The following is a 144179-nucleotide window of genomic DNA, read 5'->3' as shown; positions in this document are numbered from 1 at the left end:
GACCACTCTTCTCATCCTTAAAATGCAAGTTCAAACTACACAATCTCTAATGGAATCAAGATTCCATTCTTGTGTTCAAAGATAGAGATTCTAATGACCTCTGAAATATGGTAGTAAAATGGAACCACAGCTTGATTGCCTCTTGACCTCATGTCTTTAAGCATTGAGCAGTTTTAGGCAAGTGTGCAAAGGCACTGTCTAAAATGTCCTGGAGTGACAGCACAGATGAAGTCCTCAGGATACGAAAAAGGAACTTATCTATGAGCAGGGTTCTCCACTGTTCTAAAATCCTGCCTCCATCACCCCAAGGATCTTCGCTTAGGCCTTTTTAAATTTTCTTCCATTTGTTGAAACATGAATCATGAACATCACCAAGTTTTTTTAAAAGTGGGGCTTTAGAAACTAGAAAATCTAAATCCTGTTGCAGATAAAGAAAGTTGCATTGTTGTATGACCCAAACCACATTTATGAGGAAAGTGTCACTGTTTCTGATGGAAAAAAATTTATAGGTATTAAATGTCCTAAAAATCAAAAAATAAACCAATCAATTAAACAAAAGCTGTAGGGTTAAATCCTGGCTTCTATTGTTGGTTCATTCAGTCTTTTGACCTTATGACCTTACTTAAACTTTAATCACGTCAGCTATAAAACTTGGTGATTGTAATTGTTCCTGCCTTTCATTCATCTCGGTATTTTCATGGAACTCAAATTAGATAATGTTTAATAAAATTGTGAGAGAACTATAACATATAATTGACATTAATGAATATCAGATATTTATTTAGTACCAGGATATATATAAGAGAGGAAAGAAAAGTTAAAAGGGCAACCATGATAATGCTGGATTTCCAAAGCAAAAACAGGTGGACATTCCAAAAAGGAGGCAAAGGCAGGCGGAACAATGAGGTCAAGACAACAGAAATGATGGAGGAGATTTAGTAATAATGAGGTCACTGGTAACCTTCCAGGAGAAAGTTCTGTAGAATGAAGAGGACAGAAGTCAAATTACAGACATTAATAGTTTATAGTTCCCAAATATTATCAGACAAGAAGAGTCAGCTGTGAGCCTCAGCAAGGGAATGTTTATAATCACAGGCCTCTCATAAATTGTCAAAACTAAATGTAAAACTCACGTAATGGAAGTGAGTCACTCTTCCTCTCAGGCCTTTGTTTAACCCATACTATATCCAAATGAATGAGAGAGGAGCTGCTTGTGGTGGGTTTTACTATGACATACATTTCCTACTGTTCTCTTACTTAATTTGAAGGGAAATGTAAAAAATAATTTTCTTCAAGACTACATAGCTCTAAGAAATTATCCTTATACATTCTAATAGAGGGATTAGAGATAAAATAATTTACTAAGATACTGACGTTCTATCCTATTTCATTCACTTCTTATTTAGATGTATTAGTCTTTCCCCCCTGTTCCTATCCCACTATTTGTATATGTGTATGGGGGGAAGGGAGTGTGAGATATATACATCAGATGCTACATATATGTTCTGCTTATGTTTTGTTCTGGCTCACATTCAAATGAATCACAACTTTAATGTTCCTTTCTCTGGAAGCCTTCCCTGATTTTCCTAGACCATGTTACGCACTCTGTTGAGAGATATCCTCGTATTACATCCTGAACTTTATCATGAACTTATCAGTTCTTCACGCATTTGCTTCTTTGCTTTTCTCACTGAAAGATAAACTCTAGGAGGAAGGGATAAACAATTATGCTTATTGAGTAATTTATGTGCAAGGAAATGTTCTAAAACATGAAGTTAAAAATTTTAGAACCTTCCCTAGCACATAATAAATTATATAATAAATATTGACTACTGTTATTGCTAATGGTGATTTAAAAGCTGTATGATCTCACCTATAAGTGGAACCTAATGAACAAAACAAACAAGCAAAGCAGAACCAGAGACATGGAAATAAGGAACAAACTGACAGTGGCCAGCGGGGTGTGGGGAGGGGGGTAATGTGGGAAAGAAGGGGCAGAGTGCAGCCAAGGAACATGTATAAAGGACCCATGGTAATAGATAGCAGAGTGGGGACTGCCTTGGGGAGCCAGAGGTGGGGGTGGGCAGGGAGGGGAGAGCAGCAGGGGGAAAACTGGGACAACTGTAATTGAACAACAATAAAAAAATAAAAAGTATTCTCAATACCAGATTGCAATATTCCTGAAGCCAAAGCAATGTTTACTTGTGTTTTGATGTCCTGCTGTCTCTAGCGTAGTGTCTTGCATATAGTAGTCACTAAATACATAGTTGTTGAATGAATTTGTCCATACCAAAGGTGAATTCCACGTTATAAATTATAGGAAGAGAAGAAAATTACATTGGGACTCAGTTGTTGCCTGTCTGGTAGTGATCACATGTTACAATGTTAATGATTATTGCAACTGTAATTCCTATTACATTAATGATGTTCAAATAGTTCCTGGACCAGTTTTGTTAGACACCTACGAATCTAATTTAGGGCCAATGGTAGAGAAGACTTGCCCATTAAGCAGGCTACTTAACAATACTTGCCTGCACTGATCAGTAACACTTAAAAGTCACAGTGTCATGTGACCGTGATGAGTTTGGTGTGGAAAACCACAAGCCTGCTGAGCAGAAGAAATTCTTTAAGCAATCTTTAGAATTTGCTGCATGTTCAAGACTATAATATCTTGAATCATCCTGAGAATTGGTCAGAAACAAGATGAATCACTTTGAGAAAACACTGTGCAGCTTAAGGCGCCAAAGGACTCATTGTGCTGGGAACCTAGTAAGTAGGAGCTCAGCCCACGCAAGACCCTTGTGCTCCACACAAAAAACGGCTGATCCCATGTGGATGGTCATTAATATGAAAATTAACACAAAAATGATGCTGAGAACTAAAAGATACACACATCCGTACCAGTATTAAGAAAGACACCACCATTCAATTCAATGGATTAACCAAGTTATTGGTATTGCCACTTTGTACATTTCAAGCATTTGAAATGCTTTCATGTGAGCATCTTTAATTTGTGAAACAATCAGAGACTCTGATGGAGAGCCTAAAGCAGCCCGAGTTATTCAACAATCTTAGCTCTGAGATAAAAACCCTATTTTGAGAGGAAAAATATAAGATGGCACTAGTAATTGATAAATTAGTAATGCATTCTAAACAAATTTTAAAATACCCAGTTACTTTCTTTTTTGCAAATAAAATTTTTGCTTTCTATTTCTTCATTGATTGGCCTGTACATATGTTTAATCATAACTTTTGTTCTGAGCAGAATTCCCTTGTATTTTATTAGAGTTGGAAGTTTGTCATTTCAAATTATTTTATCAAAATGTCATAATTTTCATAAGGTTTTCTCAAGTCCATGAAGTAGTGAGAGAGTCTTTCAGATTTTTCTTGACTGAAACATAAAATTATTTTACACTATGATGCAGCATACCCAGGCATATATACTCACATGTATTTAATAAATATTTCAAAAGCAATACTTTATCTTGTTGAGATACATTGTGATATATTTTATTTCATATGAAAGATAAAATAATAACTGAGATTGATTAAAGTTTACTTACTGACATATTAATTAATTATGAAGAGAATCAAAGTTTTGCCACCATGAAGTTGCCTTTTATGCCATTGATTTTAAGTTGTTTATTAATACACAAAAGATTCAGAAGGAAAGTCTCTTCCCTTTTCTGTCCAAGAGATTCAAACACGAAGACCTACTCCAGGGAGGGAATTTTAGGATGTTCACTTTAGCCTAATTTGAAATCAATACAGTAAACAAGAGGGCTTCAGACAGATGCGTGTTAGTTAAATACCCTCTGTGTCTCATTGTTTCTGAGTTGCCTAGCACAAATTTCTCTGCCATGTATATTCTGCTCTTCCCCAACTACCTGTAAATCTCTCATTCTCACTTCTGAAATACAATGTCTCTTTCCTCCCACACTTCTCCTTTGTCTAAAAATATCTTACATAGCCAGCATTGCCTCACTGTCTTTGGAATTCTCATGTTCATGTGAATTACCCTTGTGCATTTATTAAAATTTTAATTTTTCTCCTGTTAATCTGTCTATGTTAATTTGATTATTTGCCTAAGAAGAACTTAGATTGTAGGGGAAAAAGTATTATCATATATACATTTTTAGTCTCCACAGATACAACATGCAATTTAGAGAAAAAAAAACAAAACAAAACAACCACCACCAAACAGATCGATGATGCTGTGGAGTGTGGCGACCTGAGGCGCTCCAGGAGGGTGGGCCCCCGGAGTGTCTGTAGGGCCGGAGGGGAGAGAGAACCTGTGCTCCCGGAGCAGATGGGTTCCAGGTTCTCACTTCCACTTTGGCTGCTTTTGGTTGTGTATACAGGTCTTCCATATAAAGTTTCATTTAAAGAAACCTGTCACTGGTTTTTAAAAGTTTGACAGTTACCCCTGTACATTAGAATTTCCTTACCTTATAGGTCAAATATTTTGACAAAAATCACTACTAAAATCTAAAAATAAAAGATTTCTTACATCATGCACTGTTTATTTTGAGCAATAATACTCTAGGCACAAAGTGGCAAAAAAAAACCCCTAAAATATTTGTCTGGGCCTTCGTATTTTCTTATAATGCAGTTTTCCTTATATCTTTTAAATCTGGCACTATCATTCAGAGATTTATATTATGGCATTATGTTAATTTGGCTAGATAATTTACATGGGTTATAACCTCTTTGCTTACAATTCAATGCTTAATTTTTAGTGGTTGTTGATTTTGTTGCTGATAAATGAATCAATTTTCTTCTAAAATAGTTTATTTATTGCTTTACTCTTTATGATTTTTTAGACAACAATCATTTCATTTCAGTCCCAGGGAAAATTCATCTATTTCTTTAGACTCTATTAGCCTGTCAGGAATGGCAGCACCTGGTCAAAAACTGGTCAAGATCACTCACCTCGAGCCAAATTCCAGGCTCACGAGGAAGCCCACCCACATAGGTAGCTTCCCAGCTCCTGCCAGACACTGTGTCCTATACATTTTGGCAAGCTGTGTTTTTATTTTTATTTAGTTCCAGATATTTTTTAATTCACTTGAGATTTCTTTGACTCTTGTGTTATTTAGAAGTGTTTTATCTAATTATAAAACATTTCAGGATTTCCCAGCTATATTTTTGTTACTGACTTCAAGTTTAACTCCATCATTTTCTGACATCATACTTTGTATGATTTCTACTCTTTTAAATGCATTGAGGTATGTCATATGGCCCAGAATGTGGTCTCTTAGTGAATGTTCCATGCAGACTTCAGAATAATATTTTCTGCCTTTACAGTCAATATATGTCAGTTAGGTCTTATTGGTTGACAATGCTCTTCAGGTCAATTGTATCTTTCTGATTTTCTGCCTACTTGATCTCTTAACTACTAAAAGAGAGGTGTTGAAGTTTCCAACTATAATTGTGGGTTTGTCTATTTCTTCTTTTTACGTCTATCAGTTTGGCCTCACATTTTTTGATGTTCTGTTATAAGGTACATATCCCTTTAGGATTGTTAGGATTTCTTGGAGAATTGACCCTTATAATTGCTGTGTAATGCATCTCTTTACTCCTGGTAATTTTCCCTGTTCTGAAGTCTGCTTTTTCTAAAATCAATATAGCTCCTCCAGATTTCTTTTCATTGGTGTTAGAATATTGTGTCTTTTACCATCCCTTTACTTTGAACATTTCTGAGCCTTTATATTTGAAGTGGGTGATTTCTGTACACTCTAACAATCTCTCTCTTTTAGTTGCTGAATCTAGACTATTTCAATTTACATTAATTTTCTATATAGTTAGATTAATATCTACCATATTTGTAACTGTTTTTCCTTCATTGAATTTGTTTTTTGTTTCCATTTTTTGGCTTCTAGTTTTCTGCCTTCTGTGGTTTTCACTGAGCATTTTATACTATTTCACTTTATTTCCTTTGTTAGTATGTAAACTATAGTATTTTAAAAACCATTTTAGCAGTTGCTCTAGGGATTGAACTACACGTTTTAAACTAAGGTAAATCCATCTTCAAATAACATAATACATGTCACAGGCAGGTCAAGTATGTTATGAGATTATTTCCAGCTTCTCCTTCCCATCCCTTTTCACATGACTGCCAATGACGTCATGTATCCGCGTCACCATCACTCGATACATGGCTGTTATTATTATTACTTTAAAGTTATCATTTAGATAACTTTTAATAACAAAAGTTTAGATAACAATTAATAACAAAAAATATTTTAGTTTACCTTGATTTATTCCATCTTCAGTGCCTTTCCTTTCTTCATGTAGATTTAGGTTTTTCACTTATAATATAATTTCCTTCTTCCCGAAGAACTGCTTTTAACACCTCTTACAGGGCAAGTCTTCTGGTAATGACATCCCTCATTTTATGTTTTTCTGAGAAATTCTTTATTTCTCCTTTACTTTTGAAGTATAATATTGCTGGATATAGGATTCTAAGTGCTTGTTTCTTCTTCTACAGCTTTAATTACATTAATTTACTATATTGATGTTAAAAGTTCAGGGTAATTTATAACTCTTATTCATCCATAGAAACATGCTTCTTTGGTTTCTTGTAAGTCTTTGTTGTTTTTTTTGCAGTTTGTATATAATTTGCCTAGTTGTAGGTATTTTGTTATTTATCCCACTGGATATTCTCTGAGCTTCCTAGATCCATGCTTTGGTGTCATTAATTTTAGAAAATTCTCAGCCACTATTACTTCAAATATTTCTTCTGCCCTGTTCTCCCTTCTTTCCCTTCTGATATTCTGATTATATGCATATTATACTTTTTAAAATTTTGTTCTTTATTATTGTTATTTTTTCTCCTTGTATTTCAGTTTTGAAACATTTCGATATATTTACCTTTAAGCCCATTGATTCACTCTTCAGCTGTGCCCCTTCTACTTTTGAGGCCATCCTAAGCATTCTTCATTTTGTTGCCAGTGGAAATAGGAAATTCTCCCACTGAATCACCAGAAAAGCATTTCAGGGACCCATGCATAGGACAATAAGGTATAGTGGTAAGGTATATTGGAGCAAAAACAAAGGACTTTCCCCAGATGCCTGACATCACATCCATGACCAGATAGCTCAGCTTCCATCTCACTGTGGAATAAGTCCAGTCTCTGGGACCGCAAGTTCACACTTGTCCTCACCAAGCCCAGGACGACCAGGGCCCAGAAATGCAGAACTTCTTTGTGTCTCACTTCTCCATCTGCATGTCCACTGCCAAGACTGCACTTGGACCATGACCAGCACTGTACTTGGGCCCATGTGTGGGCCTGCATGGCTGCCAGGCCCTCACAGCTGCTACAGTAAGCCAATGAGCAAATGAGTGAGCAAAGGCATGAACAATAAAAAAACAAATGAACTTCAGGCCTTCGTTAAGCTTTAATTACATTATCTCAGGCTTGGGAAAGAGCAGACTTTCTTTCAAACTAACTAATCTCTTTCCTGGCTCTTTGTGGGCTTGTGGTGGGCCATCATAGCTTCTACTGCATGGGCACTCAGCAAAGGAATTTTCCCTTCATTGAATATTCCACCCCCTCATAGTCCAGGTGAGTGGACCAGTTGTCCCCCAGGGACTGGAAAGCAAGCAGAGGTCCTTCCTTTCTACAGGGTCAGTGGGACGGGTGGTAGAGGGATGTAAATCCCTCTAGTGGATATTCAGCTATCCCCTGGGGTGTCTAAAATTGTAACTTGTAGACTTAAACTTGATTAAGTGTGACTTCCAGATTTACTCAGGCCCAGCCAGTCTAGTTCCCTTCTCTTTTGAAACTCCTAGCTGCCTATATGATCTCTAGAATATTGACCTCTATGTATGCATTAGCCATCTGTTTTTGTGGGTTGTCTACTTTTTTATTAGTGTTCTTAATATACTAACCATAGTTATTTTTAATTTCTTGTCTGATAATTCTACTATCTGTGTTCTATTTGAGCTCTGCTAACTTACTTTGTCTTTTTTATTGCCTTTCAGTGTGTCTTGTAATTCTTTTTTTGTTTGAAAGCTGGCATGATGCATCAGGTAAGAGAAACTGAGGTCTATAGGTTTTAATGTGAGGTATTATGTTAGTCTGGCTATGAGTTGGGTTATATGGAATTTTTGTTGCAATTGTAGGTGTGAGAGGCTTAAAATTCCTCTAGAGTCTATGTTGTTTGTTTGTTTGTTTTCCCTCATTACTTTGGGCTTTTGTAAGTACTCATTCTCAGACAGCTGGCACATCTTGCCACTCTTTTAGCTATAATCTACTCTTATTTTACTAGAACCAATTGTCCTGGTGGTAAAGTGTGTGAGAAGAAAGTATGCTATTATATTACATTTAAATATGCCTTTTAATGAGTGTGGACTTTGCAACTGTTCCTTGGCTTGTTTTTCCCTCCTTCAGATGAGTTAAAAAAAGTAGAGGGGGCTGGAATGGGACAAATGCCATTCCTCCAGGTGGAATAAGGCTCTGGTAAAGTATTTCCTATGGAAAATAGGCCTCAGCTACGGAGAATGCTCTGTGCATATATTGTAGGTTATGATTCCTCTCCATTAGTTTCTTGGCCCTCTATTAGAAACTAATGAATTTCTGAAGGTAAAACCCATTAAAACATTGGTATTGTCTTAAGATTACAGCTTTGAAGAGTTTCTCACTCCCCACGGTAGTCCACACTTAGCAATTCATCAAAATTAGTGTTTAAATGTTTCTAGCAGTTTATGGAGCTGGGGGCTTCTGATCTAGATAAGCAGATTTGAGCAGTGACTCTCCAAATTCAGCTGTCTCTCTAGATTTTGGGTGGCATTTTGTCCTGTTTTGTTACCAAACCCAAACAGTAGAGTCGGTGTCCTACCACTTGTAGCCAACCAGGACAATGTCCAAAGATCAGGTTCAGTGGAAAATAAATGAATCTCTTATTTAATGGCAAGCTTTTGCCTAAAATATCTGGGTAACAAAAGTAAGGTGAAAGGAAAAGTCAGAGTATGACATCAAAAATAGCTATTTAAATATTTGTCATTACAACTACTATATAGTTCAAGAACTAAAAATAACACAAGAACAAAAATCTGTTCACAGTGCTCACTATTATCACCAAGGCCTTTGGAAATAATGACAAGTTTCTGCCTCAAAGCCCGTTCCCTCTAAGGCACCCAAAGAAAAAGCACCCTGTCACCCTCTGTCAGCTCAGTTCAAGGTTGTGCCAGGAACCTCTTCTCCCACCCAAAAGTATCATAAAAGTAGGTGGCTTAGCTGGTCCCCAGTCTCTGTCCAGCTTCACGCACCTTTTGGAGCCAGTGCCCTAGGCCTCTGCTCACAGGCCCTCACTGGCTGCCTTTGGCAGGTCCACTGGCGACTGTTGATTTGCCCCCCACTGGGGGAGGAGAAAGCCAGTTCAAAAGTCCTCTTCCAGAATCCCGTGTGTGCCAAAAGCCAGTGGGAGTGTCCAGCCCTCCAACTAATGAGGGCCAGTGTTGGCCATGTTTGCCTTTGCCCCTCTCCCTGCCACCATGCTTAGCAAGGGGGCCAAGTCTCCAGTCACACATGTGCAGTTCAGACTGCTTTCCCATTTCCTGAGGGCGTATGTCCCCATGTTACCCTGGGACCTCATTTTTCTGATAGTTCTAAGAAAAATTTGTTCATATTTTTAGTTTGTTCAGCTTTTTCTTATTGTAGGGCTAGCTTTTTAAATGTCAGAGCTGGAACTGAATGACCATCACATTATTTTTTTTTAACCAGAGAAAAAGTTAGTCAGAAATTACATTCTTACTTGGAATAGATTAATCTTTTTCATAACAATATTTCTCAAACTCAAATATTTTTCAATTTGTAAAAAAATATTAAAAATCATTGAGAGGAAACAACTTTGCTGTTGAAAATCAGAAGACTATGTTTATTCAGATTCTATCTGTGTACTCATTTTATCCTTGGAGTCTCTCTCATACCCAAAACAGGACCTTTAACTTTAATCGGCTGATAGAATTGTACGGTAACATCAGACATTTGTGATAAAGGCAACATTCAGAGAAGTGCCAAAGAGTCCACTGCTTGTAACTGTAAGCAAAGTCAACATGGAATGTGTAAAGAACCTGTGTAATAGCTATTATTATTATCATTTAAGAGTGAGCAAAAGTTATATCATAGATATGATCATAGACATATGCCGCTAAAATATAAGTAAAACTCACTATTTTTTTCAATTATCTATTTGTGGAAATTTTGAGGTGTTTAAACTTATGCCATTATTTCTGTTCATCTCCTTGTTTATTATTGCTCAGTCATATAGTTAATTAAGATAGCCTGGGTAAGCCTAAAGAGATTGTGAAAATAATATAAAATCAAGCCAAAATCAGTCATTCCAATTTGAAATAAAAACATGGATTAGTGTTAGTTCATGTAAGTACCAAACAGACTCAAAGAGTTTACTTGAACTTGTGATTTGGTGGCAGGTTTGCCCTGGCAACCCATGGTAAAATTTGAGAACACATCCGTTTAAGAGTCTGTGTTGGAATTTCTGGGCTGAGCAGGTAAGTAAGAATAGTCACAGAAATTAGGTGTGTAATGTAGAAAGAACATCTTTCCATTTTGAGTGGTGGTGAACACACTTTCTCTCTTTCAGCTGAGACAGGACACATTGGGATATTCTTAAGGGAAAGCAGCTTCTGGGAGGTACTCTGGCAGTTAAGAATGGAGACTGGGACGGGCCACCAAGGACTGGTGCAGAGTTTTGTCGTCGAATATTTTAGGGGGGTAGGCTGCCCCCTATGTTTTAAGAGCAATTTTGTCAAGACAGAGTAATTGACTAGGTAACTTCTTGGGGTATTGATTAATGATGATTTTCACTATTTTAGAACTTCATTCATGAAGTCCAGCCCCACACTTAGTAGCCTGAAGTTGTTTAACAAGCTTGAATCCTAGTTCTATCTGTAGAATGTGGTTAACAAAACATGCACCGAGGGATACTTTTGAGGTTGAAATAATTTCACATTTTTAAAGTGTGTGAAAGAATCCCTGGGCCATAGAAAGTGCTCACTAACTGATGTGTCAATTCACTCTAATTACACACACATACACACACACACATACTAACTAAGAAACAATGTTAGTCCATGACTAAGAATACAAATAAATAGTATATTATATGCCAATATGTAAGAAAGAGCCATTTAAATTTATTGTAAAGTACAAAAAATGTATACATTTTCTCACTGTAGGTTGTGTTGTATGCACTGTTGTGAGAATTTAAGCAATGCTTTCACATATGCAAAGTTGATATTATCAGTAGGATATTAATTATAGAAAATGAATCGTAAATTTAGAGTGGGTAGGACCTTTGTCTTTTACAAAAGGGAGTTGAATGGAGCATATTTTTTGAGTGTCTAATCTTTGGGGGGATAAGTAATGAAGAAAATATGAGTATTTACCATCAGACACTATGCAGGAATTAATTTGACTTTCAGTTGTTTATGTTCTACTATTGCATATCCAAGCATGAAGGAGTAAAAGAAATAATTTAATGTGATATCTTTCTGTAGTTTTTGTTTATTTATAGGTGTACATTTGTCTCTGTTTTGGTTCCTGAATGTGTGTCAATTTTATGTTGTAAATGCTACAAAATGGATAAGCCTGAGTTTAACGTTTTCTTCAAAAATTTTTTTGGAAAAAAGCATTGTGACAGTTTTTAAATAGCTATATGTATTTTGTAGTTTCATTTGTTCAAATATACAGCTAAGTTATTAAACAAGATTAAATAAAAACAAGAGTAGAGAGCTCTTGAAAGTACACATTTTATTAAAGTTATAGCAATCATCATAAACAATAATAATTTTGTAGGCAATCTGAAAGATTTACTAATGTATAAATTCTGAAGTTATCTGTAAAACTTCAGGTCAACTAATATTTGCTGCAAATACTCCTAACATTATTTATTCATTTAAACATTAGTCACAGACAACATGATTTTATTGCTGGTATTAGAAATAACAAATTTTATAAACAATTATATATATTTACAGACCTACTATGTTTTTAATCACTTACTACTTTACCAACCCTAACAGTTAAACTAGTTGCTTTGACTTCACTAGTTTCAATAAGGATGATTTTGCACTATCAAGGTAAAAACAGAATCATTTAAAACAGGATGGACAATGATTAGTGTTAGGACTCTAAAATTCATGTGTTGAAGTCCTAACACTTAGGACCTCAGAATGTGACTGAATTTGAAGATAGTGTGTTTAAACATGTGATTCAGTTAAAATGAGGCCATTACATTGGGCCTAATATAACCTGACTAGAGTCCTTATAAGAAGAGGAAATTTGGAAACATGGGGATGTCAGATATGAGGTTTGTCTGGAAAACCCCAGTCAGTGTTATACAAAGAGAACAGCTTGTGTGACATTGATGTAGTCTTGCAGCCAAGGAGAGTGGACTGGAATGCTCATGTGTGAACAATGCCAACTTCACTGTACTGGTCAGTGGGGGCGGTAGACGCTGTTGAGTGAGCATGTGTGCTGTGGGGCTGTTGCATTCAAAATGACTGAGTGAATAGAGCAACAAATCTGCATCGCATTTTGCATTAAGCAAAACTTCCTCTGCAGAAACTATTCAGTGATTCAGAAGGCTGCAGCTATGGGCAGCTGGTGATTGGCAATTTCATCACAACAACACACCCACTCATGCATTCTATCTTGTGCAGAGTTTTATGGTGAAACATCAAGTCACCCAGGTGACTCAGTCCCCCTATAGCCCAGATTTGTCACCCTGTGACTTCTGGCTTTTCCCAAAACTAAAACCACCTTTGAAAGGGAAGAGATTTCAGACCATCAATTAGATTTGGGAAAAGATGATGGGGCAGGTGATGGCAATTGGGAGAACTGTGTGAGGTCCCAAGGTGCCTACTTTGAAGCAGACTGGGGTATCAATGTCCTACATGCAGTGTTTGTTGTATTTTGTATCTTCTTAAATAAATGTCTCTATTTTTCATAGTACATGGATGGATACTTCTGGACAGACCTTGTACATGCATGTGCACAAGAAAGGAACACAGGAAGACATGGCAGGGAGGCAAGCCCAGAGAAAGACCTCAGAAGAAAGTGAATCTTCCAACATCCTAATCTTTGACATCTCAGCCTGTAGAACCATGATGGTTTATTGTTTAAGCCATCCAATCTGTGATATTTTGTTATGGCAGCTCTAGGGAAAACTAATACAGATTTTATTCTTACAAACCCTTATGACAAAGCTATGACTGTTATTATTTTTATTTATTATTATTTTATAGATAAGAAAAAAGGCTAAAGTTGAAGGACCTAGGGTTTGAATCCGGTAGTAAAGAATCAGATACTTGTCTTTGACCTCCAACTTTTTTGCCCCCTTTACTGAATGTTATATACAATACTATTAAACCATATTTACATTATATATATTTCTTTTACTATCTAATTTAGTATATTGTTAGTGAAAACAATCTTAAAGTTATGGCAGAATGCCTAGAGTTATTTTTATTCTAGTTCGGAAATCTCCAACTGTTTACAATTATTATAAGCAATAATATGTTTCAACTTATCACTACCATCTTACTTTTGGTTTCTATTTAATATGATTTTTCTTTCCATCTTTTATTTTCCCCTTTTGCTTTTTATGGGTATAAAGAGTTTTCTCTGGTTATTTTCCCTTATTCTCCTATTTTAAAGGTAATACATAGTATTTATCCTATGGTATAAATACTTAATATTATTAATGATTAACCATATTCTTTACACTAATTCTTAATTTTTCTAATTTCTATAACATGGTCACTCTTTCATATCCATAACTTTTATTTGAACAAGATGAGGATTTAAGCACAATATAGATTTTCCCCCTAAATTCTTGCTCCAATCTCCTTGTTTTCATAAGTTCCACATCTTTTCCAAATGTTGCCCCAGGTCAGTTTTTAGCTCTGCTCAATATTTATTTCTATTTACCAGCATGTATCTCTGATTTCCCTGTTCGTCATTGTTGCCTGTGTGGCATTTTCCTCCAGGCATCTTTTCTCACCTCGTTGAAGTATTCATTGGCAGTACCTTCACTGGTGGTTTACAGTTAGTAAATTCTTAGTCTTTTACAGAAATAGAAAATTGTAAGTTCTATATTCTTAACTTGGACTTTGCCAGAAAATACAGTTATAAGTTATGAGCCTTAACTGGGTTTAATAAGAAATCTTGGAAAAATGAGAAGATAATTACCAAAAAATATTTGGGAAACTATGTTTATACATGTATGTATCATATAACATATGTTATTACAGAAACTTTTATCTGAAACCTTTTATTTCAGTTGTATCTACTTATTCATTCTTAAAAACTTCATGAGATTTCAAAATCGATGATTACCCAAGCTATTTTCTTGACAAATTTTGTAGAAGAAATGACATGAACTTATTCTTGTAAACCCAAGTAAAACTAAATACCATTTTCAAAGTTAACTCTGAAAGCCATGCCTATTTAATGAAACCAGACTTAAACTATAACATATTTGCTCTCTATCCAGTTCTAGCCTGCATTTCTCCCATGGTGTTCATGCTAAGAGCTCCTGCTGTAGATATGTTAATTAATTAGAGGACTCCTGTGGGAGGCTTGAGTTTTTGTAAGAACAGTCCCATGTCAGAAAGCACCTTTCCTGAAGAGGTGTGAAAATATGAACAAAATAATGACTGTTTATAAATGCTCTACAGGAGCCTCCAGACCAGACTGAGGTCAGTGGGGGTCAGTAGACACACCAGGAACAAAGAGATTTGGAAATTTCATGCTCCTACTTGAATTCTGTTGGTGCCCAGCTGTCTATGAACCTCACACACCTCTTCCCCTGCCCCTGTTCGCTCCCCTTGACATAAAATGCACCTGAATTCAGGGCTCTCCTAAAATAGATTTGAGGAATTTCTAAGGCTCCCATCTTCTTCTGCTGGCCCCTTCTTGATAAATAAAGCTCTCCTTACCCCAAACTGATATTTTGAATATTGGCTTTTTTTTTAAGCGTCAGGCACACAAACCTTGAACTGGCAACAAAACCAACTTTAATATCAAATATTTACCTAGATCATGTGATCCTGAAAAGTATTTTGGTTAGTTTTATTATATTTCTTAACTTATAGAAGTATTTAAATTTTTAAGCCAATTAAATATTATAACCTGGTAATATCATCCAGAGGTATAAGATATCATATCACATATAAACACAGTCACACATATCAAAACAGAGATTATACACATATGCAGGATGATTAATAATTGTAGAGAAGATGCAAGGTTTTTCATTTATCCTTGACTGAAGGTAAATAGAAGGGGTCTGAGAGGACTTTGATATTTGTCCTAATTTCTGTTCTTTTGTCTTATTAAGGGTGTCTTAATGGCTAGTAATGATACCAATATGAAAACTCTTTAAAAACATTTTTAGTTTAGAAATTTTCTCAATTCAAGATATCCATCATGTAGCCAGTGGCAGTAGAATTTTAATAGTGACTCAACTCAGTAAGTCCTTCATGACCTGACTAGGAAGCAAAAGACTTCTAGAAGGAGCATCAGGCTGCAGCCCTCACAGACGCAACAGTTTCCCCCCAAAGACAGCCCAAGAAAAATGCAGAACCCCGTCTGTTAACAACTGTGCCCAAACACGGGGACCCACACACATTCCCCACCCTTAACAAGAATAAGGTTTGAGATTTCCTACACTCGACCTCACAGCCTGTTCAGCTGCCCACCAGATACACCTGTACCATCCAACTGTCAGAGATAACAGAGTATCTCCGGAAGGAATGGGATTGATTGAAAACAAGAGACTCAAAACCAGTTTTTACCAGAGTCATGTTTGCCCAAGAAACTTGATTACAAATATTTTCTCCTGCCAATATAAATATAGAAAAGAGAAAAAGATTCTCACCACTTTTAATATCCATTGAACGAGGCAGATAAGAGATGAGAGAGGCTCAGAGAGTAAAATGCTGACCCCCGCTGCGGGCTGTGGCCAGACGTCCATGACCTGCTGTCTGCAGCAATCCAGGGAGTTACCAGTGTTCCCAGACAGTGAATTCCCCGTCTTGGCTGGCCAAAACTCTGGGGGCGAATACACTTGACACTTTTCCTCCCACCTTCTGAGTTCTCCTAGCTGGACTACTTGCCAAATTAACAGGAGAAAACTCAAAGTTTAATACCTGTGCATACTATTTACATAAGCATGAAAGCTCCAAAGGCACTGAGTCAACACTGGGTATTTGTGACATTTATGGACAAAAGAGAGAGGAGAGGGAGGGTCTATTAGATTTCAGAAGTGAGAACCAGTGATTTACAGGTAGTGGAGGAAGAGCAAAACATATATGTCAGGAAAATTTGTGCTGGGCAACTCAGAAACAATGGGATACAGGGGGTATCTAGCTAATATTTACCTGCTTGAAGCCCTCTTATTTACCATGTGTAATTCAAATTGGGCTAAGGTGAACATCCTAAGATCTCCTTCCTGAAGCAAGCTTTTCTGTCTGAATCTTTTGAACAGAAGAGGGAAGAAGTTCTAAGTTTCTCTTTTGAGTCTTGCTCCTTAATAAATAGATTAAAATTGATATCCCAAAAGGGTGATTTCAGGGTAGAAAAATGTTTATTCCCGTAATGACCTTTAGGAAAAAAATCTAAGATTTCATCTTATTAACTGAGCAATGCAATCTGAAATAGAATGTTTTTCCCCAAAGAATTCCAATAAAAATCTCAGGACTAATTTTCATCGATCTGGATTAAGTTGTATGCCTTAGATAACGCTAGTAATGGGCACGAGGGAATGTACTGATTGACCCTGGGATTGGACATGAGGGAAGCATACCTAGACTAGCTGTAAAGAAGGTGAAGGAGAATGGTATCTCAGAGCAAAACTGGGTGCTGTTTTTACAATAGAAGGGGATTGGATGCTGGAAAGACAGGCAAATGAATATTTACCGTATTTTACTATGTGCCATACATATATTTCCCTAGCTGTGCAACCACAAACCACTGGAGAGTAATCCAATTTGGATTAAGTTTGAGAAGTATCAGAAAGTATGCTCATTCACAGGAGGCTCTCTAGTCTTTCATGTAAATGGACTGAACCTTAGCACCAATTTACGGGCACACCTGCTTGCTCAGCCCACCTAGATCAGCCTGAACCAAGACAGTAATGTTAGGCTCAAGCAGGGGGCCCTAATAGATGCCAAGTTTGACTCTTCTTTCTTATAGACTTCATTTGCTTAATAATCCCTTCTTTCCAGGAAATGTTTGAAATTCTTAAGCAATTTCTTTCTTCTGGAAGGTCTGCCACTTGGCATAATTTATTGGCTGATGTCAGACTGTTGAAGGAAGACAAACTCTTTTTTCTTCTGCATCATTTAAACAGTTTTGAATAAAAGTAATAGTTTACTCAGAGAGTAATAAAAAAGGGAAAGGGAGTAAGTCAAGATGAAAGGAGGAAGAACTGGGACTCTTCGTAGAGTATAATTAATTTGGGAAGAAAATACAGTCACGAGGTTTTCTGACTATTTGCAGCTTGACAAAGGAAAACAGCAACACTATAATGAGTTTGTCTGAGAGAATTTGAATGCACAGTGACATGGGGCTTTGCAGTTAAGTCCTTAATACTCTGTTGAAATTTAGGTGGAGAAATGAGAGTAATCATAACTCCTGGTCTCCAAGCTCTTGAACACCTAATATAATCAGAATAATTTAAGTGCTTAATAATTATAATTGAGGTTTAGGCTGAAAGACAGTGGTTGTGATAGTCTTAAGGTACAGTTCGTTCTATCTTAATGCTTGTTTTGAAAACATGATTTTATTCCACATAAAGGAACAATTTGAGCATTTTGTGTTTGCTTATGCATGATTTCATCTAATAGATTGGCTAGATAAATGCAGAAAGCTGTTGAGCTGAGCAGCATAAACTACACAAAACACACATGTGTGCACAACTCTGAAATGTACACCAGATACCTTGGTTCACATTTGTGTTGTGAGCTACACTCACCTCCAGCTGCTGTTGCAACTTTCTGTGCAATTTCTGTAACTCTCCCTCCATCACTTGACAATGATTCATAAGCTACAATCCTCTGACACTGACATCCACAAGCAAACTTCAGGTGTTTTCCAAGACAAAGTGCCGTGTCAACTTATGCATATTTACTTATTTATTAACCATTTTAAATGTATAAAACTGTGCTACATAGAAAAACGTTTTCATATGTCATTGACAAAGTTTTTGAGTATTATATCCCTTAGCCCTAGTTTTCCCATGAGCCCTGTGGTTTTATTGCTCAATTTGGCAAAGTGATGATTTTTAGGAACCGATCTCATCTGATAAAGCTGACTGTATTTAGTGCTGATAAAAGCCCAATAAGAGCTTCAACATAGTTTCAATTATTTACTAATTATAAGGAATATTTATTGATGTATACTAGATATTTTGTATACATTAGCTATCTAATTTAGCTTATTTCTAAAATGATCCTGTGGGTTAAGTGTAATTAGTATCTCCATTGTATAACAGGCTACTGATATTTAAAGGAGTTAAAGAATTTATTCTCCGTCACAGAACTAATAAACAATTATGCTTCAAAAAATCAGAGGATCTTGCTTCAGATAACATCTACCACGCAGCAGCCATAGCCACAGCACTATGCTGAATGGAGCATGCCTTGGAACTGGACAGCCTCAGGGTCAAGTCTAGGCTCTGCCTCTTACTACTACATGCCATTGAACAAGTTACTTAAACTTCACAAGTTTTAGTTTTCTGATCTGTGACATGAAAGGTAGTCATAATAAAATAGTGTTTATCTATAGCTTACTTTTACCCTCAGAACACTCCAGAGATAAATATTATTCCCTTTCTACTAATAACACAATTCAGGCTTAGAAAAGTTAAGAAACTTGACTAAGGTAGAATGGCCAGTAAGGGTGGAGCTGGGATGGAAGCTTCAGTCTGTTAAATTCCAAAGAATGGCCTCCTTAACCACTCTTCACCACAGCTCCCCAATAAAACTTTCTCCTGGCTGTTTCCAGGGATTGAATGAGATGCTGTATATAAATCACTTAACACTGTGCCCAGCCTATGGTATACCTTAATGAAAGAAGTCCATCATTAACATTATTACCACTGGAACTTAGCCAAGAACATAAATCATTATAATACAAGACAATGTAAGCACAATTTGAGTTTTTATATTTGTTTTTTTTAATGGTTCAAAGGAGAGAAAGGTGACATTTGTAAATAAGATAATTCTCCAAGGAAGAGGTAGCATTAAAAAAAATTATCTCTGGCCCACAGAGATGAAGGAGGGTAATAAATATGGGGGAAAGTGCAGAGATCCCGACACACTGATAGAAACCATGGCATCTGCCGAAGGAGCACTGAGAGTGTAGACCCACTGAGCTTCCTGGGGGAGAGCCCACCAACTTGGAGAGGAGTCTTTCCTGAACATGGCATACAATGGGAAGTCCGCATCAGCTTTTGGGCAGGGAGGTGATATAAGTAGGGATGAATACTGAGAAAACAAATCTGGCACGGATCGTGGCAGAGTGACTGAGGGCGTGGGCGGGCCAGTGTCTGAGTCACCGGAGGCCGCTCTGCCAGCTTCCAGGTGACTGTGGCTTCTCCTGAAGAGCACATTCCTGCGCAACCTGGGATTTCCCCGGGCTTTGTGCAGTTTGTAGTCCAACAAGGCCCTCTACAGGCACCTTGATGACTGGACTCAGGAACTTGGATGAGGCACACTCTCTTAAATTAGATCTAGTCAAAGAACAGAGAGGGTGCAGACTTAAAGGCCCATAGGAACCCTGACCGTTTAGTGTAGTGACAGAAATGGGCTGGGTGTCCAGGATACACTCCTTCCAACCAAAGCTGTGTGAGAATAAAGGGCCAGGGCTCTCTAATTCCAGCTTTCAAAAGAAGCTAGAAGAGCTAAATGTTTACAACAAAACATCCTGATATTTAGATATAGTCTTGATTTAAAACAAACACCATGGAAACCAAAATAAATACATCTGTGGCCTGGATCTGCCTTCTAGACTACACTTTTATTGTTGTTGTTGTTGTTTTGTTTTACTGATGTTTGAATACAGTTGTCTCCATTTTCCCACCACCACTGCACATTTTTAACATACAACTTCCAACCCGGAAAGGAATGTGGAGCTCATCTTTAGAGTCTAACTTCACTTAACAGACAGCAATGTCATGTTCAAGGGGTCCCAGCAAAGTTACATGATCACACAGCCAGACAAGATCACAAGTCATTAAGGTATTTATCCATTGCACAGATTTCTTAATGTATGTGGGGCTAGGGGTAAGATTGGGGGTGATGTATTAAAAAGGCCATTGATGAGACTTTACTGTAGATGTGACAACCACTCCTCACCCCATCACCAAACTGAGCCAGGCATGTCCCAGTTAGGGTAACACCAGTGCCAGAGAACCCTTGTTCTCGGGCAGGGGTCAGACATTCCCAGCTGACCTTCTCGTACTCAGAGTCCTGAGGATCAACCAGTCTACAGTGTCTCTGCAGCCTGTTCATTCAAATGTCAGCAGGTATTTGAGGCCCGTTCTGGCCCCACCCTGAGGATGGTATGCATATCTTAATAATCTGCCGGTGACAGCAGGGAGTTTTTGTGGTTGATCCAGGACAAAACTTATTATTTTATAAATTTTATAGTGTTTTATATGTTTATCTATTGCATATAAATCACTTGGATATATATGAGCTCCAAGGTGATCAAGAAATTACTGTATTTTTCAGACCATAAGACCCACCTAAGTTTTAGAGGAGGAAAATAGAAAAAAAAATTTTGAAACAAAAATTGTGGTAAAATATTTAATAACATAAATAACATAATATTTCACCAATGTAAATGTAAACAGAACTCAGCAGCAGCATTAACAACCATTATTCCTCCCAAATTTGGGGGGGGGGGGAAACGTGCATCTTATGGTCTGAAAAATATGGTAACTCCAACACTAATATTTTCTTTTTTTAATTATTGTTCAAGTATAATTTTCCTATCTTTTACTCCCATATATTTTCTATAAAATATTACAAAGTCTTACCATATAGAGTTTTGATGAGAGACCTTGGCATCAGATTTACCTGGTTCAGGTCTAGGCTCTGCACTTAAAGGCTATGTCACCTTAAAAAAGTGAATTGCCTTCTCTATGCCTCAATTGTACACAGGTGTGGATTAATTAAAATAAGGCTAAGAATGTTTATCAAACATCATAAGTGCTCATACATGGTAGCTATATTACACAATTTCTTCATCTTGATCTGTAAAGGGACTTAATAAATTGATATTTCCTGTGAGATTTAAAAAATCTAGAGATACCATTCTTTTCAGAAAGATGTGAGGCCCAATTAACGTCCTTTTAAAGATCAAAAGCATGGTGAGTTCGATACTTGTTTGACTGTGGTCTCCACCTAATGTCAATCAAAATGATTTATGTTCCAATAATATCTGAGACATACAAATTACAAAGATAGGACATGGAGTATAGATAAGTCCTAACTAAACGATTCAATTCTCCTCCTTACCACATTAATAACATTCCTAATCTATATGAGATATCTTTTTGGAAGCTGGGGGTGTTACCCACAATCTGGAACATCCATCATGTTAATTTTTGGCAGAGAGGTGAAATATAATGAGGGAACACATTTATTCAGGTGGATATTCTCAAGGGGCCTAGCCTTTGAATTTTTAGGAAATTATTTGCTTAGGCTCTTTAACTCTGAGCTGTACATTCGTTGATTGAATAATTAACAGAAATTTGGAGCTCAGTTTGGAAAACATGCTTCTGAATGTGCTACTGAAGAGAACTTTGCCAAAGGTTTGGACAGAAATGTGGACTCACCCAGATTAGCAGTGCCAGACTCTGACAAATTAAATTTCAACATTTCAAGTTCATCTTGGCAGATGCTAGTATCCTGATGTCATGATGCCATGATGGGCCAGAGAGGTATTTTGCAACAGACATGCTGGTAACCTTTTTCCTGAGCATGAGCTGCAGGACATCAGTATTCACATTACACTGCACACAGCATGTCACCATGTGTAATTCACAAATTTAGGGGGCTTGCTCATGGCCTTCTGCAGAGAGGGATTGTTTTTCTGTTCAACATTGAAAGCTTACATTGCTAGGGTTTGTCTTGTGGTTTTCTTAAGGCTTCTTTCAATTACATACAATGAATAGAAATCATCTTGATGTCAACAAAAGGGACATTTCAAAATTAAAAGGTTATATTTGTATTGTTCCAGGAAATACTAAATGATAAATTATGTTGTTGTTTCATTCACTTCAAACATTATGAAAACATAATTATACCAAAAAAACTAATTTGGGGAAAGAAGATACAATAACAAAAAACTATAATTCCCTTTTTATAAATTTACTGGCTCAAGTGTGACTGGAATTACAACATTTGCCCCCATGCCATCATACTTCAAAATGCTAACTCATGAATATGGATATTCTGAAAAGTGTTCTCAAAGAAAGGATAGACTCAGGAAGAAGACACAATTGAAATGAAAGACATTGATGAACCCCTTGGCCAGTTCGATTTTGTCAAAAATGCCAAAAGCATGTCCTCAGTTTTTTCCGAACGGATCCACCCACCTAATAATCCATAAAGTGATAGCTGAAAATACAGTTCTGATGCAAAGGCTTCCCTGGTAGACTCCTTTCAGGGTCTTATTGCACCTAGGAAGAAAATAGAAAGTGAAAAAAATGGCAGAACATCTTGTATTTATGCCTTTTTTCACCAAAGTCCTGCTTGCATACATAAACATTGCCAGATGTGGCTCTAGCTCCATCAGAATGCCAGAGGTGCCTTCCTCCAAATTTAGCTGCGGGGACCGTGGGGTCACAGGACCCCACACATTGGTGTGAAGGCCACACACAGATGGCTTCTCGGGAGCCACGCTCTACCTTCCTGTCGTCTCCCAGAGCGGATTCTATACTGTTAATGCCTACTGTTCCACAGGTGAAAAAATTTTCATCTCTGTTGTTTTTTGTCTTGGCATGCTTTTCTGTTTGCAAATCTGAAAATTTAAATTTTTTGCTTAATGTTGTTTAATTTCAACTATATGGTGTTTAAAATTGAGAAATATGTATAACTTTTTAGGTTATTGCCTCTTCAGACTCCGGCATTAATTTCTCTTTCATCAGGAGGCAGTCCTTCATTAAGCTTTATTGTTTCTTCCTGGACTCTCCCCAGCTTTTTAACACCTTTGTGAAATGCTCATAGAGAGCGTAGCTTTCTAGGTGTGGTCGCTGGAGTCACTGGGAGGAACCTTTGCCTCCCCACTCCTTGGTGTGATGTAACCTTTACATACTTTGTGAAGACAGGCAGGAAGCACTGACACGCAACTCGTCCACCTTAAATTCCTTCTGAAGGCAAAACAAAGCAAGTAAAATACCTTCTACTCAAAGGAAAGCAGAATGTACAGTTTTGTTTAACAGTGAATGAAAAGTCATAATTTAATACAACAAAAGGCCTGTTCTGAGGCAATTGTAAGAATGTTCGTTTTGATCCTATTTTCACCCATCTCATGATCAAAATTGTTTTGCTTATCAGCATCACCATGAAAAAAGTCCAGAGTTTTAGACTGAATATAAAAGAATTGTAGATACTATTTTTTAATTTTATGTCTTGCTTCCTTTAAAAACAAATTTTAAATCATTATTTTACAATCAAACACTAAAATATGCACCAAACATGGCAGCCAGTGGTGTGTTTTGGATCCAGAGGTAGGGGTTGAGAATGTCCCACTTTCAGCACAGGTAAGGAAAAATTGCTTTCTTCTCCTACCGCCAAAGTTTAGAGCTGGAAGGGCCTTGTAGAAAATGAAACCAAAGCCTAAAGATATCAACCATCCAGCCCAAGATTATTCTAATTACACAGAAGAAATATGATTGAAGACAAAGGGCCCTAATTCCGATATAGTTATTTCTACCATTGTCCCATTTTCTCTCCCTATGTGCAATCTGCTATTAAGCATTCAGAAATGGTAACGGAAGTTTCCACATGCTGTTGGCTGATGAAAAAAATTCCTGGGTCCAATTTTTGTTTCTTTTTTGGGGTCATTTGCAGAATTTCACTTATTAGTAGAATTTTAGAATTTCAGTCCAAATGGATAGTCACCAGATAACTCCACTAACAAGAGGAGGAAGTGATGAACACATAAACATTAGGGGACCGAAGAGTCGAACACAACGTTTTATAACCCATGCAGAGAACAGAAATGTTCTGCCTACTCAGGGCTCCATATCCATAGAGCTTTCAGTCATCAACAGTTCTTTAGCTTATTCCATATTTCACAGATAAAGGCCCCATGGTGTTGTCACAAGCTGGTATGATGTATGTTTGCCTCGGAATTCCATTTTCTTGTCTCTGACTTGGACTCCAGGCACATATTTGGTTCACTGAAGGTGCTAAACACTGATCTCATCCAAAGAGTTGGTATCACATTCTTTTAGATACTATGAAAGCAGCATGTTTGGGATTGGGTCTGTTGAGAGGTGTGGTCCAAACTGCTGGTAGCAAGCACATGAAGAACCCAAGCTTGGCATCGCTTTAGCTTGCTGCAAGGTTAACAGTTATTCCCATGAAAACTCATATCTGACATGGTCAGAAACATGAAACTCAGTTTCTCTGCACTACGAACAACAGCCATACCACAACAGCAATAGGCCCGGAGTAGTACTATGTAGTAGAGTAGTACTACTAAGTAGAACTTGACTTCTGTCACTGTATGCTTGTTCCATGGGCTCCCATGACGGCACCATAATAATGACAAAGTCTGAAGAACAATGTTGAAATTTATTCTCATTGCATCATGATCCCAACTTTCATTATTTTCAAGTCTAGTCAGCTTGGGAAGTTTAGTTGCTTCATTTGAAAATTTTAATTTTAGATCCACTCATTTTTACATATGCCGCAGAAAAATTTCTTATGAAGGTCTCACAGTGGTCTTCCTCTGGAAGAGACGTCATAGGGGGATTTCAATTTTGGACACCTGAAACAGAGTATTGATTTTCATATGAATTTGCTATTTGTATAGCATATCGAGCATTATATACACATTCTTGTGTAGCAGTTGTTGTTGGTGCCCCAGGTCCCTTTTACTCAATGGTAGATCCAATCTCAGCGGTTATGGGTGTTACCAGGCCCATAGCAGCATCCTTCCCCAGAGCACTGCCCTGGGACAACAGAGAAATTTGCCTGATGATTCCTGGGAGATTCCTGGCCTGTGCCCACTACCCTGCCAGGAACAATCCTGAGACCCGTGCTTGATGACCCAGGGCACGAAACCAAGATCCCTCATGTTTTAGGGGTTAGGTCTGTAATGCCATTCATGTTCAAGATCGACTGTGGGAATCAGGTAGATGAAGCTCCACTTCAGCTAATGCCACACCTTTTCTTACCTTTTTCTTCTGATCTAGTGTTCCTTACTTCATTACAGGTTTCATCCCAGGGTGTCCCTTCACCAAACACTTGCATAATAATCTTTGTTTTATGTTCTGCTTCTAGGGAACCTGACCTCAGATAGCTGCCTTTTTTTTTAATCCTTGCCAGAGGGCATGCTTATAGATTTTTAGAGAGGGGGGAGGGAAGGGGAGAATGGGGGGAAGAAATGTCGACGTGAGGATGTTAGAGAGAAACACTGATTGGTTGCCTCTTGCACGTGCCCCAACCGAGGATTGAACCTGCAACCCAGGTATGTGCCTTGACTGGGAGTCAAACCAGTGACCTTTCTGGTTTACCGATGATGCTCCAACCAAATAAGCCATACTGGTCAGGGCAGATAACTGTCTTTTTAACAGTAAAAGGTCTACTATTTTTTCTTTACTTTCTGTTTTCTTAAGAAATTGACCTAATAATATCAATTGATATAACAGATTTTATATCAATTAATCTGTACTTGCTATAACGGATTTTATTCTCTCTAAGATATAATTATTAAGCACCCAAAATTTTTCTTACTTCGACAATCTTGGCCATTTTTAAAAATGACAACTTAGTTAATAGAGTATAGCAAGGGAAATATATTTATACTTTTCTTTAATTTATCTCACATTACTTCTTGATTTTTCCTAGCTATATGGATTTAAGGAAAAGATTGGCCAGTGTAGATACATCAGAAATAAGAATTAATACACAAGTACTTTATATTTAATGGACTAAGCTTATCTTCTTGAACTTCTAGCAGTAGATAGTACCTGGGGAATATACCCTCAGTTGATTGTTGTGAAGTAAATGGTCCGTGTTTGTCACACATTTTCATTCATTTAATACTCATTTCTTGATTTCTTCATTTATCAAATATTTACTGAGTGTCTATTGTGTGCCAGGCATAGTATTTGGCACTGAATACATAATTGTGAATGAGAGACACTTAACCTCCACCCTTGTGGGGCCTACTGTCCTCCTCATTTATATATAGGCAGACAGGGGTGAAGACGGAGGGAAATTGCAAATTGGAGATTATCGCAACTATAGGTAAATTTTTACTGCTTGTTTAGGTTTATGAGAAAAATATCAGAACAAATATGTAGGAGTTTGCCAGATTTGTAGCCATATTTTCACTTTAAAACTATACATGTCAATGCCTAATACAGTGTAGGGGCTCAATAAATATTTTTCAAATGAACAACTACCCTGTGATGTTATATTTTGTATTTTCCATACCTCTTTCTTATGTAGCAGTAAAAAATAGCAAGAAAACCACTTAATAATAATCCAACGCCAATCCCAATTGCAATGTATTTTTCATAAGAATCCACAGCATAGGAAGTTAACGTCAAATGCTCACACCTTTCTCCAGTATAACCAGTAAAACACCTTCACAAAAAGAAAATGAATAATTTTAAAACTCATGATGATAGAAATACAAAGAAAAGACTAATTTCCAAGAATGACACTATTTCAATGGAAATTATGCAATTTAAATTAAAGGGCCAAATGCCAAATGAAAGCCAATCTGTTACAGTATTGAAAAAGCTATGTGTTTTGTAATAATCATTCATTAAGGCTCCATATCAATGCAACTTTCCTTATTAGTAGAGAGGGAAGGTAGCGCATGTGCTTGAATGCCTTGATCTGGAAGGTTATTTACTCTTTCATAGGAGGATACTGAGCAAATCAACGATCATGAAAACAGTACCTTAGTTACTCTAGAAGTTTATATCCTTGAAGTGTTTTTACCATAACCTGTTTTGTTTCATCTTATAATCATATTTGCATGATGTTAAAATGCTGACATGGATTTGGTAGTTTTGAAGTGGAGCATAAGCTTCTGCATTCCTAACAAGCTCCCAGGTAACACAGATGCTGCTAATCTGGGAACCATATTTTTGAGTAATGCGGATTAGGTAGCTTAGAAAAAGACTCCTTAGATACTCAACTACAAAGAGGATTGCTGAGTCATGACCAGATCATGTACCCTCTTTGCTTCACAAAATAGAGGTGTGTGGAAATGTGCTATGTGGAACACCAGAGGCACGCATTCGCCTGCTCCTGTCTCCAGGACTGGAAAGCTCTTTGCAGATACCTGCAGATGGCTTCCTTCAACTCATGATGGAAGGCACATGCACCATTGATGCAGTAACTGTTGTGGTCTTCCAGGCAAGAATGAGAGAGCTTCAAGGCTATAGGTCCTTCTAGGGAGTCAGATAGGAAAAGGAGAAACAATATTAACAGATGAGTGGCTCATATTTTTGTAACAGATTTGTAATATGTTAAAGGGACCTTTAATTGTAAGAATGTTCTTTGAGTGCACTGTCCATAGAAGTACTGATTCATTCCCTTGGCAGGCTATATTCACAAAGGTTAGGTTAAGAGTACCTAGGCATATCATTAATTAATTAGAGGGTGGAGGTAAACTGATGATTGTTCCCTTCTTTAGAAGCTACATATAGTAAGCTATACGAGACAAGTTTGCCAAAACGTGGCAGCATCAAATACAGTTTTAGCAAGCTACCTTGAGCAAGGATTCCCAAATGTATGCCTGAATGCTAATAAGTATTAAAAACATCTCACACAATTTTTTCATTCCCCCCTTCACACCTAAGGAGTCAGCACTTTAGGAAGACTTGGATTTATAAGTGGGATATAGTAAACTTACTTCTCATCTCTTCTCCCAGAGGACAGAGAGAGATGAGAATTCCCTCCTGTGTGGACTACCACAAGCAGCTAATTGAAAAGGGAATATTTTTCCCTACCTGATTTCAGAAGAGGGATGGTTATGACCTATACAAGAAGCCAGAAACAACTTATGGCTCAGGCTTAACATGGTTAAGCCAATACTTTCAAATATCATTTAGAAATTTCACTTGTTTAAAAGACATTATGAAATAGTGGGAAAAGCCTTGGAATTGGAATTTAAACACCTGGGTTTTGATTTCTAGCTCTTATACTATGCAAGTCACCACACTTGACAGAACTTTTATGTTCACGTGTCCAGACGCCTCTTTATGGGAAGCTTCCCTTTGGGAAGCAGTGTTGTGGCAAAATGTACGCATTTCAGGATGCGTACGCTTCATTCCTGATGTACAATGGGCATATACCTCTATCATCCTTGGGGGTTATGCAGTGGGAATGACAACGACAACACTGTATAACTGAGTCCTCTTTGGTACACTTTAATTGATGATACTTAAATTTTTCTCAAATAGATTGTGGCATTTTATGGCATTTTGTCATTGTTGTGAATAAATATGTCATGAATATCTCTCATCCTTAGTTATTATGTTACATGATATTCGTGTCGCTGAGATTAAAAACTCCCATTTATTTGTTCACATCCAAAAAGGCAAAGTTTTTTATATTGAAAATACTAAGTCTCTAAGTACCAAGGCACCAACAAGATCCTGCATTGTAGAACTCCCTTTTGATTGAGAACCCACCGTATCTTAAAATTCACGTTCGTTTTGTTGAATGTGGGGTCATGAATCTAATTTCTCATTTTAATAATTAATTCTGAAAGCAGTGAGAAGTTTGCATTATAAACTAGGTTAGGTTCTTTCTGCTTTAAGATGCGAGCAAATTAAGATTTGCTAGAAAATGTAAGAACTGAAAGAAGACATTCCCAAAGAAAGGGTATGCTACAGAGATTCATCTTTCCCCTAAGAAGAATATTAGTTATATATAATATTTTAAAATTTCCTAAAATACTGGATTCAGACTTTAAGTTATATAAGTAGCAAGGAAAAACTTAAGTTTCCCAACAAGAAAGCAAGGGAAAACAAGAGAGATGGTATATTCAATTGCTTTTTCCCATTATTAACACCTGTGACTTGGAGAATGTTACTTGCAGCTCCCTATTAAGGAAGAACAGAGGTGGTCTGGGCATGCTGCTATGAACTCAGTCACTGAGAGCACATGTACTTTAATTTTCTGCAGTATTAACTTCTAATGAAGTTATTTCTTCTCCTTTTTGTTCAAAGGCTCAGAACACATGAAGACATCAAAGTTACTCTAAACCCTACACTGATTTTGGCTTGCAAATTGATAGATATTAAAACACTCAAATGGGCAAAAATATTTTGAATACCTTTTTTAAAATTTAAAATTTTTGGCAAAATGAAGAATTCTTAATTATTACTATCTTTCATATTAAGAAAATATTTGACTTGATCTTGTTTTATTTGTCTGGCTCTGAGACCAAGATAAGGCATTTCTTCCAACCTATGTCACATCACCAGTCTCCACATCAGGGGGCAGTGTATGATTTGCATGAGAATTATAGCCCAGTACACAGGTCTTGGCAGGTAACAACAAGCTTTCCAAGTTCATCTCTAAGAGTTCAAACAAGTTTGAAAATATGCTGATGCTCAACAGCAGCAGGAAGCTACTCAAATAAAAATAATAATGTAATGAAGAAAACCTATTATCACCATTAAAAATTGGGTAGAGTAGTTAGGAAATATAGCCTATACTAGAACAACAACATAAACCCCCCAAAAGAAACAAGAAAAAGATATTTCCAAAGATGAGAGGATATTAATTAAGGTTTCCTCTTGTAGCCATAACTTCTTTGGTTGCAAAGCTCATAGTCACAGATCAAAACATGATGCCCAAATGGTGACAGTCTGCCTCTGGACATGTGTGGGATATGGGGAAGCAAGCAGGAATCAGGCAGAAAATTCTATCATTTGCTCCACTTCCTCCCTTTAAAACGCCAACTCTTTGCAGACCCCATTTACCTGTTACTTCCAACTAAAAGTTGATTCTCTAATCATAATATATATATTAAAGATTTCCAGTGTTTCTCTTATCACAACCCAAATTTCTATCAACAATTAAAAATAAGTCACTTGAAATACAAAAGTGCAAAGAAAATACCTTTTGTTTTGTTAACTGTCCAGTCACTTGCCTGGGTTGTGATTCCAGGTGTTCCGTTCAAGGCCACCTCTTCTGTTAATGCTGCCATTGCTGGATGAAGAGGAAGAAAGCATCTTTAGCGGGTGAGCCTCCTTCTATGTATAAGCAACAGATAAAAAGTTATTCTATTTATTCCCATTTGTGTTTGATTTTTAATTCATTTACATTTGAGATCCATAAACTGACTACAGCAATTTCCTGAGTTTCTCGTTTATACCTAGTCCATTATAGAAAATAGAAACACAGTAATATTTAAGAGAAAATATTTATATACTGATTTAATCACAAGGATGCTGTGATATACTCATAGTAGTTAAAATGTATTAACTACTCTTCGGTTTTATAAAGTAAATATTTTAAAGATCTTAAAAAAAAAGTTGTCACAATATATTAGGAGAGTAACATATATTACCTAAGAAACTAAACTAATTCACAGATTCCCTGCTCTAATCTTTGTCATGAAGAACAACTATTAAAAACCAGCTTCTCACTAATTCAGAGAAAACACATCTTATTCACATTCTACACTGATACAAAATTAACAAAACAAAAAGAAATGACCTACCATTGAATAAGAGAAAGGCTAATACTGAAACTCCGAAAGCCATCTCCTGCCCTTCTTAACAGGATCTTGCTCTTATCCTCCCAGACTGACTGGTAGAAGGTTTTTATGGTGCTCTCTGAGTCTTTCTTGCATTTATATTTGATGAAGCGTCATCTGGCAGTTACCAATCAAAAAAATATGTACTTTTGGCAGCAGCATCAAGCCTCGGGGCGCTCACACTCTCGGTTAGGATATATGTGTTATCTTGCAATGTGATCGCATTTTCCTTTGAAACACTGATTTCCTGTTACCTGTGGACATGATACAGAGAAGTAAAAAAGCTTAAAACAACAAAAAAGAGTCTGAAGTCAGGCATGGCCCCATTGGTGTAAATATGATTGTACCAGCTCCAAAATTCCTAGCAACTCTCTCAGATTCCAGCAAAGGGAGTTTTGATATTTGCAAACCAGGAAACAGCATAACCTGTGAATAAAAGAAATATTCCTGAATCTGCGGTCAGTTACATTGCCTTTCAGTACAGACTGGGTTTCACTGCAAATCAAGATATTTTGTAAGTTAGTGGCATGGAAGAACAATTCAATTTGTACAAAAACAAAGGTTTAATATTCCATTTTTATTTTTGCTACTTAGTTTTTTATTATAGTTTCTTTAAAAATAATTATTTTAAATGTATAATATTTACCATTATGTATTCTGCCACTTAATATTTTTTTGAGTAAATGGAATGGGAAACCAAGTTCTAGGAACTACAGTGCTTAAATTTGCACCCCAATGAGTAGGCTAGAGAGAACCAGAAAGGCACCAAAATAATAATAATAATAGTAATAATAATAAGTAAATAATTTCCACTGAGATAAAATTAAAATATTTAGGTTTGGTATATCCAATGAATAGAAAGTTTTAAAATTAACACAACATTCAAATTTTCCTCACTGTTAATATAGTTATGATTATTACAGTGTCATTTTAAAAGTTAAAACATATAATTATTACTACTACATATTGTGACTATAAAGAGCTTCCCATAAATTTTCACTTGCCCAAATCATTATGAATAATTTATAAATATGTTCTGCAGAGGAGGTGTGACTTTCTCTCGGGAATTTCAATTGCTCATGTTTTCTGTACCCTAAAAAGTTATTTATGTCAAGATAGGTTATCATTTGCATCATGTCCACCCAGCAAATTCAATTTACCAGAAAGTATCCCTATTACTATTCAGATATGAATTTGGCTTTAGAAATCACACAAGAATGAGCTTGTTGGACTCATTATAACTTGGGCAATCACTTACCACAGGCTTCGCTGTTTTAAGTTTAAGAGAATATATAGTACTTGGCTCACTTTAAATGTGCCTACATTTTGTTTTCTACTTATGTGGAATTTTTAAAACTATTTAGTAGAATAATTCCCGAATGATATTTCTCCCAAGCAAATAATATTTGAATTATAAGTCAAATCATCTTCCGCACCATTGGTGAGAATCTAAGGAATCATTTACAAAGGATAAAATACACCCTCACAACCCATTGCAGTTCTTAGAGGAGAAAGCTAGGACTAATGTCAAATATCTTTATTTCTAAGACTGGTGCATGGAAATACAACAACCATCTTTGTAATAATTATTAATTGGTGCTTTCATAATGAGACAGGCCAGTAAGCCGGGACAAGTGGAACAGAGAAACTGAAACAGCTGAGCAAAATGAGCAAGCAATTCACAGCCAGCTACAGAAGGTCACCTCCCTAGAGACAGCATGTAGGCCTCAGTTGTATTTCAGCTCCAGGCCCAGAAAGACAACAAAACCAGGGAGGTGACACCTGGCCCAGCTGCAATGACTAAGGACTTTCCGCCCCAGCACTGACCAGTCATTGGAGGCCAAGACCCTGAAAAAGCACACCTAGAAAACTGATAATTCTGCTGAAACCCTCCCCTGAGACTTCCCCTAAAATTCCCACCTGCAAGGGAAAAGTAAGAGCCTCAAGACAAAGGACCCACTGCATTCTCTCCTTCTGGGAGGCAGCCCTCACTTTTCCTTGCCCCCTCTTCTTTCCCCTCTTGTTCCCCATAGGCACACAACCCTTCCCCCTCCTGGACTCTAAGGGTCCCCACAATATTTGCAACCAGGGGAGCAAATGGGCAGCTGCAGCTCACGCCAGGCTAACTCCCTGAACCTGCACCCAAGGCCCCCTTTTCTCTGACTTCTCAGTGAGCTAAGGCAGCCCAGCCTAGGCTCTCTCCTGTCACTTGTTTGATGTTAAGCCCTTCCCTGTTGCTTTAATAAATGTACCATCATAAGTCATTTGGGCTCAAGTTGTGAAATCTTTCCTACATAAAGTTAAGAACCCAAACACTACCAGCTGGCCCTAGGCAGACCTTCTCAGGGGCAGGCCCCTGTCCGATAACAAGAGTGCTTAACATTTTACAAGAGATTTTCATGCACATCTCAATTCTTTCTTCAGTAATCCTGGCCCCAACAATTCCAGCACCTGTTGTATTGTATTTACTCAGTAATCTGTCTTAAGTTAAAAGAAATTAATGACAGGCTTTATTTTCACTCTCATATGACAAATAAGGAATGAAGGCTCAAAAGAGGTAAGTGACTTGCCAAAGGACAGGCCCCAGAGCCAGCACTTGAACCCGTGGTTAATATCCAGACACATGCCCTTTCCATCCCCCGCCTGTGTCATTTGGTAGGAGGTGGCACACCGCTCTCAGAAGAATTCTCTTAGTTATCTCCTAAAATCAAGCTGTAAATAAATTATGTTTATCCTTAGAGTCTAAATATCAAATGAACTGTGTCTTTTGCACACATTTGGGCTTAAAGAAATGGATTGTTGTCTCTCCAGATGGTTCCCTCTTCTGGTGAGCTGGGCCACACAATAAAGAAACTTCAGCTTACGGTTTATAGAAGAAAATTGCTCTCAGTCATCCCACATGCTTCTTTTCCTCTAGAACTCATAGTGATGAATCCCACTTAAATTCTCGGTGGGAGAGACTCCTACCTTCACTTCTTCAGTCCTCTCATCAGGCAGTCCTTTCCCCAACCCAGAAGAATGGGAGAGATGGGTTTTGTAAGGTAGCCTCATTGATATTTTTATTCGTTCTTGATATACGTTAGAGAAGGTTGCAGAAAGGAGAAGGCTAAGAGTACAACACTCTACCATCATTTTTCTCTCCCACCATTTCTCCGGTCTTCTTAATTTATTCATCTCACTTCTCTAGTTATCAGCATCTCTGCAAGTGTCTTCATTCTTCTTCCCCCCTCCCCTCCCTCCCCCTCCCTCCCCTCCCTCCCTCCCTCCCCTCCCCTCCCCTCCCCTCCCCTCCCTTTCCTCTTTCTTCTTCTCTTTACTTACTTCCTTTCCTTTCTTTTTTTTCTTGCTGTTTCACTAATTCAACCAAAATTTGTTGCTGGATATTGTCAGGAAATGGTCATCAGTCCTTTGCTTAAATCTCTCTAAACTTATTTTGTAATTCTTAAGGATTCAGTTGTCATTCACTTATTTATTCATTTATAAAGTGTTGAAAGCCTGCATCATTCATGACACTGAGCTAAGTGTTATGATGTTTGCAGGATGAATAGACAAATCATGTGTGGATGGAAGGAACTAAAGGGAGATAAGGAAAATACTTATATAACTACAGTTCTGAGTAGGAACTAATAACTTCTATGTCTGTATGCATAACTATGTGAGTTCAGGGGTGGAACTTAAACTCTCATGGCAGTTTCCATATGTTTCATTTGAAGAGAATCCTAAATAACAAGTAGAAATTAGACATAGAGTGATAAGAGAAAGGATTTTTGGTGGGGGAGGGGCCACCAAAATGGTGTAGTGAAAAGAGAGTGGGTTCTGGCTCCCATCATCCCAACAGACTTGTTCTGAATTCCAGTGCCACCTTCATTACCTTTTTGGCCTTGGATGAAATTTTAATCACCCCAAAAGTAAATTTTCTCATATATCAAATGGGGATTGTCAATAACAAAAAGAAAGTAAAGCATTTAGTAGCTGATAGGCCCTCACTTAAGGATAACTGTAACTAGTGAATGAGTGTAGAGAACACAGGGTGTGTATAACCATCAATAAAACAAGAAATTTAATAACGAACTATAGAAATGATCCCTGAAAGTTTAGTCTTAAGGGGAAGGGCTTACAGGAACAAGTATAAAGGACACACGGACAAAAATAAGTGGGGGGGGCGGAATGGGAGGGTGGTGAGGAGGGCTCGGGGGGGTGGGTTGGGATGGGAGTAAAGGGCAGAAAGCTGTACTTGAACAACAATTAAAATAGAAAAATAAAATAAAATATATTTTTAAAAAAGACAAGGAATTTAGTGGTTAATACGTGCTGGTGAGTCCTAAATTTCCATCATTAACCATAATCCCTTTTCTCTTTCTAGACTACTATTATATCAGGGCTTTTATTTATATATTGTCATCACCTCAAACTCAACATATCTTAAACTGAACATATTATCTTTTATCCAAAATCATCTCCCCTTAACTTCATTTTGTTAATCAGTGAAAACATTTCCCAGGCTCTAATTACAGTTCTCATAACTCACTCCATTTGGTTTGTTTAATTTATTCAAGCTTTCCCTAATCTATTTCCACATATTTAGCCAGTTGTATTTCCACACACTCTTCATTTTAGTGTGACTGTAACCGTTGCTTTCACATTTACTAAACTCACTCTCACCTCCGTATCTTTGTATTATTGTTCAGGGTCCATTCATTCTGTAGGATCCTTTTTACAGATACTTTTAGGAGAAGCAAGTTTACTTTTCCAAAGCTCCTGCACAAGGTTATCATGTCTACATTTTATGGACTGCAAATATTTGTAAATAAAGTCATGATACCAACAAACCAACTTTATCTCCTTTATGTGTTGAAAAAGGCTTCCTCCTTGACCAAACCCTAGTCAAGTTCCTGTGAGTCCTCTTCTTGAATAGTCTCAACTCGGCCTGCTCAGCCTCCTTTTAGAAAAGAATCCAGCTAAGTCAGTTGATGGACCCCCATCCCATATCAGATCAAGTTTCCCATTCCCCACCCTTGATATCATAAGTCATTGGCCTGCTTTTTAGCAAGAATTGTAGTAAAATAGTTTAGCAAGAATCACCCTACCCTTGATATCTAATCAAGTTCCTCTTAGTAATCTTCCATCCACTGACCCACTGACTCTGCTCAGTGGCTATAAATCCTCAACTGTCTTTGCTGTATTGGGAGTTGAGTTCAATCTTTTCTATTGCAGTAGTCTTGATTCTATTGCAATAATCTTGAATTAGTATTTTTTACCATTTTTAACAAATGTTAAAATAATTTTTCTTTTACATTGTTTTAGTTACTTTTTAGAAAGACTTGCTCTTGAATTTTAGCCTAGCAAAGGAGCAGAAACCTATACTATAATGAACAACCTCTCCCTCCTGCATTTTGGGAGGGGAGCAGGGTGGGCTCAAAGGACAGACCACCTTTTCTGTGTGTATGCATTTTGGTTCATTTTGTTTGTTTTGGGAATTTATGGCCCTTAAAAATTAAAGAGGACTTTTCTGAAATGTTTGTTTGGGAGTTTTGAACTTACACTTCTGTTGGGGTTATCAGACAAAGATGGTCTACTGGGGGTGTCCAGCCCGTGGCCTGTGGGCCGCATATGGCCCAGGATGGTTATGAATGCGTCCCAACACAAAATCGTAAATTTACTTAAAACCTTTTATTTTTCCTCATCAGTTTTTGTTAAGTGTTTGTGTATTTAATGTGTGGCCCAAGACAACTCTTTTTTTCCAGTGTGGCCCAGAGACACCAAAGGGTTGGACACCCCTGGCTGACTGTGGGATGGGCTATAGAACCTTTTCTTTCATGTTTGAAAAATGTATACATTTCCCAGCATACTGTAATAGGTACAAGCATATAAACAAAGAAACTTACAGATATCTTAAGGAAAAAACAAGACAGGTATTCTTATTCAAATTGCTTTTATTATACAGTTGAAATGCTATTAATCATAAACATCTAGTCTATTTTCACATAAATGATAAAGCATACAGACTGTTAAAGACATGCATTGGGTAAGAATCATTATTGGTACATACATATACTGGGATTTAGGTATGAAAACAATATATTTATGTAGCTAGAGCCATTTCAAAATACCCTTCAACTGAGAGTCACATGTATTTCTTAATATAAATTGTGTTAGAAACAAGGCATCTACTTTGAGAACCAAATGCTATAAGAGAAGAGGGAAGAACTGTGGGCAAGAACAACAGTGGATTTTTAGTCATATCTTCATGTTTAGTATTGGAGCATCATAAGTGTGTTTTCCCATTAGATTTTCAAATTTTTTAAAAAACATAACAATTCTTTAAAAAAGGACTCACTCATACTATGTCATATATTTTCCTGATAGTTGTAGGAAAAGGCTACCTTAGTTTTGTTTTATGTATTTGTTTGCTTTGAAATTTCCAATATTCCTCAAAGAACTATCCACATTGTATTATAGAACAAAAAAAAAATTACATGTAAACCTAATACATTCTTATTACATTTTTATGATGATAAGTAGTCCTTTATAATTTTAAATAATCACTATGCAGTACTGTATTTTTTGTCTTCCTTATATATTTTTCTTTCCTTGAATGGAACATCATTTCTTATTAGGATGCCTCATGGGATAAATTTGGGGGACACATAAGATCAAGATTTTAATTTTTTATATTTTATCTTTCTTTTAGCAAGTTAGTTCTTCTTAAGTATATGTATAGAACATAAAATATATAAAAATGGAGTATGTTTATGGTAAAACATAAATTACATTTTACATGGGTGCCCATTTGGCTGACAAACATTTGTTGAAAACATACAGTGTGTAATATTTAATTGTGTCAAAAATATATTATTATGAGCCCTTTACTGGTTTTAACATTATGAACAAATATTATTCACAAAGTAAACAACTATTACCAAAGTTTTCATTGGAATTGTTTTTTTTCCCCTAAAACTCAAAATCTGTTAGCAGGAAATGTATAAAGTTACATGAATCCTCTCATCCACAATGATTCCATCCATGAAAAAATAAATAATGCAGAAATAAATAGCTTTGTAGTAAAATATAAAGGTTTTTTCCCCTTTGACAAATAAATAAACAGCATAACTTCCACTTGCTGTGTTCTTCCCTGTGGTCTAGTAAACGGCTCTCTGAGCGGCCAGGAGGGTGTTCTTCAGAAGCATCGCCACCGTCATGGGCCCCACACCCCCCGGCACCGGAGTGATAAAGCCAGCCTTCTTCTTAACATCTAATGGAGGAAACAGAGAGGACTCTTAACTTTTAAATTTTTCTGAGAATTTTACATTTTTAAACATACTGAACTGTTAAAAGACAAACTGAGGCATACAAACCATTTTAAATGTTTCTTTGACCATTTATTGACTGCATTTGGGTGGTGCCAAACCGGCAGTGATTAGGAGTTCCAATGACAGGAACTCAGGAGAGACTTTTAAATTAAAATTTTTTTTCAATTACAGTGGACATAATGACATTATATGAGTTTCACGTGTACAACATAGTAATTAGACATTTATATAACTTACAAAGTGATCAGGCAGACTTTTATAGAGAAAACAGGGAAGCAAAGTCAGGAGATTATTGATGGATAGAGCCTCAAACCTAGTTGGCTGTTTGTGACTGGTGGTCTTTAGGTTTTGATTTCATAACTTCAATGCATTTACAGGCTGAGACTTGGGTTTGCTTCCATAGGCTGCCGCTGCCTTGGAGCCGTCTCAGTCCACTGGCCCCCTTGCTCAATTAACTTAACAGAATACAGTAGATTGTTCTGCTTTACACATATAACTCAAACAACCTCCAAGTATTTTTAGAATGGAGCAGGCTATAACACACACACACACACACACACTCAGTTACACAAATGCCTCTGTGTATGATACCTCATGTGAATAAAGAAAGAACACAAAAAGGTCAAAACTCTAGGCTGAACCTCCCTGCAGCCCAGTTTGTTTCACACAATGAAGAGCTACACCCCCTGCCAGACTCAGCTCCCTGTAATTCCAGCTCAGTGCTTCTACAATACTTGATATGGTCACACAGGAGAGCCAGGATACAGACAGTTCAGCACTCACTATTTGTTAAATTGTAATATTCCTGTTGCAATAATAGCATCATGTATGCATAGATAATACATTCCAGTTCAAGTCTGATACAAATCATTGAAAGTGTTTGAATTACTGAGCACATACACATAGCCCTGTTCTGAAGCATGAAGATGTTTCATCCAGCGAATATACTCAAAGAAAATGGCAGAGAACTTCCAGCACGTTTTGTTTAAGAGTGTCTTCACCCCCACAATATGACTGTTGAATGGCTCCGTGCATCCACCTGCCGATTTAGTGCTTCGCCATGTGAGGAAGAACAGTCAGGTTTACCCAGACAACTCTTACAAAGTGAGCAGAGAGAATGCTTCTTTAGTGTATAATGTGATATTATCAGTCACACGTTATTTAGGTAGACAGCCTTTTACAAGTTTGCTTGTGTACACTTCTATATGAGTCAAGATCAGTAGATGTTTTCTAGATCTTATTTATTATTTTTGTACAATTTATATTGCCTTTGTGAAATATGGCTTATAAAATTTACATCTACCTTAATTGAAGTATAGTAGCACACTGCAGTGATTGTTTTTTAAATCATAGGAAAAGCAAAGGAATAATACTCTTTTATTTGAAAAAAAGTCCAAATAAGTTTAAAGATATCACACACACACACACACACACACACACACACACACACACACACAATCCAGCCAGGGGATATCATGAATCTTCTCATGCTATGCAACAAAGAAAAAATAAGATCATTGAGATTCGGAAAGTAATATTTCAGTTTTACAAAAAAACTCTCTATTTGAAGAATGCCCTTGCCATACACCCCATCCAAAAACATACAGACCAGGTCCACAGCCACTTTGTAAATAGCTATGAGTTATCAGTCCTTTCTTCTCTTGTTCTAGCTATTCCTTCCACCAGGAATACTCTTCTATTATAGCCAAATAAGACATTCCTGGTCAGTCTTTAAAAGCTGATAAAATGTCACCTGTCTATAATTTTTCTCAAAAACTCGCCCATCCCACAGGGAATGAAAAGCTCCACTATCTCTGTTTCCAGGAACTGCCTCCGCCATGGAACTCACGCTGCGCTGTAGTTCCCTTAACTAGAAACACCAGGACTCAGGAGGTGGAACCAGGTCCTTGTGGTGGTGGTGGTGGTTGTCATCTCAACCTTTGACCTTCATGTACGTGCTATGTATTCATTATGTTTTGATAAAGTAAACTAAATAGCCCTTGAAACTTAAAATCTAAAATCAATTTGCAGGAATGTGTCAATGCTTCTGACTGGATGCAAGCAACATCAAAACAATTTAGTTCAAGCTAATGTCCTGGAAAACTCAGGATGCTCATTTTCTTGAGAAGGACAAAGTGCTTTTTTCAGATTTCAATAAATTGACTTGATGACATGAAGAATGTCAAGGAATCTGCTGGGGGCATAGAATCATTTTTATGGAATTCAATGTCCAACTTTGAAAAGTAAAGTGGCATGGAATTATGTGTATAGTGAAAACATAGTAATAACCATAGTTGAGCCCCTGCTACTGGCCAAGAACTTTATATACATTATTTTAGCAATATTTAATTATTTCACTAAATAGATGAAGAAGTGTGGTTCCCTGCAGTCACTGACTTAGAAGTCTCGTATATAACAGAGACATCATTCAAAGCCAGATTGGAAATGTTCTGTGATAGCAGAATTCCACCTCATCCCGATGCAGCTGTGTCGCCATGACCTGAACAAGTAGAAAAGCCCTAACAGACGCTCATGTGCCAAAAGTGAACTGCTTTCTCAAAGAGTTAGCAGGACACTCTGAAAAAAAGAACAAACAGGAAAGAGTTCTAATACAGTCATTTTCCTACACTGTTGCTATGAGTACTCACGGCCCATCACTTTTGGATCATACCCAGCACTTCAGAGTACACAGCTGGCTTAGCAGTCTGAGTTGTTTACATCTTCATCATCGGAGCAGATAAACCACTGTTCGGCTTAGGCATCATCTCTCTCTCTTTTTTTTTTACAACGTGGTTACTATTATTCCTGTGCACAAAAAGTGAGCTTTGGGTAGAGGAAAAGGGAATGGAAATGAGCTCTTGCATAAAATACCTTCCTGAAGTTTGTGGCTTGCTTTCTGCACTTTTCCACAGTATACTGGTGGAAAAAAGCACACATTCACCCTAGCCTACCTATCACATCACAGAATTGGACTACGCGATGGGTAATGAGTCCTCACCTGATGGTGCAGGGCTTCCCTGGACATTCATCAGCATGTAGTAGCACTGACGGAGCCCTGCAGGCTACTAACTAGGCAGAAATTTATGATATCACGGTAAACACACCTGCTTATTCAAATACTTGTTTCAGATCTACTTTATCTTTGAAAGAAAGTGAAGAGATGTAAAAACAAAATTTATAGACAGTTCTAAAAGGCAGACAGTGATAAATTTGATTGAAAAACATATAAGGTCTCTTCCTTTGGATTTCATTTTCATAAGAGTCTATGTCTGAGAAAGGAATACAGGGGTGGGCAAAAGTAGATTTACCATTGTTTGTATGGAAAATAATAGAATAATAAATAATAATAAAAGAATAAACTGTGTTTCACAGCTGTACCCCTACCTTTGCCCACCCCTGGAAACATTTATTTACTGCTGGCTAGTATTAGTATATTTACTTTTTGACTCTTTACATAAGGACTAGGATATGGGGGTAAGTGATTTCTCAAGAAAGGAAGGGGATTACTACTGGCAAATGCCAGGGGGTACAGATGCTAGCGCTTAGGAGAAATTCTGTAGTCTAATGACTTTGCATAACTATTTCACAGCTGTCCCAAGCAATGTGTTTATGAAGTATTAGAGGTGGCTTATGATTAAAATCAGTCATGTGAGAAAGAGTTAAATTCAGTGCAAGTTAGATGCTCTGGAAAGCATCTTCCCCAATTATGTCTGCAGGAGAGTAAGTTAACAAGAATTACCTTTCATTGGCCGGTCTTTCCCTCAGGGTAGACAAGTGTTTGCACCTGCTTGAAGAAGATGACGTTTTCAAAGATTAATCCTATAATGTGTGGGGTAAAGGTGTTCTATATGCTCCATTGAAAAGAAATACAGAAGCATTTTAAGGCAGCAGTGTCCTTCAGAGACTTACTGTGTGTTTAGGTATAAGGGAGTATATGTGTGTTTTATGGAAAGTACTCAAGGTTCTGTAAGTACAAGAATCAGATATTATCAAGATTGATATTGCACTTCCATGAGAGACTCACAAACAGGTATTACAAAAACCAGGGTTAGATTCAATTTCATAAAGTCGACATGATTTTAGAGTTACTGAAGCTCTTTGACAATGGAGGTGAATAAAATAATCATCAAATACTGTTACCTGCATGGGACTTGCTCTAAAGAATGAGATTCAGATGAAAATGGCATGGTCGTGTTTACAGTAGGTTTCTGAAAGTAAGAATATTTTGGGGAAAGGCAACAATTAACCTGACAATTTATCTGAATGACCTCGCTGTAAACTTTAAAGCCTGTGAAGTAAATTCTATGGACTTCCTGTGGTCAAACTCAAATGTAAAGGTTTGAGACAGGAAGAATAGCAAAGTCACACTGCCTAGGGGCTGTGCAGGTGAGGATTGAAGGTGTGTGCAGTCATTCTGATAATCTACTACAATAGTCTCTTGGTTTCCCGTCTCTACCATGTCAGCCATATAACCTGCTGCCAGATGCAGTCTTTAAAACACAGTGTAGATCACCTCAGCTTACCCACAACTCATGATTCTTCATTGTCTCTAGGATAAAATATAAATTCTTTGATATGGTAATTAAGGTCTTTTCTAATCTGGCTCTACATCCTTGTTTTGCCTTATTTCCTAATCCTTGCATATTTTCCTAACTTGATCATTCACTGTTCCCACACATGCTACAAGCCAGTGTAGACAGATTCACAGCAAATGGAATACAGGAGAAAGCCAGCCATAGTCACTGCCCCTTGGAACTTATAGTCCAGTTTGGAAATACATATTACAGACATAACTACCTAAATAATAGTTGAATAAGGCTATAAAATGTGCTACAAACAAAAGGTTTACTGCAGTGTAAATGTGAGGATGACCCAGATGACCCAATGAGCTTGAGCATTGTACACATATGTGGGGTTTGTCTATGTCAACTTCAGAAACCTGAGGGATGAATCAAACTTTCCCAGGTAAAAGGGAGAGGTGAGCAGTAGACTGTGTTCTTAGTAGGGGAAATGTTTGTGATAAAGGTGGAAAGATGCTTCCTGCAGGTAGAAAGTAGCATGAACTCTCGGAAACACCACAAGAAGACAGTGTGGCTGACAGAGAGGAGTGAAGGGCAAGAGTGGCAGGAAATGACAGGAAAAGCCCAGCTCATGGAGAGCCCAGCAGGTAAGGCTGAGCATTTTGAATATTAACCTAAGAGCAACAGTTAAAGCATTTCTAAAATTTGGAATATATATATTTTATATAGTATAAAGTATATATAATTTATTATATATCATATATAAATTAAATATAATTTATTATATATTATATTAAAATATACACTTTAATATATAATACTTATACATTTTATATATACTATATATAAATAAAATATATAGTATGCTTTATATATAAATATATGTTTTATATATCTAAAATATATATAAAGCATATTATATAAACATGTATAAAGCATATATAGTTAAATCATTTCTAAACTTTGGAATATATATGTATATCTGTGTGTATATATATGTATATGTTTGTATATATACATGTGTATATATACACATATATGTGTGTGTGTATGTATGTATACACATATATATTCATTCTGAGGCAGGATAAGATCAAATGGGAAAACTATGCCGCCTGTTCTGTGTTCGCACATTTCTTGAATGAAATTAGTTTATCACCTGGAGTAGGGGGAAGGAGGAACCTAAAAGTAACAACATGAAGTGAAATGGTAAGATTGGAAAAAGTTCTGGCACCTGTGCAAGCACCTCTGACAGGAACAGCAATCAGATATGGAGTCAGAGAGATGTTTTCCAAGTGACAAGAAAAGCTTCAGATCTCATGAATGCTTGAGAGGGTATGAAAGAAGGAGAGAATGCAATGTGGACATAGTGAATGGTAAAAGTGAAGGAGGTTTGGACTTGACAATGAATTTTATGCATTGGAGGAGCTGAAAGAGGTTCTTATGACCAAAGAATATGGTGAAAACAGGAGAAAGAGACGCAGCTGGGAGGTGGTCATGGGCTGCATGACCCTGAGGTGAGGGGTCGGGAAACAAGCTGGGTGATTGGCAGCTATAATTACTGTGTTCAAAGTAAATAAGCTTTTAGGAAAGTCTTTTGTGAATGAACTTGGTTATTTAATTATTTACTAATAGCAAGTAATGCAAGATGGGAAATTGAAGAGAAATACGAATATTACTAAATAATTTTTAGAAGAAAATTAAAGGAGAAATCCATATTGTATTTCCATTAAGTTTCAGGTTCTTGCATGTTATTAAATTATTATCCAATAAATCCTTTTTCAACTTGGAAAATAATTCGATCTGTTGTGTTGCATTTTCTCTCCTATGGGAAGAGACACTTTTTTTCATGTTACTGACTTCAGGTTTCTAAAGGCAAAAATTAAGGCAGACTTGGCTTGACATCATTTCATTATTCTAGCTTAATGACAAGCATTTTTCAAAGTTACCATAAGAACAATAGCTTTGGAGCAGAAGTCATTTCATGTTTAAAATTCGAGGCGATGACAGTGCTGATGGAAGAAACTAGGTGTTCAGTGTATGTCTATGCCTCCCCAAAACCCAGGGGTGACAAGTGGTCATGAAGTTTAGAACTATTTCTCAGGAAGGGTACTAACAGCAACATGAGGGGCATTAAGATGCCCTTTAACCAGAGTAAAGGAAGAAGTATGTGACAATGAACCTTTTGGTACTGGGAACCCCGGGGTCTCTGGCATGTGAGTTCCAGGTCATTATTTCCTCTGGAGACTTTATGTTCCTGAGTTCCCAGGGCCTGAGCTTAATAACCCAAATCCTCACCAAAGATACTCGTAAGAAAACTCACTGATTCTCAGGCAGATAGTGCACTCCTGCTTCAGTACATTATATACTACTCCAGAGATATCCAGTAATAGAATATCCAGACGTACCTAAAGAGAATTAATTTTTCTAGTATGGTTTGCAATTTGTATATTCTGGCAAAGTCAAAGAATATATTTGTGTTTTAAAAATCTTCTTGTGGGTGGAGGAAACTGATGTCTCGAGTTTCTGTAGGATTATTTCATTTCCCTTTCTACTCTGTCCAATTCTCTGTCACTTTGAAGGAAATACTCTATGGCCCATGTCAGACTTCCAACCATGCTACAACTGACTTTCAAAACCAACTCCCTTCCTTGAAAGGAAAAGGGATCATTCTTTACCTGTGGCAAGGCAGCAGAAGAAAAATTTCTTGTTGCTCTTATGTAAATCTCAGCCTCCTAGTATATGCATATATTTATAATTGTCTAAATTAAATGCTTGCAGAATTTTCCCACGCTTTTAAATGCAGGCAATTTAGACACGACCTTTCAAACATATCCACTATAATGAAGGGGAGACAAGCTTCAAAATGAAGTACATGAATAACAACCAGAAAAACCTGTCTGGTGTAGGACTAGAGAAATAGTATGACTCAGGAGGTAATACAGAAAACACTCCACTTTCTCGTATGATTGGTATAAAAATGACACTTACGAGCATGATAAACCAGAGGGAGGAAAGAGCTCCTTGACAAGTGAGTGGCTCGCCATTGAACTCTTGTAAGGCAACAAGGAATCAGGTGCCCTAGAGGCAATTTACTATGCATTCTCTTACATTCCTCTGGTTGTCTGGTTCCTGTGGTTTCTATAAGATTTCTACATATATTAAGACATTTATTATCATGGCCCCTGTGGGGCAGTAATGGGACAGAAAGGATTAATGCTCTAATGGGGTACAAGAGTATGACACTCTGATCCACATTTCTATACAAATCATACTGGCTTCATCAAGTTGGTGAGCTGGACTTACAAAGGCTCCTTTCCTCTATTTCCCATGCTATCTATATGTGTAGAGTGGCTAAGCTTTCTTTTTTGCTTTAGTTACTTTTCTCTTTATAGTAAATTAAAAATATATATATATATACCTGCTTCATAGATGTGAACATGTAAAAATGCTTCTCATACCACTCAGAAGCATTTAATGGAGCCAAATAGCAAATCCATCACCCCATGGAAGTTCAGAATTGCTCACCAAAAGCTCTGAGACCCACCAGTGGAAGCCCCTTTCTGACCATGGATCCCATCAGCGATCATTGCCAGTTTCCATGTTGGTGGTCAGGGGTAGTGATCACTGCTATGATAGTTCTAGTATTCTATCATCACTAAAAATGTCTTCCTTTCTTGACTTAAAAAAAAAATCATCATTTACACCTGTCATTTTCCCCAATCCCTTCTCCTTGAGCCACTCAGCATTCGCATCATAGAGCACAAAGTCTGTGAACTACACAGCCTGTGTGGACGGCCCTCAAAGTTTCTTGGCGGGGCCTTGATCTCAATAGTGTGCCATCACCTGAGATACTACAACATAAAATTTCCCTCCCATAAATATTTATATTTTAATATGAGGCCCTAAGGAACTGCAAAAAAAAAAAAAAAAAAAAACAAACCCTCATCATTAAGTGTAAGGAAAAGAGGAGGACGTGCAGAGGCCTCAGGCGCCTCTCTTGCTCCTGTGGGTGTCCTTTTTGTGCTTCAATTTTAACTCTTCGCTGTAAGAGTAGATCATTCAATGTCAAATGCATTATGCTAAAAAGAACATCTCCAAAGCTGACCTGACTTCAAAGACCTTACCTTCATAAGGAGCATCTTGTGCTTGTCATAAGGACAGGAGAGATGGGTGGGTCCCTGCTGACGGGGTCTCACAGTGACCGTCAGTGGTTCCACCCGAGCATGAAACGACCCGTGTGTGCCCTCTGACCGCAGCGACAGCAACAGCATCTCTAACGGAGGCTGCTGCAAATTTCCATCAGCTTTTCAAAGTGGCTGGATGAGATCACCTCGGGGATGAGGTCATCCCTTAGGCTAAGGCTAGACTTTTGGGCTGCCTTGTAATCATCTACCAGAATCAGTTGATATTTTGGGTCAGACTGATCAACCATGTTTTTGGACTGAATGTTTGCGGTTCCCCCAAATTTGTGTGCTACAAACTTTACTTCCAAGGTGACGGTGTTAGGAGGTGAGGCTCTGGGGAGGTGATTAAGTCATGACGGTGGAGCCCTCAAGAATGGGATTAATGCTTTTATTGAAAAAGAAACAAACAAATAAACAAACAAGAACAGAGAGAGCTCTCTCTTTGTGCCATGTGAGGATACACAGTGAGAAATGAGCTGTCTGCAACCCAGACGTAGGTCCTCACCACAGCCTAACTATGGGGACACCCTCATCTTGGACTTCCAGCACCCAGCACTGCAAAAAATAAATGCTTGTTCTTTAAGTTGATAAGGCCATGGTGATTTATTATACCAACCCAAACTGACTAAGACACATACCATGAAATTAAATAATTCACACTGAAAACTGAGTTGGTATGGAGTGACTTTAATTTGTCTTTTTTTACAATACTACACAGGTCTATAAAAGTAATTGAGTTCAAAAACAGTCCACCTTCCTTAGAAACTGGTAATATGCTCTTATTTTTCTGTCTTGTACCACACACAGTTGGGAATAAATAGTGCCAAAACCACTTCCAAAAAAACCTTGTTTTTACATATAATCTAGAGGATATATGTTCTGTGAGAGCAGGGACTTTGTCCCTCTTGTGCGTGGCTATGTCCCAGTACCTTGACAGTGTACTGTGTGAGAAATACGGGCTGAGTGAATCAATGAATGACTCAGTGGATGTATCATTCTTAGATCTGGGCTGTTGTGGATCAATAACTTGTTCGATGTTGCCTTTAGTAGGAGTTTTGTCTCCACTAAGACAACTTTAAAGAATTACTTCTGTAAGAGTAATACTGGGGATTTATAAGTACAGAGGATGGTTATAAAATGAGCACTGGTGGGACAAGATGGCTAAGACCTGGTGGGGGATGGAGATACACAAGAAATGCAGGACAAGAAGTTTACCTTACACAGGCACACAAGTTAGTGAGGAATAACTAATTCAAGGTAGTATAGGGTTAAGAGAAAAAGAGTAGGTCAGATGAGATCTGCTGTATGAGTTGGGAGAAGATGGGGATAAGTACGAGTGCTTTAAAGTTGATGCGTATAACCGTTGGGTGAAAAACAGACTTGACCAGGAGAAAGCCGAGGCCAGGAAAGTATGAGGAGCAGGGTGGTGACTGAACTGTGAAGTGATACATTACCGGATCTATAGTTGGAATGGAGAGAAAAGGTGACTAGTGTGTACACACACACACACACACACACACACACACACACACACACACACTATTTTCTACCAGTCATTATGCTCAGCAAGTCACATGCACCAGCTCATGTGAGGTGATTACTTCATTTAACCTTCAAAACAAGTTTATAAGATAGGTATTATTATCCCAGTTTTCAGATGATAAAATCAAGTCTCAGAGAGGTGAAGTGATTTGTCTAATTGTTTTAAGTAACAGAGCTAAGATTCCAACCCCAGTCAGCCTGACTCCATAATCTTTTATGAAAGATTGGACATGATATAAAAAGAGCATGGAGTGAAAGGTAACTAACTCTCAGATTTCAAATGTAGGGTACTATGCATATACGAGACATCTGGTGAAGCAACTATAATAAAAGAAGAGAAAATTTAAATGAAAACTGCTTTAAAAGCACTTCAAAGGTTTTAGTTCCATTTCTAGTACTTTCTCAGAAAAATAGTACTGGGCTTCTACGTAATTCAAGACCCCCTTTTGTTTTCGTGTTTTAACTACTGGGTTACAAATTTGAAGAATAATTTTGACAAAATGGCATCCCAAATTATAGGGTTCCTTTTTCTGAAGATTTTCTGTTCAGTGGAGATTCTTTGGAAGAATTCAAGGTAAGGCTCTAGCCATTTGGATCACAATTGTTTACAATATTATGCTTCCCTCATTTAACAATGTGGGGCCTACTATTAAGAATGAAAGGCTTAAGCCCTGGCTGGCGTAGCTCAGTGGACTGAGTGTGGGCTGCGAACCAAAGTGTCGCAGGTTCGGTTCCCAGTCAGGGTACATGCCTGCGTTGTAGGCCATGACCCCCAGCAACCGCACATTGATGTTTCTCTCTCTCTCTCTTTCTCCCTCCCTTCCCTCTCTAAAAATAAATAAATAAAATCTTTAAAAAAAAGAATGAAAGGCTTTTTGTAATTTTTCCTTCTTGCCTTTGATTTGCAGGTCCCTCCACTTATGAAGACCCTCTTTCCCCTCTGCCTATTCTTCACCTAACATACCCAAATGTATGGGAATTTTGTTGATTGCTTCAGGCTCATCTCAAAAGGGTTCTAGAACTGGCACTTTCACTCCTTTTTACTCGAAAATTCTTACAGTCATTATTGATTCTTCTCTTTTTCTATCTAATCATTTACCCAATTATTCTAACTCTCTTTTTAAATTATCTCCACCATCTCATCACGTCTTAACACCTTCATCTATTCCCAAGCTGGTCCACACCCACCTTGGGTAATTTCTTAGGTAATTACAATAGCCTCCTAACAGGTACCCTATTTATACCCTTACTTCTCTAAGGTCTATCTGCCATTCAGTGGCCAGGGGGATACTGGTAAAGTGCAAGTTGACTTATTTCTTTCCCCCAAATCCTCCAATGGCTGTCTATTGCACTGGGAATAAAATCCAAATTCTTTCCCATGGTCCATGGGCCCTACATGATCTGGCACCCCTGCTGCTACCTCTTTAACTGCACCAGGCATGCTGCCCTTCACAGTCTTCATGCCTGCTGCTCCAGGCGCCTGATACGTTCCTCTCCCACATGTCCACACAGCTCTCCCCCTCCTTGTGCTCAGGTCAGCAGTGGGCCTTCCCTGACCACCCTTTCCAAACAACCCCACTCCACAATTCTCCAATCCCCTTATCTTGTTTTATTTTTGTAACACTAAACACTTCCTAATATATTATATGAATATGTATGTATTTGTTTATTTTTTGTCTCCTCCAGTTGGAAGGTAAGCTACATGTATGTGGATACGGATTTTGCCTATTTAGGTTGCTATTGTGTCCCAATTTCCTATAACATTGTCTCCCTGAATCTCAGCCCCAAACCCCACTCTGGCCTCCAGGGGTTCCTATGAGGACCATGGGCAGCCCCTCCTCCCACCACTGTCCTCCTCAGCTCTGTCTGCGAAGGGGTGTTGTGAGAGGTCAGAGAAGCCCCTGTGCCAGGAGTTACGGTTCAGGAAGAAATTGCTAATAGGAGGTGGGCTCAGCTGTGTGTCTCCTCCAAGGCTGGGGGTGTCCCATTCCTGGTGCAATTTAAGAAAATGGCAAGTTGTAGGCCAGAAGCAGGCGGACAAACTAGCTCAGCGTCTTTTCCTTCCCCTTTCCAGGGAAGCTAGGCTAAGAATCCTCTTTCCCTCCCTATCTAGGACCACCCCTTCCTCATCTACACATCTCTCCCCAAGTTCAAGCACAGACTCCTGCCAGTTGTGACAACATAGATGGACTGAGCTCCCTAGTCGCTCAGTAAAGCTGAGCTCCCTAGTCGTTCAGTTGAGCTGGTGCTAGTCTTGCATCCCTCTCTTGCCTGTGGCCTAAAGGGTGAGGTGGACCAGCTCCAGGAGGGCACTATCCACGACAGGGTGCCCTGCAGTAGTGGCACACAGAACCCCACAGGAGGACCCAAAGGGCAAACAGGGCATTGAGAAGCAAAGAACCAGGAGAGAGAGTCCCTGTCCTCATTCCTGCCCCCACTGTATCCCAGCCTGTTGGAAACTAAAACCCTGTGCACTATGCGTTTTTTTTTTTCAACTGAGGTATATTTGACATATAACATTGTGAAATTTTAAGATATACAACCTGTCAATTTGTTAACTTATGTGTTGAAATGTACAAATATAGCTTTAGTTAATACTACTATCATGTCACATAATTATTTATTTTTGTGCTTAGAACAATTAAGATCTAGTCTTTCAGCAATTTTGAAGTTTAATATACAGTATTGTTGACTATAATCACTACACTGTGTAGTATTAGATCTCCAGAATTTATCATGCAGGTTTGTACCATTTAACATCTTCCAATTCCACTACACCCAGCCCCTGGTAACCACAATTCTACTCTCTGTTTCTATAGTTCATCTTTTTTGATTCCACATGTATGTGAGCTTTAGTCTTTCTCTGGCTTCTCTCACTAGGTACAATGCCCTCAAGGTCCATCTATGTTGTCACAACTGGCAGGATTTCCTTCTTTCTCATGGTTGAATAATCCCATTATATTTATTTCTATCTCCCTATATTTATCTATCTATCTCATATCTTTTTTATTCATTCATCCATTGAGGGACAGTTAGAATGTTTCCAGATCTTGGCTATTGTGAAGAATGCTTCAATAAACATGGAAATGAAGATATCTTTTCAATATCCTATTTTCATTTCCTTTGGAAAGATATCAAGAAATGGAAAAACCAGATCATAAAATCAACTTTCACATACCAGTTGTATTTCTATAAAATGACAGTGAAATATATAAAAATGAAATTTAAAAACATTCCCATTTATAGTAGCATCAAAAACAATAAAATACTATGAAACAAATTTAACCAAGGAAAAGATATATATATCTTTTATATATAAAAATATATATATTTATATATAAATACATTTATATATAATATATATAAAATTTATTTTATATGTAAAATATATTATATATTATATATAAATATTTTTTATATATAGTGTAAACTGCATGACATTAATTAAAAAAATGAAGAAGACACAAATGTAAAGCTATCTTGTGTCCATGGATTGACAGAATTAATATTGCTAAAATGTCCATACTGCCCAAAGCCATCTATAGATAATGCAATCATTATGAAAAATCTCAATGGCATTTTCCATAGAAATAGAAAGAATAATCCTAAAGTTTGAATGAAACCACAAAAGAATCTGGGTAGCCAAACCAATCCTGAGAAAAAAAGAACAAACCTGGAGACATCACATTTTCTGATTTCAAACAAAGTTACATTACAAAGTTACAGTAATTAAAACAGTATAGCAGTGGCATAAAAATAGACACATGGACCAATGGAACAGCATAGAGAACCTACAAATGAACTCCACATAAAGGGCCAATTAATATTTGACAAGAGAGCCAAGAATGTTCTATGAGAAATGACAGTCTGTTCAATGACTGGTTCTGGGAAAACTGGATAATCATGAACAGAAAAATGAAATTGGACCCCATCTCATATCATTCACAAAATTTAACTCAAAATAGATTAAAGTCTTAAGCATAAGGCCTGATACCATAAAACTCCTAGAAGAAAACAGAGGGAAAAGACTCCTTGATATTGGTCTAGGCAATGATTTGTTGAATATGACATCTAAAACATAAGCAACAAAAGTGAAAATCAACAAATGGGACTATATCAAACTAAATAGTTCCTGTACATTAATGAGAGAAAATATTTGCAAATCATATATGGTTAAGGAGTTAATATCCAAAATATATAAAGATCTCACACAAGCCAATAACAATCCAATTAAAAGATGGGCCAAGGAACCAAACAGATTTTTGCAAAGAAGGCATCCAAATGGCCAGCAAGTACATAAAAAGATACTCAACATCACAAATCATTAGGAAAAAGCAAATCAAAACCACAATGAGATATTACGTCATACCTGTCAGAATGCCTATTATCAAAATGACAAGAGGTAAGTGTTGGCCGGGAGATAAATAAAAGGAAACCACTGTGCACTGTTGGAGGTATTGCAAATTGGTGTAGCCACTAGGAAAAACAGTATGGAGGCTCCACAAGCAATTAAAAACACGACTGCCATGTGATCCAGAAATCCCATTTCTGCCTCTATATCCTGCTCTTCTAACAGTAGGTAACTTACCCTACCCAGCCAGGCATACACACAAAAACCTTAGTACTTGAACTAGAAGATCTGCAAAGCCTGAAGGGCCCTGTGCAGCCCTGGGCCCAGGAACAGAAACCAAGGGTTTTTTTGTAGGCTTGCCCCCAGTTTCTAAAAGTATGATGCAGGCCTCCTTGCCTTGGACTGCCTTAAAGTGCCACTGCCCCAATGACTGGAAACTTTGTGGACCATGCCCAGGCCTGGCCCTCAGTCTCCAGGAGAGCCTCATGGCAGCAGCAGTAGCCCAGTCTAGGTGGGGCTCCTGGACTCTGAGCAGACTCCTACCCTGTGGCCCACCTACCCACTTGTGCAGCTGTGGCTGGCCTGTCCCCTGTTGTTGCTCTATCTGTCTGGCATCACCCTGACCTGGCCTGGGATATTCCATACATGTCTAAATATATACATGTCCATAAATTTGCCTTCAGTAAATTCCTCTAGCTGTATATCAAGAGTCTTTTAAATGGCAAATGGAGGCATTGTCAACATCCCATGGTCAACTATTTCAATTTCACTTTCAGTATCATCATTGTTCATTTCTTTGCTGGTAATTCCCTTTTTCCATGGTATGTTTTTTTGGAAAGGAAAGTTTGTCACTGTGGGGCAAGAAGTCAACAGAATTGTATACTTTGTTATCTGATCTGAATGTGCCATGACCAGTCACCAAAAGACTTTGAAAGAAGTGATATGATTGGTCACAGATTGTCATGCACATTTGATATTTGCATAATAATTTTTGGATTGAGGATCTAGCAGAGAAGTTTGCAGTTTATGCAATTACAGTTAACATACCACAAGGACTGAAGAACTCAAACCACTTTGTTGGGGACTGGTGTTCTTTAGCTCAGCTGTGGTGACTGAAATCTCTGCATATCGGAACCAAGCAAACTGAGGACTGCTGTACACAAATAACATTGTCCAGGTGCCTTTCAAATTTGCTATTATACATCTCCTGGCACGGGGGGCGGGGGGGCGGGGAGGGGTTGGAATAAAAAAGTAACTTCATGTCTCCAAAAGGAAAATATTAACCAAATGAAGTACAAAAGAGTGGAGACAACAGAGGGTACTAATTACAAGAGTCTGGCTGTGAACAAATGGTGCTACATGACTATGTCATCTCAGGCAAGATGCCAGGGGTAATAACTCCTACCTCATAGGGTTAAGAATTAAATGAATAATTTATGTAAGAGGATGAGGACAGTACCAGCACACTGAAAGCATTCTCGAACACTGGCTACGAAGAGCAAAGCCAAATGACTGAGATAGTGTTCCCACGTAGGAAAGCCTCTCACACCTTCCTTACCCTCAGTATAATTTTCTACTAGATTTGCCTGTCTCCTCTTTAAGAATATTGGCAAATTTGCAACTGAGGTGCTGAGGTGACAGGGAATTATTGGGGTGATGGTGGAGGGAGGGACAATTGTTTCTCTCTCTGTCACCTCTAGTCCTGACCACCATAGAGTGCCATCAGCCCAGACAGGGCTGTTGTGCTCTATTCTGGTCTTGGGGGCGGGGGTGGGGGGGAAATAAGGAAGACAGAAGGGAATGGAGCAGTGGGGGAAAGAGCAGGAAACCCTAGTAGCTGAAGGAAGACGTGCTCTGAAAGAAATCATGTCTAAATCAAAACAAAAACCTGACATTAATGTCAAAAAGAAATATTTAGGGTGTTTTTGTGTCTCCTTTTTGTCACGGACTACAGTTCATGACAAGTGGTGATGGGACCCTTACAAAATATCTCTTTTTTGAGAGAAGCCTGTCTCAAGACTGAGGCCAAAACATCTAATAATGAAGAAGACTACAAATAGGCATCTGGATTTTCTTACAAATAAATAAAATGACTCTTGGTTTAATACATCACTAAATTTGCAATTATTTACATATTACTAATATTCCTCTAATGGGATCATTATTCTTTAAAAAATCATTTCTATCAAATTCATCTACTTGAAATAGGTTGTCCTATTTCCTTTATGAGTGAGCCAAAGATTTCTGCAAGAACAATTTACTGCAGCACTTGATTTTATCTGCATCCGTTTTGTTAATCTGGGTTATAGTTATAGTGAAACTCTCACCAATACAAAGCATCCACACTTCCCCTGTGGCAATTAGCAGCCAAGTGCTACCTATAAGTTTTGAGGCATAACCCAAGTTCAAGTTCCCCCCTCTTAGCCAAGAGATCATCCCTCACCTCGGGTTAAGTCCTGAGGAACAACCTGAAGAACGACATGTCAAAACCTACCTCTTGCCTGCTCCTCTGGGTGGCTGAGTCATGGCCCAGGTGGCAAGGTCGTCTTCCTTATGGCTCTGCCTCCACGAACCAGTAGTGTGGCAAGAGTAATGTTACCAATCATGTGGGGGTATTTTATGATAGGATCAGAAAAATCTGATCTTCCAGCCTTTGGGGGGGTTTTCACAGTCATTTGGTAGCATTGAGTTGAATGTACAAGACACAGCAAGCATTAGGGGTAGAAGGAGCTGTTAGTACCACTTGATAACAACCCCGATGCCTAGAGAGGTTGCAAAGTTCCTGGGTTAGAACACTAGTCTAAAAGCATCTCTTCAGACTCCCAGACCAATGCTCTTTCCTGTTCATGTCATATCTTCTTTCTATTTGTCATTTCCTTTTTTATTTCACTATACACTTAGATACATAACCCCAAATTAATGTATTAGATTCTGCCAAGTGGAGTAGTATGCAACCTGAAGTGCATATATCTGTGTGACTGAGCAGATGCATTCACCCAGAACTGCTCATTTTGAAATGTTTTCAGAATAGCCTCATGAGCACAAAACCTTCTTAGCTAAACATAAGGGTGTGTGGTAATGAACTGAAACCAGCAAACTCTCATCTAACAGAAGGATCTTATTAGATGTGGTAAACTGCTGGGTAAGGTTGTCCCACAGCACAGTCAAGGTTATGAACTAAAAATATCCTGGCTCTTCTTTCTTCAGCTCATTATCCCGTGTTGTCTGCGGCCCCTGGATGCATCATAAGTGTGGTGATTTTCACAAGAAATGCATGGTAACTATAATGTTGTCAAAAAGCAATGACAGTGCAAAAAATAAGAAATAAGGTCAAGGCTTGAAATATATTTTCACCTTTTCAAGTTGAGATCTTCAGTAAATTATTGATATGTAATAGTAGTGATTGAATTTGAACAATGAAATAAAGAAATGAGGTCATTTCTCAAAGAGATCAACATGTACACATAATGAACATATATATGGACGGACACACATGTGCACTTGGAGAGCCACCCTGCCAGACTGGACGCTCCATCCTGGCAGGGAGCCTGTGGGTGGCAGCCTGGGAGGGCCGCAGTATGCTCTTTGGTAAGATCCGTCTGTGCTTTGCTCTTACCCACCACGCTGTCCTCGGAGGGTATTGTTGCATATATGCATTCTCGGGTTTTCCTTTTTTTTCCTTTCCTTTTTCCTCAGAGGAAAGAGGTGCAATGATTTATAACTTACTAATGCCCCCATCAAGTAGAAAATTTCACTTTCTATTATCAAAACGTGAAAAATAGAATGTTTCTTTATCATTACTTAGGAAAAATGATATAATTTATTACCTTCAAAGTCCACATCTCCAACTAATTTTGTCTTTTCTGTCACTGGGTCGTGGACATAGTTGATTCCAACATCAATTACAGCTGCACCTTCTTTAATCATATCAGATGTAATCAACTTTGGAATACCTGGAAGCAAAACAGAATTGTAAAACACTCTAAAAAATTCTTAAACTTGGTCATGAGTACGGCATAACAAAGGTTTACACATCTAATGATTTTGTTGTCATGGCTTTAAAAAATATACAACATCCACTGTTCTTAAGTGTACTGATTATTTCTGATCAAGCCCATATGGGCTTCTGTGCATAGAATCTGCCAGCATTTACCCTTTCACCTCCGAGACTGTCCACCAGACTCCTCCAGATGTATGCCTGCTGGAGCGGCATTCTTGTGTCTCATGTGCGACAAAAGGCATTGGGAGATTATGGAGATGGATGAGACTCCTGTTGAGGTTTAATGCAGTGGAGTGGAGTGGAAACAACTCAGAATTTGGAAGCAGACAAAAGGAAGAGAGTGGGGGAGGGAGGAAAAATAAAAAAATAAGGATGACAATAATTCATATTCCTCCGTGTTGTGATAAACTGTAGAGTGTGATACCCATATTCCAAATGTGAAGTGCTATCTGGAGCTGTTTATTTTTTCTTGATTTCCCTAAGATATAGTAAACTTTACTCACGATTTCTCCATTCCAGTTTGAAAGATAGCTTTATAGAGATCTTATGTCACCATCTATTTTCTGTATTTTCAAATTTTATTTCAAGTACAACAATATAAGCAAATGGCTAATGTTCCAGGAATTTTTTTGTTGTTAAGATGAAAATAAAAATCACTATAATCTTGCCATACAAAGATAAGTGTATTTTGATTGTATTCCTGTCTGGGATTTCAAAATATTGTGCCTCACTATGTATCTTACCACTTTGTCATTAAAGTTAAATGGTGAATATTTTTCCATTTCATCAATTATTTAAAACTTAAAAACTGCATGAAATAATTTATGATAATCCACATAATAAATTATTAAATCCTGCATGCTGTCCCATATTTTGTTTTATAAATAATGCAGTGATCATCATTTATGTTCAGGAAACTACAGATGATTTCTTAACTGAAGCATTCAAACCTGACAAAATTTTTCACTGAACTCTTATTTACGTGATGGAAAAGCATGGATGAGCTGGAAACTCTTGTTGATACAGTTGAAGCTGTTTAAATAACCTCTTCTGAAACTATTGATCACTGCATCTGTCATGTCTATTGAGGTCTTCCATGGAGAGTATTTGTCAGTTGCCACTTTCAAAATTTTTATAAAGAACTTAGAAGAACACATTGGTATTGTGATGGTTATTTTATCCTTGTCCTCCTCCAGGTCCATTTCCACCCTTCTCTGATCTATGCCAGGACTGAGGCTGACCCTTACAGAGGTCTAGTGTGCTTCCTATTACCCTTGGAACCCTGTCACAGCCATGAGAACTGGCTCAAGCCAGCCTGCTGAAGGACACAAGCCCTGGCGAGGGGAGCCGAGTCCTCGCAATGAGACCGTCCTGGGCCAGTCAGGCTCCAGCCACCCTCCAGCTGAAGGCAGATCTACGTGCTAGAGCACATAGTCAGGATCAGAAGGAACAAGCCAAGGTCGCCATAACTGACCCACTGAACCACAAGACGCGTGGGATTTTCTTCAAAAAGGTGATTATTTAAAGTGACTTTTTTTTACATAGCAAAAACTGCATAGCCTATATTCACAAATGACACCTAATTGGATAGAATAACTAGAAGGTAGCCACTTTGGAATAATGGGCAATAAGCAGCATGAATTTAGAAGAGGATAAATGTATACTTCTGACTAGATACTGTATTTGATTAAAAACTCATTAATACAAAAACAAACTAAGCAATCAACTGGAACAGGAACAGAACCACAGAAATGGAGATCACATGGAGGGTTAGCAACAGGGGAGTGGGAAGAGGAGAGGGGGGAAAAGGTATGGAGAATAAGTAGCATAGATGGTAGGTAGAAAATAGACAGGGGGAGGGTAAGAACAGTATGGGAAATGTAGAAGCTAAAGAACTTATGATACATGGACATGAACTAAAGGGGGGAATGTGGGTGGGAGGGGATGTGCAGGGGGGAGGGGAGTGAAGGGGGGAATGGGACAACTGTAATAGCATAATCAATAAAATATTAAAGATAAAATAATAAACTCATTAATAACTATTAGGCTATAATACTAAGACAAATAGTGTTCAGATATAAGGAAATAATGTTATCTGTTATATTTTTAGCAGACTCTCTCTGTAGGCATTGGTTATAATTGAGGGAAAAACTATTAGAATGGATCTAGAAATCATGTTATGTGGAGCAAGTGCTGTCAAACTAGTTGGCCCAACAGTTTATCTGAAAAAAGATAGAAAAGCTTGTGCCACAATATAAAGCAACTATATCACTAAACACAGGGTTTAATTCAGCTAGCTTTATTTTGTCATAGTAAGACTTTTTGGATAAAGGGAGTAGTATGTTGATTTATTTTCTGCCACAGCTCCTTGTGAACCTATAACATATAGTTCCCAAAGGGTAAGAAACAATCAGGGGCCAGTCCTAGTCCACACATTGGATACCTTTGAAATAGAGGAATGGTTCAATAAATTCAGACTGCCTATCTCAGGAAAAAAATACAACTGAAAACAAAATCAAAACCCAATCATTGTGGTAATGTCTTCAATATGTTAAATGGAATGGAAAATGTATTTATTCTATGTTTTCAGAAGGAAGACTAAAGGGAACACAGGAAGGGAATAGGTTTTAGCTCAACATAGAGAATATTTTAATGCTAACGAAATATGTCTCAAAGAAAAACATTATATTGTCCTTATTGCTCATTATAAATATTCACAATAGGGTAAGGAAGGGATAGAATTGGGAAGGTTAGTGGTACCTCCCACTTTATGATATAAACATTCTCTTTTGTCTGTTCAAATTGAAAAAAAAAGTTTCTTTCTTCTCTCAGTTAACTGGTTTCAGAACACTTGTAGACTTCTGACTCTATAAAAGGCTCAACTAAGAAAAGAAAGATAATACAAATTATACTTAACGATTAAAATCATAATAAATAAACATAAAAAATCTCTATTTTAGATATGTTAAATACTCCAAGTCATCCACTTACATCGTTGTCTTGTAGAGGAAAGTGATTGATGTATTTTGTTCCCAAAGTACACAAATGCAATATATTTAAATTCTTATCACTTGATAATAGTGAAATGGCATTAAAAACTATTTAAATATTTGGTAAAGAAAATAAATACATACTATTAGTATGTGGAGTCAGAATTCTTTACTTTCTGTAAAAGTTGAAAATGAATAATAATTTCAAGGGAACATTTTCTATGAGAGTTATGGTTTTTATGTGTGCTAATTTCTGTGATAATTCCATGGAAGCCTTCCCTTAATTCTTATATAATTTGAAGGCTCAAGTGTTATATGTGAGAACCGAAACCGTCCACACCCACAGAGCTTACTGTACATAGTAATATGACTTTACTCTTCCACTTCCAGGAAACTCTTGCTCAGAAAGATAAAAGTTGCAAGTAATTTTATCTAAGGAACTTATAGACAAGGTCATTTTAATTAATACCAAACTGTTTGACTTTTCAGTAGGTGGTATCGAATGGCTGTTCTCCAAGACTTTTGGGATCCCTTGCTTCAAAACCCTCTCCATGCTGTGTCCACCAATCCTAAACTTTTGTATTATGATCCTTATCTAATCTTAGTCAAGCCTCTGCATTCAAAGACTTGCCTTGAACTTCAATATCTCCTAAATATCCCAACTTTGCCTCTACAACCTAAGGTGCTATAAAGTAAATAATCTGAAACTATGGGGATAAAAAAAATCCCTGATCTGTGGAATTTGATGATTTGCTTGGTATAAATATTCCTACCATGGCTGACTTCAAGCTACCAAGATGAGAGCACTGAACATGGACTGGGAAGGAAATGCTCAGAATCAACCTTGTCAGGCTGATGGAGCTAGCTTTTGCACACCACTGCTCCTAAGGGGCTGTCCAAAGTGTTCTCCCATACTCTGTAACCATAAACTCAGATTTCTCTTATCAATGGATTCTTTGGGTGATATTTGAGAGGAGTCAGCATTCAACAATATTAGGGATCCATACAGACTTAATCAAGAACCTCTCTTATCCATGCTCCAGGACCTCAACTGGAAAACTGTGGGTGCCTCTGTGGCCCCTTGAGCCTCTTACTGGGACAGGGAGCTATTGCCAGCCTCTCTGACTGGGAATGATGACCAAAGTCTCACATTGAATCTGAACTGGTTTCTTTTCATTACAGCTCCCCAAATGCTGAATTTATTTTGACTCCTGTGAACAAGAAACCCTTTTAAGGAATTGGATTATACAATCAGGTAAAAATACTTTTATCCTTACTGGAAATCTGTCTTCTTACTTAGAATGTGTGTGTCTTTGTCCCTGTCATTTTTTTGCTCTCTTTCTGTAAGGGAAAAGTTCACAGGAAAGGGATGGAGTAAGCCAGATGAATCTATTCTTCAAAAGGACCTTGGGGACTGAGGAATTCAGTGTCTTTTGAACTCTGGAGAATCCTATGGAGAAACCTTGCCTCAGGTCACTTAGCAAAATTTTATGAGAACTTTCCTCAGTCTTGTATTGTTTTTATTTTCTGTGAAATCTCTCCAATCCTTTCTATCTGCTGGGAACTGCAAATTAGTCAGGTCTGCAGCTGGAGATGGGCCAGAAATTAGGCGGGGCAGGGTGGGGCGGTGCTGAGGCACAAGGTACATACATAGCACTTTCAACTGACCAGTCCTAGACTCTCACGGATTTACCTCAGTCTAAACCTAAGGCTGCGCCCCTCTGATGCAGACTCCTGCTTCTTACCTATACTTAAACCACAGCCCACATTCTTATAATTACTTTTCTAAATGGCATCATTTCATCAAGGAACATTTAGAATTACAGTAGCCATTCTGAAGAACTTTTGTTGTGCACAGAAGTGTTTTTTTGAAAGGTTCTTTAGAATATAAAGGTATAAAACCCAAACATTCAATGATCTCCATGTTTTAAATGATTTTGAGGAAGTATCCAAAGGTGTATTCAGATGCCACAGTTGTTCCCTTATAAAGATGGCCAAGGCAAAATAAAAAAAAGAGTGAAAAACTCAAAATGGGCTCTGATTTAGATTCCTCCAAAGCTCAGCAGAAACCTAACAGTCTTTATCTTATTATCCATCCTTCTCTCCCCAGCTGTGTTTCTCCATTTCCTTCTGACTCATTCCTTTTCCCTCCTGGATGGTCAGAAACCTCCACAGCGCAATTACCTCATAAAGTCAAATCCCCCTTAGACCAGGGAAAATTTCTTAGGCTTTAATATCTAGTCTTATTTGTTCTGAGCTGAAAGCCAGTGATAAAAAATTTTCCAAAGAATAGAAAAATAAAGTTTGCAGAGGAATTAGAAGTTGTTTTAGAAATGCATAATCCAGCACTCCCAAATATAAATCAAACAGTACATATGTTCAAATGCAAAAGAATTGGATGGAAAGGTAGAATTCAGAGACCCCAACTTGTATAAGAAATCAGAGGGACTTAGAAAAGCTGTATGTATTGTATAAGGTCTTTTGGAAGCTATTCCCCTAAATCATTCCTGTGAATATAAAACAGTCTCTGATTCAGTCTTATAAGCAAAGAAAGGATCACCCCATTGGGGAACTTAGAGACAAGCTCTCAAATACCTTTAGATAGAATCCAGAAGTAATTGCTGGTACAGAAGGAGTGAGCTCTTGGCTAACTTTCTGTGAATAATCTTAAATCTGAAATAGAAGACTTAGTACACAGGAAAAACTAAATGGGAAGTAGACTTAATGCCAAACCTTCAGCACCTTGCTAAACATTTTGAAAGAACCTAAGAACAAACCCAAAATAAGGCTCAAATAAGTTTATGACTTTACAGATAAAACAATTTGATATGCCCAATTACTAAACACAAAGACCAATTCACTTGGTAAAGACATTTGTACACACTGTGAACAGACCAACAGAAAGTTGGTCTTTTGGACCAACAGAATATTGGTCCAAAAGATCCCTCCCCCACCCCCAAAAGGAATGTACTTTGTTCTTTGAGGAAGAGGATGATGATGAGAAATCAGATGTCCAATCTCCCATTTACCCTTTAATTCACAAGGAGAAATTCCTCACAATGTTAAAGACAACCTTTAGTTTGATCTGGGTGCTACATTACCAGCCTTAAACTCTGCTTTTCTTTACTGAACATCTCCCTTGGAGTAAACAAACTACTCAGGTGGTAGGTGTCTAATCATCCGCAGACACTCCACAAGTCCTGGCCCAGAGCACATGGATATAGCCTGTCCTCTGTGACACCACACCTGCCAACTTCACACCCTGAAAAAGGAATTGCTGAGAGATTAAATAACATGCTCATGGTCTCTTTCTTAAAATCCCTGAAGACTCCCTATTCATAATGAGGTCACAGCTAATTAGAATATTGACTTAGACTTACTGGTACCTGTGTGTCTAAATCAAGCCCAAACTAAAGATCACAAAGAGGTGCCAGAGTTTTTGTGGATCACACTTCTAGGATATCAGCAGGATTAAAGGGGCTGAATGCATTAGGTAGGGTTCACAGTGACCTTTTTAAACCTTCATCTAAATGTATATAATACCCAAAATACAAGCTAAGGAAAGACTAAAACTAACAGAGAATGGACTGATTCTTAAACATTCATCCTCCTAGTTAAAAACCCCAATGAGTGAGGATCTGGAGTCCTTCAGAATTTTAGAATCATAAATTAAATATTCATTCTCTGCATGTTATAGTAGTAAACTCAAATTCTATCTCACCTTTGTGCCTCCTGAGGCTATATATTTTAGTTTAGACCTGTATTTTGTTTGCTTTAGTGTCCCTTTGGATCATAATACTTATTTGTCTTCTTCTGGAAATATCAACAATACGCCTACCTGGGCTACTATACCCAAGTTTATTAAGGCATCTTCATACTTTTCACAGTCCTCAACCAGGAGCTAATGAATCTGAAATTTCCCTGTAATTCTACTCTTATCACTCAGATGAGGAGTTGGGGCAGAATACATATTTCAGAAGATGTGAATGAGAAACTGAATTTGGAATTTCAAAATACTTTATGTTGTGCTGGTCCATCAGCAAATATACTCCTGAAGCACTAGGCAATAAGGAATATTACAAGTACAATAACTAGCTTTTAGATTTTACAGAAACATTTGCTGTTGCAAACTGCCACTGTTATACTGAGTAGTTTTCAAAACTCTCATATCAGTAGTCTAAGTTCCTGATAAAATCTATCACCTCTATATTCTGAGATATTCAGTAACATGAAATTTAATTATTATATACTTATAGTATCATCATGAAACAATTCTAGCTTACAAATATGGTTATACACTATAGCCCAATTCAGGTTTATGGAGGCAGGCTTGTGTTTTTTTCCTCTAGACAGTCCATCTGTGAATTTATTTCTGGCAGGAGAAAAAGGTCTATTATTAATGCATATTAAAAAAATAATTGGGATAGTTATTTTAGGGTGAACTATTCTCATCAAGAAATTTTAGTAAAAAGGATTTCGGACTCATCTAAGATTTCTCTGTTGTGATTGTGATTTCTATATGTGACTCAGGTTGATAAGTAGACTAACCAATGGATCATGTACACAGAATCACGTTACTTCAAAGGTATGGCTTCTTTTGTTAGGTCATTGTAAATCTGTTATTTTGTGATCCCTTATATGACAAATATGAAATTTTAATCTTCATTGTTACCTTAGAAAAATATAATGAATAAATATAATCTTTAAAAAACAATATTGATACCTAAATTACACACCAGCCATGATTCTACACCCTAGAAGCTAAATTTACTGATATGAAGGTATAACCATTGCCCCTTGAGCAAGTGTGATGCTGTATCTTTATTCTTATCACTTCGAACCCCACTTTTTATGTGCCCATTTGACAATCTCCAAACTGAGTTCCCATTAATCCTTTCCCAATGAATGCTCCTATCACAGTCATCTTCAAGTCTTCATAAAATAGCTCAGTCAAGGCATCCTGATAAAAGGAAGCACTGTATTTACACATAAATTTAATTAGGAGAGTTCAAAGGGCTATGCAAACATTATCTAATTAAACTCACAATAATTCAGTGAAGCAAGAGGTTGACCCATTATCCTCATTCACACAAGAGAGATTTTGAGGTGCTGAGGAGCTGTATAGCTTCTCAGTTTCACAATGATGAGTCAGAGGTGAGGCTGGGAACAAAACCAGGACTCCTGTTTAGATGTAAAAGTAACACCATGAAAATGCTTATTCATTTGAATTGCTCCTTCAGCTGGAAGTTGCTCTACTACATAAATTACAAGAGTAATTGAAATGGAATTTGTATGAATTCATATGTTTCTTTCTAGATTAGAAACTATTTCTTTAGCATTATTTGTTTTGGAGGCAGTTGGATGACAGCTAAATGCGTCCTAGCTAAATAAAGCTCACATTAGTAGTAAGAGTACTTTAATGTCTTCCCCAAGGGTCCCCCTGCTGTTTCTAGGAATCCTCAAGTGTTTATAAACCAGTGAGTCAGCAGTGGCCACAGAGCATACTCCCCATTTTTACTCTTTTTCTCTGGCTTCTCTGGTTCCTATCTGATATCCATTTGGCTATGATGCTTCTCATGGGAATAATGTCCATACCAAAGACAATCTCTGGATGCTTCCAAAACTTCTAATCTTTGGGGTGCCAGAACAGTGCTAGGTTCCTTACAGAGCTGCTGGTCATCCCTGTACTGTGCCATACTCGATCATCTAGAAATATGGAATCCCTTATTCTCAGAAAAGCATGGGATCATTCTTGAATAGTTCCATCAGCTTCTACCTTGAACCTTTTCTCTGCAAGTCCAGTGGACCTACGAGGGCAAGATGCATGCTTCTTTTTTCTTCCTCCTATGAACCAAACCTTGTTCCTTTCAAATGTAATGGTGCATTTAGGGCAGGGGTAGAGTTTAGAGACCTGTGGGTGCAGTAGACAAGGATCTACCAGCATATTACCAACCATCATGTTATATACAGAGTATTAAACTCAAACAGAATGAGTTTCAAGTATTTGTTAACCCTTTCTTTAAAAGAAAAATGTTTACCAAGGTCAGTATGTAAAAATGATCAAAGCAAGAAGTGATATATTAGTTTAAAAGAGAAGGTGGGTTTGGGGAGAGCTACAGCCAGCCAATAGCCCCTTAGTTTCCATGGGGTCCAGTTTGAAAACCAGTGAGTCCAATTCCTTTGCTTTAAAAACATAGTTCCTGAATGCCAGATATTCTAGATAATGTATACAAGTGCAGACTGATGTTTAGGAAACACGAACTATTCTGTCATAATCCCAGTTATTTCCTTTATACAGAGTCTTAGACTGTCCTTTCTCCCACCTTGCTATGTGCCAGTCAGCCTACTAATAAAAAAAGTGGTTGCGTTGGCCCTTGTTGGTTCTTATTATGATCGAGAGACACCTGCAGCAATAACTACCAGGAAACTTTTTTAAAAATGGCCTATTACTTACAGAACCTGGAAATTTCATGGCATACCTGGGGACACACAGTAGGGTTGTGGGTAGAGAGCATTGAGAGTGTGGGCCTGGGGCTCTCCTTTTTATTGGGGTTGAGCATGGGGACCTAAGAGCTCACAGACTCACTTTTTATGGGGGAATTTAAAACATATGAGTAGGAAAAATAAGAAGCTCAAATGTTCAGTTATTGAAATCAATCAAGATCTCTAAAGCAAAGAAGTCTGGTGGGGAGGGGTGGCCTGGGTTTTTATATGGTGGCTGGCGATGTGTTTACTCAAGCTAGTCATGTTTGAGATGGATGCCTCCACAATGAAAGCTTAAGTTAGACACTTGTATTACAAAAAAAAAAAAAAGCCAACTATCAGGGCTGACACTACATACCCGCTTTAAACATTCAAGCAGCAGCTGAGAAAATCTGTGCTCACTGAGTCAGAGAAGTGATGCAGACCAGAAAGAAAAGCAGAGAAGAAGGAACTTCTTCTCTGACTCATTGGGTTCCAAAATACTAGCACTTGAGAAGGATAGAAAGGCTCAAACTAAAAAATGGAGGGGCTAGGAATATGAAAAGTCAGAAGAGCTGGAAGAAGTGGTAAGAGCTCAGACTTAAGAGGTTCCCAGGGAGAGGTCGCTGGTCAGTTTGTCTTGGGTTGTGTCTTGGAGAGTTGGAAAAGCCCAGTATTCTTTGGGATATCCAAAAGCAAAGGGACCTTTTCCTCATAGCCTTTGTAGACATTGAGACAGTACTATGGTTCCAAATAATTAAATGTATGCAAAGAAGGTCTAGACTGTTGCCTTAGACACTTTTTTAGAGTTTCCTATAGCAGAGGAATAAAGCCACTGGAAATAAAAGGGCCAGTGCGTATGTAGGTAGTTGGCCAAGGACCAGATGAGATGAAGAGGAGCAGTTTACAAGCACAGTGAGAACTAAATACCCCACCATGCCTCCTTATTTACATATAAACTAAGGGAAGATGGAAGGAGAGTCTATATAGATGAAGCTGATGTTTCTACTATTTCAAATTAACTTTTCAAAGATATTGATGAAAGTCGATGAAAACTGAGGGGCATGTTAAGACATGTTTAAGGATACTGTGGTCTGCATAATTGGCTACCAAATAACTAAATTGTTTTTAGAATTAAATGAGACTTACAAATACCAGAATCTCAAGCATAAGTAACAGACTGTAATCTAACACATTTAAAGCACTTCACAAAAACATGTAGAGTTTGCTGCCCTACAGCATGTGTCGGGCATAAAGATTGGTTTGGACCGGTTATTTTTTTTTTTAGAAACAGCAGAGATGGCAGAAGCTCTGAAACCCAAGAAGCAGTCACCCTGTTGTGAGAGACATTTAAAATCATATGGGAACTCTCTATTTGTAAGTGTGTCTCCCTCATGCACCACAGAGAGGGGCATGACTCTGGAAAATCTTAACACTGGAGAAGGCAAGGATTTCAGTTTGCATAACAATGGAATCCTTGTTTACCCTTCTTTTCCTGGTCAAGTCTCATAACAGACTCCCCCACCTCCAACATCTTCTGTCTTTAGCTGAAGATGGTGTTTAAGGTGATGGCTTTGGCCATTTCAGAGAGCTAGTTTTCCTGGTCTCTCCCATGTACTCAGGAGGTTATGTGTTGTTAAACTTTCATTTCTTTTTCTCTTCTTAATCTGTCTTGTGTCAATTTGATTATCAGACCAGCCAAAAAATCTAGAAGGAAAGAAAGGAATGTTTTTTCCAACCTACATACTGAAGAGGCAGTGAAGATGGAAAACATGTAAAATAAAATCATTTTAACCAACTTACTAAAATTATTAACATTATGAAGATTGAAGCATGAAGAAAGACTTCTTTCTTCTCTAACTATCCTAGGAACTTAAACTTTTTTGAACTTTCCAGTCCTGTGTAAACACCTAGACTTCCACGTAACTCTGCAAGTACCCACTGACAGACCCACGTGACAGGCCAACTGATGACCTGCTAAAGGACTCACATATACATCCTCCGGACACCCACCATCCACACTGCCTCACACCTGACTGATACCTCAGACCGGTCCTGGGGCCAAGAATGCAGGGCTGGTAATTCTCAAGAAGGTACTTTTTACTGTAAGAACTTTTAACCTTTCTCTCTTCTTTGAAACACTTGTAAGCTTTTGCCTACCTGTGTTCTCAGTTTGTGAACTCCAAGACCCTTTAATAAATCTCTAATTTATTTCCAGTGAAGTTTCCAGACTCTTTTTGAATTTGTTCTATAAGACAATTACAGTGATTTGCTTAAAAGAAAAAAAATGAAGTCTCCACATATACAAATCAGGAAAATTGGGCAAACTGCATTCTTCTTCATGTGCCATGCAAAGTATTGCTCTAGAAATCTTGCTAGACGATTATTGATATAGAGAATATTAAACTTAGCCAATTATATGGTATATCAAATTACTATTTTATTAATATATATTAATGATTATCCATGACAAAAATACTAGCCATGGCAAACTTTAAGTGTTTGTCTAGTTATCCCTGTTCCCTGGCCAGAGTATTAAACTCACGTTCAAATCTCAGGCTTTATAGTTTAATACCTGGGTAACCTTGGAGAAGAACCTATCTGAGCCTCAGCTTGCTTACCTATATATTTAGAATAGTAACAGTGGTTAACAAAAATAGCTAGAGAAGTGAAATATGTGTATAAAGTGTGTTTAGCACATTGACTGGCACATAGAAAATACCCAATACATGCTCAGAATATACCAAAGTTATTTATATATTATCTTGGACAAAACATGTTATGATATGGTATTTTTCAAACTGTGAGTTGTGATCCATTCACGGGTCATAAAACAATCCAGTGGCAATCAGCGTTTCTTTAAAAAGCATAGCAGAGCATGATGTCCCATGGCTAAATCAAAGAGTAAGAGTTAGTAAAGGTAAGTATTCTTTTGTAAAAATTTGTCTTATTTTATGTGTGTCTGTATAAGTTGTATAAGCGCATACAAGTCATACACTTATATAAGTCAGTCATAAAATGTGTTATATATTTCATTAAAGGCCCTAAATCTTTATCCCCATTCCCACTTTAGCCTCAGCCAAACATGGTAAATGTGACTTTGTAGTTCCTTTATTTGAGCTGGAGTCTATTTCCCACCTTTTGAATCTGAGCCTGGCCATGGAAGTCAATCTGGCCAACAGAATATGGCAGAAAGGACAAGGTGCCAGTTCAAGGCCTTGCCCCAAGAGGTCTTGCATGTTTCCACTGGCTCCTTGGCACTTCTGCGATCACCATGAGGTCACAGCAGGGCCTGGATGCTGGTCCTTGGACATGGAACCACTACAGTGAATCACCCAAGCCCAGAGAAGAGCAGAGCCCCAGCAGACTTGAAGGTACATAAGTAAGCCAGTGGCCTGATAAATACATGAATGAATCAGCATGGAATCAGCTGAGCCCAGCCTAGTGAGCCACTCTCCCTGCAAACCACAGACTTCTGAGTTGTAATGATGACTGTTGCTTTAAGCCACAGAGTTTTGGCAGGATTTGTCTCACAGTTATAACATGGGAGTTAAATTTGGTGTCTGGGTCTTCTCAAAAGCATTTTCTTTTGCTTGCTTTTGTTCTTCTTGTGTACAGGTAGGTCTCACATTTTATTGTTTCTTTGCATGTCTCAATTATTTTTATCAAAAACTGAAAATTTTAGATAACATGTTATAGCAACTCTGGATATGGATCCACCTTACTGGGATGTCTTATTTGTTTAGCGACTTAGCTTGACTCCTTCGGTAAAATCTGTTTTACCCGATTAAATAGATTTCAGTGCAGCCTTGGTGTCACGTCTCAGAGAGTACGGCCTTGGGCATACACACAGTCACCAGAGGACAGCAGTGGTTCCAGCGGAGCTTTCTTAATTGTGTATTTCCCTGATCTCTTTGGTAAGCTTTTAGCTGTTGGTATCACACCCAGGTCTTAGGCTCAACTGACTGTCAATTGATTGCTCTATTGTTCAAACAATAATTTGGGGAATAAACTGCTCTATAGTCTAATACAGTTAGATTCAAGCTTCTTTACACGTGTGGTAGTCCTTCAGCCCAGTCTTTGTTCCAACTCCAGGAGATACTTTCTTGGCTTCATCTTTCCCTGTTAAGTATGTAGCTAAACTGTGGTTTAGTTTATTTTTCTCATGGATTAATTACCACCCTCCTCTGAAGTGTCCACTACCAAAGTCTCTGTTGTTTTTGACGGCGACTTAGGCTTGAATGTCCCTACACTTTCTCCAAATGAAGTCATTCCCTTACGAGCAGCTATGAAGCCCTCCATGCTAGCAGCCTGTCTGTGCCAGCAGGCACAAATGCGGAGCCACTCCTCCAGACCTGAGGGTGACGACAGTGGCCCACTGCTGTCAGAAAGGCAGTCCTGCTCTACAAGCTGGTGTCGGGGGCAGGGGTGGTGGCGGCCTCTTATCTTCACAGTACGTCTCTTCTTACCTGGAGCCTCTGTCCTACAAATAACCTGGAATGAAGGTAAAGGAGACCCAATATTCTTGACTTGTAACACCTGGGGTAGAGGTTCTGCCCTTCGAATGGGAGCTCTCTGGACTAAGGGAGCCCCAGACTTCTAGCTGCTCTTGTTGGGAATACAGCTCTTGCAGCAATGAGCTGAGTGAGACTAGAAATTCTGGCAGCCTGCCACCTCCTGGGGAGATGTTGGAATGGGATCTAAGAGGAGAGGGAGCTCTGTGTTTCTGGATGCACCTGCCCAGAACAGAGCTTCTGTTATGCTGAGCAGGAGGAGAAATGGGACACCAAGGGCCATGGCTCAAGTGCCACAGACTTACACTTTTTTTAGAGACTTAGTAGATTTTCTTCAATAAATGTTTTCTATTTGCTGTATGTTCCTTAAGAATTTTCAGAGATTTAACATGAGTTTTTAAAAATTATATTTCACCAGTTATGTTTGTGCACTTGGGGAGAGAGTCCATTCCAGAACTCTCTCACATTGCCATTCCAGGAGTGTCTCCCTGCCCACAGGTTTCTCAGAAAGAGGTGTTCTGCGCTAACATGCATGTTTATATCATCATCACAAAAACTAATCACTTCACCTTCAGTGATGAAATTTTAAACTACATTTACTACAATATTCATGTCAGATGTTTCATATTTTAGAATAAAATTCTAAAACCTTTACATTAATTCCATGAATTAAATGAAAAAATAAAGTATTATTATTATTATTATTATTATTATTATTATTATTAATTTTCTCTGAAGTGTTTGGTAATGTTTTTGAGCACACTTTATTTTAATCAGCAAGCACCCTGCAAGCTGTCCAAAGAGAAGAGCCTTTGAAGAAGAGAGACAGATGGGTTATCTCTGCCCTTCAAACATAACCACAAATTAAGGTAACAGCTGTCTTCACTGCAAAGGTGTGTCACACTCTACTAGATGAGATGACAGCAGAGGCTGGAATTACAACATGGAATTTTCCACACCCATTCTGAATTTTCAGTACAGCAATAATAAATATTACTACTACTGAAAATATTTTGCATTATTAAAAAACATATAATCCATGTCCACACTAACCTAAATGGAATACTAGAACCACCGGAGTAAGCTGAACTATTCTGAGGAAACTGGCGCATATGAATATTCTATCTATATACTGATTTGGTAAAAAGTGACATATTCAAATGGTATTTGATTAACATTAGAATCCAGAATCAAACAAACATTGGTATTTGTTTATTTGATTCCTCTTGAATGCGTGTCAAGAAAATGTAAATTGATGAGGCATCTTATAGATTCTTCATCTCATTGATGAGGAATCTATAGATTGCTTTGGGTAGTATGGACATTTTAATATTAATTCTTCTTGTTTTTATACTTTCATTTTCGCTCATGGCTGTAATCCTTTATCTTTCTAAAAGCATCAAAAACACTTATTTTAAAGTCCATTTTGGTCTTGGCTAGCAAGCTCAGTTGATTAGCTCATTGGGTTTGAATTAGGGTACATAGAAGAAACAACCAATGAATGCATAAATAAGTGGAAGAACAAAGGGATCTCTCTCTCTCTCTCTTCTTCCCTCCTCTTCCTCCTCCTTCTCCTTCCTTCCCTATTCCCCCACCAAAATCAACAAAATATAAAATAAAGTCCTTTTGGGTTTTACTATTATGTCTATTTTCCTCACTGTCAGATTTTCTGTTTAACAGGATTGCTTTTTGTCCTTGCTTGTCTTTGTTAAGTGCCTGTGTATCATTTTCCCTAACATCTCCTCCTAGGGAACCCTGGTCTCTCACAACAAGCCCATGGTGGCCTCAGCGGAGGCTGGGCTGGTGGCCTGGCTCTGGAGCAGCCTGGCAGTTGGGCTATGCCCTTCCCAGCTCCCTTTTCAGACTTGTTGCTGCTAAGGCTCAACTCCATATCCTCAGAACTGTATACACTGTGGTCCCGTAACTGTACAAGCTGTTCTTAGTTCAGCCAAGAGACTACAAAGCAGGTGGCGCCTTTCCCAGCACCCAGTTTCACAGACGCTGTGCACATGTAGCCCTGAACTATGTGCACGACTCGTGTGGGCATAACATTGCCAGCACGGTTCTGCAAGCATTCGCCTGTCGCAACTCTGCCTTGCCTATGGACTGACTTTATAGCTTCAGACTGTTCTGAACCTCATTTGCCCCCCATTGCTTTTTTTTTCATTTAAGATAATATCCTTTTTCTAGTCTACAAGGATGCCATTTTCTTGTTTTCTAGAATACCTATGTTTACGAATTTATAAAATATTTTGCTTAATGTCTGAGTTTGGAGAAGATGGTATGAGGGATGTTTCAGCAGGTGCTTAACTCACCATGATTGGCCAAAATATCACATTAATAACTTTTTAACATAAAATGGTATATGTTATCAACAACATATGCAATATATATAACACACATCAATATATTTATAAATATCATTTACTCATATGTAGAGAGTAATCCTACTTAAATGCAGTAAATGTTTACAAGTCTATAAGAGTTGCTTTTGAAGGTGCCATGTTGAAGAGCAGCTGACTGCCTCTCAGGAAATCTGGCACGACCTTTATCTCTCCAGCACTTGATCAGATCCATTTCTCTGACTGATACCAGGGATGCTAGCTGGCTCAGGTTTAGGAATTAGGTTGAATGAAAAATGAATCATATCTTTTATCTCTAGACTCACATAAAATGCAGCAGGAGACCTGAATTCTAAGAGACAGGTAGGAACTGAGACTGTCTGAAGGCCGGGCATAGTCACATTTCTATGACAGGTTTATTCTTAGGTGTAACCTAAATAGCTAGTAGAATGTCAAGCAACATAGCCTACATTATTTAAAATACTATTTCTCTTGAGCACAGGCTGGGAACCAAAGTGTCCCAGGTTCGATTCCCAGCCAGGGTACATGCCTGGGTTGCAGGCCATAACCCCCAGCAACCGCACATTGATGTTTCTCTCTCTCTCTCTCTTTCTCTCTCTCTTTCTCTCTCTCTCTCTCTCTCTCTCTTTCTCTCTCTCTCTCTCTCTCTCTCTCTCTCTCTCTCTCTCTCCCTCCCTTCCCTCTCTAAAAATAATTAAATAAAATCTTTAAAAAAATACTATTTCTCATTCTTAGTTTTTATTTTTACTGTTGTTTCAAAAATGTATCTAGGTCAAGGGCAAATACTATGCAAGTTGCCTTACCATATGTTTTGATCTACTAATAATCTCTGATGCATTTCAAAGGAACTACTTAAAAGTTTACCTTGAGATGGCCACGGTTTCAATCGTTAGGGCAGACAGCATGAATGAGGTAACTGAGCAGCTTAAGAACTTAAGTGCTCCTCCCAAATATCCGGCTTATTCTCAGGAGTGTACTTTCTCTGGTAGCAGCACTCAAACCGTTATTAATCAGACCAAATCAAAGCCGAGCAACACAACATCAACAAAAAGCCCACAGCAAATTGTGAACAGCAAGAGCACTGGACTAAAAGGAATTCTTAGTTCTAATACTAGGTACACCACAACTAGGACTATGACCCAAGGTCAATGATGTGACTGTCTGTTCATCACATGTAAAAGAGAAGTTATAAATATCTAACCCATAAGAACACTTCACATATAAATATTTCATAAAATATTCACTAATTAACTTTTCTCAACATGCAATACACTCATCCATCTGTCCACTCATCCACTTAAAAGGTATTTATTGACAGTCAATTACACATTAGGCTCTATCTAGATACCCGATAATCCATAGATTAAGAAGAAACACATAGTCTGTTTTAGGAATTCAGACAGTTATCACAGAGTACGGCACTGGGAGGGAGAAACGCCCAGGATGTGGATGGAGATGAAGGGGTGAGGGACGCCGAACTGAGCCTGCAGCAGTGAGCGCTCGTTTCCCGGAGGACTGTGTTGATTCTAAGAGATGCCTTGAAAAGCAGGTGAAAGTGATCAGGAAAGCTGTTCTCAAGAGAGGAACCTGAATGTACAACAAAACAACAAAAATATAAACTTCCCATGAACTTTGTAGGTTTAAGCCATTTGAAATGGTTTGAGTCTGGATGTATGCTGAGGGTGATGGCGGGAGGTGAAGCTGGAGTCCTGCAATCCCCACTGTGCACTCAGGAGAAGAGAAAGACTGATTTGCTTCAGGTGATTGTGTTCTAATTCACGTGTGCCCTGAATTTACAAAGTACTTGGTCTCTCTCTTGAAAATGTTGGAGATAGCTAGTTTTACGTTACATTAAATCACTGAAAGAACTGTGGCTGGGGGTACCTGCTGATCTGGAGGGATGGGCAGGACAGAAGTCCCCGCGGGGCAGGCTGAGGAGCCTCTGAGGACAAGTTGCCAAGGCCTGTGCAGTAAAATCCTCCGGGGAAACTGAATACTCTCAATGCCAGTCTGCACCCCAGATCAACTACATCAGAATTTCTGTGTGTGGGACTCAGGCATCAGCAATTTCAAAGTTCCTCAACTGACTGAAATGTGTAACCAAGGTTGGGTTCCTGCTCTAAAGAAAGAGGGAATCGGGTGTATGCGATGGACTTAAGGCAGCATATTACTTATTGCCAGGGGAGGGATGAGTCTAAGGAGATCTTAGTGTTCACAGCTCAGACCCAGCTTTATTCCAGGCTCCTGTGTAGTCTATTCAGGGTTGTGGAGAGGGAGAAGCCATAAATAAACACTGGGCAGGAGCTCTTAAAAATTCTGTATTATGTTTTGTGCTACTCCAAGAGAGACTACCATGAGGGAGAGGCATTCTCTCCACTTTGCAAGAGAATTTCATTCAGTTCCACCATAAGGGCTCCAGAGCACCTAGGATGATCATGCAGCGAGGAGATGGGCCACAGAGGTAGGCAGTGTTGTTCTGTATGAACGTATGTAGTGGCGATGGGGTGGTGAGGAGGTTAAAGCAGAACACCACGTGAAAACCGGATGTGTTAGGGAGTGTAAAAATCTATCAGAGGCTTAAAAAGAATAAAGGTGTGAGGCATAATTAAAAAGAATTACACAGAGAATCTCTAAAGTTTTAGCACTATGAGGAAAATATCTAGATGAGAAATATTCTCATTATTTCAACAGATACTTACAGAATAGCTACTATGTGCCCCATATCAGAGAAAGTGGTGAGAATAAGACAACAAAATAGACAAAAATCTCTTCCCTAACGGAGCCTACATGTTCATAGGGAAGGTCATTAAGAAGTAAATAAATAAACACACACATTCCACAATGTCTGGCAATAAGTGCCAGAAAACAAAATAAAGGCCTGCTATTTTTAGATTGGCTTCTCAAATGTTTATTTGAACAGAGACATGAATGAAAAGAGTGTTATTACGCAAATTAGTGATTTTCAAATTTTTTGGTTTCAGGTCTACTTCAAACGACCGAAGAACCAAAAGACCTTTGTTCATGTGGCTTTTGTCCATTGACTTTAACAGATAAACAATTACAACTGATAAACTATTGAAATATTTATTTAATTCTCTGCAAAAAAATAATAATCCTATTATATGTTCAAATAACATATTTGATTCAAATAACCACATACACCAAAACAAAAAACTAGTGAGGAAAGAGGCTCCGTTTCACAATTCTGACACTCCTCTAGTGTCCAGCTAACAGGAGACAGCTGAGTGCTCAATCTGCTGCTGTGGGGGTCACACTCATATGTTGTTGGAAAAGGGAGAAGTGTTCTAAAAGACTTTTAAGATAATCGTTGTTATCTTTCTCTGAATCTACATTAAAACTAGACAAGGTTAGTTGCAATGTGGAATGTGAAGCCTTTTCAAAGAGGTTTCCAATATTGAAGCCCAGCATTGGTCTGACACTTTGAATGGGTTTAGTAATATTATGCATTGCTTATTTGAAAAATATCACCTCACTGAGTTACACACATCTTCCAAATGTTGTCACATATCATTATACAATATTTAAAAGTCTTATTTGTTGATATCACCATTGACCTCATGAAAAAAGAGTAAGTGTTGGGAGGCGGTCAAGCTTGCAGTGGGGTCACCACTTTTGCAAAATTCTGAGTGTGCCGGAGTCGAACTACAGTCTAGTCCAGAGGGCTGGTAGGGCTCACCACAACTTACGTGGGTGCCTTTGGTACCTACTCCCAGTCCTTGCTTTCACATCCTCCTTCCCACTCACAAAAGCAGACCACTGGGCACGCTGACCTATTTATCTGTACCACCAAGCACAGGCCTCCTCCCCATGCCTCATCTTTCTGGTCTGAGGATCATACCACTTCCCAGCAGACTGGAAAGACTGTGGTGATGAACAGAACGAACAGTCTCACTTTCACTTGAGACCCCACCCCACAAACAGGGAGTGGCACAACCTTAAAGGCATAGTAATCACATAACAACAGCTGAAACAAACAGTAACGAGAAGATTGCTCTGTTACACCTATCAACAAAATGAGTGGTGTTGTGTCTAATTTTGTTCTCTATACAGCATTACAGACAATATTATTAAAGAATTCTCAGTGCCAAACCACGCAGAGTCCACTGCCACAGATGAGGTCAGTGTACAGGTCAGAGTGTGGAAAGGACAGATACTTTGAAAGAATGAGAAAAGCTCTCTGTTCTCTTGGGGATTTGATGAGTGGCTCTGTTACCCTGCTTACCAGCTTTGTTTTAGGAGAATTACTAGTTGCTTATAACATGCTTTGTGATACAAGAACCAAACAAACAATAAGAGCAGCCCATTCATATTCTTTAGGAAACATTAAAATTATGCAAAACATGGAGCTCTAAACAGGCCTGAGATGAAAGCAGGGAAATGAAGGGAATAATTTTTGAGATAAAAAAATGCTTATAAAAAGAAACCAAATAAAACAATAAAACTAAATACCAAAAAAGGTCAAAACATTTTTAAAAATGAATAAAACCCACAAAAGTAGATGCAGAAGACTTTGTAGTAGTTTTTACCCTACCAAAACAAGCCCTTGCCATGTAGCCTCACAGGAGTGTAAAGAGACAGAGGCTGACTTTTGTGAATGTGACCATAACTCCCAGAGCCCCTGTCCTCAGGGGACTGGATTGTACTGTGTGGAAGAGGACTGGAAAAACTGAAGTGCACTACAATAAAAATATACCAGATGCACACAAGGTGCCTAGTTAACACTAGTAAAAGGAAAGAAAGCTGCAAACATCTTTCTTTATTAATAAACCCTTGAAAAGAGCATGCCAGCCAGCCACTCCCTCTTGGACGCCTTCTGTGACTACCCCAAACCAATACAGGACCAAGTCCCCTTCCACATATGCATCCATCCACAGCCCCTGCACTTTTGTTTCTCACAAGCTTTCCCATTTTGCCATTACCTTTACATTTGTTATTTGATTAATGTCTGTTTAAAGTAGACTACAAGCTTCCTGAGGGTAAGAAACTAAGTAAGTGTTGCTGGCCACCAGCACTTAACTCACTGCCTGGCACTACTTGATAGATGTGTGGAGTAAATGAAGACAGGGAGGGAGACGGCAGTTGTAGACTAGCTGGACACACCAGTCCCGGGGAAGTGGCACATCAATCCAACTAGGACAAAGACCAAAGGAAGAGTCACCAAGGCTCTTGTCCTATATCCTTTCATGAACATGGACAATAGTGTAGTGATTGCAGGGGCGAGGGTGGCATAAGAGGGGTAAAAGGTAACAGAAAAAATACAATAAAAATTAAAAATATATATAAATTGGTGAAAATGAGTTAATGTAAGAAAGCAATTGAATACACTTCAGTAAGCACCTATCAGACAGCTTGAGGCAATGGATAGATAAATCCTTAGAATTCTGACCAAGAAACTCGAAGTTTTCCTTGTGAGATAAGTTTCTTCTTTTCTCACTAGGGAAGAGGAAAGAGCTTCTAAGAAGAGAGAGAACATTATTTGAGCAGTTTCTCTCATTTGTGCCTTATAATTTAATTGGCTTGGCTGGCACTGCAGGGCTATAAACAAGGAGCAAGAAGGTGAAACTGCTGTAAGTGTCTCTGCAGGTCTTGGGAGTGTCTCACCTGGCAGTAGCAGCAAGGATTGGCAGGAAGGGAAGAAGAGGTGGGCAGAGATTCCAGGAATTTCCAAATCACAGATTCCAGGGGGAAGTGTGGATGTATACCGGTTATTCTTCTGCACATAGCATAATAGGACAAAGTATGGGCTGAGAAATTCCTCCTGTGGGAAAATGGAATGATACTGGCAGCTCTGCAATAACTAGTAGGTACCCAGCAGGGCAATGAGGCTGCCAGTAAGTCTGCACAAGCATGCAGTCTGAGGCACCAGAAAGAACTTGGGCTGTGGAGGGGTCTCCACCTTGACAATTATAAACTCTGTGATCTTATACTAATGGTAAGATTAAATTTCACATTTATAAAAATAAACACAGCAACACTTTCCAGCCCTTGCTCTAGGTTTGCTATGAAAACAAAATTAGGTCGATGAAAGCACACAGAATGGTGCTTGGCGCCAGCAGCATTCCATGAGTGACGGCCGCCTTTGGCATCTCGGTTTTCTAATTGAAAAGTCAGATGCAAAATGAATACTGGGTTGTATATAGTTGTTGTAGTGATATTTAGTTATTGTAAGTGACCTTTCCATGTAACTAAAATGTCTCTTTTTAAATAAGTTGCTTCAAACTTATTTTTAAAAAGTCAAAGTATATATATAATTATATTTTCCTAAATAAATGTCATCATTAATTACCTTTTGGCAATTTTAGCAACTCAATTTATTTTGTAAATGTCTTGTTATTTTTCTAGGGTTAAAAAACAAACATGGCTTAAAAGGCCATGATACAGATAGTAGCACGTAAAACCTACACGGTTCTCTATAAACGAACTAAAAATCCCCAGTTTTACCTGTGTTAGCCACTGTTGTCATATGACTATGATCTTGAGCTGATTCCAGGAACCTGTCATAATCAGTGAGTGATTATTTTTACATAATTATTCTAGGACGAATAGTGTACCAAACTAGCTTCCACTTAGAGTTTACTGGCCAGAGTCCCGGAGGAAAATGTGGTACAGATTATGAACTCCTAAAGAATGGTAGCATCACCCTGTGTGGGCAAGCTCTTCATAACTGCCACCTATCATGAAAGGGACACATTCAGCAGGCTGTGTCTTGTAAAAGCAGAACTGGAATAAAGCGTAGTAATACTCTATGCATCTAAGGAAAGTGCCCAGGCTTTTACTATTTAAATGTATGAATGTGAAATGTTATTTATCTAGTTAGAGAACCGTAGTCCTTTTCTGTAAGTTTTGCAAAGTGAAACGCATGTCAGGTTGTTTTTTTTTTTTGTCTTCTTTAAATATGTCCCTTTGGTTCTATTAAAAAGTGTTACTAGTAGAATGTGAGTGTGGCCAACATAACCATAAATTCTTGAGACACAGTTGTGCATGCTTGATGCCTACTCCTTCTATTACTATAACATGTGCACTTAAGGTCAAGCAAATGATCAAGGAAAATATGAAAAAGCACATCCCACTTGCCAAAGTTGTGGCAGCAACAGCTAATAGCGGAATGAAGAATTAAGATCAGGGGCTTTAGAGTAAGACATGGTTCCCTGTCCTGCTTCAGCCACTTCATTACACGGCCGTGGGCAAATCAGTTCACTCCATGCCTGAACATTTTACATGTGTTCCAAAGTGCTAGTAAACATTAGTCATTATTGCTATCATAAATAAACTTTATGAGCACTGATATTTAAAGAAAATATTGAAAAGTTCATACTGAAACTCTCTATACAAATATTATTTTAAGATCCACTTGTTAACAACCTCTCAGTTTTAAAAAACAATGTCCCATGATACTCAGAAATATTTTAATTATTTGATCATGTAGGAAAAATTTTAATGTCTCTACATATATCTTTTTAGAAATTTCAAGGCCTAGCTAATGCTAGGGATAAATCAGATAAATTTTGAAACTAGACAGGTTTTTCTAAGGTTTAAAATATTTGCATAAGGACAGAAATGGATATGCCCCTATTTATTATAGAGTGTATTTCAGTTAAAATCTGGATCTGTCCTCTGCCGACTGCGGTAGAACAAGGTGTTAATGACAGATCTCCGGGTAGTTCTAGGGCCCTGGGGCAAGAAGAAGAAACTTCAGCAGCTGGAGGTGTTGGAAACAGCACGGCAAAGGGAGAAGTCAGGACTCAGATGAGAGCAGGTAGAGGCTCCCCTTCCTTCCCCGTTCCCTCCTAGTCTTGCCCCACTCCTTCCTCTTGGAGCTAATTGAAAACTAAGTGATTTCTTTCTACTATGTATTTGCAAGTGAATATAAAAGCCCAAATTACCCTCAATCTTATCATCCCTAGGTCTTTCAGTTTCTCACCTCTCTTTTTCTATAAATTTTATTGAGGTATAATTTACATCCCATTACAATTTATCCATTTAATTCACATATCTTGTCATTTCTTCTTTTCTCTCAAGAGAAGTCATGTAATTAACACGTTTGCTTCTCTGCAGGAGAGAGGCCACGTCTGGGTGGCCTGCCAGTCCCACGGTCTTTTGTATTGAAAGCTTAGGCCCCCTGAGACAATGAGACAGCAGGCAGAACACTGCCACACACCAGGGGTGGGTCATCTTAATATTTTTAAATTTCATTTTATAATTATGAAATCAACACATCTTGGGGAATTTACTTAGATAATTCAGGGAAAGATAATATTTATCCATCACTTGTTACCCATCACTTGTTAGTCGGGGATAACCACTCTTCTCAAGCCGTATTTTTTTCTTCCATCTTTGCCTTTCTGCTTGTCAGTGTGTGTGTGGCAATGTGCCAGGGGGTCGTGTTTGGATTTCTACCATGCACGTAATCTAATATAATTACCTTTCAGAATATAATTGGCTGTAAGCATCTCTCTCTTTTTTTGATACACCATCATTCATTAAATGTTCCCATGTTGTTGGATGTTTAGACTCTTTCCAACTTTTTGCTATCATAAGTAAATCTGTGATGAATATCCTTGAATATTATCTCCGTCAGCCTCATTACAACTCTCAGTGGGACAAATTCCGAGATGCAGTATTTTGGGAACGGAGATAATGTCTGTTCACAAGCTTATATCCAAAACAAGTTTTTAAATCATTTTTATTTGTTTTTGAAGAAATGTCCTCAAGTTCACTATCTCGTCGTCTAGTGCTCAGGGTAAACTAACACCGTGTTCTGAGTTCTTTCCAAGCCATTCAGTGCTCCTTTGCAGAGCTTCCAAAAAAGTCAGCAAACTTACTACAAAGGAGGGAGGGAACCCCTTCAAATCAATTTTTAATAAAAAAAGTAAATTTGGGGTGATATCTTAGTGACCTAAAAGAACTTACATTACTCTTAGTAAACATGAAGGGATTCTTATTCACTACGATATGGTGTGCCACATTATTTCTAAGAATATCTTGACCAAATATCCTGGGATGCATGTGTATTATAATGTGTTTTTGTTGTATGTGTCTGTGTTTTACAAAAGCAGGAAATCTTCCCAGTTATCTTTAAAATAAGTATAAGCATGAATTATGAAACATAATAGAAACTCAGCAGAAACATGGAAATGAGGCTGCCTTTTTTTTGCAATGTAATAGCTGATCCCCGATATTGGTTATTATCTTGATTTGAAGGGCACATATTAGATGCTGAGATACTAAGGGGGCATCGCCTGCAATCTGCACACTCTGGGAAGAAGTTTGAGAGAAGAAGCCCATGCTCATGCATAGTCCTCATTAATGCTCAGGTTTTGTAACAAAGGCAAGCCATTCTAAAATAAGCAATTACTAATCAACCAAATAAGGAATAAATTTGGAGGAAATGTACTCAGGTGAAAGACAAAGAGACAGAGACAGAAACCTTTCTCCAACTATATAAAAGAGGTGAAATGAAAGGGCTTTCACAGAATGCTGTCTGAGGAGACACAAGCCGACTCCCTCCTTCTCATCCCCGCCCCTCAGAACCCGAGCCACACCCACAGCAGGCAGCCGGGTGCACAGGCTCTCCACAGCCCGTTTTATTTGAACATCATCTCTGCATGGATCACACAAGTGCTGATGCGAGACATTTTGATCCCTGATTTTTAAAAAAAGTTTCATTTTTTCTGTATTTTAATTAGATGGGTGAATGTAACTCAAAAGCACAACTAATAATAACTGACTACTGATAATAAAATCATTTCACTTTCTTCCAGTCAACACATGTTTGGAAGAGACATTTAGCAATACCGTGCAATCTGAGTACACCAGAGGAATGATGACCTCACCAAAAAAGGGCGTGTGTTCCTACGCACATGAGACAGTGAAGTATTTCCTTAGTTTTTCATTGAAGACAATCATCAGTTCTCAGCTGTGACTCTGCCTCCTCCCTACCTGACCCTTGAACTCTGCAGGTGCAAGCTCTGATTCAGTGGTGCTGATGCAATGCCATCGTCAGCCTTTGTGAAGTGGAACAGCCCAAACAAGGCAATGAGGTTGAATGGATCCTGAGGAGAGCATCTGCCCCTATAAAGGCCCTCCTCAACTTCTAGGAAAAAAGCTAAAACTAATGATAAGCACCTGAATTCTGAAGAAGTTTATTCATTGAACAGTGAGTTTTCTAATCCCCAGTGCAATGTTATCCACTAGGTATAAGAAATATAATGATAAGTACTGATAAGCACCTGAATTCTGAAAAAGGAAGTTTACTCATTTAACAGTGAGTTTTCTAATCCCCAGTGCCAGGTTCTCCACTAGGTACAAGAAATATAAAAATAAATAGGGCACGGTCCTGGCTCCTGGAAGTCATAATACAGTGGGTCTCACATCAGTGCTGCCCCCTCACTGTGGCCACCTTCCTCACCACCCCACCGAAATGCTTACTGTGCCTTAAAGACTCTTCTAGGTCCTCTGTGTTTCCACTCTCCTCCTCTTTCATTATTTTGTTACACTTCAGAATTCACAATGTGACGCTCAAGAGAGGACTTTTCTATAAGGGCATCCAATGTCACCCCATATTAGCTGATGAATCTAAATTTTACATAATATTAAGGTGTAGTCTATGCCTTACATGGGTGTTGTTAAGCAGCTTTTGTTCCACTATAAGCTATGACAACACAGCCTCATATAAAGTAAGGTCTATCAAAAAATTAATAAATTAGAAAGGTGAAAGTCCAATGAAGTTATTGTAGAAAAAATGCTTTAAACCTCCTCTTCAGTGTAGTTCAGATAACATGATTGGAGGCACTAGTTGAAATGAGTAATAATATTCAAGGTAAGTATTTTAAAAGGCACAGAGCCTTAGAGTAGATTTTAAATCACCTACTGATAAACCAGGAAAAACATGGCCTCAGTCACTGCTCTTTATCAGAAATGGATTAGCTACACTGGAATCTATCCTGCTTTTAACGTGGAGACTATCATTTGCTAACAGAGAGAGAGGGCTTTTAATCCCTACTAGCACGTGGACCCTGACCAGAGCCTCAGGAGAGTGGAATGGACAGCACGGGGCAAAAGAACAGATGGAAAACAATAAACCAGAAAACTAGACTATACGGCCATGAAAAACTATAGAGCACACCCAAAGCATGTAAAACTTGTTTTTGGGTCCTAGCTTTTAAAGAATAAGGATCCATAAGCCAATAGAAGCTTCAAGCAAAAACTAGGCAAGCTGGGCTCAGAAATCAAATAATCAGACCATAATGGATTGAGAAAACATTTTCTTTTTGCTTTATACTGCATCAAAGTAGTTACATAATAGGCACGAGAAGTGCAGGCTTCCTACGGCAGAAACGCGCTGTGAAGACTTAACAGGCTATTGGGCTCAAGGCCACAAACAGCAGCACCGTTGGGCAAACCAGTGAAGTCACATGATGGAGACAAAGTGCATTTGATGACAACAGCTTGGGTGGTCATGACAAACAGACCACGAACAGACCAGAAATGCAAGCACATACAGAAAATACAGGCTGTGAGAAACCTTTATTAATAAAGCCTAAATGTATACATGCTAATTCTGTTTTTGAGAATATAAGTAACCTTTCATAAGTAAATAAAAGACTTAAGACCCATATAATAAATATTAAAGGTATCTTGTGCAAATAATATTAGGTGTTTGCAGTGATATTCAGTTTTTGTACTGCATTATTCATAATAGTAAAAAAATTGAACAATCTGTCCAACAATCAAGAATCAATTACATAAATTACAGTATACCCTTAACATAGAATAAGTACTACGAAGTTATCAGAAATCGTGTTATAGAAGAACGCATTTTATGAGGAAACATACACAGTGCGGAGCTGTAAAATACAGATAGTACATATGAGTGAACAAGTTGTGCATTAGTTGCTTTTACATACAGTAAATATAAAGGAGTTGAAGGCCAGATATGAAATTAACTTTGGCTGGCTTTGGCTGGAAGTACGGGTTCTTTCCTTCTCTTATTCCCCATGTTTTCTAGAATTTTACGATAAGGACATATTCCTAACATTAGGGTAAAAAATCTATATCCAAGCATCCTCATGTACATCGATAGAGCCTGTTTGCTGTGGACCAGGGAGGTGTTGTGTACTTGGTAACTCAGGCTCTGGGAGTGGACTGTGGGGTCTGGAACGGGGAGGGGAGAGGAAGTAGAAAGAGAGAGGAGATTGGGTGAAGGTCTGAGAGGACGAACCCCTTCACCTAAGTGCCTCTACCTCCCCCAACCCCTCACAAAGTCAGACTGTTCCGAAAGAAAGAGAGGCAACAAGAGACTTACCCAGGGACAAATACACAGTCATCCCGAGAAGCCACAAACCTTAAGTAAAAATTAAGCTTTTTTTGAAGTTGGTCTCATGTGTAAGTCACTTCTTAATCTATGTTTATTTTATGATAATCAGTCAGCTTTGACACCGTATTATTATCCAAAGAAAACAAAAATATATTCCTTTAGTTATATGAAAGTTATAGCTTAATAAGTAACTGATTTGTTATTTCTAAATTATTGTTTAAAGACATGCCATGGCCTAAGAAGGACTAACACATAACATATTAGCATATAATATTTATTGGGGTATTTGCAGTATGCTAAGGCCTGTGCTATATGCTCTTTACATGGACTGGCTGGCTTAACACCCCTACGTTAGAGGTTTTTGTCACTCTTTACACTGAAGAGGTGGAGGCCCAGAGGGAAGGGGAGACTTGACCAAAGCTGCACAATGAGCAAGTGGCAGAGTTAGGACTCAGATTCAGAAATTTTTACTCTAGCATGGCCTGTGCGTTTACACTGCTCTACACTATTGACAATAGTTGACAAGATTAAGATAAATGACACTTTTGAGGAGCACGAAAGGAATCCTAAGTGGAGCAGCAGAGGCTAAAGGGGACAAGATGAAGAATGAAAAGAATATGGGGAGAAGAATAGCATCGATAAAACCATGCAGTGTGCTGGCGTCCACTCAGGAAGCACCTGGGGCTATAGAGGATTAAGTCCTATCCCCAGGCTGCAGGAGCTGTAGAGGATGGAGCAGGCTATTTGCATGCCCTTCCCCACCTTCCCCATCAGTAATGTTCAGGGCGAACATTACTGATGCCGCTCAAAGGAAGAGGAGATACTGTATTGAGAATCCAGGATGATGCTTGATGGGTGCATACCTAAAACTTGAAAATACAATGGGAGGAGTGGTGAAAAGGAGTTGGTTAGTCACCTTGTATTTTATGAAGAGTAAATATGAATATTCCAAATCACTCTACTGAATTGCCCACTCAGTATTATACTGCAGTGTCCATCATTAAAAGTGTTGCAATGCACATGCTAGACTTAGGACTGTTGAGGTTCATTCATCATGCTGCAAGGGATGGCCTATTAGGGGACAAAATGACAGCTCTCACCAGCTGTGACACTGCACCCAGAGGTTTATAATAATAGGCAAGTGGCATTGACTCAGCAGCTTGCCCTCCGAGTGAAGCTAGTTCCACACAGTTTACTCAGATGGGTGGAGGGACCTTTAGACAATGTCTGGAAAAAATCTGCCTATCTTCCCTGGAGAATGAAGATTCTCAGAACCTTTACAAATGTAGGATTTCCCCGTTTTCTAGAAGTGTGAGATATGAGAGAACCAAAGAATTCTCCAACACAGTCTTAGAATCGGCATCCTATTCCAGCTGGCTTCCCTCCTTTATCATCAGCCTCACACAAGGCAGTCTCGCCTTCCACAGAACTACAGCAGTCCCCTTTGATCCTCGGTTCCACGGTCTGTGCAATCAGTTACCTGTGGTGAACCTAGATCCAAAAATACTAATGGAAAATTCCAGGAAAAAAAATGCACAAATTTTACATTGTGCACTGATCTGAACAGCATGCAAAAATCTTGCGTTGCCCTGCTCTGTCCCACCTGGGATGTGAACCATCCCTCCATCCAGCACATTCACACTGTATATGAGAATCTTCCCTGCCTGTTAGCTGCTCAGTAGACACCCCAGTTATCACGGGTCACACTAATGCATGCTCATGTTCAAGTGACCCTTATTCCACTTAATAATATCCCAAAGCACAACAGTAGCAATGCTGAAAATCTGAATATGCCAAAGAGAAGCTGGAAAGTGCCTCCTTTCAGTGAACAGGTGCGTACGGTACAATAAAATATTGAGAGGGAGAGAGAGCGAATGTGAGAGCAATAGTCACATAAATTTCAGTTCATTGTTAATTATTTTGTTAATCTCCTACTATGACTAACTTATAAATTAATCTTTATCCCAGCTATGTATGTAAAAGGAAAGCATAGTATATAGAAGGCTGGGTACTACCTGCAGTTCAGACATCCACTGGGGGTCCTGGAATGTATCTGCAGACAGTAGGAGGGCTACTTGACTTCTTTACTCAATTGTTTAATGCCCTGTGTTTCAGTTGTCTGTAGCAGTGTCTTTCTTCACCTTTCTCATCATTTCTTCACCTTAACACTTATACTTTTATCTTTTATTTATAACACTACTCTTTTACTTAAAAAAATAGTTCACTTTTATAGCTTTATTAATTTATGACAAACAAAAAATCCATCTTTATAAAATTATATCTCTAAAAAGTTATCAGCTAAATTTGTATCAATTTGAAGAAGTCTTTATTCTCATTATAATCTCAAAATCAACACAACACACATCTATCGACTACACACAGTGTGTCAGACATCATCCTAAGCACCAGCAAAAAGAAGTCCTGTCCCTGCTGTGGAGAAGAGAAGGCAACAGACAACTATAAACAGGTGTTAAGTGTTATAACCACAATATGGCAAATGTTCTGGAAACAAATTCTTTTTGTGAACTCAGAGAGGTAGCTTGGAATAGGGACTTAGAGCCTTTTATGTCTAAGGCCGTAGGGTGACAGTATCTGGTTTTCAGAGTTGATCTTCTAAATGAGTGTACATCTTGAATTCTGGGGAGATGTTTAAAAGGTAAGTGCTATATAGTTAAAACTATAAGGTTACAACTATAAGAGTTTGAGAAACTAGAGAAGTGAGATTAATATGAACATAAGCTAATTTTAGTCATGATCCAGGGTCTTCACACACCAATTTCTCTTTCATTTCTTCCTCTGGAAGCCCATCCAGGATTTCATCAGCACATTCTTTACTCTCACCTCAGACATTATCAGTATCTCTGATCCTCCTCCCACTCTTCCTGACTTTTAAATGGCATCGCTTCCATATATGTCTTAACCATTCTAGTTATGACAACCATGCAGCCCTCCCCGTTGCAGCCGCCTCTGCCTTTTGATCACTGCTTCCTTCTTTGATCCCCACTGCTAATCGTGTTTATTTCCCCACACAAAATGCATGGTGTGGTCATTTTAGTTATATTTCATTATTATTTTCTGGTTATATAAAAATTTTTTAATTGATTTGAGAGAGGGGAACATCAATTTGTTGTTGCACTTATTTATGCCTTCACTGGTTGGCTCTCGTACGTGGCCTCAGCAGAAACTGAACCCACAGCCTTGGCGAATCTGGATGACGCTCTAACCAACTAACCTACCTGGTCAGGGCCTAAAATTTCTATTTTTTAAGATTGATGCAGGCCTTCTTTATAATTTCACTGTAATTTACCAATATATACATATTTTATCCTCAAATTTTCTGGATGATTACTAAGGAAATAAAAATGTAGCAGTCTAATTACTTCTTATAAATTCTCAATTTTCTTCCCTGAAATTTCCCATTACATCACACAAATATTTCTTCAGGATGACTGCAGAGCTATATACAGAGCTGTTTTCCAGAATTCAGCATACACTTGAATCTAGTCAGAGGCATCAGAGCTGGGATACAAGGAAAGGAACAACACCTGTTGCAACTATCCACACTCAAATGTTCCCTGGCCAGGATTCAGAGGGTGTGTGGCCAAGGCACCACCTAAAACACCCTGCTCATGGGACTGGCGCCCTCTGGTGGCAACAGGATACCCGGAGTAGGGTGGCTGCTGTATAGAGCTTCAGTACTGTCTCATCCATCACCTGGAGACCTGAGTACCTCCTGGCTTCTATGTCATTAATATTATATAGAATGGGTCCTTCCTTCCCCTGTCTCCTTTTCATGTCTTATTTTTTAACACCTTGCACACAGTGCTGGCTTAGGCCTTTACAAAGGAACATACAGTAAGTCTATAGGAAAAGCTTAAGGCTAATGATAGTGTTGGCATAACAACTTGTGCCATGAGGTTTGACTTAGTCACAGCAGAATGTCAGTGGTTCCCGACAGAGGACTGATTACCCCTTGTCGTTTCTCATAACAGGAAAAACATGAGCATAAATGTATAGCGCAGGCTTTGCTTCACTGGAAGAAAATCTGCATTAGTATTACACTTGTAAATGGGATCTAAGATCAATTGTGAAACATACTTTATAAGTTGTTAACAGTAGAGTCAATCAAATAACACCTTTTAAAGATGATGTTAATTTCATTCTGTCTAAAGTTAGAGATGGACAAAGATGACACTCATATTCCTCTCTCCTCACAAAATTCCAAGTCCTGCGTATGAATTCAAGTGTTTCTAAAAAGAAGTCAATATAATATGTATTTTCCATGAATCTCTCAGCTGCAGCAGCAGCATGTCACCTACTGTTGCCCTGTGGTCTGACAAAGTCCACTGACTCTCTAAACATCTGTCCTTCTGTCAATACAGTTCAAAACCTTGCATTTGGTATATGACCTGAATATAATTTCTTAGAAAAAACAGAAATGTGGTTAGCAGCTTATTGGTGACTTCTAGAATTACCAATAACATCTAATTGATAAACAAAATTAAGCCTCTCATTCAAGCCTCGGAGTAAAGCATGAAGAAATGTCTGCAATGTACAAATACTATGTGGCAAGAGTAAAGGTAGAATCAAGGGTAGAATCATTTCATATGTTCAAATGTAAAACAAATTAGGAAAAAAACCCTAGATCCATTAAATTGAAGTGTAATAACTGTTCTCTCTATTTCTACTCTCGCCTCTCTAAAGTCAATTCTCCTTGGCCCAGTGTAAGTAATCTTTGAAAAGCATATGCCAGACTGTGTCAGTCTCCTGTTCCCAGGCATCTTAGCTTGTATCAAGGTTTTTACCATGGCCTCAAGGTCCAGCATGTGCTAGCCATGGCTATCCCTTCAACAGCATTTCCTACCAGTCTCCCCATAACTCGTTCATGTTCAGAAGCAATGATGTCTGCCAAAGGAACTGGCAAAGTGCACATTGGTTCTTGTGCTTAGTCTTGCATTCCAAAGGTTCTTCAGGCTTCCCATAATGAAGTGACAAATGCTAACACTGGCACAATGGACCAATATGATGACTGCCAAGAGACAGAATCCAGTTGATGGAAATGAATCATAAATATGCCTAACTCTCTGAAGAAGTGTTTTTTGCAGACATCCCAGCAATTAGGGCAGGAGTTACTCTGCTGATGATATTCCACCAAATAACACCCACTAAAGACTTACCTGCAGCGACTATGACAATATCTGCCAGCTGAGTATGGATCTTCATTTGTTCTTTGGGGGTGTATCTGTGAGCTATTGTCACAGTGGCATCACCTGGAATGCAGAAGAACTTCTGTTAGTGATTGTTTAGCTTTTTCATAATTTATTAATACTCCAATTCTAGAGGAGTTGTTCCTAAGCATAGGAAAATTGCTTTAAAATTATTAAATCACTTTGAAAACAAAAGCTGGATAAGAACATGTAGATGGCCCATAGTATTGTACCCTTTAATTACCAGTGGAAAATCAAATGAGACCAAACAAGGGTATGTCCTGATTATTACTGGAGAGCTATAAACATTGGGTTGGCCAAAAAGTTTATTTGTTTTTTCCATAAGATGGCTCTCACAGCACTTCACTCAAAACAATTTTGTTTGGTTGTATTGTGACAGCTGTCAGATCAGCATAAATTTTTTAAAAAACCTTATGAAAATTGATGAATTTTTATATAGCCATTTTAATATTGAAAATATACAACATCTTCAGCATATTATGCTTTACTATTTCAAGAAAAGTAAAAACACAACTGAAATGCAAAAAAAAAAACACCCCAGGATTTTTGCAGTCTATGGAGAAGGCGCTTCAAGTGATCAAACGTGTCAAAAGTGGTTTATGAAGTTTCCATGCTGGAAATTTCCTGCCGGATGATGCTCCACAGTTGTGTAGACCAATTGAAGTTAACAGCAATCAAATTGAGACATTAATTAAGAACAATCAATGTTATGCCACATGGGACATAGCCAACATACTCACAATATCCAAATCAATAAAGTTATTGGTGAAAATGAAAAATGTGTTTTTTATTTTACAGAAAAAAACTAAATGGACTTTTTGGCCAAACCAATAGAATCCTAAAGCTTAGCATTTGAGAGTTCTGTATTGACAAGTTAATACATAGATGTAGGAGTCACTCATTGGCTTGATAAGATATGTAAATACTGAAAACAGTCAGATAAGTGCACTAAAAATGAGGCAACGTATTGTGGCAGGACAGGTTATAGATTAATTCTGCCTCATCTTGGCAGGTGCCTCATCTTGAGGTATCAAAAAGGGTTCCAAAAGGAGGCAACATCCTCTTTTATATCTTAAAGCAGGAGTAAAAGTCCACCAATCAAGGACCAACTTTGAAATTATGTGTTTAGGAAATGACAAAGAATCCTATGCTTTAACAAAAAATATTTATACATACTTTAATAAAGTGATGTATGAATAAGAAAGGTTATCAGACTGAGGGAATCCAGTGATTGAAGTGAGAGCCAAGGAAGAGAAGTGAAAGAAAGGCAGTAATAAGTGTAGTCAAATGAAGGACTTCCAGTATGAACATAGCTGTGTGAGACAGTATTTTCTATCTTCCCTTCCTGGATAACATACATCAACAGAAACTGCACCATCTCTGTTTGTAGCAAAACTAGAGGACATATTTACCACAGACTCTAAAAACATGTAAGATTTACCCAAGAGCAGCAGAGTTAGTACATACCATACAGAGAGAAAGGCAGCAAAGAAATGCAGAAAACAACAAGATGGCTAGCAGCAACAGAGCTCTGAAAATGACTGCAAAAATATACTCCCTGAAGGTGAAGGGCTCACATCAAAATGCAACATTTGTAACATAAAATAGGAAGCAGCTCTGAGGTAGCCCTTACATAGGAGAGCCATTTCAACAAGAAGGGAGTCGTTTGACTGTGAAGTTTTTGAAGGAGGAATCCAAAAGCTTCCCAGTATCTCCTCCACAACCCTAACAGAAGAATCCTGCAAATAGCAGATCCAAGAAATCCAACTCATTCAATAGTAACTAATTTTAAAAAAGCATTTGACAATGCATCGAAAGTATACTATATAAAGATCAGCTCAGGGGAATTTGGGTGTTGATAGAAATATTCAGATTCTATTGTAGTTACATGACTACAATAGAATAGGATTTGTTTAAATTCATGGATGTATACCAAAAAGAGGGAATTTATATGCAATTCTCTTAAGTTAAAAAAATACATTTAAAAAGTGGCAGACTCAAGAAAAAAGCAAAAAGCGAAAAAAAAAATGTAAGGAATCTACCAACATACCAATAAGCTCAACAGCACAATATTGTTGTGAAAAAGTTGAACATTATGATTAAACATTATGCCAAAAAAATTTAAAATAAGTTAAAGTCACAAAAACTGGGGAAAAGGACTTGAATTCATACAAGTTGATTTACAATGGCCAACACTGACATACATTCAGTAAAACAGATGGATTTTAAAGATTAAAAAAAGAATCCTCTGAGCCAGCAAGTAAAAATCCAAAATTTTACATTTAACTGCGGAAAACAGCAGGGCATTGCCTACAAGAGACACATGTAAAGAAATTAGAAGCCAAAGATTTTATATTCACTCAGGTTGTCCTTCAAGATTAGAGGAGTCAAACAATTTTGGAATTGTAAGAACTCTGGGAATATTGTTCATATGAGCTTTTCCTGCGGAACATGCTAAAAGAAAAAACAATATTGAGATGACTTTCAATCAGTATCGAAACATGTTTGGGGTTATTTCACTCCCCTTAGCTTGTTATTACTCCTCAGTAAGTCTGGCCAGAGAAAACCATGGGAAATATCAAAGCCATATTTATACTTGACTGATCAGTTTCTGACTTGGTGATATCAAACCATGAAAAGGTTTTCAGTCAGTCAGATGATGATAGCAAAGAAGTGAACCAAGAGGTTTAAACGCAACTGTTTTCTGATAATGTCTTTGCCCCTTAACACCTGTTCCTGGTCCTGAGTGCTGTCGTGTGTTAAAATAAAAAACAAATAGAGACTAACCTTGAAGATTCCCTGAGCAGACAAAACCAGTTTAGTCATACCAGCAAAGCTTAATTTACCTTATTTGACAAGGCTAATCTGACCTGGGTCATTTCTTCCTTATGCCTCTGAACATCATAAGCAAAACTTGAATTGCTTTCCATGGTTGATATGAGGTAAACATGGACCAATTCCCTACCATTTAAGAAAATTCTAATATAACCAATCACTGTGAAGAACAAACAGTCCCTGCTTTCTCACTAATATAAACTGCTTTACAACAATTTGCCCCTGAGCCTCATTCCATGTTTCGGTTTAAGGGCTCCCAGCTTGAAACTATCTTCTGGGTGTGTTTACTATAAACTTTTACTGATCACTACTTTTACTGATTACTACTGGTAAACTTTTACTGATGACTATTTCAGTGATTGATTGGCTTCACTTCTGTTATGTCTGAACTTTTGACACTTGCTAACTACATTCTTATTTACCCTGTCTTACTTGACATTGTGAACGCTCCTGTCACTCCTATTTTCAGTGCTGGTGTCCCACTGCTTTGCTTCAACGAGTCCTCGGGCTTGCTGCACCTAATTCTCTGTCTCCTCAGGTTTTCCCCGGGATGGTCAGTACTAACAAGCTGCAATAGCTACTCCATAGAATGGTGTGTACCTCTGACCCTCAGGTGACTTTTTCCCACACTCGGTTTTATATTCTTATTGTTCACATGACAATAGCCCCTGCAAGGACCTAACTTTTCAACTATACATAGACACAGTAAAAAAAGGGTAAGCAGTCATAAACAACTTCATCGTGCCCAGTACTTTACATCATCAGTGTTAAGATACAGCAAGAATAAAAGACTGAGAACCTATCTCCCAGAATCTCAGAGTTCTGTTAGAACATAATAATTAATTGCTGGGCAAGATATGCTGCTTTCTATACAAAAGTTCGGGTGATCAAGAACTGTCTGCCGGAAGCCACCTGAGCGGTTTTCTGTGCTATCATGACCTCTGTAACTTATGCAAAGTTGCAGGTTGTAGCAAAGAGTTCTTGGCAAATAACAGAGTACCAATGTGAGGAAAATATTTGCTATTTAAAAAAGCTAGAACAAATGATACAATATGCTTCATTTTAGTGTATCTTTTTTTGTCAATATTGCCTAAATGAGTTTACTTCTGTTCAATGTTTCTAGGCCATTCCCTACCTTCATTTACTCAATAATCAAGAAATATTCCCAGAACCATGCTAAGCAATGGAGCTTCACAATTCTCTACTCACATGTGAAAAGCAGATATGTAAATAAGAATTATAATACAGTGTGATAAGTTTTACGCTAAAAGAAGGTATATGGACCACCATCATGTACTCTAGCTGAGTAGGGTCAGTTAAAGCTCTTAGAGAAGACAGATTTTGATGTAAGAATTTGTTTTGCTTCCATTTCAACCTTCTATGCCTTTCCCATTCTCTCCCACTGATAAATTATTTCCCATGAAACATGAGAAAGGCATATACTTTAGCCCAGACTGCTAGGAACTTCTTCCTTATAAAAGCTGACGTCTACCATTTTGCAACTTTTACCATGATTACAGATCTATCTTCAACAGAAACACAGAACAAGTCTCAACTCCTTTTCCATAAGGCGAATTTTCAAATACCTCCTTGTTCCTGTATCAGCTGATAAAGCTGAATGGCAAAACCAAAGGAGCTGGAATTTCATGTGCAGGGTTTGCCTTTGCCACTTCCTCTTGATAAGGAAGAACTGAGTCATTCTCGCCACAGTAACTATTGCCATGGTCTGGTTTAAAAGAAACACTCACTGAGGAAATCCCAGGAAGGAAAACTCAGTACTCTTCAGCAGAAACAACACTCGATGCATCTTAAAATAATGCTGCAATCTCTTGATTCTGAATTCCATTTACTGTATGTTTTATATTCCAGCTTCAGTTGCTTTTTCTGGATTAAATTGTCTAAATTATTTTAGATATTGTTACAGAGCACTCGGATGTAAGTCTTCTGTTCATGCTTTGAATGGGCCAGGCTTTAATGCCTTTGTAGCTGGTCAAGACCTGGCTGGCTTGATTTGTGGTGTATCAGTCCTTCAGTTTTCTTCCAAACATGTTGTGCGAATGGCTTCACTTTTAACTAGTCATATACTGTTTTAAGCTCATTCCTTTTCAACATTTACTTTAGAGTTCCTTTGAGAGAGAGTACTAGGAAGGACTGCCTGACTCCTGAGCACCAGTGTCTGTAGATATTTTTAAAATATGTCCCAAGATTTGCCCAAAAGTTATGGAGTTGAAACCTTGAATACATGTATGCAACGAAGACAATATACAAATGAGCAAATGTATACATAATAAAATTTTGCACAGCAATAAGTGCTAAGAAGAAAAGAGTACAGAGTAAGTGAATAAAAAGTGATAACATGGTGGGTGTTTTGATAGGGTGCTCAGGGGCAGCCTGAGGTGGTAACATTTGAACAGAAACATGAAGGAAGTGAGCAAATAAGTGATATAAATAACTTCAAAACCAGCATCCAGGCAGAAGACAAATCAAGGGCAAAGATGCTGACAGATGAGCATGGATGTCATGTTCTAGAAAAGCAAAAGGCAGCTATGACTGAAGGGCAGTGATGGAGGTGAAAGCGGTAGGAGAGGCATAGGAAGATGCAGCCCAGGTTAGATCATGAAAGGTCTTGCCAGCATAGTAAGCAATTCGAATTTCATTCTGAAGTTACATTGTTCTGAGTGTTATGGGAAGACAGAGATGATTGAAGACCCACCAGTTGAAAATAATCTGTGTATGGGAAATGGGACAAGGGTGGTACAGGGAAATTAGTTTATAAATTGCACAGTTTCAAGGGAGAGATAATAGCTATCTGGGCCAGGATCTTATCAGTGGAGGTGGAAAGACCATGACTGCTAATGGAGAAGATACAGGGTGTGAGAGCAAGAGAGAAGTGAAGGAAGGCCTGAGCAACTGGCGAAGTGATGATGACGGCACTTACTGAGATGGAAGACCATGGGGAGTTAGACTAAGAGTGAAAGATTGGATATGGCCAGTGTTGCAATGCTGCAGTGGGCAGTGGGTTACCTGGGACCAGAGCACAGGGGGAGACAGATGGTATTTAAAGCTATGGGGCTGAGAAGCATCACCCAGGAAATGGCTCTGGAACAAAATGTGAAGCCCTGGACTCATTCCAGTCTTCTGAGAAATCATCCTCAACCCTGACAGCACTAGAATCTTCCATGTTTCAAAAAATGTTAATGTTCAAGTCCAACTTGTAAAGATTCAGATTTAATTGTTCTGTGTTGAGCTCAGGCAGCTGTATTTTTAAAAGCCCCCACATGATTCCAGTGGGGAGCTAGGGTTGAGAATCACTTTTTCAGAAGTTGGGAAAAGAAGAATGAGTGACCCAGAAACACAGAATGAGAAGAAATGTCTAGTGAAATAAGAGAAATTCATGCCAGAGGTAGATTTAATCTGTGCTTAAACAATAAAAGAAATTACTCTATAAAATGTGACCATTTCATTAAATTTAAAAGCATGTAATAAATATTACTCAGTCCATTACATAGTTTCCTGGTTATAAGGACCCTCAGGAGAAATTATTTTTGGTCTTAATGTCAGAAAATGTTTTATTTATTCTGAGCAAGTGTTTATTTGTAATCTTAAAGACAGTTAATTGGGTAATTAGTCACTTCCCCCTGCTAAAAAGCTCTCAGGATGAAATTAGTGACCCAATCATGGTAAGTATAATTTATATTCAATTAAATAAATTCAAGAAACTTACATTCACTACCAGTATATAAAAAGCAATGTGCTTGGAACTGAGGATATACCCATGAAGATTTACTATGTCTAGTTTTAGTAGTAGCCTTATTCTTGGCTCCGTTTTAGTGCCAGCCTTGCTATCCATTTTTCTTAACTACTTCTCACTTGCACTGTGCTCTAGAGGTTGCTGGGCCCCACCTTAAATACTCTGTAGACTAAGTACACTGTAGTAGCTACTATGTATTGAGTACTTACTATGTGTAAACGCTAAATTCTTTAGAAGTATTGGCTCATTTAATCCTCCCAAGAAACTCACATATTCTCATCTCACAAGAAATGCAGACACAGAGCGGGAACTCGGGGACCACCACCAGAGAGCTTGGGCGCTCGGGTGCTCGGGCGCCTTGTTCACCATAACGTGCCCTATGCTTAGTGACACAGAAGTCAGTCCCTCTGTAAGAATACAGCATTGCATGTCAGCAGCTCAAGGAAGAACAAGTTAGCCTAAACAAAATGACAGATCCTGAATGTTTTACTGGACAACACTGTGACCTCTCTGTTATTGCCGTCAGCAACAACCTCCCCTCCCTCCCAGGGTCCTGAGGCCTCCTCTCCACTTCCTCGTAGTCATGAAGCACCTTCCTCCCCGGTGGCCTGATTCTTGGGGAAAAAGGAGTCTTAAGCAATACTTCTATACGAATGCCTACAATTTAAAAATATTAAGAAATTAACGTATAGGAAGTACCTAGCTACTTCTCTCCCTCCTCCCCTTCCTTCCTGCTATACAGGAATTTTTTTTTTCAATAAACGACAAAGTTTGCTTTATTTTAACACCTTCATCTGTGGTCTTATTTTCTATAATACTGGTATAGTACTTGGCACATAGGAGACAGTAAATAAACTTTTATGAATTGACAAGTTGCTTTATTACATAATAGGCCCTGTGCTAAATTTCAGAGATACAAAAAGCTTAAGACAAGATATTTGTCATTGAGAATTTCACTTCCCATAATGTGTAGGAAAGGAGAACAGGTAGATAGTTAATATGCAATCAGACTAGTATTGTGTCGGCAGCACATACAATGCGCAAAGCTTAGAAGATCTGGGCCACATCCTGCAAGACAGGTGGGAGGTGAGAGGAAAGCTGGTGAGTGATGGAAAATGGCATTCCACACACAGGGCACAGCGTATGCAATGACAAGGAGGCAAGGAAGAGACCATGTGTTTGGGGAACATGTGTGTTTCTATGGAGCCTCAGCATAAGGACCCCAAGAGAAAGTGCCAGGAGGAACGGCTGAAAATTGTGGAGCAGACCACAATATCCTTCTCAGTGATGCCCGGAACAATCAGACTTACAGACTTTACTAAAGGAATGCGTTGTGCTGGTAATAAAATAAATTATGCCTCAGAGGTCATGGTGAAAAAGAAAATGAAAGAAAAAGAGAAAGATTCTAACTTCACTTTACATTTAAATAATGTTTTATGTAAGTTTCAACAGTGTAATCGTCCCACTTGTTTGATATGAGAATACATATTTTCCAAGTACAGTGTTTTTCAGATCCTAGCTGTCTGAATTGAGGAGACATTGAAAATGAAACAGTACTCTTACTATGCAGCTGAGAAAATGAGACTAGCACAAGGATTTGATTTTTTCTATTGTTTTCCACTCTGCAAAACTCAAAGCTGTAATTCAGTCAAGTCTAATCAACATAGAGACATCACAAAACATAATATCCTAATATCTTATCATGAGGACTTCTAACTTCGGGGTTGTGTGCTGGGAGGAGCAGACACCAAACGCCTGCCAGCCTCCCTGGCCCAGTTTGACAATGGCTCATTCCAGAGGCAGCAAATACCCCACTCCACTCCACTGCCAAGGCGAAGAGTCTCAGTATTGATCACTTGGCCTCACTCCTGCATTTCTAGATGTTCCTGTTTGGCTCCTCTCTCAGAAACCCCAGAGTGCCTGACCCCACATGGCACTGGGCCGAGCTTAATCACACAGACCACACACATCATGTCGCACTGCCTGGAACATCCACTCCTGTCTCACTACCTGAAGGCACCTCCTGTAGGTGAGAGATGATGCTCTTGGGTGGGCGAAGCTGTTCATTTTCACATCTGGAACCAATTTTCGCAAAGGAAAGGCACTCTACTAGCAAAATATCTCATGGTTTTCCATTTAGATATGATGGTCCTTGAATGAAAAATACCTGATATACAGAAAGTTGCAACAGAATGGCAGCTTGAGTGCAAAAGCTGAACACCAATACCAAAGCAGTGCTTTGAAAAAAATGGTGTCCAAAGGTGAACCTTGAAGATGCAAACTCATCTTCAGGAAACAGAGGACTAAGTATTTTTGCCACTAACTGGGTGTTTCATAGAGTTAAGTACTGAGAGCACATTGCCTGAATGAAATCAAGAATATCCCTGGTTCCCCAGAACTGTAAGCAACATCAGTTGGTTGATGGCCCTTTTAAAGTGCTGTTTAAAAAGTCCCAGCACCAATTCCACTGCATTGACGCCACACCTTTTGGTTAAAAGGGGCACATGGAACCCACGTTGTAGCCATTTAGGGGGATCTGTTTAGATGAGATATCCTACATAAAATATAAAAATATGCAGAAATTTGCTAATTATCTAAAAGAATTTGAAATAAAATCATATGCATTCCTTTGGTGAAAAAAATCATAATGCTTTGGTTATTGTGGCACTTTGTTATCTTGAAGGGGAAAAAACTGTTTTAGAGAAATTGCAGAACTTCTCTCTTGCTTCCTCGCGGTCAAGTTAAAAATAAAGACAGTGTGCTAAAGCCAATGGTTTAAGTTTTCATTCCAAAATAAGCTGAAACTGGGCAGGTTACTACATACAAAGAAGGTAAAAAAATACACTGTGATTAATGGGTAGTGACAATGGTACCCAAACATCCTAATAAGTAGTAGGGGTTGTGAGAACAGACTCCCCACTATCAATCTCTTTATGTTCCCCAATTAACTATGGGCTTCCCTAAGCAACTAGCATGTTTGCTTAAGGATACCAAATTTATTTTGTCTCACTGAATATTTATAATTCAAAGCACCCATACTTATATATCATGCCCACCACTATCATCAAGGCCATAAGCTCACGGAGGACAGGAACTATTTCTCACCTACTCCCTATGAACTACATAGTGGCTGTGATGGCACGTCTTCAGCAGAAGGCACTCACCCTGTAGTATCCTGCTGCATTGAGTACCCGCACTACCCATTGATCTCAAGATTTTGGCACATTCTCTGTCCTCTAAATATTTCAAGCCCATGAAAAATTAAAAGATCTTTCTTACAAAACAGCAGGGATCCACATCTTAAATAATCAAGACTACAATTAGCCATGAGTAGCCACATATTACTTAAGCTAAATGACAGTATGGCCATTTTTATCTAGTGCAATTATCTTTGGTTTTAAAACACAAATGAATCAGAGTTCTGAGTGTCTACTACCAAAGAAATACACTGTGAGCTGAATGCTCGACATTGTGAGTGTCATCAGAAAGTTCTATAGATATGAATTGGCCAAGTTAACCCTCCTTCATTATTTCCATTAGTTAACAATGTACACATAGTTATTTACATACAATAACTACACAGACATGGGCATTTGAAATATTAACTTCCCCACAGACTCCAAATCTTCAGTAAACAGCTCTCAACAATTCATTATATTAATCATATAAGTCAGCACACTCCTATTAAATATCCATAAGATTAAATACCACCCATGTTACAAACTGTTCAACATCATTTTAACATAATTTGTTACCTTTTAGATTCTATAATTATATCAGTACCTAGGTGCTGCTATAATAAATGTAAATTTAACTACTGTCTTTAAGTTATCAGTAATATATAACTAATTCCACTTTTGATTCAATTTTTAACATGCATTCAAATGAGAATATTTTATAACACAAACTATAAAGTATTTATAAAGTTAATATGTTTTATGACATAGGAATATCTAATTTAAAATTGTATTAACAAAGGCTAAGTTAATTTTCTTAGACTTATACATGACAAATAATTCAAAATTAAAATTTATCAAGCGGTTAGCTTACAATTTATTGACATCTACAAGAAAAAGTATCCTGTAAAGTATGGACTATCATGATGTCATACTTCTAATCAAATACTTTATAGACTTTATAAATTCTGCATTTTTGCAAATTATTGCAACAAAGACTAGATTTGATCCAAAATAAATCAAACATAAAACCCAACAGGAAAAAAAAATAAATGAAGGTGAAAAATACATCATTAACCTTGGATCGTGTTACTCTAAACTTCATGATTAGTGCGGCCACAGATTATTAACTTGATCATAATAATGGAAATAGCAGTGACAGCCACAGCGCACATGTACAAGGGCTTCCTTAACTTACTATGTCAGGCACTATAATTAGCGCTTTACATTCATATATTGTTTAATTTTCACAATAATTCAGTGAAGGAGATACTAATATCATATACATTCCACAGATGAGGGAAGTGGAGGTGTACAGCTGATCACCGTATTTTTAGGACTATAAGATGCACTGAACTATATAAGATGCACCTAGGCTTTAGAGGAGGAAAACAGGAAAAAAAAAATTGAGGCAAAAAATGTGGTAAAATATTTAATAACCTGTGACCCCACTTCACCGTTGCTGCCCCCCCCACAAGCCAGGTAAACTACATTCGGAATATAGGATGCACCCCGCCCTTTTCCTCCCAAATTTGGGGGGTGCATCTTATAATGCAAAAATCATGGTAAATGACTTGTCTGAGGGAGCAGGGCTCAGCAGAACAGGGTCTGACTCAAAGTCTATCCTCCTAAACACACGGTCAGTGCTCAGCTCCCAGCCCTGAGTTACCACTTCCTTGTGTGTCCTTGGTACGTCACCTGAAGTCTCTAAAGCTCATTTCCTTTAGCTCCTAAATGCAAATAATACATGTATGCCAGAATTATTGAGAAGTAAGCAAAGACAGTTTATGAGAAAGTATTATACAGTTGTGCAGCTTGTTATTGTTACATTATTGATGAGACAAAATGGAACGTTGAAAATGAAAAAACTGTTTATTGGCTCTTGGCCAGGATTTCCCAACAAAAAAAGTGTACCTACGTAAACTGCCTGGTTGTTTTACCTTGCCTAAGATAGAACCTATTACATAAAGGCAAATATGAATCAACATTTTTATTATACCCTAGGGGAGATAGACAAGCCCTAATAGACTAAGACAGAAGTGAAGAGTAAAACTAGGAATGCAACTTTGTAGATGGTTATTATAAAAACTGTGTTTTCACCACCAGCTTTGGCCTTTCAAAAACTTCTTCAAACTAAGGCTTTTAAAGTTCCCTGGAGTCACTACCAGGCTCTAACTCAATGTGATCCACACACACATTTTGATTTGTGGCAGTATTTAAATCTTTAGGCCCAGGAAGGAAAATCAGTTGTCCAGTGTCATCATTCACCCTTTTAGATAAAAAGGGTGTTATCACTGGGCTTACTATTTCACAGGGCTTTTTAGCTTAAAAATTATTTCATATGCATTATGTCAACCCAGATTAAAACAGGTATTTGAAAATTTGAAATCAGGAAACTAAAATTCGCCAAGGTTAATGATAAGAAATCTATATATCTGTGCACTGGTGTTGTGCTACATGTGTGTGTGAGTATGCAGATATTTGTCATGTGATTTTATGGGGATATCTACTAGCTTCCCACTTTTCTTAATATCTATATTGTTAATGATTTAGAGAAAGTATATATGGCCAAAATAAAACACAGGAACAAAGTAGCTACACATTTCCAGTAATTCCTTTATTCACGTTCAAGGTGCCCATGTAATCAGATGAGGAATAAAGGAAACCTTCATTTGCATGAACCTACAAATACACTAAGTCGCAATTTCACACATTTAGATGTGATGACTGTAAGAAGTAAGAAACCTGTGAAGGTACACAGACTCCCCAGGCCCTGCCTACCTCCCGGCCGCTCATGTTCTCCATCGGTGTGCAACAGCATGGCGATGGGCATCCCTACATTCTTGGATCTTCCAGCCACAACCACGTTTTTCCCAAATGTTTCGATTCCTTAAAATGGAGTTTGATTTAAATAGTCAACAGCAAGAAGCAAATAAACATTTGATCAGCAGCTGAAACATTCTTTAAAAACTTCTGATTAAATTTGGATTATTGTGTGGCTTGTCTATAATGTGTCCACATTCATTATTTATAAATATTCTTTTAATACTTCTTGGATTTGCCACTTTCTCTATGATTATGTCCCCATAGAAAAAAACTCACAAATATTTTCAAGTTGCTATTAAATTATTTTTTAATCATTTTTTATTGTTACTCTATTACAGTTGGGCCAATTTCTCCCCTTTGCCCTCCTCCACCCATCCTACTGTCAGTTCCCACACTGTTGTCCATGTCTGTGGGTCATTCATACATGGTCTTTGTCTAGTTCCTTCCCCTTCTTTCCATTAAATTACTTTTAAGTACTGAGATTCATGTGAAGAGTTAGAAGTACAGAGACTTAAAACATATTAACTGCTAATTGCAAAGTACAACAATGCCAACTTTAATTGGCAATCATACTTTGAGCACAACTGGAACAAAATGAAGTAGGAAAAAAAGTATTTTTCACAAAGTTCATGCACTTTACTCCATAGGAGAGAAGCATTAAACTAGAGACTTAAAAAGATATAAAATATAAAACAGCAGATTTAATACACTTTACCTCTTTTGGGCATAGTTTCTTCATACGGGAAAAGAAGATGTTAGAATTGCTTTCTGCCCCCACTACTAAGATTCTAAGAGTATAACTCTAGGATCTGCTTTCCCTTGGAAATTTTCTCTTTCAATTGGAAAAAGCAGATTAGAAAGGAGAAGAGGCTGTCACAAATGGAAGTGACAGTGATGGAAGCAGGAGAATCATCAATATAGAAGGCAATCAAAAGGCAATATGGGGTCAATTAATACAGAGGCAAACATCTCTACACACCTGTGAGATATACATTGGTATTTACTGCATAGTTCAAAGGTAAATGTTTATAATTGAAAACCCAGGTCATTAGAGATGATTCAAATATGTTCAGCACATTCTGTTTTTAAAGGTAAGGAAATACATAATACATTCTAGAAAGTGTACATCAAAATACATTGTTTTTAGCTTAAAAGTAAGGAGGCAAACCTATTACTAGAAAATTCACTCCCTGTAAGATACAAGCACAGTTACCCGCAGTTTATTTTGTTTTGGATTATTCTTTGACTTATACAACTTTACATTTTTCTACAGGCTGAAATTTTATGGCTTATCATTTTCTTTCACTTAGTAGGACTGAGGTTGTTCCATCAAGGCAATGTACAAATGTTTGGTTTGGCACAGAGCACCCATGTCCCACAGACCACAAGTTACCCACCTGTCCTTTTGATTATTTCCCAGACAGCACTGGCAGTGGCAGGTATGAGAGAATGCTGATCAAGGCACAGTCTTCCAATATTGATAATATGAAATCCATCTACGTCCTTTTCGGGGGCAATCCCGTTGCATACTGTTCGCTCATCCACATGGTCTGAAATGTAAACAAAATTGGTCTAATTTTACAACTGCTTTTTACTTGGCAGCCTGGAAACTGAAATGTGAGGACCTACAACCAGATCACTTATGACTCAGCTTCAGTAAAGGTGTAAAATCCTCATTCTGTTTTTTCCCTTTGTACCAAAATAGGGAGACAAAGTGCTCCTGACCAATGGCCACATTTAACTGCTGAATGAGAATAGGCACGTAGAGGGCCAGAAGCGGCTGGCTGATGGAAGTAACATGTCTGCAAAATAAAACAATACCAATGAGAGCTGGGAACACCCAGGTGATAAGTCTTTGTCCCAGTAAGTCTGCAAATTTAAATCTATGTTTTTACTACACACTTCCACAAATAGGCTTTTATTAAATATTTCTAGCATTAGATTAAAAGGGTTTTGTTAGTGTTAAAAATAGTGATTACATCATTAGCACCTAGCTTTGTCCCAGAAGACATAACAAAAAAGCAGATATTGAGCACACACAGACATATACACATGTCATTTTTCCGAAGCACTAGCACATTGAAATCCAAAACATCATTACAGTTTCTTATCTGAAAAAAAAAGAGTGTAATTTCAGTAATGAACTAATCAAATGAGATATGAGACACCAATGGTCTCATTTGGAAAAGTAGTAAGAATAGAAATATAAAATAGGCTCTTACTACTCTATGAAAAGCGGCTTAGCTTACCTTAAAACCAACAATTAACCCATATACCTAAAATATTAAAATAAAGGTATGTTTGCTACATAAAATTTCTTTGTCCATTACATAATGAATGCCGCTCAGATACAATATTTAAGAGCATTACCAAAGACCAAGTTCGAATTGTTTTCAAAGACTGATGCCTTGCACCTTGGATCTCTGGTGGTATACAAGTGAAACTACTGCCTCTTCATTTTAAATAGATTTAATTTGTCATCATTGGACTACCAAAGTCCTTTACATATACAAAAGTAGGTATTTGCATCATAGTCAAATAGAAACTGGGTGTCTGGAATATCTGTCCAATCAACAGTTTTTCACTTTCAAGAATTTTATTCATTCTACAACATTCTACAAGAGTAAGAATTCCATCTGTTTTCTCTGAAGTTAGAAGGTAATTATATAGGTTCCAGCAAAAATTTTCAAAAATTAACTGTTCAATTTACTATCTGAGGACCAAAAACCTGTTCTTTTTTCAGTGTGGATGATGATTATGAGCATGGTAATAATGTTGATGATTCAGTTTTTCAATACCTACCACTCATGAAGAAGAAGGTTCATGTTATGGGTATGTTCAAAAATGAAATCAAAAGCTTTGTAGTTTTTGTTAGAAAACATATATTTAAATCTCCATTATTGATCTAAGGCTTAAATTAGTTAATCTCTAAGTTTAAAATTGGCTAATGTAGGTATGGACTAACCATTGAGTAAAAGAACTCAACAAAGGCTCATTTCTAGAGTTTGAGAGTATCTTCTTACACTGAATTTTGCCATCCACTGGTCTGTACTGTTTCATTCACTAAAAACAACAATAAGTTGTAACAGATAATCCATCTCACACAATAGCTGAAAGAATAAAGAAGAGGTGTATGCATCTGGAACTCTGGAGGGAAGCACTGGAGATTGGCGACCACAGACCAGTCCCGTGAGGTACTCCTTCACCTTTGACTCTGATCGCCATTCAGAACACTTTTGCCTTAGGCTAATTATATGATAGTTGTTTAAAGGCAGATGGGTGGACATATAAAAGGTGGGAGGTGCAGGAAAACTGCTTATTCATGTATTGGTTATTTAGTCTGAAAGGAAAAGAACCTATTTCAGTAGCTTAAAAATGTTTACATTATAAAAATCAATGAAACCAATTCATACATCATATTTATGCAGTTCTATGTTAATTGAACAGTGGGTTAAATCTCACATTTTTTTTGCCTGGAGAGATATACCTTTTATTATGTAATGTATAGCATACAGCAGCAGTGTGAAATAGTGTGTCTTAAGATTTCAACAGTGCTCTACAGTGTTCATGTTACTGCCACACCAGTTTCCCCTGTATCTTCACGGTCGCTGGGGACGAAGATGAAGCTCAAAGAGTTTGAGACTCAGTCAATATCAAACCACCACTAGGAGGAGGAGTTACAATTCAAATACACATCTTTTTGCTCTAAAACCAGGTTTTTCCTTATGTATTACACAGAAACCATAAATTTTAAGCATCTTAAATACTGCTTAACATTTAAAATTAGACCCTCATCCCTTCTATTCCAAACATTTCATAATTCTAAAATATCCCAAGGAATGTAATGTACTGTTTTTTCCAGGCCTTCAAATATAACACTATTACTAGATTCACTAATATGTGTCTAAACACATGTATCAAACATTTTATAACCAATTCTACCTTTTGTCATATGAGGAAGAGAAATAAATTCCTTTTATGCTTTTGACTGACTGCTACTGAAAGTCCCCAGATATCTCACTCCAGGGGCCCATGTCTTGAAGAGAAGGAGTAACCATGAGACTCAATAGCATCAGTTTCTTCCCTCAATGGTTGTAAAACCTTTTTCATTTATAATGCATTGGCAAACAGCGAATCACTTAATATCTCACCCAAGTGAATGGGAAAACTGGCATTATTCACTTTGTGTGTATTGTCCCCTTCTATTTAAGATCGTGAGAAGTCATTAAGTCATGTCAGAGAAAAAAGTCATCAAATTAAAACACTGTAATAGGACAGCTCAGAGAATGCCCTGCGGAACCACAGTGTGGAACTGTAATTTATTTACAGTATGTTTAATTGGCTTTGAACAAGGCACAGAAAAAAGCGATCAATACAAATTGCTGGTTTGTTTTCCACCCAAGGATTTTTACATTAATTTACATTAAAATACCTCTTCACACCTCCCAATGCCTGTCGAATAAGTGCAAGCTCATTAGTACAGTACATTATGTAACCTTTGTCTTGATTATATCTCCCCCTCCCCTTGTTCCCTCTCTTCAAGTGCTCTATCCTTTTCCAGTCAACCTCATCACACAGTTCTGACTCCAGTCACACCAAACCACGTCCCACCCCCAAGCTCTTAGCAGTAATTCCTACATTTCTGTGCTGTTGCCCAGGATTATTTTTTATCACTCGTTTCTTTCTCCTTGTTCATTCACACCCAACTTATTCTTCAATACATTGATCTGCTGCTACCTGTTTGCTCATCACTGATTGAAATGATACTTTTTTTCCTCTGCTCTCCAGAAGAACTACTATAAAAAGTTCTTAGCACATTAGTTCAGTTAGTTGATCACATTAGTGATTTAATTACATCTCTCACTCATGAGTGTGAGCGTTTAGGGCACAAACTTGTCTTAGTAAACTAATTCACCCATAGCCTTCTCCATCTCAGTTGATAGCAATTCCATCCTTTTGTATGACTTGTCAAAAAAAACCCGTAGTCATTCTGAACACCTCACTTTCTTTCATATCCAGCATCCAGTATGTTGGAAAATCTGTTGGCTCCTTCTGCACAGCATATCTAGCATGTCACCACCCTCACCGCGGTCCATTGCTACTTCTCTGTTCGGCTTTTTCCTCTCCTGTGAATTCTTACAACAGCCTCCTAATTATTTCCCTGCTTCAACACTTGCATCCATACAGTCTACTCACAAAATAGCAGGTGTTACATTTGTGAAATGCATGTCTGATCACACCACTCTTCCCGAAACCCTGCTCTTCTTACTGTTTCCCAACCGTATCAGTCTCCTCCCACCTTGGCTATCTCTTTTCTGCCTGCCTGGAGCCTTTTCAAAAAAAAAAAAAAGAAAGAAAGAAACCATCACTGGCTAAATTCCACATTCCTTATAAGGACGATTCTGACCACATTATTTAAAATGTAGGTTCCATGTCTGATAATGTTGAAGTTATTTACACTAGACTTTAAAGAAAAATAAACAACTAAAAAAACTGTAAACATTAGAAAAATTATATTAAAAACAACTATTTTAGCCCTGGCTGGCATAGCTCAGTGGATTGAGCAGCTGCGAACCAAAGTGTCGCAGGTTCGATTCCCAGTCAGGGTACGTGCCTGGGTTGCAAGCCACAGCCCCCAACAACCGCACATTGATGTTTTTCTCTCTCTCTCTTTCTCCCTCCCTTCCCTCTCTAAAAATAAATAAATAAATCTTTAAAAAAAACACAACTATTTGAAAACACTGGAAAGTCACTAGAAGTAAAAAGATTTGGGAAGCTACTCCAGACACAGGACAACTGGAATTTGGATAGAAATCTGCAGTCTTACTTTGCATAAAGAATCAAATAACAGCCCTGGCTGATGTGTCTCAGTGGATTGGTGCCGGCCTGCAAACCAAAGGGTCATCTGTTCGATTCCCAGTCAGGGCACATGCCTGGGTTGCAAGCCAGGTCCCCATTAGGGTCATGTGACAGGCAACTACACAATGATGTTTCTCTTCCTTTCTTTCTCCTTCCCTCCCCCCTCTCTAAAAATAAGTAAACAAAATCTTAAAAAAAAAAAAGAATCAAAGGACAAAGTTTGGTGCTACTATAGCAGTTGGAAATTAAAGGGATACATCCAGAAAAGAAGACAGCCAGAGAGGGGAGACTCAAACTGTGTCTACAGATTCTTCCCAAACCTCTGACTGATACCTGAACAACACACATGGGAAGCCCCTCTAAGACTAAGAGAACTAACCAGACTGAGCTGTGACTCACCAAGAGAAAAGCAAAGCTTGAAGTCCTAAATACGATAGCCATTCACAAAAAATATACAGCTAACATTGTATCTAATAATGAAATACTGAACCTTTCTCTCAAGATTGGAAGTAGATAAGAGTGGCCATTCCCACCACTTCTGTTCAATGTTTTATTGGAATTCCTAGCTGGTATAATGAGATAAGGAGAAGAAAAAAGATGCCTAAAGTTCAGAAAGGAAGAAGTAAAACCCTCTAGCCACAGACGGCATGATTGTTTATGCACACGTACCCTAAAGATTTACAAAACAGAACAAAAGAATTAATAAAATGAATGTAGCGAGATCACAGAGCACAAAGTCAATATACAAAGAAATCAATTTTATTTTTGTATACAAGCAGAAAATGCTAGAAAATTAAATTTAAAAATTTTATTTACAATAGAGTTCAAATCATATAACACTTAGGAGTAAATTTTAAAATTTTGAAGATAAACTCTGTAATGAAAACTATAGAACACTGCTAGATGTTAACTCTTCCAGACTGATTGATTCCCAGTCAGGGCACATGCCTGGGTTGCAGTAGATTCAGTGTAATCTGTATCATAATCCTATGAGGTCTTTTGGTAGAAGCTGACAAACTGATTCTAAAATTTATATCTCAATGCAAAGGACTTAGAATATCCAAAGCAATCTTGAAAATAAGGAAATTTTCTTAACTGAAAAGATAAAAATCTTGTACATTTTGATAAGAATCTTAGTTACATTGGAGTTTGTGTTTTTCAGAATTTATAGATGAATACATTTAAGATGTGTGCATTTCAATGCATGTAAATTTCATAGGAAAATATAAATACCATAAATGATGATATACACATTGAAGTTTTAGGGGTACATTAAGTGTTTTCGCCTTTTAAGTGCTTCAAAAATAAGATGAATTGATAGATAAATAAATGGAAAGATGTGACAAAGCAAATATAGAAACATGTTAACAATTATAGAACCTAGGTTCTGGGCACATGGTTGTTTCCTGTACCATTCTTTTAACTTTTCTGTATATTCAAATTTGTCATAAAAAAATATTGAGGGGAAGCAAAAACACAACCTGTCCCCCAATATCTTGATCCTCTTTACCATGCTCTACTTTTTGTTTTCCCAGAGCATATCAACTCCTAATAAATATAATTACTTGCCATGTTCATTTTCTATTGTCTCTCTCTCCTGCTACTCCACAAAGGAAGGTATTTTTTAACTTTTTTTTCACTGATATATTCCTACCACATGTACACATTTATTAAATAAATGGCTACTATTACCTTTAATCTATAAATAAAGAAACTAAGACAAAGAAGTGGACAACTGAGGGCAATTAGAACAGGCTGCCATGAGAAAAAGGTATCTGATCTTTCTACATCCTTTGACTTCTTTCTTTAAAAAATATAACACAAAACCAAAGATGGCTTTCATTAAAATCTTGATTTATCAATATCTTTTCATCTCTATAACTAGATATCTGGTACTTTTACATCTTCTGATATAAATTTAATGTAAATGATTCATGTTTGTTTTTCATTTATTACTTCTTTTCAGGACTTGAAAAATCAGAAATTTCAAGCAAAGCTTTATCCTAATAAACATGAATAAAAGGCCTTTGAAAATTCACTCGTGTGTCCATTCAAATATTTACTGAGTGTCTACCATGTGCCTAGTACAGTTCTAAGTGTTTAGGATGTGTAAGTGAACCAGACAGACAAAATTCTTACCTTGTGGAGTTTACATTTTAATGAAATAAATGTCAGCCAAATCAAATTATTTAGCTATGGCCTCTTAATGAGTTAATTATTTTTAGGAGTAAATGAGAGGTACTTTTAAAAGCTGTGCACACTCTTCTCAAGTCAATAAATAATTTTTAAGTTACACCCTATGGGTTCTACATCAAGGTTTCAAGATAAAATATTTACTAGCTGCTTACCACTTGCCCAACATCATTTAAGATTTGTTTCATCATCAAGGAGTGAGGAGATGAAAAAGAACTGGGAAGTGACTGTAAGTTCGCTGTGCCTCTCCACCCCAAATTGAGAATACAGTAGAGCTTGGAGGATGAGTTGGAAGTATTCTCCAGGCCAGAAAGGGGGTGGATCTGTCTCTCCATCATTCCTTAGCCTCTTTCTCCCATAGCCATAAAAACTGCAACAACATTCCAGGCCGGCTTACTTCACAGACTATAAAAAAATAATTAATGGAATTGGAACCTACATGTCACGCAGAGTTTACTACCTCTGCCTTGCATGTGTCTCCTGAGTGATCCAAAAGTATATGGAGATCCAAAAATTGCCTGGAAGTAGCATTGAAAACACCTTGGTTTGTGTTAAGTCCCCAGTCTCGTAGGTACTATGCAAAATGACTTCCATCAAATAGATGTCACAGCCCTCGAAGCAGTGTGTATTCTACAGAGGAAAGCACTCGGATAAGTGAGTGTGTCTATTTTACTTAGTTTCTTCACATGTAAGGGAAAAGAAGAAATGCTGTGTTTGGGGATCTTGCTTGAATACTTGCAAGGACAACTAGTCTCAAATTGTTTACTAACTACCACTTCCCTCTAGTGCCTAACATGGAATTGTGTAGAGATTGAATTCTAAGTAAATATTCATTGAATTTGATAAATGAATGAAGAGGGTCACAAAGCAATCATATAAATATATCTCCCAAAAGACTTTCTACAAAGAAATATCCAGGTGTTTAAAAGTCTTTTGATTTTGACCAATTCTTGACCCAAGTTGAATACACTAAAAAATAAATGAGGTTATCACGGTAAAATGAAAAGAAAAAGGTGGAAAAAGAAAAGAAGTGACCTCTGTTTTCAAGAATTCCAGATTTTAAATTACTTTGAGAAGTAAATCATCCTAAATTAGATGATATAACCTGTACAAGGTAGTGAGTACTCAATAAGATGTGATTATATAGATCTGAGTGACTGAAAAACTCTTGGGATGGATTCCACCTGGGTATGAGTGGAGAGGGACATGATGGCTCCAGAGACCAGCCAAGCCCAGGGCTGTGTAAATTACATCTCAGTGATTTATTCACTCAGCTTCCAGTAAAAGCCATTAACTTTTTTTTTCTAATCACTGCTTTCTCAATGTTGCCATCATGTGGTCAACATATTCCACATGCAGGAGAATCACTTTTCACTTTGTTCCTTTTGCTCATAAATTCTTTGATAAAAATGTTACCTATTAGAATTTTTTTTAACTGGATGGATGGTACTATAGGAATGGTTTTGTTTCCATGTGAATACTCAGATCTCGTCTAAAAGGATTTGAAATAAAATATCTATTCAAAATCTGGCTTTTTTTCTATGAATAAACTTAAAAAGTATAAAATGGTTGAGTCATAATGTATGCCTTGTGACACAGTTTCAATACTGATCCAAGCACAATCCAATTATAAATAGTTATTTTTCATAAGATACGTATATGCAAATCCACCACCCCAAACAAAAATTACTACGGCTTTGACAATAATCTATATTTAACCATGTGACCCACCCATTAACCCATCCTGTTTCTGCTCCAAACTGATGTAGACTTTATCCCAAATCCTGTGTTTATCATTTCTGTGTCTTCCTTTTCACAGTTTTATTGCATTTACTTATTTTCCAGAAATTCATCAAAATTACCATTTAATTGTTCCCATCTGTCTATGGCTCCTGCAATTCCTCTTTCAGGTACGTGGATCTTGATGATGACTCTGGACTTGACCCCCCCACCTCCAGATTCTGGAATGGTGGCTTGTCCTCTGACATCAGCTCTCTGATGGCTCAGGAAAAATACTGATTTTCAATTGGCTCAGCTTTTTCTTGTTGTAAGGTCAAGAGAATTCATGTTAATCCGTCAGGAGTTGGGTTTTGCTTAATTGAGTTGTTTTATTTTCTTGTATTGATTTTTGAGAGCTCTTTGTATGTTCTGTATATACATGTTATCAGATACATACTTGGCAAATATTTTCTTCTAGTCTGCCTTATCTTTTCATTCTTTTAATGGAATCTTTTAAAGAGCATACATTTTATATTTTGATGAAGTCTAACTTACCAAGTTGTCCTTTCATATCCAAATAAATTTCAATTGTTCCAGTACCATGTGTTGAAAAGCATACCATTTCTGCACTAATCTATCTTTCCACTTTTGTCAAAATTCAGCTCTCATTATAGTTGGGTTATATTTCTGGGCTTTCAGTTTCTTCTAATGATCTCTTTTTTCATTTTGGTTCCAATGCCACACAGTTTTGATTCATGTATCTTTATAATCAGTCTTAAAATCAGGCAGTATTAATCTTCGAACTACGTCACTCATTTTCAAAGTTGTTTTGACCATTCTAGGTAATTTACATTCCCAAATAAATTTTACAATTTGTCAATTTCTACCAAAAAGTATGCTGGAATTTTGAGTCCTCTATAAATCGATTTGAAGATAATTCACAGCTTAACAATATTTGGTCTCCCAATCCATGGCTAGAGTATATTAACATGTGGATTATTTAAAAGTGTGTTATTTAGTTTCTAAATATGAGGGAATTTTCCAGATACTTTTCTGTTAGTGATTTTTAATTTAATCCCATTTTGGTGAGGAAACACACTTTAGGTGCCATGAATCTTTTTTAACAATGTAAATAACTTTTATGACCTAAAAATGGTATGTCTTGGTAAATGTGCTTTGTGGACTTAGAAAAATAATACTCTTTGTTGTTTTCTAGGAGAGCGTTCTATGAATGTCAATTAGGTCAAATTGGATGACACTGTGTTTTCAATCTATATTATGATCTTTTGTCCATTTGTTCCCTCAATTATTAAGAGAGAAGTATGGAAATCTGTGATTATAATTTTCAATTTGTTTATTTTCCTTACAATTCTATTAGTGTTTGTTGAATGTATTTTGAAGCTTCCTTCTTAGGTATATAGATAATTAAAGTTGTTATTTATTTTTAATAAACAGCTCCTTTATTACTGTGGAGTGACCTTATTTATCCCTGGTAATATTCATTGCTCCATCTGATATTAATGTAATTGCTTCACTTTCTTTTTATTAGTGTTAGCATGATATATCCTCCTCATCATTTTGCTTTAACCTCTCTGTCTTTCTTCTTGAAGTGTGTTTCTTACAGGCAGCATACAGGTGAGTCTTGCTTTTTACCCACTGCGACAACCTCTAGTATTTAACTGGGTTACTTAAAACACTCCATTTTATGTGACTAAAGCTATCAACTGCTATGTGTTTCCCTTGTTATCTTCCCCCTTTTTGCTTCCCTCCTTTAGGCTAATTAAATTTTTTAAATAATTCCATTTTATCTCCTTTGCTTCAGCTATAGCGATTTATAGCTATAAATCTATCTTCTTCCTTTGCTTTCTACCCGAAATTAGTGCATGGAAACTGCTTGTACGTTCTATTTAGTCCTTACGCAAACCTGTTCTCCAACATCAGAATTATAATTCTAACTTGGAATTTCTTTTACTTAAGATATTGCCTTAATTATAAAAAATAATCTCAGATTTATAATCATAAAATAATTCAAAATTCAAGATTATTAGCCAAATGATAGAAAACGAAGGTGTAATTAATGAGAATCATTTCATTTGTTCATTTACTCATTGTTTCAATGGTGCTTATAACAATCCTATAAGACAGGAGAGCCTGCCTCAAACCACTTCCACATAGACACCCATCGAAAAGACTAATGTGTTCCATTTCTTCTGCAAAACTTGCAGGCTGATGGCCAGAATTTGCCAAAAGAATATCAGAGAGTAGTTAATAAACTACTCCTGCCTCTACCGAATGAGTTTTGTGATCATCAAGAAATAATTGTGTATACATCCCAATCTGTATGGCCAGTTATTTTTCAGTAAATTATGCAATTTAATTTAAAATGATATATAATCAAATAACAACAGAGTGTAAAAAGAAAACAGTTGTTATTTTTATGGAAATTAAGTTGAATGCTCTGGGAAGATGCTTGAGAACTAAAAAGAATTAGTAATAACTTAGAAAGGGCAAGACAACTGTGAAAACTGGGAGGCCTTTCTAAAACACAGCCAGATTTTTACTCAAATTTACCTCCATCTGAAAATTGTAGGCAATGAATTAAAGCCAGAAGATGATAAAAAATTCCAATCAGTGGGTTCCAAAGGGTCCTGGACCCTCAATGAAAGATTGATCAATAAATGAGTACTTAAATGTTGTATGTTATAATGTAATAGAATCTTTAAGGTAAGTATGCATTCCTTTATGACTTTCTATGTTAATCAACTTTTTCTATTACTGGATAACCCAAATGAGTTGGAAAAAAAGTCTATTTCAATCCTCCTTTTACAGTGAGAAAAAAAAAAGTGATCCGCCGGTTAAATAACAGTCCGTAAATTTTAAGGCCAGACTACAAACTCAGACTGTATACATCCATTCAGCAATTTTCTGCCAGCAAACACATTCCACTCACTGCATGAGTACTCAAATAAGACACAGGCCGCTTCAGGGGGAACAGTGTATTTATTATCTGTCTTTACTCTCACTGTTATCATTTTTGAACCTTACCAAAAAGAAATTATGAATAATAATAGGAATATCATTGTTGAGCATGGCAAAGCCATAAAAATATTAGGTTACAAGGCTGGACGGAAGGGAGAACAGAAGATTACTGAAACAATTCAGGTCGAGATGGCAGCTACCTGCACTAGGAACTTGAATGTGCATGTTTGAGACATATGTGCACATCAAGTTCAGAGAATCAGTGAATGTAGGTTAATAAAAGTTAAAAAGGTAAATTCTGGAATCAGACTGCCTGATTTTGGGTCCTGGCTCTCCCACTTACTAGCAGGTAATGGACAATTCGTTTAACCTCTGTGATTCAGTCTCCTCATCTGTAAAATGAAGAAGACGACTCCTACTCATAAGGCTGTTCTGAAGCTAGAATAAAATAATCCATATGAAGAAAACCTGCCACATGGTAGGAACGCATTATTCACTAGCTAACATAATTGTCTAAAGTAATGCCACAGGGGACCAGCTCCAAAGACTCACATCCCAGTGCAATTACACACCAGCTCTGTGACCTTAGGGAAAGTTACTTAGTCTCTCTGGGCCTCAAATCCCTCATCAGTAAAATGTGCATAATAAAAGATCCAACTCCACAAGATTATTGTGAGGATTCAGTAAATTAATAAATGTAAAGTGCCTGAGACATGTTTAATGTAATACATTTTAGCCACTGTTATTTTGTACATTATTGGCTTTAAGCTAGATTGAAAATTGTCCCTTCTGAAAGCATCCAGATACTTGTGACCGGCATGGTCCCTTTAGCTGTATGCTTCTCACCCTCTAAAGTGAACTGGCCTCAAGAAATTTATTTTAGTACAGCTAGATCACCAGTGCCATCTAGTGGCACTGCCAACAAATTCACCAAGTGAGGAATACTGTCCACAAAGGGTTAACATTTCCACAGATATAAATATAATTTTTTAAGATAGACTAAATCTAATGTGGCTATTTGGAAATTTGTAACATTTTATATAACTTATTTTAATGTAGAACAAATTCAAATGGGGAAAACTTCATAAACTGCAAACTATAAGATTGCTTGGCAAATACATTAGAAAGAAAAGTTTTGTTTTTCTTTTTTGTCATGAGCCAAACAATTGGGTTTAAACTAGTGCCAAGATTTTTTGGACAGATTTGTGATGTTAGTAAACTCCTGATATTTTATAGACCTCAGTTTCCTATAATATAAAATTAAGGTGTTGAATATCTAGTTCTAAAAGTAAGTGATGAATTACTGTAGCAGTTTTAATATGATGGATCTATAGTATGATCTGTCACATGCATTTGTCTCAGGGAGAAACCCTGATGACTTGATAACTTCTAAGATCCTTTCCAACTATATGACTTTTTTTAAATGCAGCCACACTGGAATTAGAATTATATATATATGAATTTTGAGTGTAATTCAATTGGCACAAAAGTTATACTAAGATATTAAGTTATATTGTTAGAGAAATTAAAATATTAATACAATATGAACATCCCAGGCAGAATATCATACACCTTTATTTTTTGTAAGTCAAAACTTACAGAGAAACTCAAAACTGCACAAAACTACTGTAACCTATGCTATACCAGCAGTCTTTTCTTTGCTCAATTGAAAATGCACACATTTCAGAGCTACAACTAGTTGATAATACCAGCCCTCCAACACCACCATTCAAATGTCAGTCATTGTGGTATGTTAACTGTATCACATCAGAGCTTCTGGCTCCTTTGTCCATAACTCCCTGTGTAAAAACCAGACACAGCATCACAAGCAGTGACCAACATGTCACTTCTTTCAAAGTCCATCAATGATTCGTCACTACACATTTGTATTCCAGGCAAGCACAGACAGCAAACTGTATTGCTCCCATGTCTCCAGCTGATAAATTCACATGATGTTTCATAAAAGTGGATAATCCATAGAGGGAATTAGCATGCAAAGAGGAAAGTACAGCAAAAAGACAAGATGTGATGATGTTGCTGGAACTGAAATGGGATGGGAATAGATCTGCAAATGGTGACAGCTAAGCACAGACAAAACCTAGGCCAGCATGAAGTGAAGGGAGGAATTATGAATGTAAAAAACAAGCTAACGTCACTTCAGTAGGATTGCATTGAATGGAAGTGGGTTGCACAAGAAATTGGTGACTGCTGACACTGTGCCCTTTGAGCAGTGGAGCTAGGCAGGCACAGGGTTTGAGAGAAGGGGAACTCACTGACGTCAATGAGGAAAGTACTGTAACAAAAAGCATGATCCAGAGGAAGTGACACCAGCATAAAACTTCACTTTGAAGAAACTCAGAGACATTTCACAACTTTGAAAGGACAAAGAACAAAATGAAGCTGATACAAACTTAGAAGTATGCCAGTTCTGGTCACCAAGACACAGAAAAGATGCTTGCCCTGTATCATGCTATATGATGAGAAGAAGGCAAGTTCTGTTCAAACTCCTATTGGCAAGTTTTTTGCAAAGAAGTTAAATACTTTAATTCTCAATGTTTTACTATTTTAAATGACAGTGTGCTGGATAAACATTAGTTTTGTTATTTATCCATTTCCTTATACATTTATAAACCATGATAAAGAAGTTTATAATGTTTAGAGAAAACATTTTAAAGGCCACAGAACAACCACTATTTTTGCCCTCGATTATCACTGTGCCTGATTTCAGCTTACATGGTCGTTTTTATGGCCTTGCAGGACTGAGCAAAGCAAGCATTGCATGATCATCAATGTCTATAGTTTTCTCTCACCATGTGCAGTCACTGTAAGCATACGTAGTTCAGAAACTGTCACCTATTACCTGCTAGCATAATAGCTTGGTCCCTTCTGAACAGATGTTATAAATTACCTACAGGGTCATGACACAATGCTGAATTACCTACAGGGTCATGACACAGGGTCGTTTATCCTAACCAAACCAGTCATATAAAAAAGCATTAATGTAACCAGAAACAGTGGAATTAAGAACAAACTGACAGTAGCCAGAGGAGAGGTAGGAGGGGATAAAGGCGGGGAAAGGGGTGGGTTTTCAGGAACATGTATAAAGGACACATGGACAAAACCAAAGTGGGCAGGATCAAGGGTGGGAAGTGGGCATGGCTGGGGTGTGGGGTGGGGAATGGAGACAACTGTACTTGAACAACAATAAAAAGTATAAAATAATAATAATAAAGCATTAGATACCTGGCAGTGGCAACTGAACTAATATGCCACTGACTCGTGGATCCAAGTTCAAGTGATCAGTTATATCCAAAAGTTCTTCCTGGGAAACATCCTTGGGTTTTAGAATGACCTCACTGCAGATACCTAGAAGAAAACAAGCAGAGAAAGTCACCTACTAACAAAGCTGTGTTGTTTTTTCATTAATGGTGTCTCACACAGTGTGTAATTGGTTTTCTCTGCTCCCATCCCACAAGAAGGAAAGGCTCTTCTATAAAAATGATCCAAGCATCATCACAAGGGATTTCTCAATTAGTAACTGATGTTTTCTTGTGACTCACATGCATTCTTTAGCCCAGTATCCTTGGTGGCAAATTGCACTTATCTGTGATAAACTGTTGAAGGTACTATTAGTGAATCTGAATACAGTAAAGATACCAATAGCACCACCACCACTGCCAGGCCAAGTGTGACAGAGTAAACTGGCCGGATTTATTATCTGATTAAAGCAAATGCAATAACAACTGGATACTTTAAGTGTAAATTTTTCTTCTCACATCTCACATAGCATCTGAAATCACACTGAATTAGTTCAATAAGAAATTTAAACAAAAGAAGAAATGAAGATATACTTGGATAATTGAAAAATTGATCATCATAATAAATGCTATTCAAATAACACTTATTTGAAAATTATCATTCATAATTCTTATGCTTGGTAGTAAAATCAGAAAACATTATTAGTAACAAGTACAACTAACACATCCCCACCTACAGCAGAGGCGGCTCTGAGCTTCTTCCTGACATAGGTATGGCTGGCCGGGTTATCGCCCACTAAAATGATACTGAGGTGAGGTCTTCTGTTCCCGAGGGAAATCCAGGCCTCCACAGCCTGCTGTATTTCCTTCTGGATTTGTTTGGCCATTTCAGTTCCTGAGATAACAATGGCATCATGTCTATGGAAAACAAAAGAATAAATGTAGTACTAAAATGACAATAAGGAACATTCAACCACATAAATTTAAGATACAAGAGTGACCAAAACATCTATGATTCTCCAAGTGAGTATCCAAAATTTCATTTTTTCAAGTATGTTTGATACCGAATACTTCAGGTTCATAAATATATTTATAATTTTGTGAAAGATTCTAACTCTTCTTTTTAGATCTACATTATAATCTCCTATAGTACACATTTCTCTATAACTATTATATACATTTTTTACCAAAACACATGCTCAAGATCTGGACTATAATATTGGCTCTATTAAAAGCTCTGCTATTTTTTTTTTTTCAGAAGAGACAGATCAGCAGAGTCTAGGAAAAATGGGTGCCTACCTTCAAAGCCTCATGCCATGTTGTATGTGACCCCACAGTCTTACAACCCTAAGACTAGTCTGTTAACTCTCAGCCACTGTATCCTGTACAAGCCCCTGAAGGCATGAACTCCACTTTACAACTCTCTTAACTCATTCAAGGGGAAACTGGATTCCACAGCCTTAGGACAACTCCAGGACAACAGCTGCCAGTCTTGCATTCTTGTCACTGATTATTCTGGAGATCAGGTCAGTAAGCAGATGGCTCAGCTGTTACCCACACCATTTCTAATGGAAAAAATTTGCACAGAATATTACTTGCTGGCAGTTTATATAAGTACTTAAGAAGGTAAAGAAATGCTGTGCTTTGATAGATGGCATAAATTTATCTCTAGAAAGGCGCAAAGAAATGCATTATGAGAAGGTTTGCTGGCACATCATGATGTCAAACTTAAGAGTGGTGAATTAGATTACCCGTACTGTGTGGTCATTTCTTAAAGGTACCTGACAAAGTATAAGATGGTTCCTTCTTCCTGCTGCCATGATTATTACACAAAATGCCAAATGCAGGTCAATGAATATTGTGAAGAAGAAGAAAAGGAGTAAGGAGAAGAAGAAAAGGAGGAAAGGAATATCTTATAGCACTTTAATCTTTTGTACCTGTACACTTTTTATTGTCTAATGAATGTGGCACCATGAATATCACCCAACACACAAAGTGCAAACTTCCTGCCTCCTCCAAGTAAGTCAGCTGCCTTCTCTAATAGGCTGGTGTACATACAGGTAGAACCAGATCAAGGATACTCCATTTCAGCAATCCACTGGGCTCATCCAAGTTCATATAATTTTTTTAAGTTCATACAATTTTGATGTAAACAATACTCTGCTAAGAAGTGATTCCAACATGTGGTCTGTGGATAGGTACATTAAAATTGCCTGGGAAGCTTGCTGAACTTGCAGGTTCCCAGACCCCAAGACCACACCTACTATTCACAATCCTCAGGGGGTGATGTCTGGGAATCTGCATGCCTAGCAAGTTCCCACAGGTATTCTTGTGCATGATGGTGTTTGAAAACCATTTCTTTAGTCCAACACAAAAGTACACCTTAAAAGTAATCATAACTCTGGATAAATAATTAACTGAGCAAAGAAACTGGTCAGACAATACAATTAAAATTAGACATTACAAGTAACCTGTACTTTTGATTCTAATTTTGTTGACTTTTCACTAAAATGTAATAGCTTTTAAGCATGGAAGTTCATGGAAAATTCAGTGTACCACTCTTGCTCCACCATCTTAAATTTATAACAGCTTTATTGAAGTATAATTGACACAGAATAAACTGCACACATTTAGAATGTGCAATTTGATGTTTCAATGTGTGTATGTACCTGGGAAACCATCACCATAACTCAGGAAATGAGCATATCCATCACCCCTAAAAGTTTCCTGGTGCCCCTTTGTAATCTCACACTTGCACAGGCCCCTGCCGGGCACGTCCTCCACCACCCAGCAACCATCGATCTGCTTTCCGTCACCGTGTTACTCTGCATCATCATGAATTTCATAAAAATTAAGTTATGAACTACACTTTCCTTTTTCTCTAGCTACTTTCACTCAGCATAACTAAGACTCATTAATGTTCTTGCATGCATCAATAGTTTATTTCTTTTTATGGCTGAGTAGTCTTCCATTACATAGAAATATTAAAATGTGTTCCTCTATTCAGTTGTTGATGGATATTTGGGTCGTTTCCAGTTTGCGGTCGTGACAAATAAAGCTGTTAGAAACATTCATGTACAACTCATTGTATACACATATGCTTTCACTTCTCTTGGACAAATAACCTTGAGTAGAATGGCTGAAACATAGGGTAGGTGTATGTTTAAATTTGAAGGAAACTGTCAGCCTCCTTACCAAAGTGGCTGTACTATTCTGCATTTCTACAAGCAGCGTATGAGAGTTCTAGTTGCTCCACACACCTGTCATCACTTGACATGGTCTGTTGTGTACATTTTAGTCAGATTAGTGTCTATTTGGTGGTATCTCATTGTGCTTTTAATTTGCATTCCCATAGTGAATAATATTAAACATCTTTTCATTTGCTTATTTACCCTCTGCCTACACTCTTTGTTGAACTGTGTAAGTCAGATTTTTGTCCATTGTTTAATAGGTTGCTTCCTTATTATAGAGGTTTTGAGAGTTCTTCATATATCCTAGATTCAAGCCCTATGTCAGATATGTGGTTTGAAATATCTTCTGAGTTTGTGCTTTGCCTTTTCATTCTTTTAGTTGTGTCTTTGGAATGTCAGTTCTGAATTTTTCTGTACTTGAACCAATCTTATTTTTATGGATCATGCTTTTGTTGTTGAGTATAAGGAATCTTTGCCTAATTCAGGGTCAGAAAGGTTTTCTCTAGTGTTTCCTTCTAGAAGTTTTATGGGTTCAGGTTATACATTTATTTCTATGATTTAGTTCTAGTCCTAGTCTGATGATGGAATATTGTCTAATGCTTTTTCTGCATTTATTGATGATCATATATGATCCTATGAGTTTTTGGATTTAGTCCATTAATAGGGTCAATTAATTGATTTTCAAATGTTAAACCAACCTTGCATTCCTGAGATAAACCTTACTTGGTCTTAATGTACCTATCCTTTCCAGGTATTGTGAATTTCATCTAAAATTTTGTTAATTTGTTACATCTATGTGCATGAGGTATCTGTCATTCCCTTGGAATGTCTTTGTATGGTGTTTGTATCAGGGTGATGGTGCCCTCATAGAATGAGTGAAGAAGTATTCCATCCTCTTCAAATTCCCAGCAGTGTTTCTGTGAGATTGGTATTCCTGAAGTGTCTGGTAGAATTCCCTTTGAAGACATTTGATCTTTAAGGTTTCTTTGTGGGAAGAACCTACAAAGACTAAAACTACAAATTTGTACAACTACAAATTTAAATTTTTTAATATAGGGGGCTATTCAGGTTATTCATTTTTCTTGAGTTTTTATAGTTTGTGTCTTTGTACATTCTAATATTTAGTACATAATTACAATGATAGATTAAATCATGTTAAAATAAAATATTTACTTTTGAGTTTAAATTTTATTTGTCAAGATTAAGTAACAAATATTTTCCACTATTTCCTATGAATTTCTTGTGCTTGTTTTTATAATTAATATAAGTGACCTTTTAATACTAAGGGAACAAGGACCTCCTATAAGCAAATACTAAGGGCTACAGATCAACAACTAATTTCAGTATGGTTCATTTCTAAAAATAGTAAAAAATAAATATTTACCATAAACTATATTGTGTCAGTAATATTCAGTTAGAGTAAAATACTCTATTATAGAAGCAGGTTTATATGCGAACATATTAGAATTCACTCTTATAGTAAAGAATATATTGGGTTGGCCAAAAAGTTTGCTTGTTTTTTTTCCGGAAGACGGCTCTAGTAGTGCTTAGTTGTCTTCAATTTCACTTGAAACAATATTGTTAAATTGTATTGTGATAGTGGTCATATTTATGTGCATTTAAAAACTTATCAAAATTGAATTTTTATGTAGTCATTTTAATATTGAAGATGGAAGAAAATGTGCAACATTTTCAGCATATTATGGTTTATAATTTCAAGAAAGGTAAAAATACAGTTGAAACACACACAAAAAATATTTGTAGTGTATGGAGGTGTTATGTCAAAAAAAGATTTGTGTCAGTGTATGGAGTGTGTCAAAGTGGTTTTCTAAGTTTTGTGCTGGTGACTTCTCACTGTATGATGCTCCACAGTCAGGTAGACCAGTATTGGTATAAATGAAAAATGCCTTTTATTTTATAGAAAAAACTAAATGAACTTTTTGGCCAACCCAATACATTTATATTTTAAAACACAAAACCACCTGTGCACTCTATGGCATATGAATAGCAACACTACTGCTGACATGGCTTATTAGTTGATTCTCTGTTAAATAGATTAATCTGTTCATAAATTACTGTGAAACAAACCATCTCTGAAAATAATCCAGGATAATTACGGCCTAAACACATCAAAGCTGTGTGTCCCTGAGAATGTCAGAGACGACAATGGCATAGATGGATCCCTGGCTTACAAAGAGACAATGTGCAGATTAAATCTGACTGCACTCTGTATGTTGGGGTCTGAGAGAGTGACAGTGCTTCCCATATTGCACTGAAATGCTAACTATAGCTGACGTGATATTGCCTGAATTAGCTGATGTTTATGGGCAGATATCCACAAGACTGCCACCCAATTGTGACAGGGACTTTGAGCATTTTCAGTAGCAGCTGGCCCATCCAATTGATTTCCTCAGTCACTGCAGAGCCTCAACAAGCCTGGAATTAATACAGGCCCAATGAAAGGATGCCTGTATCGGTCCATATCCTGGAGAACTGGTAAACACACATTAAGAAGCTCACATAGTCCAGTGCATAAATAAAGGAGATTTTTCAACATGCATATTTCTGAAAATGTTAAATATAACAATTCAAATATTCAGCTACAGAAGCATACAGATTCTGAGTTTTGCCTGGCTGAAGTCTCCATCTCTGCCAATCCATTTCCAAACCGGGGGCACTGAATTTCCAAATATATTCATGTCAATTTCCTGGTTAAACTTCTCACTACATGCCCATAATTTATTAATTTTGCAAACATGTATTAAGGACTTTCTACATTGAAGGCATTATCACCAGGACCATAAACAGTGCACAAAACATACTGCCTGATTTCATGGAAACCATCTGGTAAAGAAGACACAGCAATTTTTTTTAAAAGCAAATATTTAATATACAATGTCATGTGTGAAAAATGGAGGGACAGAAAGTATCTGGAGGCCGGAATTGCCATTTTATACAGGTGGGTTAGGGTGTCATTCCTCTGATTAACCAAGTGACATCTGAGCATGAAGGAAGGAAATGAGGGAACGTTGTGCGGCTACATGAAGAAAAGAATCCCAGGCCAAAGAATGTGCACAGAAAGTACAAAGAACCTTGGGCTAGAGCGTGCCTGGCATGCTCAATGAATAGCAAGGAGGCCAGTGTCTGCAGTGGAAAGAATAAGTGGGTGACAGCGGAGCATGGAGTCAGAGAAGCAAGCCTGTCAGATCACCTAAGACCCTTGAGGCCTTCAGACGGATGTTGGATTTTACTGTGAGTAAGACAGGGACCATTAGGAGATTCTGAGTGGCATGACCCAATGCTTATTACGCGATGATAACTGTTTAAAATGTGGAGGACAGTCTCTGGAAGCAAGGGGGATGTGGGGGAGCTTGTGTGGTACCCCAGGAAATAGCAGTGAGGGTGCTAAGCACTGATTCTAAAACTGAGGGTGGAGACACTGAGATTTACTGAGATTGGGCGTTAAGTGTGAGAAAAAGAACAGGAGTCAAATTAGACTAAAAAACTTGACCTGAAAAATAAAGAACAGGGAGTTTTAACTCAAATCTGAATTTCCTGTAGTTTCAAGCCCATGCATGAGCTTTCTTTAGCTTCATTGCTAAGAACAAACAGTTCACCAAGTCCCACACTACACAGCTACATTTTAGTGTATCAGCTGTGCCAGGCTGTTTCTGGATCTTCACATACACTATTCCCTTGACTTGAACCACCCTTCCTTCTCCTTCTCACCTCTCTCCGTCCCTTCCAAGTCTACTCCCCTTCACTTCCACATATTCCTCAAGTCTCAGCTCAGAAGGCACTCCAGAAATGTTCTCCAGCCCTTTCATCCGGGGAATGACCTTTGCCATGAGCTCCCACAGCGCCCTGCTCTTTCACTTTTGTGGTATTTTAAGTCTTTGTTAAAAATACTGTCTCCCCAACTATACTCTAAGCTGGCTAAGGCAGCCAGTTTATATTTATTATATCTGTAACACCTAAAAGAGTGTGTGTACATTCTACATGTTTATTATTATTTGTGGAGCTATCAAAGAGTTAAATTGTTCATATCATTTTTTAAAATTATGCAGCCAAGAATTATAAAGAGTAATATGTGAAAATATTCACTGTACAAAGTCAACATATGAAATGAAAATTATAAGTTCATCATTATAACTGTTAAAATGTGCATGCATATGGCTAAAGAGTTAAAAGAAATATGCAAAATAAAAAGGTGAAGTAGGTAGTATTCTGGATATTTATCTATCTTAAAATGTTTTTTCAATGTTATCAAAATAGGTCTTCCTGAATTATATTAAAAGTGAATAAATGCAAAGTATCTATAAACATATGAAAAGGAAAAATAATACAATTAATGTTACCAGCTTAATAAAGATTATTATAATCACTGAAATCTGTATAACCTTCCCCTATTCAAAATCCTTATCCTCTCCTATAGTTAAACACTACCCTGAAATTTGGATTTATAATTCCATTGCCTTCCTTTATCATTTAATGTAATGTTTATATTTTAAACATTAAAGATATAGTATATGAATATATACTGAGAATCGGATGTGTTAAAAATTAATATTCACATAATTTACAAAAATTAAATATATACAATTAAAATAAAAATTTTAGTCTTAATGTGTAAGAATATAAATTAATTACCTTTTAAAATGTTAATTTAGAAAATAGTTTTGACTACAACTCTTCTATAGAACCACTAATATATGTTAGTCAATAAATATTCTAAATAATGGCTATTTTCATTACTTTAATGCCTCTTTTTAGCCTTAAAAAGTGTGCTGGTTTAACCAAAAAACCCAGTCACATTGCCATTAAATAGACATCAAAAGTGCAGTGAGGTTGTCCCCTCGGATATCTTCCACACAATGCACCCTATTACTTGCTCATGTGACATTTCCTGAAAAGGCTGAAACACTGCAAGTGAGCCCCAAAGAGGCAGGACAAGGAGCTTTCCCTTTCTGTACGTTATTCTCCCCACATTGCTGGGCTAGCACTAAATGTGGGTTCTTTGGTAGCAATAAATCTCGAGGGTCAGAGAGAGGAGTACCAAGCAGCCCAGTGAGGTGCTAATTACTTACCCCAAGCCAGAAGTCCTGAGTGTCAGGCCTGATGCACCAGATTGGGCAAGTTACTTAACTGTGCTCAAAGGCATGTAATTTCCTCATCTATATAATGGGAATATTCTCTATTGACTTTACATAAAAGGGTTGGACTAAGAGCTGATTGGCTGATTCACAAAAGTGGCTCTCTCCCCTAGCTGTTATAGATGGAGACATAGTCAGATAACCAGGAGCAATTTGGGGCCAGAGAAAGTCAAAAGCATTTCGTGTTGTTTCTATGAGTTTATTTACTTATACTTCCCAAAAAATAAACAGTAACCATCCCAATCTACGGTTATTATAACTAAATAAAGTGTTTAAATAAAGCAAGTAGTAAACAGGAATAAAAATTTCAACTTTTATTATGTATCAAAATACTCCTTTGCAAAATAGTAAAATACCAAATTCTACAAGATTAACAATGTATTCAATTTGAATACTTGGCATCTTGCTTCTGTTTCTAGGTTTCAATCCTGTTTTCAATCACAACTTTAGAGCTGCAAGTGTTTTATGAGAACTGTTTTATGAAAAATCCTAATACAATCATTAGCAAGTCAAATTTTTCTTCAGGTCCTAACTAGTTTAACTGCTTTGTATCTCGGGGCACAACTTGAAGATTTTGAGTTAGAACTAACAATATAATACAAATTAAACCCCAGGGAACTAAGGAAAATTACATATGGGATAAAAGCAATCACTAGTACTAGGGAGCCTTTCACAGTAAATGAACACTTAAGAATATTAAGTTTCTTCCCTTTTAAAAAATATTTCATTGCACATCAAAAATACTTACGCCTCAAAGTAATTTTATCAGAAATTATACTTTTGTAAGGCAATAAAAAGTAAAGCAAGTTCTTCTCATTATGTACGATTCTTTGTTATTCAATTTTGTAACTTAACTCTTTCAGAACCTGTAAATTAGACCATACCAAAACAACACTCAGCTTTTTCAGAATCTTAGATGCTAAGGTTTGTGCCACGAGAACCTTGGACAGTCTGCTTAATCCTATGGGCACTTCTCACAGCAGTCTTGTTAAATGTTTAATATAAAATACACAGGTTTATAAGGAAATCAGTTTTACTGAAACACTGTTATCAAACACCTTTAAAAAAAATCATTAAATACCAGGATCTAGCGGCAGGTCTAATAACTACCATAGTATCAAAGCAGTGACTCATGTGTATGAGGTTTTGAGATCTCTGCATCAACTCTGTGACATTAAAATATCTGTGCTTTTCATTGGCAATCTCACAGGTACTGCTAATATTACTATGGTTTGTTGTCAACATTCACAATTAAAGAAAATGCTAAATCTATTAGAGATTAATGACCTCCCATCTAAACTTATGGATCCCCTAAATTCTATGCATGAAGTCTGAGTTAAAAAACACCTTGCATTAAGGGAATCTAACAATTTAATTTTTAATATTTATATGTAAAAGTATCTTTCTTGATTCACCAAAGTTCTACCAAATATGTTTTCAAAAAGAGGAAGAGTGATAGTGGTGTCAAAAATCATAAATTGCTTGTAGAGCAAAGCCCTGGGTAGATCATGCATGTTTAAGCCCTGTCTTCACTATTTATTTATTGTGTTAACTTGGACAAATTATTTAATTTCTCTAAACCTCAATTTCCCAATGTGTTAACTGGGAACAGCACAGTGTCTGCTTCCCTCAGTTGTTGTGGGGATGAAAGGATATACTGTATGTGAAAACTCTCAGCCAAGTGCTTAGCAGGGTAAGGATTCATTAAATATGAGTAAGAATTCATTTTTCAACAGCACAACTGGATTAAAGAGAAGATGATATTCCTTGAAGAATTACTCATAACTAGCCAAAAGGGGAAGTGGGGGGTCATCTATTTTAAAGTATATATTTGCCCCCACTTTAGAATTATGAATCTCTGGATAGTCTTTTAGGTCCTAGGCACATTCATAACAAGAGTAATTATACCTAGGCAGAATTCAGACCATTAAGTGAACAAACCTGGGCGGTATGATATGTTGACAAGATGACCTGAATCTGAGACTAAATTATTTCATATGTTCCCAGGACTAGACAATGAACCATAGCAAAATGACTAGGTGAAGTTATAGCCAACTGACTTAATGTAATATGACGCAGCCAATAAAACATTAACCAAAACAATGGCAACACAGAAAATGCTTATGATTAATATTAAGTGGAGCAGCTGGATAAGCCTTCTTGGATAATATTCAACCCTGAATTCTTTGAAACTAATTCAATTTGAATTGTATTTGGTTCTGATCATGACATTTTCTATCTTTTAGAGGGTTTTATTTTGTTTGTTTTAAATTGAACTTAATAGCCAATCTTATTTATTACTAATCAATAATTTATCCCACTCATTGATGGTTCAAATTTCATGCTTCTATGTCTTTAAAACTCCCTCCACAACTTTATCATCCCTAAGCCAAAATATTTTCAAAAATCTTCACTAAACTCCATGCAATTCCATGAGTATGTGACCATGGAAGATTATTACTGTTTTTATTATCCCATCAAGGTATTGACATGAAAAGATAATATAACATCAAAGCATTTGAAAAACAAAGATTCAAGTCATTAAAGAAACTGCTAATTACTAAACCCATGACTGAGTAACAAAATCTGAGATTAATATTAATCTGTTTATCATCTATTAATCCATTTTAATCAGAAAACTTAATTTTGGACACATTACAATCAGAGCACTTTATCTCTAACAGCTGGGACACAGACACAAAACTAAGATATGAGGCACTAGATGGTAAAACATTTAAGTTCTAAATTGAAAATGGCATAAGAATGCTGAGAAACCAAAACTGTAGTCTGATACCTACCACAGCTCATTTTCATTAGAACAGGTAAGGCATTAAGATGGGAAAACCACACTATCGTATTTGCCAACAAAGCAAAATGTGATTTTGAGAAACTGCTTCTGCTAATCATTTGGCTAACTCTATACTGGTTGGATTCAGCCTCCGGGAAATCACCTTTAGTAACGACCCTAAATAAAGTCTAGGTCCTTCAGCCTTACAAGAGGATAAAAGGATCTTTAATGAAGTAATTCTTCTACATAGATAGAAACATTGAGTACTAGAGGGGAGAATCTGAAGAAAAATGAACAAGCTTAGTGATAAAATTTGGTTTTTAATTATTAAATTCAATTACCTACATTATAAGACATTACTATTTAAACAACATAAACCAGTGTCTTTTACTAAGTCTAAAAATGTAAGATTTTAAAAAAATGTCAGTCTAGCTGTAGAAATTACAGAGCCATTGGCAGTGAGACATAAACAAAGGTGAGGCATCCATAGAAGGCTGTAGGCCAACACACAAAATTTCACAAATGCTCAAATAACTCATAGCAGGAGGAAAAAAATTCTGCCAAATTCATGACTTTAGGGATCACTGAGCACAAAATAAACACGGAACAAACACGTGGAATATACACTGAGTTACTGCAAAGGAGTCCGGGGGGATGGCCTAAGGCAGGGTTTGGGAAGCCCCTGCTGCAGGACACCTGCAGATCTGCTTGGAACCTGGTATCAGTTGAGGGGTCTGTGTGTGACCCCCCCCTCCAAAGGGGATGGTTCCTGCCCAGCTCCACTATACTACACGGAAAAGCACAGGGCTGGACTCATATCACGTTTATAACTCACAGACACTTTGATCTGTAAACTCCTCACACGGCAAGGCAAAAGAGGAAAAATTTAGTCATTGAGATTTTTAGTTTTTAACTTTTGGGCTGTTTAGTTAATTCGTTTTAAGAAACAATAAGCTTCAACTAATAGAAGAACTTATTTAGTTGACATGAAGTATGTTTTCTTTGAATTAATAAGATCTAATTTCTGAGGAGTAAATAGGAAAAACTCACTGCAAACCTTAAAGGAAAAACCATTGAGAAAAAAGTTGATACTTCAAGATTTTATAACTTTCAAATTCTGTCAAACATTATTACTTGAAATTTCACTTGTCAAAAAAAAAAACTCCACTAAAATATTATTTACATGTTCCATGATTACAGGTATCTAGTTAGTTAAAAATATGAAAAAATAATCAAAAATACATTTTCATCATTCATTTAAGCCTTTATGTAGCTCAGAAACTTATAATAAATCTATTCGTTTAAAACATTCAGTATCTTTGGGTGAAGAGTTTATCATACTCAGAGACAATTTTCAGTAAGAATAACTTACTGAAAAAGTTATTCTTACTGAAAATAAGCCAATAGGAATGATGTCGGATTTAAACGATATTCGCAATGAAGACCTAGACAACTAATGTGTCACTATACTATGTTAAAAAAATGATGACTGCGGATGGGGACCAGTGGGGAGGCAGACAGTGGCGACCTCTGGAAGATGGAATCTCTTCTCTCTGCTGGTCCTAGAAGAGAAAAGAGACACCAATAAGCATCAACACACTGTCCGGATTCCTCCCCACCAGAGACCCACCAGTCCACAGGGGTTTCTCAACCTTACAGCCATCCTCACCTTTATATATGGTATTCAGTGCCAAGGGGCTATCAAAAACACCACCCTAGTCTAACTTAATTAGTGCTGCCTTAAAAAAATTAAAACAATCAAAAGTAATATCTATATGTACAGAATTATAATCTGCATCAAATGAGGCTGAAGGCAGCTAGATCCAAAAGTAACAGTTCTGATCTATTTTAAGAATAGCTTTCCAAAATTTCTTCACTCAACTATTTTAAATTATAAAGAGACGATTAAATATAATTTTTAAATATCTGATTTATCCACGTGGGAGGGGCACATCCAGGACAAATCAACTGGCTACAACCAAATCCTTGGGCTGTTACTGTTGTGACTCATTCATTGTGCGAGGAGAGGACAGGGTGTTCACATCAAGATGACAAAGATAAACTAATCCATACACACTTTGAAAAAAGTTATCTTCACCCTGGAAAGAAACCCTAAAACAACACAAATTTTAAAAAACTAAATAAATAGCTGAAATAACTATAGTAGATAATTCCTTCTATTTTGCAGTACCAATAATAGAATGCTACAGAATCTCCTTTTCCTAGGTAATAAAGTTGATAATTCCAAACCAACTGGCAAATTCTCCCCGACAGCACGCGAGCTTACACAACCAGAACTCTAACAGTTACTTTCTCACATATTCTTGTAGAAGGCCTAGCCACTAAAAACGTCATCCCAAGTAAACCCTATGGGAAATAATTTTTATTTCAATTACTCAAGGCTAAGGTAAAATGCATACAATAGGGAGTTAATCAATTTAAATTCAATAAGCAGTAGGTATATTTCCACATTACTGTCAATTACTTTCTATTGTGCTGCGCATTGCTGATACAAAAAGATTAGACACCATCTCTGGCCACGTAAAACGGCAGTGAAAGCACATTACTGGAAGCCCTGAAAGTCTGGAAACAGAATCTCTTCTGAACTCACTGGCTTTGGGTCAAGGGAATATATTTTTAGCTTATTAGGTTTGAGTTTGCAAGTACGCCCAAGTCACTTCTGGGGCACCCTCATGTAGAAGAGTTGGAACCGCACTGTTCCGTATTTCCAATGCACTAGTCAACAACGAGGTACAAACACAGGCAGCGAATACAAGATTCATCACTTCAATTTTAGGCTGAAGAGGTTCGGTAGTGCCACATAGAAAAAGACCGAGAAATCAAGACTAATGTCTGATTTTATAAAATCATTAAGAATTTTAAAGCTGGAAAAGATCTCACTCAGTATTACCACCAACAAAGGAATTTAGCCATTCAAATGTTAATAAATCATCTGAAACAACGCCCACCCCTTTGTTTACGAATCACAGTAACAGATGAAAAAAAAAATGTGTGAAACAAGTAGACCACGAGTTTTTATGGCACTTTTCCCGAGGAACTCACATATCTTCATAAATCACTCAACTGCACCAACTTCGAAGAAGGAACATTTTGGACCCGGAGCCCAGGGCCCAGCACGTCCAGGTTGCCCGACTCCGGGCCAACAGGACCCGCCTGCGTGGTCCACTAGGCCGAGCTCGGAGCCGAGGGAGGCCGAGCTCGGAGCCGAGGGAGGCCTCGCCCCTGCCGCACCCCGCCGCGCCGCAGGGCTACCCCGGAGCCTTGAACTTCACGCGCCCAGGCGCAGCTCGCGCCAAGAGCTCGCACCCCCGCCGCCCCTCCCACAGGCATTTGCTTCACACCTCGAGCACCCAGATCCAAGGAGACTAGGCGTCCGATAGACCTCTTACCTCACTCCGCTGCTCTGAAAGCCCCGGAACGTGGGGCCGGCCGCTCCCTGGGCCCCCACGAGCGACGCTGCGCCCCCGCCCAGCCCCGGGACTCGGCCCAGGTAGCTGCGAAGCGAGGAGAAAGTGCGTGCGGGAATAGCCATGGCCGAGAACTGCGGACTTCTGGACGGAGGCTCACCTCGCGCCGCTCGGGTCCTAGCAGCCGCAGGCCGGGTTCCGCCCCTACCAGGCCTGGCGGGAGGGCAGGTCCCGCTAGCAGCCAGTTTCCGGAGCGCCATGCAGGGGCGGGGTCAGGAGCCGCGCTCCCGACACGGGCAGGGGCGGGGCTGAAGGAACCGTGGGACCGGCCGGAGTCCAGGCCCGCCTGCCGGACGTCGTTTGTTTGGGCAGTTGCATCTGGAAGAATAGTGGCTTGGAGTGTGGTTTGGCGACTTGGCTTCTCGACACGCCACAGATATCCCCAAACGGAGGACACTGGCAAGGCGGCTAAACCAATCAATTCAAGCATCACGCCCTCTTTCTCCCAAGCTAGAGCTCCCAACCAGCAGCCTCCGGAAGGACACGTGGAATTTGATTTAAAGCACGAAGGACTTTACTGGTTCTTTTGTTTCTCACCCCTGAGCACGACCTTTGGACACCTTGGGAGCTGGACAAAGAAACAAAAGTGTGTGTGGAAGGAAGGGAGGGGCCTGGCAGAACAAACCCTTGACTTTAAGGTTTCTGTATCATTTCCACTTTTCAAAGAAAAAATTGTCCAATGCCTATGATTGTCCAGAGTCTATAATCGAGTTAACAGAGCCAAACCTGTGTTATGTGGTGAATTTGCAGTAAGAAAGCAAAATATCCCTTAGAACAAGTAAAAATCAGACTAGCCATTTGTTACACTGGGACATGTTAAAAGATAAACTGAGCCATGTTAAAAAAAATGTTATGTCTTTACTTAAGCAAATGTCTATTCGAATCAGGCAGCATCCAATGTAGCAGATAAAAAAGAGCTATGCAAAATAAAATTCTTATATAGGCAAAAGGGAACAGGCACAAGGAAATTATACTGCCAAAAAAGTATTGCAGTTACTTTCCTTTAGGGGGTGGTGAGGGTCTATCAAGCAGATTACCTAACTAGTGCTGATTAAGAAATTCCTGATTGACTAGTTTAAGAGTCCAATTCTGGTAGAGATGAAATGTAATTAAGTCTTTGGTGACATAAGGCTTAGCATAAGCCATTCCATTTTGAGCATGTTTTCTGTTTTTTTAACAGATAACAGATAAGACCCAGTGAAATAAAACCAGCTGCAAAGTTAAAGGAAACAGTATTTCCCCCAAACTCAGGCTGCAGCTGTGAAGTATCATCACAGTCCCTTTGACCACTTAAAACTTTCTTACTTAAACCTTTGTTCTCTAAAATCACTGTCAGAAAATTCCCTATTTAAAATCCTATCAATAAGAATGAAACATCCTACTCTTGTCTGGATGACCGATATGAATTTGACACAGAGAAGAGACTTTATTTCCAACCAAGGTACAGATGATGTATTTCTGGACACAGTTCATAATCTATCTTAACTGTATCAGTTCCAAGGAAAGAGGCCCCTGGGCCCACTTTGCAGTTCAGCCTGATGTTGGTCTCTTTACACACAGCCCATTTTTGCTTTGAGCCTAGCAAAATACTGTTTCTTTTAAATTTGACTTAAACTCTACTCCTCACGAAATCCTATAATAACTTCATATATCGCATTTTAATTTATGAGATGCTTCTGGGTATCACTGGTATGCAGTCTCTCTCAATACAAGGAGCCAGTTATCCTAACTTTCTCTTGCTATATATTTGTCCCTGGTGATTGTGGTCTGATTAGGCTCACACAGCAGCTAGAATGTTCTGAAGGAGGGACTCCTGGCCAGGAATAGCTATCAGTATGGCAAAGTGGGCAAAATTCTGTGTTCTCTGTTTGATGGAGGAAGACATGCTCTCTCTGAGGTACTGTACCACATACTCTATTTCTTTGGCACCCCCACTATACATAAAATAGTATTGGACAAAGAATGGGTATTTAATTAAGGTTTATAAGGAATCCATTTACACCACCACATTTCAAAACACAACTTCATCAATTCAAACTTTTTCAATCATTTGGCCTTGCAAGGATAAGTACCTGTCTCACAGGAAGATGTGTTGATCATTGCTCTTCCTTATCCTTTGTCTCATGCAAGTGCCTTGCCAGCTCCTGCTTGCTCTCTCTTCACACATCAATAGTATATACTTCCTTCTAATGAACAGCCAATGTTATATTCTACTCCAGCATAAAATAAACTCCCACTGTTTCTGAGTAATTCATTAAAGTCATAGTGAAGGAAGAGCCTGGATCAAGTAAGGGGAGACCACTGGCCTATCATCTGAACGTGAACCCACCAGAAAGTCTACCCACTTAGCATAATGCTCTCTAGTTCCATCCATGCTATTACTGAAAAGAGTAGGAACTCCTTTTTTTCTTTCTGCTGTGTAGTATTCCATTGTATAAATGTACCATAGTCTTTTTATCCATTCATTTACTGATGGGCACTTAGGTTGCTTCTAGCACTTGGCTATTGTAAATTGTGCTACTATGCTAAGTGAAATGAACCAGGTGGTAAAAGACAAATACCATATGATCTCACCTATAAGTGGAATCTAATCAAAGCAAACAAGCAAGCAAAATATAACCAGAGACACTGAAACATAGAACAAACTGACAGTAACCAGAGGGGAGGGGGGAGAGGATAACGAGTGGGGGGAGGGGAGGGTCACCAAGGAATATATATAAAGGACACATGGACAAAACCAAAGGGGGTAGGGGTGAGGCTGGGAAGGGGGATGGGTAAGGTGGGGGGGGCAGTGGTAGGGGGGAAATGGAGACAACTGTACTTGAACAATAAAAAAATAATCTTTTTCTAAAAAAAAAGTGTGATAAGATTATTTAATTCAAACTAAGTCCCAAAATACAATTTTATTCCATTTTAATGATGAAAACAATAAAATAAAATACATTTTAAATTAAAAAAAGAAAAAAAAAGAAAGTCTGTCTATTGCCCAGTCTTAGTGTCTGTTCCAGACCCTGGTCCAGTGGATTGGACACTTAAGTTCTCACTAAATGTCTGTTACATGAACAAAAGAGTGATTGAATGAATTGAACCTAGACTCAGCAGGAGTGCAATGAACTGACCAAGAATTTCAAGAGTCACCTTTAAGGAGATTTTGACAGAGCTGCTACTCCCAACCCACACATGGAGAGTGGTAGTTAAAATTTCCCCAGACATTTTAAGTATGTCAGAGAATGTGTATAGCAGGCCATTGCCAGATTTGGAGTGACTATAAGTTTTCTCACACATTTTCGTTTTCTTTTCAATTAATAAAATAACCCTGCAGAACATTGTGCATACTCTTATTGCAAATGGGGAAGTTAATGTCAATCAACTGAGTTGTGCCATGAGAAATTTTCCCCAAGTTTCTGAATGATATCTGTCCTGCAGAACTGTAACTCCCCTGAAGGCTAATTTGGATCATCTCTGGACAAGTATTATATTGCCATTTTTAGTTGTTTAATGATAAGATTGTCTCTCTCTCTCTCTCTCTCTCTCTCTCTCTCTCTATTTATCTATATATAGGTAGATAGACACAGATATATAGATAGATATAGATATACAGATATATATAGAGAGATTTATGAATCTGAAACATTACAGAGAACATGTAGTATTTTTCAACCTGATTCAAGGAAATGTTTGAAGAAGAAATTTTCCCCAAAACATTGAATACAAAATATTATGACTCTGTAACCAAAAACAATTATATATGGTTTCAAAACTATAAATCAGATTTTCTTGTACTTTTCTTTTCTAAGCTCATTTTAGCTAAAAACATAAGCTTCATTCTGGCCAATATCTCAACAATACTAATCATTAGTGAAATGCAAATCAAAACCACAGTGACATAGCACCTCACACACTTTAGATGGCTAATATCAAACAATTAATTAATTGATTGATTAATTAAGGGCTTCTAGTACAAGATGGTGGCAAAGGAAGACCCTGAACTCACATCCTGCCAGGAACACATGGAATTTACACCTACAGAAAGCAAATCCCCCTGAAGAAGAACTAAAAGCTAACTGAACTTCTGCAAAACAAATAAGAGAGACAACACAGAAACAGATCTCCCTGAAGCCTGCTCCAGCTTTAGCTTCTAGCCTTGTGACTGATCCCCAGGACTCCCCTCAGCTCGCAACAACCCTAGTTACAGCTCCTGCAGACCACACCCATGTTGACTATAGCCCCAGTAGCTTACCTCCGGGAATCTCTGCGGCTTGCACCTGCTCTAACTTCAGCTCCAGATCCCAGTGTAGCTTGCCCCCAGGACTATCCAAGGCCTGAGCCCACTCCAGCTACATCTCCAATGGGTCTTCCAAGGTAGTCCCACTGCAGCTTGCCCTCAGACTTTCTTTGACCTGTCCTCACTCCAGCTACAGCTCTAGGCACTAGTAAGACTTGCCTCCCAGGCTTCCCTGTGGCTCATGCATGCTCTAGCTCCAGCTAGCCTGCCAAAACACCCAGCACATGCTGTCTACAAAGAAGTAGCTCCTGCACAAGTTCACTCCTTCAAGACTGGGAGAGGTTGCTGTATTGCCTAACTTATAGAAACAAACACAGAAAAAAAAAGTGAGAATACAGAGAAATATGTCCAAAATAAGGGGCCATGACAAAGTCCCAGCAAAAAAAACTAAAGGAAATAAAGACAAGCAATCTATCAGATAAAGAGTTCAAAACATTTGTTATTAAGGATGCTGAGTGAACCCAGGAGAAGCATAGATGAACTTGGTGAGAACTTCAACAGTGAGATAGAAAACATAAAAAAGAACCAGTCAGAAATTAAGAATACAATAACTGAAATGAAGAATACATTAAATGGAACCAAGAACAGAGTAAATGAAGCAGAGTATCAAATCAGCAATTTGAAAGACAAGATAGCAGAAAACACCTAATCAGAACAGCAGAAAGAAAAAAATAATTTTAAAAATGAGGATAGATTAAGGAACCTCTGAGACAACATCAACACATCAACATTCAAATCACAGAGGTCTCAAAAAAAAAGAAGAAAAAGAGAAAGCAACAGCAAACCTATTTTAAAAAATAACGGTTAACAACTTCCCTAACTTGGTGAAAGAAACAGACATAAGATTAATGAAGTACAGAGAGTCCCCAAAAAGATGAACTCAGAGAGGTCCACACCAAAGCACAAAATAATTAAAATGTCAAAAGTTAAATCAACAAAGACTTTTTTTAACTTCAAAGTTGGAAACAAACAGAAGGAAATACACTTAACTATACACCAAATGACTAACAACCATATTAAAGAAAAGTGGAAAAGAAAGAATCCAAGTAACTTTTAGCTACAGTATTTCACTCCTCTCAGTCTGAAAGTAAAAGAACAAAAAAATGCAAAGAAAACCTAAATTTGACTTAATAGGTTAGTAGATTTATTGTTAATAGTTGTATGGGTGTAGTAATTCTGAAACAAGTTTATGTGTATTGTAGAATTGAGCAAAGGAATAAATATATTGATTTTGTTGGGAGCTACAAATATAAAATGGTGAAAGCAAGAATTATGTGAATTGGCTATTTTTCCATCTGTCCTCTGAAAGGTGATGAACAATGACACCTCATTTGCAATGAGTACACCTACCCCCCAGATTTTGGGTTCCAATATTACTCCTCAAAAAAAGAACCAGGGGTCCTTAGCAAAATGGCTGAGTCCATGGGTAAGGCTGGGAGAGTAAGCCTCGACCATCTTGGACTGGAAGTAAGAATGAGGTCAAAGAAGGGCAGGCACAGAAGCCAGCTCAAAGGAGCTCCCACTGGCTAAATCTGGGACAATCTGAGCATCTGAATAAGTAATGATAGTAATAGATTATACCCCATTAAATACAATGAGGAGACATGGATCCATATTGACAGAAGTGAATGAATAAAGGAAGAAGGAGAGACCCTTACTGCAAAATGCTAACTAACAATTGCAGAAGGAAAAGTCTCTATCTGGCTATCATTGCAGTAATTCAATTCAGACAAGAATCATCAGTGTACTTTAGAGAATGGAATATTCACATAACTTCAGCTAATCTCCACACAGGTTTATTGTTTATTACAAGGTGGAGAATAATAACTTTATAGTAGAGAAACTTGGAAGACATGTCCAGGACTTAGTGATCAAAGTTGACATCATCAATATAGGAACAAGTCACAGTCATGTACCACCTGATTGGATTGATGAGAAGAATGAAGTGTCACTTCTCGGGTATTCCTACCACCTATATGTATCTGATGAAGTATCAGACAAACCCAAATCAAGGGACATTCTACAAAATAACTGGCACCATCTCTTCAAAATGTCAAAGCTAAGAACAAAGAAAGACCATGCCAGGGGGCTCAGTTGGTTGGAGCATCATCCCTTACACCAAAAGTTTGCAGATGATACCAGGTCAGGGCACATAAGAGAGGCAAGAAATTGATGTTACTTCCTCTCTCTCTCTCTCTCTCTCTCTCTCTCTCTCTCTCTCAAGTCAGTAAAAACATGTCCTTAAGTGAGGAAATGAATGTACAACATTGTACCAGCAGCACTTTTTACTGGTCCATTCATTCCTCCTTATCTGCAATTCCACTTTTTTCTTATATGAATTTTCCATATAGGCATAAATCTGTTCCTTCTCCTGGATGAGAGACTGGAAGAATGACATAGCAGAAACAAGATGAGTGGACTTGAAAACAATAGGAAGTCAAAAAAGAAATTTGTAGAGAAAAAAGACTGAAAATACAATGCATCAGTGAGCCTTGGGACAAGTTCAAGTTGCCAAAAACAGTGTAACTGGCATTCTCAAAAGAGAGGGAGTAGAGACCAAAAACTTTTTGAAAAAATTATAGTAAAGTATTTTTTAAATTTGGTGAGAAGTATAAACCTACAAATCTACAAAGTTCAGTGAAACCCAAACACAAGAAACACGAAGAGAACTGCACTAAAGCATATTATAATCACATTGTTCAAAGTAAAAAATTCTTAAAAAGCATCCTGAAGGAGAAAAATACTTTAATACAAAGGAATGTAGATAACCACAGATTTCTCAATAGCTTAGCACAATGGTAGGCTTTAGAACAATATACATGAATCCATGTACACATGCACATTGGTAACTTTTTCTGCCTTACTTCTGGAATGTTTATTTGATTTGGTCTTTTCCAATTTCCAGCTTACAGTTTAACTCCTTACTCAGAAATGAAAATCTAGGCACAACTTCTAAGTTGGTGCTAAAATTACATACTAGAAAAATTTTTAAATATCCACATAAAATTTTTCTCTTTATCCTATCTGGATATAACACTTCTTCCCTCTCTCCTCATAAATTGTTTTATTACTGAGCACTTAGCAAGCTTCCAGAGGCTCAAAAATGTTGGCTCTCCTCTTGTGGGACAGAATTTGTCTTATTTTCCATAGACTAGTACATTTATCTTTCTTTCATTGCCTCCTTTATATTCTAGCATTATAACTTTAAAATATTTTTCTTTTTTAATTAGCAAAATTTATTTTAAAGTCTGATGTGTACTGTCTTACTTTGAAGGTATTTGAGAAAAATAGGAAATAGAGCTTCCTTGGCTGACTGGGTTCCAAGTGTCCCTATGTGTTTACTTTAGTCTTTCTCACGTTCCCTCCTTGGCCACTGAGACACTCCCACAGAACTTCCAGAGCCCTTGATTTCTCAGCTCTAACCTGTGTTTCCATGCTGCACCAGCTTGAACCCAAAGATATGGCCATAGTAATTGTCACCAAGAGTAAATTTCATTTGACTTCACTTTCACTGGCCATAGGGAATCTCCATTGTTTTTTATTATTATATTTTTTGCATATAGAGAGGTTTTTAATGTTAATGTGTAGATATGTGGCTACCTATTCCAAAGATGTCATTTCCTATCATTGTCTGAACCATTTCTCAGGAGTCTTTATGAAGCTGACAAATTTGAGAGATGAGGTAATATCTCCCTGTGTACAAGGAGAGTGCTTCCTTACTGCTTGCCTTAAAATTGATGGATGCCTTAAGCTCAGAGTTCCTCTTTGGCGGCCCAACTCACGACACAGACTTCGTCTGCTCGTCCATATCTTCTGTGGTATGTGGAGCTCACAAAACTGGAACAATGGTACTAATGTTGGGAACCGCCTTGCCTGGTATCAGAAGCTGTAACCCCCACCAAGGCTAAGGCTGAGGGAACTACCTTGGACCATAAGCCAGCAAGGAGACAAAAGCTTATCTCCCTGGCAGGAGTACTGCTTCTGCTTCTTTTACTTCACCTTGCCTGGCCCCCAATGCTTGGTCGGTTAGCCAATGATGGGTAAGATTCCCCCAAGGGGGGAATGATCTAGGACAGGCATGATCACATGGGAGGCCCCCAAGGAAGGACTTTGGGGGCTACAGCAAAAGGGGGTGATGGACCCTTGCCCCTCGGCTTTGACATAGCCTGAGTCCTCATTGTCTGTGAGAAAATCTCCTAATCTCTTGGCTGGCTTATTTCCCTTGCTCCACCTAAGTCTGAAACAATGACAGAAGGTGGTGCAGCCCTGTGCTGGAAAGGGCGTGTTCCCCGGGTGACCAGGCCTAAGAAAGAATATGTAAGATCCTGTGAAACCTGCTTTGTTTAGAATGCTCTCAGTTGAATGACAAGAGTCCAAACAAGGACTAAGTTTGTTCCTCAAAGTTTTACAGCTCTTTAGCTATCTGACCCTGACTCAAAATAGGCCCTCAGACTTCCTTGTTATCTATTGTTTGATCCTTACTTCCTGGCAATGATTAATGAGCTTTACCTGAATTCTTATGTAAATGAATCCAATAAAGCCTGCTGGGGCAGGAGAACGGGGTGCTCTCCCTAGGGAGGGTGGCCATGACGCTTCCCACTAGAGATAGTGACCGTTCCATCCCTATTTCCCCACAGGACTTGGTTGTCTCTGTGTGTTTTTCTCGTGTTTCGACAAGCCATCCACAGTGTTCTGTGGTCACTGCAGGTTGATGATCATGACATACTAATACTCTGGCAACTGCTTTTTTCTGTCCTCTGTGATTTGACCATACATGTGAGGGGTTTATTTCCTAGCTCTATTTTCTATTTCAACATTCTACATGTCTGCCTTAAGCTGGAACCATAGTTTTTTTATAGCTCTGGTTTTGTAGTAAGTTTTGAAATCAGAAAGTGTGAGACTTCCAATTTCGTTCTTTTTCAAGATTGTTTTTGGTTGAAACCCATGAAATTCTATATGGATTTTAGAATGGATTTTTCTGCTTTCTGCAAAAAAGGCCATTTTTTTTTTACTTTGATAGGGATTTCATTAAATCTGTAGATTGCTTTCCATAGTATTGACATCCTATCAATGTTAAATCTGTCAATCCATAAACACAGGATGTCTTTCTATTTATTTGTGTCTTCTTTGATTTTCTTCGGCAATGCTTTGCAGTTTTTAATGTATAAATCTTCCTTGGTTAGGTTTATTTCTAAATATTTTATACTTTTTGATCCTATTGTAAATGAAATTATTCTCTTCATATTCTTTCTGGATTGCTCACTTTTGGCAACTACTTTTGCTACAACAAATTTCTTGTCTCTGCCCTGGAGTCTTGTGTCTTCTGTAAGTCTTCATGAAACTGTGGAAGGCTAACTCATGAGATTGTAGATAAGGCAAAAACCAACTCTCTCATGAAGACATAAATTATCAATATAAGCAATGAAAAAGGGGATATCCCTACAGACACTAAAGGCATTATAATGTTGATAAAGTAATAACATAAAAACTTAAATATTAATAAAGTAATAATATAAAATTTTTTTTGAAAGTAAATACTTTTTAAATATTTTATTTATTTTTAGAGAGACAAAGGGAGGGAGAAAAATGTCAGTGTGTCATTGTCTCTCATGCACCCCCTACTGGGGACCTGGCCTGCAACCCAGGCAGGTGCCCTGACTGGGAATTGAACCAGTGACTCTTTGGTTTGCAGGCTGCTGCTCAATTCCATTGAGCCACACCAGCCAAGGCATAATATAAAAAGTTTTAATGAAATATATTTGACATCATAAAAATAGAGAAATTTATTTAAAAACACAAATTATCAAAAACTAACCCCCCAAAATTTAAAATTTTATAACTCTATCTAAAATTTTTAAAAATAGAATT

General features: G+C 37.7%; 2 protein-coding genes and 1 pseudogene across 7 annotated transcripts; all 3 read right to left on the bottom strand.

Annotated features, from left to right (window-relative positions):
* Positions 1-24985: 24985 nt before the first annotated feature.
* EPGN (epithelial mitogen) lies at positions 24986-31014 on the bottom strand. 5 transcript variants are annotated; one of them, XM_045857907.1, is made up of 5 exons: positions 30972-31014; positions 30368-30457; positions 27576-27696; positions 26714-26866; positions 24986-25040 (listed from the first exon to the last, which is right to left on the bottom strand). In XM_045857907.1, exons 1-5 carry the CDS (start codon positions 31012-31014, stop codon positions 24986-24988), a joined length of 462 nt encoding a protein of 153 aa, XP_045713863.1. The 5 variants fall into 5 exon arrangements, with proteins under 5 accessions (XP_045713863.1, XP_045713864.1, XP_045713867.1 ...); XM_045857908.1 differs by having other exon boundaries at positions 26840-26866; XM_045857911.1 differs by having other exon boundaries at positions 26840-26866; positions 27576-27698; positions 30397-30457.
* A 3973-nt stretch (positions 31015-34987) lies between these two features.
* Positions 34988-35109, bottom strand: LOC123831367 (annotated as a pseudogene).
* A 1847-nt stretch (positions 35110-36956) lies between these two features.
* MTHFD2L (methylenetetrahydrofolate dehydrogenase (NADP+ dependent) 2 like) lies at positions 36957-134558 on the bottom strand. 2 transcript variants are annotated; one of them, XM_045857904.1, is made up of 8 exons: positions 133949-134558; positions 120140-120324; positions 119393-119515; positions 104797-104949; positions 103355-103462; positions 90761-90853; positions 56745-56870; positions 36957-38259 (listed from the first exon to the last, which is right to left on the bottom strand). In XM_045857904.1, the coding sequence occupies exons 1-8, from the start codon at positions 134224-134226 to the stop codon at positions 38147-38149; spliced, it is 1179 nt and encodes a 392-aa protein (XP_045713860.1). In that variant the 5' UTR covers positions 134227-134558; the 3' UTR covers positions 36957-38146. The 2 variants fall into 2 exon arrangements, with proteins under 2 accessions (XP_045713860.1, XP_045713861.1); XM_045857905.1 differs by lacking the exon at positions 133949-134558 and adding an exon at positions 120837-120962.
* Positions 134559-144179: the final 9621 nt, after the last annotated feature.

Source organism: Phyllostomus hastatus, unplaced genomic scaffold, assembly GCF_019186645.2.
Source record: "Phyllostomus hastatus isolate PE091 unplaced genomic scaffold, TTU_PhHast_1.1 phas_scaffold_1674, whole genome shotgun sequence".
Lineage (NCBI taxonomy): Eukaryota > Metazoa > Chordata > Mammalia > Chiroptera > Phyllostomidae > Phyllostomus > Phyllostomus hastatus.
Note: the sequence above shows the minus strand (reverse complement) of the source record. Positions and strands in the feature narration are given on the sequence as shown.

Coding starts and splice junctions, on each gene's coding strand:
- EPGN (XM_045857907.1), bottom strand. CDS start 31,014: ATGGCTTTCGGAGTTTCAGTATTAGCCTTTCTCTTATTCAATG. Junction 27,697..30,367: donor GACAGTTAACAAAACAAAAG/GTATTTTCTTTG, acceptor TCCTTTTCCTAT/CTGACTCCCTAGAAGGACCT. Junction 26,867..27,575: donor TTGAAGGAAGCCATCTGCAG/GTATCTGCAAAG, acceptor CTTTTTGTGAAG/GTGTTTTACTGGTTATACTG.
- MTHFD2L (XM_045857904.1), bottom strand. CDS start 134,226: ATGGCGCTCCGGAAACTGGCTGCTAGCGGGACCTGCCCTCCCGCCAGG. Junction 90,854..103,354: donor AGAACATGAGCGGCCGGGAG/GTAGGCAGGGCC, acceptor TCTGCATTCCAG/GTGATGCCACTGTGACAATA. Junction 56,871..90,760: donor TATTGTCATAGTCGCTGCAG/GTAAGTCTTTAG, acceptor TTTTGCTTCCAG/GTATTCCAAAGTTGATTACA.